General features: G+C 24.6%; 3 protein-coding genes across 4 annotated transcripts; 2 read left to right on the top strand and 1 right to left on the bottom strand.

The window, feature by feature from the left end:
* The first annotated feature begins 31,416 nt into the window (after positions 1-31,416).
* On the top strand, positions 31,417-44,106 carry LOC145840637 (uncharacterized). Of its 2 annotated transcripts, XM_082947954.1 has the most exons (9): positions 31,417-31,531; positions 33,718-33,780; positions 34,540-34,563; positions 35,841-35,963; positions 36,280-36,359; positions 39,199-39,358; positions 39,665-39,777; positions 43,019-43,069; positions 43,514-44,104. In XM_082947954.1, exons 2-9 carry the CDS (start codon positions 33,732-33,734, stop codon positions 43,592-43,594), a joined length of 681 nt encoding a protein of 226 aa, XP_082804080.1. In that variant the 5' UTR covers positions 31,417-31,531; positions 33,718-33,731; the 3' UTR covers positions 43,595-44,104. The 2 variants fall into 2 exon arrangements, with proteins under 2 accessions (XP_082804080.1, XP_082804082.1); XM_082947956.1 differs by lacking the exon at positions 34,540-34,563 and having other exon boundaries at positions 43,514-44,106.
* A 7,368-nt stretch (positions 44,107-51,474) lies between these two features.
* On the bottom strand, positions 51,475-62,212 carry LOC145840718 (homocysteine-responsive endoplasmic reticulum-resident ubiquitin-like domain member 2 protein). The gene is made up of 9 exons (XM_082948044.1): positions 62,042-62,212; positions 60,714-60,818; positions 60,074-60,136; positions 59,403-59,521; positions 59,006-59,131; positions 57,280-57,412; positions 54,124-54,290; positions 52,962-53,097; positions 51,475-52,142 (listed from the first exon to the last, which is right to left on the bottom strand). Exons 1-9 carry the CDS (start codon positions 62,174-62,176, stop codon positions 51,987-51,989), a joined length of 1,140 nt encoding a protein of 379 aa, XP_082804170.1. The 5' UTR covers positions 62,177-62,212; the 3' UTR covers positions 51,475-51,986.
* Positions 62,213-74,591: 12,379 nt separating this feature from the next.
* On the top strand, positions 74,592-91,248 carry LOC145840418 (26S proteasome regulatory subunit 8). The gene is made up of 12 exons (XM_082947674.1): positions 74,592-74,742; positions 79,731-79,908; positions 85,355-85,428; positions 86,005-86,146; positions 86,630-86,784; positions 87,136-87,285; positions 87,621-87,787; positions 88,272-88,406; positions 88,814-88,913; positions 89,323-89,421; positions 89,841-90,038; positions 91,005-91,248. The coding sequence occupies exons 1-12, from the start codon at positions 74,698-74,700 to the stop codon at positions 91,056-91,058; spliced, it is 1,497 nt and encodes a 498-aa protein (XP_082803800.1). The 5' UTR covers positions 74,592-74,697; the 3' UTR covers positions 91,059-91,248.
* Positions 91,249-129,639: the final 38,391 nt, after the last annotated feature.

Here is a 129,639-nt window from a genome sequence, read left to right as displayed (position 1 = left end):
TATTCAATATTTTCTTTCACTAAACACTTAAACAAGCACATCAAAAAAAGTTGTAATATTAATTACTGCATACTTACTTAATGAAACTTGTTTTTTTTTAAGTATATATACAAAAATAATATAACTGATAATTTATACGAAGGTTTCTGTTGTAGAATTGTAGACAAATTATCAATTAAAACTTGAATAAAATAGCTAAGATAGATAATCGTTTTGTAAACAAACAACTAAAGTTTGTACTTACGTTGTCTTTTTGTGTTTGAAACCGAACATAAAATTTGTAAAAAAAAGTTCTACGTTTTTAACCTGTTAAGTAGTTTTGAGAGATTAGCGCATAGAAACAGAACGGGTTAGTAAAAACTTATGTTATCCAATATAACTGAAATCCTTGTGTAACTAAACTTAAAACTTCTTGTCTAATGTGCGAAAAATAATATATCAAGTCTCTGATATAATTTTGTTACTACAAAAGAAGTTTTGTTTGTACCTAAAATATATTTATAACTCTTTTTTTTTAATATTCGAAAGATTTTAAAAGGAACATAAAAGTTTAAATTATAAACAACTGTATTGTAAGAAAAAATTTTGAACTTATCATTATTTTCATTTTTATTTTCATAATTTTGGCTTAAAATTAAACTATATAAATTAAAATTAAAAACTTAATTGTATTAGCTTAGTTTACTAACAAGTCAATACGTACAATTCAGTTTTTTGGACAATATTTTAGTTTAACATAATTATTAGTTTTATTGAAGTATCATATCCAGTTATTTTTGATTTTAAACTTTGAAAATGTAATTTGGCGTGACTTGCTTCTAAAAACTCATCTATTATTAAAACTTCTTGGTCAAAAATAATGTTGGCTTCTATTATTTCAAAAGACTTCTAAATAACTGTCAAAACTTTTCATTTTATTCTAAAAAACACTTTAGACTAAATTTACTAACTTGATTTAAAGTATACTTTAGTGCTTCAATTAATAATTTTTTAGACAAAATAGCACTTATAAAATACTTTTATTTTTTTTATTTTTTTGTTTACATAAAGCATAAAAAGAAAACTTTAGAAAAAGTTTAATTTTAAATTACTTATTTGTTCTGTTTTTGCAATGTGCTGTTTTACATTTCATTTAATTAAATATGACAACATTTTAATTTATTACTAATAAGGTAAAATAAAATCTGAAACATCTTAACAATAAAAATAGTAATAACTATTCTATTAATTAAACCTTAATAATAATACAACTTTTGACAACATGAGTTTAGAAACGAAAACTAATTTAGGTTTATTTTTAGGTTTTTAAAATAATTCTTGCTTTACTAAAATATTCTAATAAAGTTAGTTATATTACTAGTTTAGCTTTTAATTACAACATGTGTCATTATCAATAATGTAATCGCCAAAATATGTCATGCAACTTTAGTTAACTTTGAGTTAGACTAAAAAAACTTTCTCAAAATGTATATAGTTGGCAAAAGAAAAAGATAAAGTTGTACAAAAAACTTTAAAACGTAAACTACAATAAATGGCTTAAATGTTAAAATAGATCTAAAGTGTTTTTTTTTCTTAAAAATAATAAATATGACGGCAGTTTTTTACAATTGTTGGGAAATATATATAAATTAGATATTTGAAAACATTGCATCGACATCAAAAAAGTAAAAAGAAGAAATCAAATGGCCTAAAATCAAAACAAAAGTTCTAAAAAATGTTTTCTTGTCACGTGAGAAACGGCTTGTATGACGTCATAATGTCTTCTGTGAACGTCAGCAGGTAGAAATGCTTTCTCGTCGAATATTGCTTGCAACCCGAATCTTCTCTCGTTTCGGGTGATTTCCCTGTTAAGATGGAACTCCCTGTCAAATCAGTTGAAATGTCTATTAGATCAGGAGTTTTCTCTTTCAACTCGGGGTCTTCCCCTTTTGTTTCAGGGAATTTTTGATCAGGGTATTTCCCCACAACTTGCGGAGTTTCCTTTCTTACTTCTTCTTCATCGTCGCGCGGCAGCAAGGGGTCGGGTTCCCACCACAAGTTCACGTCATTTGTAATTATGACGTCACAATTGTTCTCATAGGCCTCGTTGTCATAGTAACAGAAGTTGCTGCTGTCACTTGAAGACATGTTGGAGTGAAGGCTGTTACGCTTTGATTTCAGTGTTTGTTTCTCTGTTAAATTTCATTAATAAAGTTTTTTTTTATTAAATTGTTTATTTAAGTTATCCTGTAAATTATTGCTAAAATTTTAAACAATTGCTATAATTTTCTTTTTCTAAAATTTTTTTTTAATTGAAATCATCGGCTGTATTGGTAAAAGTCGACTAATTGAAAAGCTTTGAAAACAGTTGGAACGTCATAATGGAATTTTTGTAGGTAAAAAAGTTTAAATAATTTGTATAAACAACAGTTAAAAATATAGTTAAGCAACAATTTTTTGTACTAAATTTTATATATCGTTTATATTTATTTCTGTTATATATTAGATTAAGGTAAGTTTAGAGGTATAATAAACTGTAGAAGTAAAACTAAAATAATTTGACAAAAAAATGAACCAAATTTTAACAGACAGAAAAGAAATTTATTAAATCTTAAAAAAAGATTTATCTTCTAATATAAAACATTTGAAATAACTAGTTTCTAAGAACTTATATTGTTCAAAAGCGACATATTTTATAATAATTTTATCTAGGAGTAATATTTTCTTAATTGTAATAAACGTACAACTGTATCACTTTAGTTTTAATTTTTTTTAAGCGGTACAACTTTAACTTTTTATTTGAAAACTTTTTATAAAACAACCATTAACTTTAATAATTTACATTCAGTTTCCAGTAAAAGTTTATTCCAAACATAGAGGAAAAAAAAACAATTTTTTCAAATACTTAAAGAACCTTTGATGTTTATAAATGTTACTAGAACTTAATTGCACTAAACTATTTGATTTTTTGGATCAAGTTAGCCTGAAAAAACATGGAAAACCAACAGATAAATCGACAAAGCGTTCCAACAAAACTAATTAACAAGTCTAGTGGTTTTATCAAGCTCAATATTTACATTATTTTCTGTTTAGCGTGTCTGCTAGTTTAATTAAATAGAAAATCCATGCTGGTTTTTCATTAGCAGTTTTATCAAGTTCAAAATGTGTTTTAGATTTTATTAGTCTTTTTTTAGTAGTTTTTCGTCAGAATTTCAACTGGTTTTTATTTCATATTTTTCTAGTTCAATTAAGTTTGAAATGTATGTATGTTTGTAAGTTAGTCTTGTATATTTGATACATGTACTAGTTTTGTAAACTTCAAACAACTTCGGTTTTTTTATTTAATATTTCTGATTATTTATTCAAGTTTAACATCTATTAAAGTTATATTCAAAATATAAAGTTTAATTTCGATATAAACTTTTAAACCAACCTTACATATAATACTTTATAGGTGTTGAAACTTATATTAGTATTTTTTTTACCGTTTTTTATAGAGAATAACTTTTTTTTAGGAAAAATTAAACACTACTTATTTTTACTGAGCTTTGTAATAGATAGTTTGAAATTTTAAAAATAAGATATACATATTTTTTTTTTAATTTTCCTGAAAACTTTATGTATGTGTAATAATTGTAACTATTATTTTATTAATAAAGTTTTAAAGAAATAATTTTCTACAAACATTTTTATAAGCTTTTACCTAAACAGTAACTTTCAAATTTATAATAAAAACTTTTTTTAAATTCATATTTGAATAACATATTTAAATGAAATACTAAGAGTTTGAAATTTAAAAACATACCTGATTTTAAAAGTTGAGTTTTCTCATTGATTTCCAAATCAGTTGAACTTTTTTCGAAAAAGTTTATTATTAGGTGCTGCATCTGAAAAATATTTTACATTTAAAAAAAAGCTTCTAGAATAAAATTTATAAAATAAATAGATAAATTCAAGTGAAAAGTATTTCTATCGATTATATAAATCTTAAAAGTTTTTACTAAAAACAAGTATTTAAAATGTACTTAAACACACAGCATACTTACTTGTATTGGTGCTTCAAAGGTAATAAATTGCAAAAACTTGTTAAAATGTGGAATGTTTTTCATCATGAAGTTCGAAGTGTTTTCAAACATTTTCTTTTCTGTTTAATACAACAATTTATATTAACAGTATTAGTTTGACAATAGCTAAAGTCTCTTATTTCCTTTAAAATTAAGACTAAAAATAATCAATACTATACACAGCTATAGAACGTTTGTATTTGTCTTTTTAGCTGGGCAAAACTTCATTTTAGTATGATAAGTTAGAGCAAGTATACTTATAGTTTATTTCACATCTTGTAAAAAGGTTCTATTAAAAGCAGTCTACTGTAGTAAAAAGTATGATTGAAACATAAAAAACTAAAAGTCATTGTCAAAAAGCGTTACTGTATAATAAAATTCACCTTTTTGAAATATAAGATAATTTCTAATAGCCAGATCTAACTTTCTATTTTTTCGTGATTGGAACTTTATTAAGATTAGTTATTTATAACCAATTGCTTTTTTAGTTTGATAACTAACACAAGTTATAAAGCGACTTAAGTACACATTAGTACACAATACACATACTTACAAATCACTTATTATTATCACTAACAAATTACTAACATATCACTTGCAAATTACTTACAAACCACATACTTAAGTACAAATTACAACAAAGACAAATGAAGATCTTAGTGTAAGTAACTTCTATTACAAAGTCTGTTTTGTTTTAAATACTGCTTTTTTTTTAAATACAAGACAAAACTAATGTAAGCGTAAAGTTAACTTGATTAAATCTAGTCTTCTGCCAAAACTTAAACCTAATCCTTTATATGCTAAAAATTTCTTACACAAGTGCAAAATCATAGTTTTATCAATCTAACAATTTTATAAGTTTCGTATAAAATTTATCAGAAATTTTAAACAGATAGTTTTACTTCACATTACTTGACAACTATTAAAACATGTATATTGCAGCAGTCTACTAAAGTAACAATTTTGATTGAAAACAAAAAACATAATGTCATAAACCACTAATATACGTTCGAATTCACCATTTAAAAGATTTTTTATATTAACCTAATTAACTGACTTTTTAATAACCAAAAAGTTTTTAAGACCAGGTATTGATACTTAAACTTCATAATATATTTATTCAATAACGTTTAGAAAAATTTATTTACGTTTTCAGTACAATCAATAAGTTTTGTAGTTTCCATATTTTATTGGTAAAAACATATTTATTTCAATACTGCTATCATTAGAAATACAGGACGCATAGTTAGTAACGTGAAGTTAACTTGAATAAAGTTTAGATTTGCGTCAAGTCCTGAGATAAGTCCTATGTGCGCTAAAAAATGTTTTGTTCAAGTGTAAAATTATGTTAACTTAAAATCCCTTGTTGAAGTGTTGTTTTACATATTAATTTTAATTTGCTTAACATCGATGAAAATTTATTTGGAAACTCAATAAAGTTTGTTTTATTTGCAACAATGACTAAAGCATTGTTTATTGAAATTTATATTTTAACAATTAATATAATCAAAGCATGTGAATGATGTTGTTTATCAGGTTCGAATTAAAAAATATTTAAAATTATTCATTGAAAAAACAAAGCAATTAAAATATTTATCAGTTTTTGTAAACAAAACTAAACAAACATTTAAAACAGATAATTTTTATTTCACTTGGTAAATAGAATAAAAATGTTAAAGCAGTCTACAGCAGTGAAAATTTTAATTAAATTTTTTTTAATATAAAGTCAGGATAATTACTACAGATTTAAGTCTAAATTTCACAAATTAAAAAAAAAATTAATGAAATTTTACTTTATTTTTACCTTACTTAAATGTTATAATGTTTGTTAATTAACACATACTTTTTTATTCGTTTTGATTTGATAATTTCAAAAGGTTTAAAAAAAATTGAGTTAAATTTACAGTTACAGCCAAAAATTCTCGTAGTTTAGATATTTTTAGTTATTTAAACTGAAGAGTGCTTCTAAATAATAACACAACAAAACAATGTTAGCGTAAGGTTTAGTTTGATTACAATTTAGATTTGCGTTTAACCTTTATTTTTTTTACGCATAGAATCTTTGTTTAAAAAAAATCATTTTAGTTCTGAAAAAATTTTGCAAAGTTTAGTTTTTCATGTTAGTTTGAACTAAGTTGACATTATTGAACATTGATTTGAAAAGTCAATACAAAGTTCACTGTTTTGGCAAAAGAAAATCAAAACAGCATTTGTTCAATGTTTCATAAAATCAATACATGTTAGAAATAAAATAGTCCAGTGTGCAAACTAAACTAAACTTTACGTGCTAATAAAAAGAGTTGTCTCTAAAAATTACATAAGTTTAATAAATGTAGACTTGAGTTCATTTCTTAAATAACCCCAATAAATAAACCCAACTTTTTCACAATATTTCTTATAATCAAAAACTGTTTTCAATTGTATTTAAACTTCCTTTTACTATGTAGCTATAAAACTCAAATATATTAACACTGGTATATAAACTAGAAACTAAAAAGTAAGTTTCAGAGTATTGGTACTAACTATTTTATTTAAACTAGAAATAGAAATGGTTAAAATAACTAAAAAACAACAAACAAATAAGGCTGAACACTAATAGTTGGTCACAAGAACATATTTTTAGAACAAATACTAGCAATGCAAAACTAACGGTTAGATTCGATGTATGAAAATTGATCTTTTAATAAGAATAATAAACAATGATTATTTTTTAAATGTATTAACAAATATAATAAACTAACGAGGAATTTTCGGAATACTGACAGTAGACCTCCTTCTGAAGCTTGTGTTCTTGTTCCAATATTTCGTCAAATCTCGATGCAAATTGTGCAATTCCTTATAACTTCTGTATACCTGAAATAAAAATGAAGTTACTCACACATTAATTTACGAATGTTTTAGGTTTTCTTAACTTTCTTTTTGTTAAGTTTTAGTCTCAAAAGCCTACGTCTTTCAAATCTTATCACTTTGAAAAACGGCGCACAATGTGCTGCATATATTTAAAAGATGCTAGTTTTTTGTTTTAACCACCAAAACCTAATAAATAGTTCGCACTTAGGTCGCACAATAAATAGTTTGTTATTATAAAAACAATTTATTTTCTTAGTAATTTAAGCAGTTTTTTATAGTCAATATAGTTGTTAGTATTTTTATATGTCCTGGTCAAAACGTTAAAAGTGGTGTGCGACCCGATAACCAAAAGTTTTTTTGTGCACCAGGTCCTAGGACCAAATAACTTGAGCGTCTTTTTTGTCGTTCAATAAAGTATAATATAAAGTGTGTTTAACGATAGAAAAGCGCTCAAAATGTATGGTCTAAGAACCTGGTGTACGGAAAAACCGACTTGTTAAGTCGCACACCACAGTAACACATTTTAGTGTTTATAAATTTAAAGTAAACAAAAGTTACTCGAAAAATTCATGACTTAACAAAACTAAAATATGTAGATAAAAACCATTATATATAATGTTTTGTTTGCATAGTCATTGGTAAAGTTATTACTTAGCAACCTAAAAATACTATTACGTCACAAACCCGTTCCTCCCTGAAATCTGACCACGTCACAGTTACGTCATATACAACGGTTTCGCTCGTGAAGTACCAACTTGAGTTTTTAAAAGTGGCCACGCTCAATATGGTGGCGCTCTTCACACGGAGGTTGCTTAGCGACATGCTCCGGCAGATCGACGATGCCATTTGATTAATATTTAATTTACCTGAAAAAAACAATAGTATGTTGATAAAAAAATGATAAAGCCATTTTTTACCAAAAAAAAAGTGGCGTGTTATGAAGTAGCTTGTTTGCTGAAATTAAAAAAAAGTTACTAATTTTTGTCAAATAATACCTTATGCTAAGCAACATGCTTCGACTAATTGGTGTCTTTTTCAGTTGAAAATCACTGTCAAACTTTTATCTGAAATTTTAAACTCTACTAAAAACAGAAAATACTTAAAAAAATTATTTACATTAAAAATATAAAAACATCTTTCTTAATACTTGGTTGTTAGTCTGGTAAAATTTCTATAAAATCTATGACCGTTGTTATAGTTTTCCATAGTTGCCATAAAATAAATTTTTCTTAATCCAGCTATTTTGTATTTTTTGTTTCTTACTTTAAGCATCATGTACCTAGTTTTGACGAATACAGTGTTTAGAACTTAAAACATTTAAATTTTAGTAGGTTTAAATCAAATTGGCTCTGTTTAAATAAAATCACATTTGGATGTTAAAGTAAGTTTGAAAATTTTAAGTATATTTTATTAAGGGAAAAACGTATTTTATTGCTTTGACGTAATGACTATTTTAAATATTTATCTAAAGTAAAATAGTAATTAAATTTTACAAAAAACTTTAAAACAATTTAAAGACAAACTATTTCTATTTTAAATTTAAAGTTCATATTTTTGCTCTTTGACAAACTAAGAATAGCTTCGAACAACAAGTACTGTAACTAAATTAAGTAAAAAAAAAATGAGCTAAAATAATTAGGTTGCAAAATAATGTCAAAAGTAATGAATATTAACACTAAGGCTTTAATAGGTTTATAAGCATGTTCTAACTGTCTTCATCGTTTTTAACAAAATCAAAACTAACAAAAATAACATCAAATTTATTTCAAGAAGTTATATTTTATTTACTATTTTTATTGTTTTCTGTTTTGTGATTTGGAATAGTTTTTAACAAATAATCGCAAGTTCTTTAAATTTTAACAAAAACACTACGACTAAAAATGATTTTCTTTCAAAATTTTACAAAAAGTATCTAAAGTCATATATTCTTCCTAATACAAGTTTATTTCTAACAACCTTAGTTTTAAAAATCCACTCAACAATAAAATAAATAAAGTACTTACACTTGCTAGGATACTAAGAAAATAACCAAATATAAACCATCATAGTTAAAAAAAATTAAAACTTAGACTTTTAACTGAACTGTTGCAAAATCAATACAAACAATATTTAGACGACTTTTTATATTTAGAATTAAATTTAACTGGCTTAGTTTGAGACAGTTAATGTTCTAATTGTTTAAACACAACTCTTTTGAAATGTTTTTTAACTTGCTAAAATCAACTAAAGCTACAATAAACCTATAACCTAAGTTAAAAGCTTTAAAAATACAACAATAATGAATAAACAAAGCTTCTGAGTAAATATTTTTACAATGCCTTACTTCTTAAAAGTATATCATAACGTTTTTTTGTAACATAACATTCCGTTGAGTTTCTAAAAAAAGTAAACAAACAAAAACTTAACAGTTAATTTTATTGATCTATCAAATCTTTCCTAGACAAATAAAAATAATATTTCCGAGAAATCCTTTTTAACTTAAAACACCAGTTTTTATTTTTAGGTGTAATTAGTTTGAAGGAATATTTCATGAAATGCCACTTTAAGCTTATTCAAAAACAAAAAGCTTAAATTAGCTTTTCAAAAAGGTTTAACCTTCTCAAAGCTTTGTTTTAGCATAATTAGTGCTGCTAATTTCTGCAATAACTTGTACAAAAGAATAACAAATTTGTAACCTTTTTATTTTTAGTAATTTTTATAAATCAAAACTTTTATCTTTTCGGCAAAACTTTTTAAACATTGTTTTTGAAAAAGAAAAAACATATAAAGCTTATTGATAGTAAAGTAGACTATTTTAAATTATTATTTAGCTAAAAGTAGATAACAAAACTAATTTTGAAATAGATAAAGATTAATATACTTGAATTTAAAAGTATTTTTATAAGCACTTATAATCTTTATTAACACTCTTATGTAATTAGAGCTCGTTAATAATTGTTAAAAAAAAACAAAATTAAACACTTTTTATTATACTTAATCAAAGCAAATTATCTACAAGTGCTTTAAATCTATGAGCTTCTTTAAAACAGTTTTATTGTTGTTTTTTTTTGCTCATTTTTTCTTTTTTTATTAAAATTTTTCTCTTGTAAATATAAAAATTAAAGCCTATTTTGCATACTTTATTATAAGGAAGCAGCAAATAAAAAAAAGCTTTTAACAAACGCTTTTTTTTTTACTGTTTATAACTTATAAAATTTAGCATCTAATTACTATAAAATTAAGAAAAAATATTTACATACAAGAATAATTGAAAGCGTTTGTCGAATATTTTTATTTTTTCCTTGAAATAAATATAGCAAAATAGTTAGTATACGTCTTAAACTTTTTAACTTAACGATTACTAAAATGAATTCTCTTATAGATATCAATTTTAATAGTTTTACTAACAAACAAAAAAAACTTTAATCTAAAGCTCTCACAGTGAATTGCAAGTGAATAAAAACACAACTCAGTTAGAAATATTAACTTTCTCTCTATGTGGAAAGTTGGAATAGAAATGCAGCGCATAAAAGAGGATCAATAAAAACAGCATTCATTCATTGATTTTAAATCCAGCCAGGGTTAGCTAGCTTCCTCTGAAATGCAGTAATTTTTGTCTGTTTGAGTTTATTTTTCCAGTCTATAAATTTGCTCTCTTGAAATTTAACACAATGCGAAAATAAACGGCAATTTTTTTTCTAACTATTTCAATTATTTTTAGTTTTGTTTAACAGCGAACATTTTTGTAATTTAAGCAGAATTAAAACAGAATATTTACAAAGTTGCTTGACTGAGCTTAATTATTTATAACCAAGTTCAAGTTTAATTCAAAGCTGTACACTTCCTGGTAAGTTTTTCCATTTAAAAGTAAATACATGTAATTTTAAGGAACGTTTTTATTTTTTTACTAGAAAAGTTTACTGACAAAGGTAACTACACAAAAACAGCAAACTATAAATTTAATCTCAGCTTAGAAAATATTAAACTCTTACTAATATTTTCCGAGTAAAAAAATGTAACTAATATGTGTAGCTTGAACATTATTCATAAAAAAATAGTTATTTGCATAAACCAAACTGTTGTTATGGAAACAAAAAATAGTTAATATCCAAAAAAAACTCAATTTGTCATAAATTTTGAAATGGCTCACGAATAAAAGCCTCATACAGTATGAGTTTTATGTTTTTTGACGGTAGCGTCTGTAAGAACAAGCCAGTAGTGCATTATAACGGTTTCATTACTCCAAGTAACAGCAGTTTAGCAAGTAGCAGGAATGTTAAGTCCAAAGAGAGCATAATCACAAACAAGTCGTCTTTTGTGATTAGTAAGATTTCGTCTCATATAAAAAACTCTTACAGTGCGATTAGTAAAGAATCGTCGAGTGTGATAAGTAAAAAATCATCGTTCACTTTCGTAAATGAAGGTAATTAAAAGTTTTTATTTTTAGGTATTGTTATCATGTAGAATTCTTTATAGTTTATATCATATAAAAAACAAAAAAAAATGGTATGCAACTAGTATCTTTTCAAAGAGTTATTGTTATGTTTTAGTTTGATACTTGAGAAAAGCCTGAAATAATCTTTCTAAAGTATAAACTACAAATTAATAATATAAATGTTTAAGTATACAGCTAGACAACAAAACATTTAAATTTATTTAAATAATTAAAACTAAAATTTATTCGGTAGTTTAAAATTTGACTAAACGACTTAGGCAGGCTAAACTTAATATCTAATTTCGTCAAGGAGAATCAGCAAAAAATTATCGTTTACTTTTTTTAACGAAGATAGATAAAAAGCTTTTGAACGAAAGTTTACACTTTTGTAATTTTTTTCTTTTTTTAGCTTTAACTTTTTGGAAGACCAAAAAAAATATTTGATAATTTGTTACAAATATTTTCTTTTATCATGGTTCATTTTCAACAGTGTTTATCATATAAAAAGTTAGTATATTTTGCTTGGTATAAGGTATACAAACTTTATTATTTAGTACATAACTAAACAAAATAACGAGTGTTATAGTTTATAATAAAACTTTGACCGGTAACTTTACGTTTAATTTATCGATTTAGGCAGGCTAAATTTAATATTAAAAAGCTAAAACTTCTTCAGTCTCTTTGCTTATTTTCTTATAACTTTTAATGCCAAATGAATTTTAATTTTTCTCCAATACTTAATTTACAAGCTTTAAAACTTGAAGTTTTGGTCAAGCTTCAAATATGAAGTATGAATTAAATAAAAGTTTAACAAATATTATTGTTTTAAACCTTATACCAAAGAAGTTAGGCTTCTTGTTAAAAAATTAAAGTTTGAGTTAAAGTTTTTGCATGTCTAAAACTGAGTTATTTTTATTTATAACTTATAAACAAAAACTGTTTTCTTTTTTTCTTATAAATTAACTTAACCGAAACAAAAACTTAAAATCTAAATGAAATAAGCATACTGTTTACGTAATTTTAGTGAATAACTTGACTAACTCAATAAAAAAAAACTTAAAGGTAAATTTATATGTAAAACATAAGTATTTTAGTTTAAAATACTAAAACGTAAATAAGTTTTTATAAAGAAATCTACTTTAAAAATCTTGGTTTATTTCACTAAAAGTTATTAAAAAAGAGCTTAATAAGTTAGTTTTAATATTTGTTTTGTTTCCAAGCAGAAAACTTTGTGTTCTGAATAAAACAAGTTTCAAGTTTTATTATAAACTCAGAATTGATTTAGCAACAAGAATTAAAGCACCAATACAAATAATCTAACAAATAAGTAACTTGTTATAAATACAAACTAATAAGCTAACCCGTGAACTTAAGGAAAAGCGTTATAAATATATTAAATGTCTTTTGAATGTTTATTTATAACATATTTGTACATGAATTGTGTTTTAGATTTTCTTTAATTTATGTTATAAATGACAAAAACCTTAAGTATTTTTCTGTAGTTACAAGTACCTTCGTGTTAAGTAATAGTGAAAATAACAGTCAGCCAATTTCTATAAAATATTATAAGTATAGCTTTTAAATCTTCTTGTTACTTAGCTAAAAATATTAAAAAATTTACTCAAAGACACTTTGTTTTATGATTTTTAACAAACTAACTAGTTTAATTAGTAACTGAAACAGAAGTTATATACCGAACCACTTTTTTAAACTTTTTTTCATTAATTGTTTATCATTTCACATACAAAAAAAAAGTCACATAAGTGTTTTACTCTAATAAAAACCCTTTAACCTAACAAATAGCTCAAATAAAAAAGCATCAAAATGAATAAACAGAAAAATCAAAGCATTCTTCAAATTTAAATTCTAAATAACCTAATACAAAAATCTTACTAAAAAATTGCTTATCACTTCAAATATAAAAAATAATATGTAATGATTTTTATGGTGCTAGTGAAACAAAGCTAGTTTTATTTGCTTTAAACAAACAATTTTTTTATTGTTTGCAAAACCCAACGTAGCGTGTATTGATGATAAAAAAATGTTTATCTTTATTACAAAACACTAAAACTCAAGTAATTTAAGATATTTTTCAAAAAATATCCAAACTAGTAAATTGAAAAGTCATCTACTTTTTTATGAATGCACGAAAATGAATAGAACGTGTTTTACTTTTATCTATTGTTGCTTTTCTATTTTAAAACATGTGCTTTTCAAAATGTGAAAATGGTTTTGTTTGTTTTGTTTTGCGAAAACACTTTTTTCTATCATTTTGTATGTTTTGACCCATACAAACTACGTAATTTTTTAAATTATAAAAACAAGCTCTGTTAAAATTTACTGAAAGAAAAATCGTTAATTGATTCAAACTGAATTAATATAACAAATATAGTACTTTTTTCACATCACAACTCGTAAATAAAGCTACTATTTTCCGACATGTTTAAAAACACACGCTTTTTCATTTTAAATTTGCGGTTCTGATTAAAAACGTGTCTTTTTAATTTATGTGTATTTTGTTGATGTGTTTATTTTGGCACGAGCAATTACTTTTCTGCTGATTTTTATTAGTAAAAATAATGTTACCAAGGTTCGATTTTGTAAATAAAATATTTTTTTTCTAAAAACTTTATTTTATATTTTTAATGACAAAGAACTTTCAATACAAATTTTAATTTTTTTTGTAAATAAATCTGAGTTGCTTAATGGAATTTTTTAAAACCCTGAACAGCAATTTACAATATAAACCTTTATTTGTGTAGAAGCATTACTTGTACTTTTTAGTCTAAAGTTAGATTAAAGTATATTACGTTTCCACGTAATACTTAATTAAATAAATTAAGATTTTTATTTGCTCTTTGTACTTAACTATTATTCCATTTCTATATTAACTAACTTACTGTTAACTTATATGATGCTTTGCTTTTAAATGTTCAGTATCTATTTCTTCTTGCTTTTTTATGTTAGAAAGAACTTTGCTATAAAACATATATTTTTATAAACTATAAAGTAAAATTATCTTTAAAACTATATGCAGGCGATCCATGCTCTTATTTTATTTTTTATAGACTTTTTTAACACAATTTTTAGTTTTATCAACAATACTAACGATATAAAGTAAAACTGATCGTTTGAATTATTTCTACAAAGCTAGGTTCCAAACGTTTTGATATAAATTAAACTAGTGCTACTGACATTTAAACTAATAATGACTTTTTATTTTCGACAATCATTTATAAATTACATACTTATTTTCCTTTTTAGTATCTTACCAGGATCGCGTTTGAAAGTGAGTAGTGCAAAGAAATGTACCTTAATGTAATTTTAAAACTTACACAGTAACAATTTTGAATAATCACTAAATAGTATCAATTGCCTTCATGATTTTTTTAGTAATAACATTTATTTACAAACCCTTACATTTTCGTACATTTTATTAAATTTTAATAACCTAGCACAATTATTACTAGTGTTTTAATTTTTTTCAGGATCATCCTCAACCCTGGAGAGTTCGAACAGTGAAGCTGAACTCACGTATCGTCACGCATGGCTGCCTTTCATGATTTTCACCATAATAACCCTATTCAACCCCGTGCTCGTCGCCACATACTTCAAATGCTGCATAAAGTTCATGTTTCCATGGAACTTTAACATTTACTACGCTTACTGCTTGCTTTTTTTTATTGCAATCAAAGAGTATCTCTGTTAGTCTTTTGTGAATAAATTATGTTATTCTTTAAAACTTGTTGCAGATTGGTTTAGATAAAATAGCTAAATCATCTAGTTTTATGCTAGTTTTTGAAAAATGTAATCAGAGTTGTTAGTAAAGTTAGCTTTGAAAATAGACTTAATACACTTTTAAATGTTCAAAAACGGTTTGTGAAACCTGTAGTTCCTGAACTTTGTAGTGTAATTTGTTACAATTGGTTAAAAAAATCTAGTTTTTCTTTTAATACTTATCTACTTAAATAGTTTTTTTTAGTAAAACAGTAGTTTTTTAGGTTTTAAATGGTTTTTGTTCTAAAAACAGGTAAAAAAACTGAATTACTAATTAAATGTCAAATAATTTGGGAGGTGGAAATATCGATTCATTTAATTAACTTTTATACGTTATATATTATATAGTAGTTTAAGAAAATTTTTGTTATAATTTATAGTAGAAGTCGTACAAAAAACTAAATCAGTTTAAATTATTTAACCTTTTGCAGTACAATAAAGTAGCTGGTTGACAAAATTATCAAGCATTCTTATATCCTTAAAATGTTGTTATGGTTAGTAAAGTATAAAAAAATTCATAAATTGTTATGATTATATTAAATCAATTTTGAATGACTAATTTTCAAAATTTTTGGGTTTGAAATTTTTTAAAATATGATATGATATAATATATACATTTAATAGTATACACAAAAATATAAACACATATATCGCAACTGAAAATGAGTCGACAAAGTATGCTATAAGCCTAGGTTTTAAATACTGAAAAGATAAAAATCTCAAAGTACAATAAAATACATTTAGAATAAAAACTTAACTCGGAAAAAACTGAGTTAAAAATTACACAAACATCTAACAATCGAAGAGAAACTTGTTTAATTGTTTGAAATATAATATAAGAAAATAGTATATGAAAGTAGAAGTTAAAATTGCTTCAGTCATAATGTTTGACTACATCACAAATATTTTAAGTGTTTGGTTTTCAACAGTTTCTAGAAAATGATAACTTTTTTTTAAATTCAGAATATTTATCCATAGTTTTTTAATTGAAAGAAAATAAGTTTTTATTATTTGTTTTAGCGTTTATAATTTAAAGTTTATGTTATTTTTAATATTTAATTGTGCACTTAGGACAATTTTTTAAATACATTTTGCAGTTCTTATTGAATTTCTTAACTAATTGAGTTTTCTAAATAAAGTTTAAATTTTTTTTATTGTTTTCAAATACCTTTGTAACATTGTACTAAAGTCATAATTTAACTTTTCAAACAAGTTACATTTTACTCAAAAAACAGATACAAAATACTGAATATTTTAAAAACAATTTAATTAACTAAAATATTTTTCAACTACATAATTTACAAAAAACTTTGTCTTTTTGTTTAAGTAAGGTTTTTTTTAAATTATATGAAATAACTTACATTTTAAAGCTCAACTAATTTAATATTCACTTTGAGTTGAATAATAAATGAACTGACGCGACAACCGAAAGATTTTTTGTACACCAGGTTCTTAGACAACACTTTTTGAGCCATAACTTCGTTCAATAAACAATATATAAAATGAGCAAAATTAAAACATTGAATAACTTTAAGCGAGATGTAAGTTTATTTTTTATCACGCACTTTTACCTGAGTAGAACTCTAAGTACTCAACCACCAAAACAATTAAAACTGTTTTACGAAAAAATTTATTTGTCTCAAGAGTCAATACCTTGTCCTCTTGTAAAGTTACAAATTTAGTTTTAAACAACAAGCTAATACTTTACGAGTCGATTTAATACAAGATTGTTTATCTTTATGACAATTGGTTATGGTACGAAATGAAATAAAATATTGTATTCATAATGTGGGAGTATTTAAAAAAGTAAAATATAGTTTTCAAATTTTGTTTTATGTTTTAAATCAGACTAATGATGATTTATCAAAAACAAGAATTAATAAACACTTATCATAATAGTTATAATATATTGAGTGTGTGTGTTCAAGTTAAAAAAAAAAAATTTACTAGTTTTACTTAAATTAAAAACGATTTCATCACATCTTGTATAAACTGTTACACAACTTTTCGTTAATTTACTGATCTTTAAAAAAAATATCATTATATTTCTACTAAAATACAAAAAATTAAGCAAATTTCTTTTAAACTTGTTAATAAAGGTACCAGGTAAAATGCGAAAAAGAATTATCTCATTAGTTATAATATATTGAGAGTGTATTTGAGTCGAAAAATTAAAAATGTATAAACTAGTTTTAAAAAATTAAAACGATTTCATCACACCTTGTATAAAGTATTACAAAGTCATTTTGTTAATTTACTAAGCTTTGAAAGAAATATTTTTAGTTTCTGCTAAAATATAAGAAATAAATAAGTTTCTTTTAAACTTTTTATTGGTAGTAAGAAGTAAGTTTATTGAACAAAGACGAAAAAGAAAAGACGCATAAAAAGTATTTGAAGGTTTTTAAATACTACAAGTAAGAATTTTCTTTGGCATTCAGTAGTGTTTGCAGTTAAAAATAGTGTCTAATGTTGTTTCGTATATTAGAGCTTTAAAAACTGACCTGAAGAGTAAAAATTTTAAATAGATATTAATCAGACATAGAGTATATAAAAGTATTTCAAATAATTTTTATATTACAACTAAGAGTTTTCTTTGGTATGTTATTATTATACTTAATACAGTGCAATATGATGGTGATATTTATTTCAAATTCGTAAATTTCTATACTAAATACATACTCAGTAAAGTATTCCTACTTTTTAGATGTTACATAAAGTATTGTAGTTTCTACTCTACTCAAAAAACATAATATGCAATTTATTTGCAACACTGTTTTTGCTAAGTTGTACGTATTGTTGAAACAAAGTAAAAACTTTCAAGACATTCAAACTTTTATGTAGTTGTGTTTTTGCCTACCTGTTTCTTAGTATATGCTGTGCTGGCTACAAAGTAAATGCAATTACACAATCACTTGCTCTACATACATTGTTTTTTACATTGTTTTTACTTATTACAATAAAAGATTAAATTATTGGTCTTACTTTCGCAAACAAGACTTGCACCCAAAGCGAAGGTCATAGTCCATCAATTATCTAATTTGCTTTCTTGTTTTTAAAATTCCAACTTGGATTGATAATAATTTTACAAAACGTATTGTAAGAAAAAAACTTTATGGTATCAAGTAATATTTCAGTGTTACTATAAAATTGTTTTGTTATTTGATACTTTTGGTTACAACAAACACATAAAAATTACTCCCAAGAAATGTCCTTTAACACTGTTTCTGGTCTTACTGCTTTACAATTATGGAAAACAAATATTTAAACATTTAAATATGCAATATAGGGATTGAAAACACTTTTAAGACAGTGTTGTTGTTGTGCAAAAGTTATACAATTTGTTTTGAACAAAATTTTAGTTTTAAAATATATTGTTAATGGTGTTTTTGCCGATTTATCAAAAAGTGAGTGCAAATACAAAACGTCGTTGTTTTTTCCTTAAAGTTAAAGGTAACCTTGTAAATATTTTTTTTGTGGATTAAATATAGAAAACAAATCAATGTCCACTTATTACTTTCTTCTAACAAACTTTCATATAAATACGCCAACAAATTTCACACAACATCAGTTGTAAATTTACTCTAAAACAAGTAAGTGTTGTATTTAGATATATAACGTACAACTTTAAAGTTAGCAGTTTGTTTTAGATTTATTGTTCTAGTAAGTTTTTATACATGATCTCGTTTAACCATTTATTTTTTGTTTTGGTATATTTTCTTCGTTGTGCATTTAAGTATTGGCTTTGTGTTTTTTTTTATTTTATAGTAAAATGTAAATGAACAAAGAAAATTTTTCATGGTTAACTAAGTTCATTATTTCCATAAGACGGCAAAGTTTAGCGTTTTTTATATATTAGGGTATTGGTCTGAATACTTAGTGTTGTAAAGATAGAAATAAAACACTTGAATGAGTCCATCTGAATGCTACTATTTCAAAATAAAGTTTTAAATTAGAAATTTCTATAGAAACTTCATAAAATACTTTAACTATATAAAATTTTAATATTCATAGTTTTTATATTCTCTTTTTTATTGTTAGACCGTCGTCATCTTAATTTATTAGTTTAAAATTGTTTATTTAATGTACAATCTTTATTTTTCTAGAATAATATCAGCTATGTTTCAATTTAGCATACCTAAATTATTCATAGTAAGTTTTTATCTTCTTTTATTTTTTTTTTCCAACACGTTTTCAATTTTACAAAGCTGATATTTAACTATAACGAATTTAAAACATACTTCAAGACGACTCAAAACAATGATATCTATGACTGTTGGTAAAAGTAAGTAAATCAACCAAAACATACTTATGTAATGTAGGAGTTTTTCATAAACTGTTATAAAAAGTTTTAAATAAAGATCTATGCTCTACATAAGAAAAATGAAAGTTAATAAAAAACTAGGGTAAGTAGTAGAAAATTAGTCGTCATAAAAGTTATACTATACGGTGGGTTTATTTAAGTCCAAAATAAAAGAAATTTGTTTTAGCTTACATACTCTAATTCAAAACATACATTGTAAGGATTTAAAGGAATTGCAGATGTTTTACTTTTGTTTAAAAAACTATAATTTAGCTCCTATCAAAATATTATTAAAACTAAAAGTTTAATTTTTAAATTGTTAATGTAAACAACGAATGTTAACATGAGTCGTAAAATTCAATAGATCAAAACAGAACCAATTAATAATTAGACAAAGCGCTTAAACCGTTAAATACATTTTCTAAATAATAAAAATAATAACTTTCTTTAGTATGTTATTTGAGTACGTTTTGCAATGTGGTGAAGAGCTTAAATTTGTTTCAGATCCGAAAAATTATCAATTACTACGAACTTTATTCTAAAAAATTATACAGTTAGTCTATTTCTTAAGCACAAATATTCAAATTTAATGCATTAATATTATTTACAAAGCTACACTTGTTTGAATGATAAGAAAGTAAAAACTTTCAAGGCTTTCAAAATATTATTTAGTTGTGTTTTTGCCTGCCAATTACTAAATATATAGAATGCTGGCTACTAAGTAATTACACAACCATTAACTGCTACTTTGTTTTTGCAATGTAATTACAATTAGTAGTTTAGATAATTACTTTTTACTTTCGAAAAAAAGACTTGCACAAAAAGCAGAGTTCATAGTCCATCTTTACTTAACTTGTTTTTTTTATTTTTTCTAACATTTATTAATCAAAAATTTGTGAAACATGATGTAAGAAAAATTTTTTGTGGAGACAGTTTTTGTTCTAGTGATATTAGAATATAAACATGCTATTTAACAATTTTGTTTAAACAAACACCTAAAACTTACCCTTCTAAAAAAGTTTACTTTAAACTTCTGCCTTTTCTAACAAGTCTTTAAATGAAGACATTTTTTTATATTAAAATCTTCGTTTAAGGTTTGCGTATTGTGCAAAAGTTACACAGCTTGTTTTGAAAATATCTTTAGTTTCAAAATAAATTGTAAATCTTGTTTTTGCCGACCAATTATATAGTTAGTACGTCATTGTTTACCACCTTAAAATAACAGCTAGTCTTGCAAATGTTTTTGTTATTTTGTAAAAAAAAATAATAATAGTCCATTTATTACTTTCTTCCAACCAACTTTCAACTACACCAAGGATTCTCACATAACTCTAATTGTGAACTCAATTTTAAAAAAAAAGTTTTATGTTTCGATATAGAAATTACTCAGTTTATAATTTCAAAAGTGTTAGTTGTTTTTAAAGTGTTAATTGTATAGTATTTTAACTTTCAGTATAACTACTTTTTTGTATTTAACTTATTTTTGTTTTGGTACATTTTTTTTTGGTTAAAAGGTATATTGTTTTAAAATTAAAAAATTTTAATGTAAAACAATAAGGAAAATTGATCTATGTTAATAAACTTATCATTTTTATTTAAGCTGGAATATTTTAGTTTCTTTAATACTGTTAGGTTAGCTTAATCACTTAATGTATTACAAAATAAATCTAAAATACTTCTTTGCTAACTTGTATCTAAATTGTACTGTTTTTAGCTAAAATTAAAACTTATAAACTTTTGCAGAAAATTATAAAAACTTATATTTTTCTTAAAGTTGTAAATTCTGATAAATTTAAATATTCTGCTTTTAGTTTTTCCAGACCACCATCGTCTTAAAGAAAGTTGAAAACTTTTTTTTAAATAATAAGTTTTCAAAAATATATTTGTTTAACAAGAAGTTATCTGAGTTTGAAAGTTTGGCATAATTTAATAATCCATAATTTAGTTTGAGTTTTTATTTAACTTTTAATACTTAAGTAGAAATATATTTTCTTATAAGTTGTTTTGCATATACAAAAAAAAAATAAGTTCTTCTTTCATAGTTGACGAGTTTTAATAAAAAAATAACACCGACTATAACAAATGGTACATTTCACTTTAGTTGGTGACAAGTAAGATTCATTTAACTTGTGATTCGTTTTAGTTTATTTTTCGACTTTCTTCCAAGCCAGGTCATTCACAATAAAGCTCCTCTAAATCTAGCGGCTCTAAATTTTATGTATTTCCCACATTTCCCTCACCCGACGAGTTGTGAAGCCAAGAATTGAACGTTAGACTTAAAAAAATGCTTCAGCTGTATATTTAGTTTAAGTAAAAACATTTATAATTTTTTTAAGCAAAAGCTTAAACGATAAACGCAGTCAATATACCAAAAATACTTTTTGTTTTTGCCTAATATCAAGCAGTCATCTATAAAAAAATTACAAAAGAAATTTTTAAGCAAAATTTAACTTGTTCATACACTTATTTACAACTATATTGATATTATTTTTTCCGAAAATAATTACTCTAGAGTGTTGAAGCAGTGAGCTATTAATTAAAATGCAACTTCAAGCTACTTATGAGTTTTTAATAAAAATAAATCAGCATAGTATGAAAAATGAATTCAGTTTTTCTCCTCCTTATAACTTCTGGGTCGTACATTATTTTCTTAATACATAATAACTTTTTTGTAAAAACTATTTAACACATAGCTTCAATAACTTCTAACATCGGTTGTGTTCACTGTGGTCGTAGGCAATATTTCAAGTACCAAACCAAACAACATTAATAATTAATGAAACTAGCGGTTTCTCGCGACTATTCCTGCCTGATGAGTCCTAACTAGGATGAAACCGGTCGTAGGATGTCTTGGGTGCTGTAGTTGTTGATCTTACGGTAAAGTTCATTAATTATTATTAATGGCGCGAAACATTTCAACTCTGTTGATGATGGCTGTAATAACTACTGGCTAAACAACATTAAAAAATACGTTTTGAGTTAGTTTAGAAATGAATTATTTTTTCAGCATTGTAACAAGAAATGAAACTGGTTCTGTTCCTACTCATAGTTGCTGGTTCGTCAACATACTTTGTCCAATCGAGAAATGTGTTTGAAGAAAAGTTTTTTCTACCCGTTCCTTTCTTCTGCCACAAGGAGTGTACCATGCTTGCGAGGTAATTTATTTAATTTTTGTTAATTTAAATTGTTAAAGTGTTTACAACACTGTCAGTTGTCCAACTTTAACAAATTGACAACTAATAGAATAAGCTTGCCATGTATTCAATTTTCACTGTTTATTTATAATCTATTATGATACTAACAAGGTATTTTCATACAACAATTTTTGTAATTTATGATTAACTAAAAATAACAAAACTTGTTGATCTTTTTATTTCTAAGATTTTTGTCAATTTTTCTAATTTCATTTTGTATAAGTTTGCTTGATAATTTGTTTATAATAAATTTAAAAAAACACTGTATGATGTACACAGATGTTTTGTTACTGAGTTGATAATAATTTGAATTTGCATTAACATTTATTAGTTTTTTTTAAATTTGTTTATTTTAATTATTTTCCAGTTTTCACTCGAAGAGCATCTGTAGAAAAAAGGTGTTTTGCCCGCCAAGTAATTAATTTTTTATTTTCTTAATTGAAAATAATAATATTTCACCATTTTTCTTTAATTTAGTTGTGTGATTATTCAAGTAATACAACAAAAAAAGGTAACAGAGTACATTAAACTAACCAATGAAATATAAATAATACAAGTTTTTATAGTTCTTACTTAATTTAAACTGTTACAGTGTTATAGAAGTATAATAACAATTTAAAGATTAAAAAACTTACATTTATGGTTGGAAGTAGTTATAAATTTAATTATCTAAAAATTTACGGAAGTTTTAATTAAAAACATAATAAATAATAAACTTAAGCCAACTATTACCTTTATTCGTACTATCTATATAAATAACGTACTTACAAATAACATAAATAAAAGTTCAGATAAATAAGTTTTATATTATACATGTAGTATTTTATCTGATTTATGTACTTATGTTTTATATTGACCAAAAAGTTTTTCTATTCACCAGGTCTTTTAACTATAATTTTTATCATCGATTTCTTAATTAATTTTAATAGATTTACATACTTAATTTAACGAACGGATTTTAAAAAGAACGTAGCTTTATATACACACAGGAATTTTTCGAACATTTGACCCTTTTTTAAATTAAAAATCATAAGCCTAATAGCTTTAAGTAACTTAATCAAAAAAAGCAAAGTATAAAAACTTATTGCTAGTTAATAGACAACTTATGTAGCACAATTTAAACCATGTTAAAAGTAATGAAAAAATAAGTAAAATAATGTAACTAAAAATAAAATAATAATCGACAAAATTATCTAAGTTGTTGTAATCGACATTATGCTTATAAACGATTTTATTTGAAAAGGGGACTTAGAGTTTTGTAAAATGTATTCTTTTTGTATATCAAAAACAGTATACTTAAAAAAAATAAGACTATGACATATTTTATAACTTAATACAGTAAATTTAAAAAAAAGGAAGTTAAACAACTTTTGCTTTTCAATCAGTTTCATAAAACTGTACTTAAGATTAAAATAAGTAATGTAAAGTTTAGCAAATAATAAAAAAATATTTAATAACATATTTATTATTTGTTTTTATTTACTAAAAAAATAGTGCCGACTGATAAAAGATATTATATAAAAATAACATTAGTACTATAAATATTGATATTATTACTATTTTATTATTGATTTTTAAATATTATTGCATTCTAAATTAAAAAGGTTAATTTAAAACTCATAAAAAAGTGTATAAATAAGTTTAAACAAAGTAATGTAGTTTATTAACTGATTTTTTGAAAAATCGAGTTTGATAATTTTTTTTTTGATAATAAAAATCTCAATTATTTAGTTCACGTTAATTGAAATTTGACAATAAAAAATATTCTTATTATTTTTATAAACTTGACAAATGGTACACGGTGGCAAAAAGTATAAAAATACTATAATAAAATTTGAATAATTAATAAATAGCGTAGAGTAACTATATTAATAAACTGTTTTTAAAACAACAAAGTTGTAAAAAGTCTTTTCTCGAGAAATTTGTAACGTGATATGTAGTACTTGCATCAGATAACTTTATTATTAACCGTACATATTTTGTGTTTTATCAGTTATCAAGATAACAAACAATCTTAAACACGTATTTGTAGTTAATGGTTTTTTATACTACAAAAATAAAACAAGTAAATACATAAAAACCAGATAATTTACCTACCAATTATTCTATTTGGTACCCTGAAAAATATTTAAATTATCTAAAATATAAAAGAGTAAACAAAATATTAACTACGCATATAGTATTAATTACGCATATTTTAACTGTATGGAGGGTCATCTTAAAAACATATTTATAATTAACATTAATTAATATATAACATCAACAAAATAACTTAATATAATAACCAATTTTTTTTTTATTTGTCACACTAACAACAGTATGGGAAGATAAGCGAGACAACAAACAGTCGATATCTGATTACAAGGACGGATGTCAGTTCCAGTGCCACAGGTGTCAGGTAACTTTCAAGAACTGTAATTATATATTTATAACAAGTAATTAAACATGATAAAAAATTTTTGCATTAACGAATAACCAAACTGATAATATATAAATAGATGTTATAATTTTTTTCACGTTAACAAAAACATCGGCAAAAGTCTGCAAAGCAGATGCCGTGAGACAAGCTCAAATTTAACAAAAGGTTGATCTCACTAATTCCATCATCAGACCACAAGCTTTCGCTAAATTGAGAGCGGTTTTGTCCTGATTAGGACTCATCAATCAGTCACAACCGAAAAACTTGCAATCGTCAATCTACAAACGGTTTATCATGCTTTCACGTGAAGCAACCACTTGCTGGCAATGGCTAGTGACGTCAGCATTGTCTTTTTGCCACATTTTCACAATAACAGATAGTTGAAATACTAAACACAAATAATAAAACATGATACATTATTCTGCAGGTGGCTTGCAGGCATGATACTAAATAACTACTTAACTAATTTATAATGCATTAATATATTATTTAATCTAAATTCAATAAATATATTGTTGAAGTATAAAACTGATAATAACTTTGTTCTACAGGTGACTTGTAGGAAAGAAATGGTGAAAACGACTTACAAGGGAAGAAGGTGCAATAATGCAGACAGAAAATATTCGAGTACGTTTTAGTCATGATAATATATGTATTTTGATAAATAATATACATATTACATATAAAGTGTTTTACATGTCAAGTGTTAGTGTAAGATTATAAAACGTATGATATATGATAAAAATTTTAAGTATAAAAGATTATAAATGATAGAATATAAAAGATTAGTATAATATAAGAGTGTAATATACAATAAAACAAATAAATAGCGATAGCATGTATCACGATACGTATTGATAAAAATATGTAAAAATGGTGTTTTTAAGAAAGTTTTTCACGAATAACAATTATAAACATATTAGGAATTGTCAAAAACTAGTTTCTTAAACTAATTAAGGCCTACCTTTTTAAAGGCAGTTTAATATTTGTGCACAATAACAATTCCTATGCAAATTTTAAGAAATCACAGTATAAAGATTTTAGTTTTATTTTTCTTAATAATTGAATGATAAGTATATAATAGTAATAAATAAAATGTTTGTGATATTTGTTTAATTTTAAATAGTATTCTTCAAATATAAACAGATAAAATAGCGATAACATGTAACAATACGTTCTAATAAAAATCTGTAAAGGTGGTGTTATTAAAATATATTTTTACTAATAAAAATTGTAAAACATTTTAGGAACTGTCAAAAACTAGTTTCCAAAACAGTTTAATAAATTTTCAAAATAAAAGAAAACCTATGCAAATTTTTCAAAATCACAGGCTTAAAGATATCAATTTATTTTAATTTCCTTTAGAATGGAATGATAAATATATAATAGCAATGAATTGAATATTTGTGAAGTTTGTTTAGTTTTAAATAATATTCTTCAAACACAACAATAAAAAACTTACAAAAATAATTATAAAAAATAGTATATCAACTCTACAGGTATCTTTACCGGAAAGAAATGGATCAAAAAAATTAACAGTGGTTATATTAACTGTAAGGAGGACAGTTATTACAAGTAGATATTTTATTAATTAGTTGAAATTTTTACTAATTTATAAAAAGTTCTATAAAAAAAGTACGTTTTAACGAATTTATCAACACTTTGTCCTTTCTAAATATATGATAAAATTAACTGTTTGTTATTATTTGTGTAACTAACTGTTATATTAAAAAGTATAAGATAGTTAACTGTTTGTTATTATGTATTTTTTTCCATATGAAATAATTGTTTTTGTTAATATTTTGTTTTATACATAAAGTAGTTTACAATTTATTCTATTTAAATGTATAAAATAGTTATTGTTTGTTACTTGTTTTTATTGTTAATATATAAGATAGTTTAGTTTTTGCTGTTGTTTGTTTTTTAAGATAAGAAATAGTTAGTATTTGTTATTATTGGTTTTATTTTGTTATTATTTGCTATATTTAAGTTTATATATGATTAAAACTTAAAATTTAAATTTATTATTTTCTTAGTATAGTTAAGTTTTACCTACAAAAATTATATTGTACCAGTAATCAATTTTTAAATACTTTCTCTAAACTTCCTTTAGTTATTAAAATAAACTAACTGAATATATATTTTATTGATGCATTAAAATTTTTTTATCAACAATTTACGTTTTCAAGTTATAAAATATAGCTGATGCATTTTTTACTGTATTAAAGGAGATGAAAAATGTATGAGTTATTTTCCTTTAGCTGGTTTAAAAAAAAACAGTTTCATTATATAAAACTTTAATAAACAAAAAAAAATGCATAACTCTTTTTTTAACTTAAAATAAAAAGTTGCGTTTGAACACGTAAGGTAACATTATTTTTTTTACAAAACCATAATCAAAGTTTAATATCTAACTGTTTCTTAAAAGTAAATAAAGAGCTAATTTTTATTTTAAATTATTTTTTGTAGAAACGGACGAAACTGTTATTCATGCCTGAAGGGAAATGTAGAAATCAGAAACCATGTAAAAAAATTATTTGTTAGAGATAGTAAAATTTATAAAATACATTCTAGTAAGAAAGATCAAAAAAACTAACTATTTGAAAAATCTCATAAAAGTGTTATCATAATATGTGATAACAAAACAAAAAATAAGTACAGCAATCAAAAAAAAATTAAATTTAAAAATTTGTATTTAATAATGTTCGAAATAAGATTATGAAGAAATAAATAGACAGCATTTTATTTTAAAAAAGTTAATATTTACTAGAAGAATAAAAAACATTTAATTCTTTTTTTGTAATTTTTCTTGTAAATAACTGATATTCTTGAATTAATTAACTATTATTTTACTAGAATTTTAATACTCAATAGATTCTTTTTTACTCTAAACACACTTTAAGGTTTATAAATTGATTAAGTTTATTCTACTGAATAGGGATAACTAAAGTAGTAACATTTTAGTGTTTTAAAAGTATTTTATTTCTTTTGTAATAGCTTACGGTTTAAACCTTTACAAATGTTTTTATTAAAGTTAAAACATACAAATAAAACTTGTAGAATCATTTGTAAAGATCAAACAAACTACTAATAATAAATAACGTCTTTTTAACTGTCTAAAGTTTTAACTTACTAATGTTTTTAAAGTAATAAAAACACTATAAGATGCTTGTTTTTCAGTCTTTAAATTTATATTGGTGTTGTAACATTTATCATAACTACTGAAGTGTTTTAAACAGCTAAAATAATATGTTTGTTATTTTCTGTGATGCGTTGACTATTGTAACAAATTTTAGAAAATAATTTTTTCTTTTATTTTCTTTAAAACTTTACTTTGGTTGTATTTCTTTATAGTTGATCAATAAATCTTAATTACTTATTAAGTTAATATTTTTTATACATAGTAATAAAACTAGATAAAAAAATTATTGTTTAAACGACTTCATTTTAACAATGCTACTTTTGCTAGGACTTTTAGCAATTAAAACGTAAAATACTTCAAAAAAATGTTTATTTAACAGTTATACTTAATAAATGAACAAAAGTTTTACTTATAAAAAGATATGATACACGAGCTTTTTTTAAACTTTTTAGTCAATTTTATTATTTGATAAGTATTAATTATTAATTTACTATTTTGCAATAATATGTTTTAAGTAATAGATAATAGATATCCTTAAAGAAATAATTAAATTTAGTAATATTTTAGAATGATATTAAAAAGTTGTATCAGTGTTTATTAGTTTTGATGTTTTTTTAATGAAAAACTTAAAGTTTTGAAAGTATCTTATAACTAAATTAATTAAACTCTGTAGCCCACTTACAACATTAACAAAACATAAAAAATGTACAAAATAATACAATGTTTTCTATTTCTATTTGTAGCAGAAGGTTTTTATAACATTTAAATTATTTTTTTATGTAACTATACCGAAAAGCGTAATTTTTAAAGGGCATGCTTTGTTAGATTTGCTTTTGTATTAACATAAAAAATAGCTAACTCTTTAAAAATTTAACAATATAAATTGGTTCAAATTTTTTATAAAAATTAAAAAAAATGGTCAGATTTTACTTACAACGCCTTTCTCTGAAAAACAATTTACTTTTTTATAAAGTTTATTAATACTGCATAATTACTTAGTGTTAAAACAATATCAAAAATAACTATTTCAAAACTGTGTTTAAAAATATTTAAATATAACATATATTTATTTTCATTTGTTTTTAAGGACATAAAAAACAGCGTGCCAATTACTAAAGTTTGTTTTTAAATTAGCAGTTTCATTATTGAATTACACTTTGAAACTTTTACATTATTTGCCCTGGTACTTTTAAGTTTTTGACAAAAAGTGCAAATTTTCAAAGCAATCACATGACAGCAACATAGCAAACATTTTCTCTTCACAAAACATTTCCTTCTAAAAGTAATACACTTTTAATATTGTTACGAATCTGTTTTCATCTAAATAATCTTTTTGTGGTATAGAAAATTCTCATTACATGGAACTAAATATTAAAAATAAACCAATATAAACATCATGTTAATCTGTTTCATCTACATAATGTTTTTGTGGTATATTAATTCTCATTATATGAAAGGAAAACATAATAAACTTAAGTTTTTTTTAAACAGCCAGTGTTAGTATCTGGCCACACAAAAGTACATAGGTATCAATAAAATAATTTTTGTTTTGAGTAGATTTTTTTTGTCTTTGTGTTTTGTAATTAAGCTGCTGGTTTTATCTGTTATCAAAAACTTAAACAAGTAAGGAAATGAACATATAAATGATAAAGGTTATTTACTATCACAAACAGTAAATAGATTTATGCAAAATGTATATTTTATTTGCGACAGGTTTTGGTGGCAAGAGATTGCGACCTTTTCAAGAAAAAAATTAAATATGAAACTATAATTTAAGTTATATATAATTATTAATTAAGAAAATATAAGTTTCATATTTTATTTTTTGCTTGAAAAGGTTGCAATCTCTTGCCACCAAAACCAGTCGCGAATAAAATATACATTTTGCATATATCTATTTAAATAAACTCTTTACATCATAGTAAACTGTATATTTTTTTGTAAAATATTTGAATTAATAATATTTCAAAATGAGCAGTAAACTTAGTTAAGATTTCAAATGTAAATTATGTAAACAACTTTTACCCAGAAAAAAAAAGTTTTTGAATTTTTCATCTCTTTAAAGTTATAATTGATAAAATGCAATCTTTGCCAAAAAAAAACTACTGCAAAGAGTTTAAGACTGATTATTTCTACCACTACAAAAAGTTTACATACTTTTAGCAATACTTGGAATTTTTAGTGACAAAGTTTAACTCAAACAATGTAAATTTTTCAATATTTAATTCTTGTTAAGCTGTTTCTTTACAGTGTAGTGTAATTTTAATTCTAATTGAACTTACTTAACATACAACTTTAAAAAAATACTTTGTTGTGTTCTAAAATTGTAAAATCATGATAGTTTTAGTTTAATATTTCCTTATGTAACATAAAACATTGTACTTATTTTGTTCTAATCACAAATCAAGCTTACTAGACATGAATACATTTGCAGATGACAACTAAAAGCTTTTATTAACAAGAACACTGTTATTTTTCCAAAGTTATTGCTAATATAGTTATGAAATTTGGTCTTATTACCAAAAATCAATTTACTACACATTTTGTTTTTAAACTGATATACTCAGTTATTTTTACATCACTAAAAATATTTTTATAAGGTTACCACACACTCAGGATAATTAGAAATTTTAAAAAGTTTCAGGATAAAAGTTATTTGTAAGTTAAACATAAAATTGTTATTGAAATTGAAATTTATTTTGCTTTATATTACATTTAAGTTTTTATACTTGAGAAAAAGTACTCTGATTTGATGTTTTGCTTTTACTACTTTCTTGTTTAACTTTCTCATATGTTTAGGTTGACTATGGCTAATTTAGTGTCATTCAGGCTAGCTTTTTTGTAAAACATAAAGTAACAACTGTGTTCAAAAAAATAAATTCTTAAGAGCACTCTAACCGTCTTCTGAAAAAATGTGTATGATACTAGATTTGTTTTATAATGTTGCAACTTTAGTGTAAATGTAAAATGTTTAAAAACATATGAATTCCATTTAAGAAACTTTTTGAATTTGATGTAAAACCTATCAGTAGTGACAATTTATAAACAAAAACTCTAGTAAAAGCAAATGTAGTGCAATTCAACTACTTAAGTATTACTTTTCTGTCTTTGTGCAGTTTTTGTTTATTTCAGATAAAGCTGTTCTATCGCAATATAAAAGTAGTTTACATTAGTTTAATTGTTATGTAAACATTTAATTAGTATTTGGCTATTTACCTTGTGCTGGGGCTCACAAACTTCAAAGATTTTGTTTTTTAATTTGAATTTGATGTATTGCAGATATATAACTTGTCAAGTCTCATTAAAAGCTTGCAAGTGTAAAAAAAACATCTCTGACTAATTTTAGCTGACAGTTAAGCTCTGACATATTTTTTCTTTCAAACTTTGGGAAGGTTGGTTCTGGATTTTAAGTGATGTGCAAAAAATTTATACCACTACTCTAACAAAGCTTTACGTTTTTGCATGATAACTTATATAAAGTTGATAACTTATTTTACACTTTTAGAGACAATTTTATGCGATAATCAGAGTTCTCAACTTTGGTTAAAGAAGATAAACATAAGTATTATATTTCTAAGATTTAACAATTATTTATTTATCTTGATTTGTTTGAATAGTCTGAGCTATTTTTTCAAATTTTAGATTTTAAGGGCATAGAAGGGTCCACTTTGATTTTTACAATTTGATCTTCTCATATAGTTTTGTCTGAGCTTTCAGAAATTTTTAACTGCTTGAAAAAATTCAAAGTAATTTTTGAGATATGAACGATCAAAGTTGGTGACCTCAATAGGTTCCTAATGGAAGACACAAACTAAAAATGTGAAAAAAGACCATTTCACTAAAAATCTATTTCCTCCTTCATTTTTTAAGCAATTTTTTTCAAATTTTCACAGAAAGTGTATTATTAAATTTAAAAAGATTGAATGCGGGAATTTTTTTAATTTTGAAAAATAAAGTTTTTATCAAAAAAAAACTACCTATTTTTTTGTTTTTTTTATCTAAAATTTTTAATTTTTTAATATTTTCAAAATTTCAACATTCATAGTCTTCTAAATTACAAAAGGAACGTTTCCTGAAAGTTTGAGGTATCTAGCTCAAAAAATAAAAGAGGAGATAAGTTTTTAGTGATTTTTTAAATTTCAGAGAAAATTGCTGTTGAAAAATTTGCGGTCCATACGTTTGTATCGGAATTTTTTTATAAAAATTACAATATCTCAAAAGTTAAATAATTTTTTTAAATTCTATAAAAACTAACTTGTAGTTTGTACTTTTAGCTTTCATATAAGATACAATGTTATTTTTAGTAAAAAAAATGTTGGACCCTCCCTATTCCCTTAACTGTAGAACCTTACTCATTTTTTAAGTGAAACCATAAAAAACTTTTAAATTTTCTTGAAGACTTCAAATAGCAGTTTTCTTTTAACTGACTTATAAAGCTAAATTAAAACTATTTTATTCTTTTTGAATGACTTGTTTTCAAATCAGTTTTTTAAACCTTTATTTTAATTTGAAGATTTTTAATAAAGCTACTATTTGCTTTTTGTTTATTTAAAAAAAAACTTTTGAGGTGTTGTGGATCAAATAAAAGAAATGAAACGTTATCAAAGAAGCAAACTAAAATAATCTAATAAGACTGTTTTTAAGTAATCCAATTTACAAAAAAAGTGTTAAATTTTTTTTGTAAATTTTTGTAATATATCTTTCTATAATTACTTTAGCCTTAAAATTCTTGTTTGATATAGAAGTGTTAACTTTTATTAAAAAAAGTTTGTTCCTATGGACTTTGTTATAACTTATAAAACTGTTTTAAAATTCAAATTTAGTTTTATACTAGTGGTTATTGTTTTATATTTATTTAAAAACATTTCAAATCTTGTAAGTTATGATCACATATATTGTTTTAACATATGTTCCATAAGTTTAAAAACTGACATGTGTTGCATACTTTTTCCAAAAACTTAACTGTAAACTTTGTAAATACAAGTTATTTACAGATTGAAGTAAAATTTACACAAGCAAACTTTATTTATCATTTTATAGATAGTATTTTAAAGTTTGTTTCAAACTTATAAACATAACACCTAAGTTTTTTCAAGACTAACTTTTGAAATAATTTTTATTTAATAAGTGTGATTTAGATTTCATTTTTCTATGAAGATACTTAGAGCACAAATGTTCTTTGTTTTTTATATAACATTTAAAACCGCTATGTAACAAAAAGCTTGTAAATTAATTTGAAAATAAATTTATAAGTCTATTTACAGCTTCATTTCAGTTTATTCATTTTTTTGTTATTCCAACTACAGTGGTTGTAATTTATGTTGAAAACCAATAAAATATACAATTGAAAATTTAAGTATTTTGTATAAGTTTTAAACACAAAGCTAAATTTTTATAAAATATTTTTTCTAAAATGCTACTTAAAGTACCGTCTCAAAAGCTTTGAAACTTCTTTTTTAATTACAGTTTTCATTTTCTACATTTTTTTCCACCAATTAGATATTTTTTTTCAAATTTTAGTTTTAATTGATTTTAAGTATACCTGTTTAAAATTATTATATATATTTCTACTTTTCAGTACATATAATATTAATGGGATCTGGTCAATCAACAAGCATGCCAAAGAAAAGCGAAAAAGGAGGTATGAATAACAACAGTATTCATAAATTATAATTAAAATATAGAATTGTTATGTAATAAAACATTGTTAAAAGATTACTTTTAAAAATAATCTTAGTTTTGTAACACACCTAGATTAGAAGTGAAAATTGTTTTTGGTATTAGATTTTTATTTAGAAATAAAAATACTTAAAACTAAACTATTAAAGGACTAATTAAATTGTTTTATGTAAAAAAAATATACAAAGGGTTGTCACACACCCAGGATACTCATATTTTGATTTTATTTAAACTCAGGCTGACTCGGGATATTTTTTTTCATAAAAACTCAGAACAGTTTTACAATTTTTACAAATAATCACACATTTTTATAGAATTTTAATGAGAGTTAATTGGTTTATTTGTAGTATTTTAAAATTTTTTGACCTATGTTTTTGAAGGACTCGATTTGTATTACTTTTTAAAAGATAAAAAAACTTTTTTAAGGATTTTAAAAACACTCAAAAGACTCTAGGCAGTTGATTTTTTTTTGACTCAAAGAGTGGCTACCATTTATAAGTAAACTTATTTTATTTTATTTGATACATTTTTTAATAGTATTAGCTTATAGTATAAATTGTAAACATTTAAAACAATATATATTAGTTTGTGTCATGATTTCAGGAGGTTTTGAAAAAAAATTAATTAATTTACTTACTGTTTTACTTTACACTTTAAAACTAAAAACATTTAGTTGTTGCACTGTTATGAAATTTTAATAAATACAAAAAAAACTTTTTAGGATATAAAAAGATGTCCACTACTGGTAAGATATTTGGATGAGCTTAAGCATGTGGAAATCACACTTAATATAAAAAATATTATTTGCTTATTAATATCACAAAAAATAAAAAACTTTTATTTTGCTTGTACTACTACTAACTTTACTACCTATTTTTTATACATTTTTGTCCCTATAAGTTTCCTTTTAGGTAACATATTATTTATCAATTTGTTTTTACAAAAACTTTCAATGCTTCTAATTAGTTTAATTTTAATTATCAGCTTAATGGTGTTGTACTTTCAGTTTTCAAACAACCTTGCTTCTTTGTCACTATATTTATACTTTTTTTTTCAATTTTATAAATGTCTTATATAAACACAATATGTGTTGAATTAATATTTCTGTTTTTATTTTAATAAGTTTAACTATGACTAATAATTTCACAAATTATTTCAATTAAGTAAATTTGCATGGAAAAAATAAATTTTTTTTATACTAAACATAAGTTGTACACTATAGGTATAACTATAGCTTATAATTAACTATAACTTATAGTTAGAGATCATTAATTTGAGCAGAAAATTATACCTTTTTTTTTCAGTTTTGTTATGTCTTTTTTCTAACTCTCAAAACTTTTTACACTTATGACTTTCTATTTTCTACAACTATTTGCAAGATATATTTGTAGTTATACATTTACAACAGTTTGAAGAAAAATAAATTCTTGCTTTAAAGTTTTGAAGTTTATCTTAAGTTCCAATTTAAAGTAAATATTCTCAATAATATTATTTTGGTAATTACTTTCCACTGGAAAATGTTTTCTTTGAAATAGAATGTTAAAAACTTCAGCAGTTAGGCTAAAACATTTTATATTAAGATACATTTTGAAAAATAACATAGACTAATGATTTAAACAAGTTTCATGTTATAAATTAATTTTAATTTTAGCTATTACTTTATATTTAAAAAAAATTATGCAAGTTTTGTTTATTTTTTTAAACTCAGCTGTGACTTATGGTAACGCCCAAAACTAAAAATTCTTTTTGAGCCTTACATATCACAACTGATAAAAACATTTTAAACATTACCACTTGATAGTAGCTCTTAAAATCTAACAACTTAGTTTCATGTTTTAAAAAATGTGTACTCATGATTTAAATTAAAATTAAGTAAATATGGTTTTATTTATGTTGAAAACATTCTAAAAAGCGTTGCAAGTTTTTTGTTTATTTTTTTGTTAAAATCTAGCCCTACTTGGCTCTTTAAATATTGTTATTTTGAACATACTGCATCAAAACAATAAATCTTTCAAATCTCAGCTTTACCGCCTGGTAGCAGCCCATACCCGACCCAACAACAAGCTTACCCAACTCAACAGGGCGCATACCCTACCCAAGGGGCATACCCTGCACAGCAACAACCAATGGCAGGGCAGTATGGTGGTTCGTTTTGTTTGTTTAAGTTTTTATTTGATAGTAGTACTTGCATGTTACTTGTTTTTGACATAAAGATTTATAATGTTTTATACAGGCATATACATACTTAATGTTTTATACAACTTTAAATACTTTATTGACAACATTTAACATTTACTGATGATATTATAGTAGATAAAATTGAGTATTTTAATTATAAACAATATAATTATTTAACATTCCCTTCTAAAAAAAGAACAACTAAACTTTTTACAGCCTCTCATAATAATAAGATAAATAAAACATGTTACAGTTTAAGAAAAATAATTAAATCACTTTACAGTGGCTCCACCGTCTTATTCTGCACAGGCGCCACCGCAAGCATATGGATCTCCACAACATGGAGCTCAATATGGCAGTGCTGTGAGTTTTTCATGTTATAAATAACTCTAAGTTATCATATGTCCTTTAAATTCTGTACTACTCAACATACTAAAAAATTACTCAATATAGCGGTGAGGGTATTTGAATATTTATAGTATAGTTGTTGTTTATAAATAAAATACAACGTAATACTCAATATGGTAGCGCTGTGAGTTTTAGATTGCTTTAGAAATATTTGCTATAGTAGTTCAGTTTTATGATTTTTGACAGTATATGCTACTCAATATGACAAGGCTGTACTTTTAAGTTATAAAATTACAATAGTCGTCTTTAACTGCCATACCGCATTGTACTCAATATAGAAGTGCTGTTACTGTTTGTTATAAGTTACGGGAGTTTATTAACATGGCACCTAGCAGTACTAGTGCATATATATAATTATAACAATAATGTATATAATAAGTTTATTTTTTAAAACATACAAAATTGTACTCAATTTGCCTGGGAGTTTGTATTTACTTTTATAACTAATTGCTATATTAGTTAACATCATGTTATTTCACAGCTTCAAAAATACTGTAGAGTTCTTTGTTTTTTGATTGTTGTTTTTGGCTAATATATAACATAGTACTCAATTAGGGCTGAATATAATTATCAGTTTGTACTAGTATGAACCATAAAAGAGAACTTAACAATATAAAAGTGGTTTAAGTATAACATGTGTTTAATATCGTACTTGTTTTCAATATAACTGATATTAATTACACTGGCTAACTTAAAATCCGATTAATATTGTAGTGCTGTGAGTTCATATAAATTCCCTAAGTTTGTTTTATTTATTTATATCTCTATTAGCAAGAACACATGTAAATTCTTCATAATTTAGATCCAAAATCTTATAAGTATTTGTTATTGTAGTTTTTCAGTTTCTTAAACAAACTTCTGGATAGCCGTTTTCTCATAAATTTTGTCTCTGTGGTTCTAGTATTTTTATAATATTTTTAGTTAAAAGTTGTTAAGAGATAAATTAGATTTTTCATATACAAGAAGTATTATGGTTTTAACATATTTTCAACAACTTTTTTTCTATACAAACGAAATTGATAAACTCTTTTATATGAAAATTATATGAATATTTTTATAAAAACAGTCTTATGTATAAATAAGAAATGATACATTATTAGTTTTTTGATCACTGTAAGTACAGTTCAAATCTTAAAAATTAAAAAAAAATAACAATTAAAAATAGTTTTATTAAAATAATTTAACAGTTTTTAAATTAAATTCATTTAAGTTATTATTGTACAGCCAAAACCATAAGTTAACAAAATTAGATATAAAATTTTTACAAAGTTATAAAAATACATAATGTTTCACCTAGTTTAATTTTTTTTAAACAAACACTTTTAAAACCATGTTAATAATGATAAAAAAATATTTTTTGAATTGTAAATGGATGAAATAGTATTGTTCGTTTATATTTTATATGATATGTATTATACTTAAAAGGTTGTTTTTTTTTAATATTAAATCATTGAAACTTTGACAGAACTTTATTTTAAATTATTAGTTTTAATAAAATTTAGACTAGGTATTTTTTAATTGTTTTATAAGATAAAAAAAAATTATTTGCTAGAACACAACTTTGCAAAATGTTGAAACTTTAGAAATTTTTATTGATTATAAATTTTTAGTAATTAAAAATACTTATTATACTAAAATCTGTTTTCGACTTTTAAAACAATTATTGTGTAATTAAAATGTTATTTTGTTGATAAATATATGTATGAACTTTTTATTTTTTGCACGTTTGTATTTAAACAGCTGTTTCTTTATTTTCTTCGGTTTGTTTACGACCTTAACTACACTGAATTGGGAATTCAATTGGTCACTGGATAACAAAGTAGCTAAATAAAAAAACATTGCGTATAGAACTAAGTTGTACTTAAGATTTTTTCTATAAAAAAACTTTGCTTTGTATCTGTGTCATTTGTGAAAAATGAGATGTTGTTTTTTTGTTATACACATTTTTTTCTTAAGTGTTAGTTTTTAATAAATAGAACTGACTGCACTTAAAAACGAATTATTCTTATTTTTACTTAATTATATCTAGTTTAAAATAAAACTTAATGTTTAAATTATAATTCATAATACTAAATGTTTTACAAATAGAATTTGTTTTAAGATTAATATTGTTTGGTTAAATATTTGATACTGATGTAACCTTGTTTTAGATTTCAACAACACTCTACAAAATTTCTTTTTAAAATTTAATAGAAAAACTTTGAAATAAACTTTTTAAATAAATAATTTAGTGTACAGAAAAGTTTCTATTTATAACAATCAAATAAAACTAATAAATCATATTACAAGATTTTTTTTTCTTTACTTACACCTAAATAGTTATAAAAACTTGTAGTCATCACCTTGAGTATCACATTTAGAGGTAATGTTTAAATAACTTTTTAAAAATAATAAATTCAATCTAATGTTGTTTATAGGTCTAATCTAAAATTAAATTAGACATGTACAAACTTTACTTTAAAGCCAACCACATCAGCCATATGGATGAAAATAATAGTTAAAGTGGATTAAATAAAAAATATAAATAAAAGTTACAAAAATTTAAATAGTTTAATTGATTAGTTTGTAAAAAATAAAAATTAATTAAAATAAAACATTTTAATAATAAATGATAGAAAACAACTTACTGCTCCCTCCATTCCAAAAACACTCATAAGTGACATAATTAAATTGTTAAACAATAAGAAACAGTTAAAATACCAAAATTTTTAGAAACAGTTAAACCAGTGTTTCATAATAATACCAAAATATTTTTTTTAAATAATTTAAAAATAATGATTAAATTAATTTACAGCCCCCACCATACACCCAATCCAACGTCGCACCGCCGCCACCAGCAGCGCCACCCGGCGGAATTTACCCGGGAACTTCGGGAGTTCCCCGCCAAGCGGTGTACAACCCACCAATGCAGCAAGCACCCATGCCAATTAACATGATGTATCCCGGTACTTCAGGTGAAAAAAAAATAACTTTTTGAATAAAATAATAATAATTGTTGTTATAGTTTAAATAACTTTAAAAAAATATTTATTTTTTACTTAGTATTTCTTATAACATGATGTACCCTGGTATTAGTAGTTCGTATTGTTACTAAATTGTATTTTATAAAGTGCTACTGTGTTACTTTTATTATTTGTTTTTTTATAGTTTTTGTTTTTATTATGTTTACAGGCCCTCATTGTATAAAATTAATTAAACTTAACAAACTAATACATAACACACAAATTAAAATAAATATAAACTATGAGTTGTTCTTTCAGGTCAACCACTAGGTGGCGTCAGTCACCATGGCAACACGGGCACAACTGTGGTTGTCAGGAACGCTTTCGATAGTGGGGCGAGGTTCGATGGGGGCGCTAGTGCCACCTTGCCTGTTAGTTTTTATTCAATATTATGTTTAGTTTTTGTTATTTTACTTATAATATTTTTTTAATACTTATGTTATATATACCTTGTTTTTTTTTGTATTTGTTAAGTCTAGCTTCTTGTTCACTTCACTGAACTGTGGAACTTTGATGGTTAGAAGTTTTTTGTTAATATTATTTTAATTTATATCATTATTTTATATTTATTTAATGTTTCAAGCGTGTCTATTGTTTTTTACCAATTTAGCCTGTCGATTTTTTAAATACTTTGCTTCTTGTTTGTAACATTTTTGCTTTTACATTTAAGCTTTTTTTCTGAATCAAATATCCTACTAACATTATTTCTTTCTAAATAACTATAAGTTAAATTGTAAAAGAATATTTTTAAACAGCCTAGATGTAGCTGATTGTAAAAAATACCATATTTAAATATTACAGTTTAATGCTTCAATATTTGCAAAATTAATGAAGCTTAGCAGTACAGCTAAATTTACAATCCTGTATAAAATTTTACTCTTCAAGTGAATACTAAAAAGTTAACACAACTTACAAGTAAGACTTCCTATAACCACAAATGTCTACAAGTTTACTTAGATTGTGTTATATTTCTTGATACTTGTTATAAACAGTTAGTACGGTAACCTTTTAATATATAACAAATAGTTTTTCTGAAAAAATACGTACTCCAATTATTTGTAAAGTATAAAGATAGAGCAAGTTATGTTTAAAATAATAATGTTTTTATGCAACATGAATAACTTTTTTTACCTTATCAAGCAATACCCATACATTTGATTTAACAAAGCACACATTGGTCTTGTGTAAATATTTAGGTTTTTGTTTGCCATCTATTGTCCTTTCGTATTGTATGTTGTAATTTTGTGAGTTCATTGCTTTCAAATGTATTTCACAATGAGAAGTACTTTACATAAAACTGCTAAAATGCTGTGTAATTGCTTGAAGTATTGTGTTAATAGTTCTTTAGAAATTAAACTCCCAAGTTTAATTGTTTTTTGAACTGTATTTTGAAAATATGTCATATATCTAAATAATTATAAGTACTGAGTAGCTTTGTCTAAAATTTAATGAAGTTTTTATCACTCAGTTAAAGTATTTAAATGTGTTTCTTTTCAAAGCATTATTTTTCATAAATTTAGTTTAGTTTCATCTGATGGTAAAAGTTTATAATTTATTATGTTAATTAAAAAAAACTTTGTTTTTTACAGCCTTCCTCGGCCTAAAAACAACAACTGTATGTCTGCTTTTTTAAATAAACAACAAAGTTTTCTTTAAAAATTTACTTAATAACTGTAATAATATGTTTTTTTCCTTATTATAACTGTCAAAAAACTTTACTATATAATAAAAAATTTCTATATAATAAGCTTAGATTAAACTGTTGTTATATACTTTTATTTTAAAGTATAATGTTGTATCTGGAGTTTATATTATAACTATATTTGATATGTATTTAAAACACCAGTGAATTTTTGAAATTAATATATGTATATTATAAAAAATTAAACATAGTTCCATTTAATTTTACAACAAGTTTTCATTATAAGCAATTTAATAATAGAAAAAACCAAACAGCACACAAAAGTAATATTGAACTTTATTTATCATGAAAGCTTAAGGTTTTTATGTTTTTTTGATCGTGTGTTGTTTTCGTGATAATAGTTTAAACTTTCTCTTTAGTATTTTCAATTGATCTATTATACTTTGAACCATACATTAAAAAACAAGCTTGTTTGTGTAATTTTTTGAACAAGATCCACTAATTTTAACTACTAATAACTACTGTATATGGTTAAAGTTGTTTTTATACTTTTTTTTATTTATGTTGCTGCAATATTTTAGAGAATTTTATATGTTTATTTATTTAAAATTTTAACTCCCTAGCATTAATCATATTTTGTTGTTTTTTTAATAAAAAACATTCTTTATATCTTGTTGCAAAGTAAATTTAACTTAAATATTCAAAATTTAAAGTTAAGCGTATGCTAATAGAGATCCTTGCGAAGCAACTTCACTGGAATATATAATTACAAATTTTCACAGTACGCTTTCTTTATTAAACTAACGCGTGTTTCTGTTTCTTTGACTTACTAAGCTGCGTTGAAGTGTATTAACTTGTTAACACACAGAAGCATATGTTAGTTTAATAAAGAAATAGTACTGTGAAATTATTCATTAAGTTTCATTTGTTCCAATTGTATTAACAGACTAAAGTTTAATTTTTTAATGATTATAATTATAATAAAACATATATGTCTTTAAAGCATCTATAAAACTAATCACTACAAAACTCATTTAGATGTTTTTTTTTAATAAAAAGCATAGTTTGAAACTTATGCAAGCTTTACAAATTGACATAGTTTAAAACAAGTTTGGCTAAATTGAATGATTGCAATAGATTTTTTAAACCAGTAGAGAATTTACTATTTTTATTGTTTGTAGTTGAAAATATTCTCAAGCCAAAAAAAATACTTTTTATTTTTATTTTGCAGTACTGATCACTATTTAAATTATATTTGCACTTAAAAAATAAAAGTATCTTTATATTGTTACAAATATATGCAGTTTAACATCTTAAAACTATGTTAATTACACACACTTTAAAGTTGGTGTCATGTTATTGTTAAGTTTGTTTTTATCTTTTCACTTACTTTAGAAATACTTAAACATGTTTCAATGACTCCATCAAAGAAGTTGCATTTAATGCAGTAATAACAAAAATATAACATACAACACATGTAAAAACAATATATTAAAACTACTAATACAGTGCAGCACAAGTAGCAAGTATACATACAATAAATAGTAACAATATATAATAACAAAAGTATTACAACAAATAGCAACATAATATCATTAGAATAATAAGTACAGTTAATGTGGAAATTCAAGTAAGCCGTAAATCCGGGGTCAGAACAAATACTAGTTATCTATTATTTCAGACAGTTAGACTGTTTTATTCAATCAGAAATGCTATATAACTCATAAATAAATTGTCTACTAAAATACCAACTGAACTATTTACTCACAAAGCTTTCATCATTAATTTGACATTTTCAACGTAGTAAACGGATTTGAATTTCAACCAGACTAATTATATTACTTTTCTAAGCAAGCACAGTTTTGAGGGCTACTTAAGTTTTTATTTTTATTGTGTGTAACAGTTGTAACCTGATGTTTTATAAAAAATATGTATTAGTACGAAATATAAACAAATATAAATTGAAACAGCCTCCACCACCAGGAATGGCGCCAAACGCAGCGCAAGTGGCAAGTATGCAGGTAAGTATTGTATTATATAAAATTATTATTGAATACATTGTACATATAAGCCAATACAATAAACAATGTTTGTAATACAATCAGGGTTGCCAAAAAACCTAGAATTTGACAATTTTTACATATTAAGTAGCAAAATTTTAATTTGACACGAATAAACTACCATTTAGATATTTAAAAAAATGCCATCATCAAAAATAATTTATTTAGCAACATTTAAAGTTGCATTAAAGTATCTTTTTAATGTTGTTATACTACATAACAGATTTTTTGACCCTATACTTAGCTTTAAACTAAAAATAAACCAAAAAATGTTTTTAAAAACCTGAAAGAAGTTTAGAAATCCTGGAAGAAATTTCTCAAAAAAAAATTGGCAACCCTGTATAATCATGTGTATATACAAACAATACTAATATATAAACAATACTAAATACAATAATTGTGCAGGGTCACACAGTGGTTGCCCAGCAGCAAAAAGCTTCATTCTGGGAGGGCAGCGGAAGCGGGGCTGGAGTTACTTTTTGGTGATACGTCACAATGGTTTCTGATCTTAAACCTTTCTCATTAAAACTTTCTTTCGTTTTACTTTGTGTAGTTCAAAAAAAAGGATAAATTTCTAAATTTTTTTTTTGATATGTCATGATGATCTTCAGAGACTTTAAAATTTCTTATTATCTTTTTACTTTGTGTAATATTTAAAAAAAAAGAAAAATATCTAAAACAATAGTTTTTTTTTTACTTCAACAAACATGTGTTATAATTTTTCAATTTTCTGTCCTTCTGGTTAAAATATAGTTTTTTTTTCACAAAAACAATAAAAACTTTTTTTTTTCAAAGGAAACTTAAGTTTTAGTTACCTTTTTAAAATATAAATATCTCACCCTTTCTATAAAGATATTGTAATGCAATGAAAATCAGTAAATTATAATTTCATTTTGATCCAAACAAAAAAAGTAAAGTAATCTTTTTAAATATTTCCTTCATATATCATGCAGTATATACCTTGAACTTTCTAATCATTCTCTTTTCTCATAAAATTATCAAAGATTAATAAACTTGCTTTCATATGTAAAACTACTTTTATTTTTTGTTGAAAGATTTTGAAAAAAAAAATCTTCAAATATTTTATGTCATCAATTTAATGATTAATTTAATAAAGTAGATTACAGAAATATTTTTTTGAGTGTAATTTTTAAACTACCAGTTTTTTAACATAGTCATTTATAACACATTTTACGTAATACTTTACAAAATTTTGTTTGTTCTTTTAAATGTGACTAATATTTCTAAATATAGATTGTTATGTTACTAAACAAAGAAGGCAAGTTTTGTTACTGTTAATTAAACTTAAAGCATTACACTCACTAATAACAACGTAAGAGAACATTTTTATATGTTACTTAATTTTTTAAACTAATTGAAACTTACAACGATATTAAATGATGCTAATAAGGCATGAGCGTAATGTATTAACAAATCGATGATGAGATAAAAATTTTACGCTTAAAGTTTTATAAAAATTTATGCAGTCTCTACAGATAATATTCAAGTTTTTATAAACATGAATTTGATCCAATACTGTATAAGAGTGTAAGTGTTATACTTTTAAGTCTTCTGGAACGTATAAAACTTTTAATTACTGTAAAATAAAACTGCAAATTTTTATTACTTATACTTTGAACATAAGTGAAGTTTTTTAACTTCGTTTAATATTTACTTAAAAGAGTTACGATTTTAAATTTTCGACTAATTATTACAACTTTCTCCATTAAAAATGGTTTTTTAAAACTCTTAACCGAATAATCGTGTTCTTACTTTTAAAAGCTTAAATGGATAAGATAGATATATGTTGATTTTTCTTAAGTTTGGTTTAAAGTTTTCAATACTTTGTAGACAAGTAAGGCATTATATATAAACCTAACAAAGAAACAAATAAATTTATACTTGTTACTTATACGGGCTTTATGATCAAGCTTTCCTCAGAAATGATATAAACATATTGATATTTCATTCTTTTAGACTAGAAGTAATGTTCTTTGTCTGATAGGATATAAAAAATTTGCATATTTATATGAAAAGGAACAGTTTAAAATAAATTGTAAAAAAAAGTCAGTACAGAATTTCTCAACTGAAACAGTATATACGTAAAAATCTATAAACAAAATAAAATTTACAATAGTTTTTAGTTTGTTTATACAGGCCTAGTAAGTTTTTTGCGTAATCCGGTGTTATTAATGAAGCTGGCTGTTAAAATTGTTATTAACTAGACATAATATTTAAACAATGGACACTTAAGACTTTAATTTTGCATCAAATTAGTTTAAGTTCAACAGAAGTAAAACCATTATCGAACGGAAAATGTTAAATTTTGTTTAAACCATTAAGCTTATAGAGTAAATAAAATCAAGAAAAGCTCTCTACTAGTATGAACTTTAAGTATTTCAAATGATATATTTTGAGTTGTCATGTAGATTTCCTAATAATAGTATTAATAGTTGCTGGACTTGAACAAAAGAATTATGCAAGTCAAGGCGTGAACTTTAATATGGCGGCAAGCTTAAGTTAACATATTACTTCAAAATCAGACCACAAGCTTTCAGTTAAACAATACTCATGTTTTTATTGAAATTCATTAATCAGTAGTGACAGTATAAACTTGCAGTAAAACTTAAAAAAAGTAGCTCTAAAACATAATAGGTGTTTGAAGGTTTATAACTACCAGCTTCTTCGATAACTACTGAGTTTCATGAAGAACAAAATCCGGGTCTCAGTTTGTCTTTAGCAGTGGTCGTCAACCTGTGCATACTAGTGTATGTGGATTTTTTTTTCTGTGCACAGTAAAATTAGTAGGCTGAAAAAATGTTCTTCAGGTGACGCTTGTTTTGTCTAATTCTAGGGAAAACATAAGTATAGCACATTTTAACAACTTTTAAATCGTTATTATTGTACTAAGGCACTCAAAAATAAAAAATAGCATTCTTTGACAACAATTACACATATTTTAGAATCTAGTGTGTATAGAATTTATTTCCGAGTAATTTAGTGTGTACAGCTATTGAAAAGTTTAAAGACTGCTGGTCTAAAGCTTGTGGTACGATGATCCAAGTAATTTTGTCAAAACTAGTTGTTATACTTGAGGTAAACAATCTAAAAAAGTGTTTAACAAAATATAAAAACTAAGGGGAACAAGTTTAAAGTCTTTCTTTTTACAAAGTAACTTCATTTTATACATTTTTAAAGTATATGAAAATATTTTAACTCGTTTCAATAAGTTTGAAAAACAACAGAATTTAATTTTAGTGTAAGAAGTTTTTTCTTCAGTTCAAATGTTTTTGTCTTTAATAGAAACTTAGTTTAAAGTTAAACTTATTAATGGTAATAAAATCTTTAATAAGAGTTATCAACTCTATCCACTTGAGTTTTACATCAATAATTTGACATGAAACTACTTACACTCTTATTTGTTACAATTTATTAAAAATGTCTTATATCCTTTTCAACAAGTTCATAAAATATTATATTAGAAAAAAATAAATACATATAACAAATATAAAGTCGTATGGCTACAATAAAAAAAATTTTAAAGTAATATTGCTGCAATTATTTAATAAATACAAATTTGTGTATGTATAAGTTTCTTTTAACTGCTGACTCTACGATAAACGAAAAATAGTCAAATTAAGTTACAAACATCGAACAAAATCATTAAAAAACGTTTCATTTGATAACTCACATTTCTAAGTTTAATTGAAAACTAAGATTTCCTAGTATTAATAATAAGATACTAGCTAAAATCTTCTCTTAAGTAAACAAAAAAATTAGTTTGAAAATAAGTAAAATTTAAAATAGTGCGTTATATTTTCGTTAAATAAATATGTGGCGTTTTAAGTACAAATATGTTTGGACTGCTCGAAATTAAAACATATCAATTTTTCTCAGGCATTCGATGGTTCATAAAAACATAAAGAGTAATAAATTTTTATTTTATTGTTTTAGTTTTCTTATGGAGTTCTTTACAAACTCACTTTCTTCGAAATGTTTCAAAACATTTAAATACTTAATTTTTAAACCGTTGTTATTAAAAACATTGACTTCTGTAAGGGTTATTAAATAACATTAAATTTCCAAAAAAAAGTTTTTATAAAAATGCTTTAAGATACTAGTAAAAATTGCAATGGAAAAACAGCTGTAAAAGTAATAAGCATCTAGGAAAAACTTAATATATTAAACCTCTACATAACGTTTTTGGAAATATTTTGATAAAATTTTAATCACTGCCATTTAGTTATTTTTCAGTAGATATTATAAATTTATAAATAAGTTAGTAAAAGTTTAAAAATAAACATTTGTATATGTAAGTTCTGGGGTAAATCACCATTTCTACTAAAACTAAAAATTAATTAAAAACTAATTAATAACTTTTAAGAAACTAACTAAAAGTTTAAGATTTATACTTTAATCTAACCTTTCTAATAGTTACTGATTAGTCTCTTTTAAGCAGGGTTGCCTAAAAACAATAATTCGTAACACTGAATACTTAATAACCATTTGTTACTTTAAGATTACTATTCAAACAATTATATTCTAAAATTTATGTTTTGTTATGATTAATCTTTTTTATAGAAATATAACTTATTAACTCTTATGAATATTAAATATCCTTTAAGATAATTTATGAAAATTTAAAATGATTATAGTAAGCATGTTATTTAAAATTGATTTGTTTTTTCTTACAATTTTTAGTGATACCATATATAACTTCGTTCATTTTCAAATTTTTATGCCACATGATTTAAGGATTGTCACTATAGTAGTCGTATACAAAACTATGAACAACAGATACTATTAAAATGTTTATTTAACTTATAGTACAAAACAACAACAAGGTTTTATATTATCATTTTATTCACATTTGTTTGCTATTTGAGCTTTCAACAAATCAACAAAGTGCGCTTTCAATCTCGCACAACGCATATCGCGGAGAACTAAAGCAGTAATTATCATAAATGTATTCTCCGTTCGTAATAACGCAATTGTAATCAGAACCAGAATCACCATTGCCCCAACTAAATGCAGATGTTGACACGTCGAAATCTTCCCCCGATGACTAATAACGCCAATGGCCTTCATATCGGTAATGCCGACATATATGTAGCCAAGTCCACTGTCAGAAGCTGCTTTTGTGATCATTTTAATCTGGCTGCAATAATTATACTTTAAATAGAACTTGTTTTCATTCAACTAGTGTTTTAAACTAAAGTTCAAAGGTTTAAAGAGGCTTGTTCTTAAATTATATTTCAAAATAGCAATTCTTAAGTTAGAAGGTATGTTTTATGATTAAGTTTTATTTAGTTATTATCTTTACATTAAACTTTTAGTAAAGTAGTAATAAACACAAATAGAGAGAGATCTCCAGTAATTGAAATCTCTCTATTTGTTTTTTTAAAACCAAAACATATAATAAATAAAGTGTGTATGTATCGGTTTTTAGAACATATTTAAAAAAAAAATTACCTATGATATTTCTTTCCGCTTTCAGACAGCACTTCTTGCACTATATCGCCCCCTAGTGCAAGACACATTCCCCTAGCTTTATCAAATGTTGCTTTTGCTGGAGTTAAGATAAACATCTTGCCTACACAATTTTCTAAAAAAAATATATACAATCACTAAACTAAGCTATCTCTCTTCTTTAATATACTTTGAAACGCTTTTATATTCAAATTTGTTTTTAGTCGGATTTTTTATATGTAACAAAGCTTTAGTAAACTTTAAAATAATTAAAAAACTATAAATAAAAGCAATGTTGAATTAATAAAACTTACGTTGGACACAAGAATCACTGCAGACATCTAACATTTCAGCTGATGAGAATAAAATAGCAGAAGCTAACAAGAAAAATAGATTGGTAATTGTCATGTTTTATTTTGACTAAGATTAAACCTGTCAAAAAAATTTAATTTATAAATTTTTAACAAAATACTTTTTCATTATAATAATAATTAGTAAAAGGTTTTTTTTTTAATTTTTAGATTATTAGTAACTAGTTTTACAAAGTGACAACTTAAAAACTTGTCCAGTACTTTAAGTACTAAATGCCTGAGAAAAATCCATATGTTTCTATTTCAAGTAAATTTATTTAAAATTATGTTTCGTAATTAAAACGTCACATATTTATATAACTAAATTAGAATAACGCATTATTTTAAGCACTGTTTTTATACAATCGAATCTTTTGTTTACTTAATTGATGATAACAAGCTGTAAGAAATTTTAGATATTCCGTACTTTTTAAAAACTGTCTTAAGTTGTTCTAGCTAGAAGAATGGGAACCATTAATTTGCTTCAATAAAAGAATACGTCTTATTTTATCATAAAATGTTTCTATTGCCAATAACTTTGAGAGAGAACTAAACAACACAAAGTTTTTTATTCTATTATAAGTTTGAATCTTACTTTTTATATCAATCTGTTTGGTCAAATGAATAAACCAACAGTCCAATCATTACCTTTTAAGAATTACAGCTTGTTCAATTGTGAATCTTTTTATTAAGTTTAAATACAACTTATTACATCGAAACATATATTATAATAAGTTTATCTAAGTTAAAACAAGTTAAAAAAAAGTTTAGTTAAGTAAGCTTTTTTTATTTTTCAAATTTCCATATTTAAGTTAAAAATTGAACTTTTATAACATTTAAAATACTTTTATTTTATTTGTTTTAATATTATAAATGTTTAATTATAAATAAGTGTGTTTTTAAATAATCTATTTAATCCAAAAGAATAAATAATCTGTATTTTATAAGTATATTATAAATATTATACCATAGTTTAAAATAGTTTGCTATTTGTCTTTTTATAGTTTTTCATTTCAGTATAACAACTTATTAAAAAAAACTATTAAACTTAAAATTTTTAGCTAAGTTTTGGCTTTTCTTTCAATAACCAAAAGTTAAATTGTGTTTATTCTCCCAAATTGTAATCCGTAAAAATTAACTTAATAATCGTTGTTTATGAATATGCATAGTATAAAATAATACTTATATTACATTTATGCTTCTATGTGACACATAATGATTGGAAACATCCATATGATTTTATTTAAAGTAAATTTATTTTTATCAGAAAATTTGAAATAAGTTTTATAACTAAAATGTCATTTATTTCTTTAATGCAAACGGATCGCATTATTCCAAGCACTATTTTTATGTAATCGAATTTTTATCTCTTAATTGATGATAGCTCTTTGCAAGTTTCTCGGATACTTATAAAAGATTATGCAACTTTTTAAAAATTTTTCCTAGTAAAGAATATACATTTTAAAATTTTCTTTAATGGTTTTTTAATATTTCAAATTATGTAATTATAACTGGTAGTAATCTTTTAATATATATTCATTTGTAAAAAGATTGTTCCGTAGAAAAAATCTTCCAGCCGATTAGAAAAGTTGCTCTATATTTTCTAGCTTTGTATCAATGTATAAATTATTAACTTGAGCACTTAGAAAAAACCTGGTTGTGTAAATCAATGGTTGCAAATAGTTTGAAAACTGCGATAAATTTATAAAACTTGGATATTATATTAAATTAGTTTTACTGAAACTATTTAACTGGTAAAACTGTATTTTATGCAAACCTTTATTTAAACTTGTTACTTAAAAGTAATAACCAGCTTATTATGAAAAATATTTTGTATAAGATTTACTTTTTTCAATAAAACCACAACTCAATTGAATTGATTTAAAAACTTAAATAGACTTTAATAACTTAAGTGAAAATATACTAAAAACTTAAGAATTATACTATTGCTGTACCAACTAAAATTAAGCTCAATTTTATAACTTTAGTTTAAACAAAACTTAAATAACATTTAATAACTGAATTGACAACTATAAATAAGTAGAAACTTTAGGCTTCTAGTAGCTTTATTACAACACAAATAGTACAAAAAAGAAAGTCTGGTTTGGCTATAGAAACTATTAAAAACAATAATAGTTTATATTTTAATCAGGAATATAACTTTTAACTGTTTAACAACTACAAAGAAAAAACTTTTAACAATGGAAGATACAATAGTAAAAGTTAAAAAAATATCATTTTATTTTTAATTAAAACTCCAGCAAAATAAAAAACAAAAGAATATATTGCCACAGAGAAAATTAAAATATTGTGTCTAAAATGAAATAAAAATAAAACAAATAATTAGTTTAACATATTTTTATTCTAATAAAACGTTGAAGATTTGTCTTGTAAAAAAATAGAGACTTTTACTTACCTACAAAAAATTTTTTAAAGTTAATTTTTTTGTTAGAGTAAACAAATCAACTGTATTCTAAATTTTAGGTAAAACTATTTGTTTTGATAAAAAAAATAATACTATTAAGTTATTATTAACAAGTCATTTTGTTTTAAAAATTATATAGATATCAATTCCTTTATGAAATACAACATCAAAAGTAAATAGTAGCAACCAATAAAAACGATACTTTTTTAAATAATTTAATTATTTAAATTATAATATATCAAGCATTAACAAAACACTTAATAAAATTTTTATTAAATTTAAACCTTTTCAAACGTTTTAAATATTTTCAAGACACCAAACACAAACCACCAACAAAAACTTTGTTTTGTTTTAGGGAAATTCCGGTAATAGAAACAGAATCAGGGTGTAAAACTTCAGCTCCAAATTAAATTTACAGCATTATATTCAAACTTCAGCTCCATATTATAAACTTAAAGTTTATTAGTAAATTACACTTCAAAATCTAACATGTTATTCAACTATGAATACCAAACTCAAAAATTGAGCTGAATACGCATCACAGCTTAAAATCGAATATCAAGCTGAATTCTGAACCTAACACTGAAAATTTGAATATCGAGCTGAAGTTGTTCCCGCCAACCCAGCCCGACATTCACCTGGCCTGCTGAGCACCAGGGTTGGGGTTGGGCAGTAATGACGTGAAAAATGTTGTGACGAAGCACCACAGAGTTGAAAGCCTGGAAGGTCGCTCCGGTTCGTTGGTTTCTTGACCGGGGGTTTCCCTTCCGTCCTGCGGGTTTGGTGTTTCCTGCGTGATAGTTTGGAAAAATTAAGTTGCATTAGTTTATTAATTTTAAATGAAAAATGAAGTAATGATTTTCTGAAATTTTACAGTTGTAAACACTTAAAGTTTTACATACTTATAGAAATAGTAGTTTCAATCAATAAATATTAAATAAGTAAAGCAATGAAGACTTTTTAAATATTAAATACACATGCACTGTTATAGGTCATTCTTTTTCAGGTAACAAGTTATAACTTGATAATTTCTGTTTGATAACTTGTAAAGTTTTAAATTTTACTTTTGTTGTATTAGTTTTGTAACCCATTAACTATAAATTAATCGAGCTCAAAGGAGTTTTCTGAAGTAATAGCTAAACTAAAAAATTCAACTTTTTTTAGAAACTTTGTTGGATCGTTTCGTTTTACATTTTACCGCAAATTAAGTTTAATTATTATAAACAATTCACTATCAACAAAGTTACAAACTATTTTTAGGTGAGTTCAGATATAAATATTAAATTAGTAAAGCAATGAATACTTTTTAATATTAACCACTGTTAAGTAATAACTACTGTTATATGTCATTCTTTTTGTATTGCTTAAATTTTCAAAAGGAATTGAGTTATAAATTAAGAATTCCTGTATGATAAATTGTATAACTTAAGTTGTTTCTTTTATTAATTAGTTTTATAAGCTCATTAACTTCTATTATATCAAATTGCAAATTTTTTTTAATTATTGTTAAAATTTTATTAAAAAAAATTTAATATATAGTTTAGCAGTGTAAAAAAAATCAGTCGTTTAGTTTGTTTGAATAAATATTTAAAATAAAATGTAATCTAACATCATTATTATTATCTTCACTATTGTTTTCATTATTGTTTTCCTGATTATTTTCTTGGTTGTTTTCCTGTCTTCTGATTGGTTGTTGAGGTCTGGCCGGAATTCTTCGCTGGATGTTGAAAAATCCCCTCTGGTATCTATGTTAAAAAAATTAAATATTATATTTCTTTCTAACTATTTGTAAGAAAAAAAGGTTAAAAGTTAGAATTATCCATTTGGTATCTGTAAATCATTGTGTGAAGAAAAAAAACTTGTTTATCAATTAATACAAAATAATAAATGGCATATGTTTTCTAATTACTTATGAGAAAAAAAATATAAAACAGTGCAACAAATAAAATAGTTAGTTTAAAACTAGTAATTAATTTACTTTTAGCTGGATGTTGAAAAATACCCTTTGATATATGAGATAGTGTTTTCCAAATTATATAAACAAGTTGGATATAGTAATTTTTTTGATTATTTACATAAAAACAGTTTAAGTGTGCATGTGTTAGGCCATCATACAATAGAAAGTGACTTGAATAATTTATTTTCTCTTTAGATGAAATAACTACAAACATTTATGTATATATTTATAACATAAGCACACGTCAGGTTAGGCAACACATTTACAGTCAAAAAGTGCTACTCTTCTTTCAGTTATCTTTCAACTTTACAAACAAAACAAAACAAAAGTTGTGTTTATTTTGATTAAAACATCTCATGTACAACTGCAGTTGCACAAGCACAGAAGAAAATTACCAACCCTGTATATTTATATCAGGGCTTCACAAGCTCATTTTCTCCTCGAAAGTATTACATAACAATCATCCCTCTTAATCAAGAAACATCTAGTTTCAAACCTACAAGTTTCAAATCTCCCGCCAATTACACTTCAGACTATTTACTCTTCACAACTAATCCAAGAATATCTGGTATATGTTTTGAAACTTGTTGCCTACCTACTAGTTATCGCCCCTTTAATGCTTAAAGTTTCAAAAATGTCCTCCTTTTTGGCCCTTAAAAATTATTATCCCCTGACTTACTAATATCGCCTTAGTGTTGAAATTTTAGTGTTGAAAATTATTCAATTATTTAAACTAACATATAAAGCGAGATAGCAACTCTTTCAATCACCAACAAATTTAATTAAACAATTTAAATAAATATAAAAAACTAACAAGTAAAGTACGATAGCAACTGTCCCAATTACGAGAACCCTCTGCAAACTTGAGTACATGACAACGAGCACTATGACGAAACAGCTCCTTAGCAACATGTACAGGTAATCCAGCCAATCGTGTGCTCCGTTGTCCAGTTGCGCTTGAACGCCACCGTCTGCTGCTACCTAGTGGATAAAATGTTTGTTAGTATTTGTTTAATAAAAAATTTAAAAATTGACATAGAAACATATTCATTAATGTAAACCTAATGGATAAAATACTTAATTATCAAACTTTTTTGTTACAAATGCAGTAAAATATATTACTAGTTAGAATATTTTTTTCGATAACTAGTTTTAAGAGACACTACATTTTCTATTTAAATAAGATTTAGTTAACAACTAACGATCTCACGGACTCATAGAGTGAAACATTGAATTGTGTTGACTGCATGTTTATTATAACATGATAATGTAAGAAAATATTAATAAAATATAGTGATTGATAAAATATTAATTTACATATTATTTCATGTTTTTAACAAACTACAAAATGGTAAGAAAAGCTTTGGAATAACTAGTATATAAGACTTTTTTCTTATAACTGAACCTAAAATAATATTTAAATAATTGTTTATAATTTTCCACAAAGTGGTTTGAACAGTAAGTTATTTAATTGAAACATCAATTTAAAATGTACTTATCATCCTAAAGTTTGGAAACATCTAAGAAAGAAATTTCTGGAAGTTTTTAAAAACGTATTGTATATTTACTGTACGTATGTACCAATAGATTATGAAAAATTACATTAAAATATAAATTACCTTCATGATAGTTGGGAACATATTTAATTGAGTAAAACAATTAAATTGAGAAAAGCGATTAAGAAATACATGTACTTAGTTGTTGTATAAATCTAATGAAAAAAAAAACTCACTATTTTATTTAAGTTACAAAAACATTTATATAAAAGTTAATTTGAAAAAAAATATCTTGTTTTTAGGTATATTATTAAATGCTTTGTGGTTATAAAAGTTTGATAAAAGTGTTGATAACATTACTGAGACAAAAAGGCTTTAAAATAACAAAGATAAGTTTCTAAGCATCTCAGTTACTAAAAATTGTTGCTAGCCACTGCTTAGAGCTAGCTATATAGTTCATAAAAATTACTAATCTAAAGCAAATTAAATGGGTTGAAAATTTTTAATTTAACTATATTGTTTAAAATTAAAAGGAATTAAACTTGAAATGTTAACAACAAAAACTACAGTAGCGAAACTTTAAAAGTTCTTAAATATAATGTAATAGATTTTTGTCAAAACAAAAATTAACACTTGTTGTCTTAAACATAAAGCAGAATGTTTAACAAGTGATTAGAAAACAAGTTCTAGAAATCAACAACAATATTTAGGTTATTAAATAATCAGATTTAACTTATATAAGAAATCTAAACTTTTGATCTTTGATAGTTATCAAAACTATATATACAAAAAAATAGTAAAGTTGCTTCATTACATAATGAAAAAGATAATAAAGCCTAGTAGTTTGAATTAATATAAAAGTAATTTAGTATTTAAAATTAGTGTCAGATTTTCAATCAATTTTGATAAAACAGAAAAGTTAAACAAATTTATAGTTATATATAGATTAAATTAGTTTTTATCAAATAAATTTTTCATTACGATAAATTTATGCCAACATGCTAACCTTTTATCAAAATGTTTAGTTTTTGCTTTGATTATTTTTAGACAACATTTAAAATGTTAAGCAAATATCGATTTTTAGAAAAGGTTAAACTAAAACGTAGTTTGTAATTTATACTATTTTGTGTTCGATTAGTATTTTGAATTTAAAAACTTTATAGTATACTTAAAAACCTTTGTTTACAAAAAATTGTATCTTAAAAGTTCTTAATAACAAACTACATTAAGTAGCAATACACTAACACTTAAGCTTAAAATTTTAGTATGCAATTAATAAAAAGAGTTTGATAGATATTTCAATGCCATTTACTTATAACTTTTTATCTCACTGAAAACTAAATGGACAAAACCAAACTATAAAACTTTACTTTGAAGATGATTACACTTAATCGAGCAGACTATAAATTCTACAATCTTTTTTTTTAGTTTTTTATTCATTACGTTTTTGTAAAATTTATTCAGTTAAAGCTTAATTGAATTTTAATATAAAAAAACTACTTTATGGCTTACCTAATATTTAAAATACGAATAACTACTTTATATTGCATACTTGAAACTTTTTCTGTTCATTTTAAGTCAAAAATGCCAAGTATGCAAATAGCAGAAAGTATAAGTCTAACTGCAAAACACCGTTATTATATAAAACTTTAACTTAATTTTCATTTAATATTATTTTTCTCTTTTTTGTGAGTCATTTTGCGTTTTAAATTTTATTAACAAGTTTATTTGTAAAATACATATCTAAAATAAACTAACGATTCTTAATTAATCATTGTGTTAACAGTTATAACTACTCATTGCTAGACCATTTACCAAGCTTTTTTTTAAGTTACTTCCATTAAAACTATGAGGATACAAATAAAACTTTAGGTTTTATATGTAAGCTCATAATACTTTAGTTGAACTAAAAGTTATTTAAGTTATAATTGTATATTGTTATAACTTTCGTAACTTGTATATATAAGAAAAAATGACACTTATCAGATAACTAAAAAGCTAGCACATTTTTGAAGATGACTGGAATGTTTAAACACATATGTTTAATTTGATACTATATTTATGCTAAAACATATTAAAGTTAAAATTTATAAAACGTATAAAGAATAATAAATTTTATTTCAAATGATTATATTTATATAAATAGTATTTTTAAAGATAACAACATTTATAAAAAACATTTACAAGAAAAAAAACAAAATCTAAGGTCGACAAAAAAAATTTTAAATATCTACTCAATAAAATTCAACTAACAACTATAGTTAAACTTATGTGAAAACAGAATAGTACTAAACAAGTAAAATATAAAGAACATGTTAAGACCAATAACTATTTTTAAATTTCAATTAGTTAAAATTAGTAACAAAAAATACTTAAAATATTTCGAAGAACATAATTATGTTAAATAAAAACTAAATTAATTTTAACATTTGTACTTAATTATTTAACTTGTTTTATTTTAATATTCAACTAACAACTGGAGCTTGATTCTGGTTTCTGTTCTGATTATTCTGACGGTTTGGAGCATTCTGATTGGCTGGCGGGGTAGCAACAGAGGGATTTGATTGGATCAAACTTTGCTGGTTCATTCCAGCGTAGTATGCACAACTGTATTTTGATATAAAGTTTTTAAAGTTGATAAAATTAAATGAAAATTGATTTGTTAAGGCCATAGGGGGGGGGGGGGGTAGGCCATGTTTTTTACAAGTTGATCTTATTTTATAGAGTTTTTTCTAAGCTTCAAGTTGCTTTTTACCGTTTTTAAAAATTCGAATTAGTTTTTGAGATTTGACCGGCCAAAGTCGGGCCGCATAACAGGTTCCTTATGGGGAAGGAAAAACTAAAACGGCGAAAAAAGACTAATGCATTCAAAATCTATCTCCTCCTTCATTTTTTAAGCAATCTTCTTCAAACTTTCACAGTCTATTCTTTATACAATAACAAAAAAACGTTATTTGTGACTTTAAAAAATTTTAAGTAAAAATACCTTTTTTTTGAAAAAAAAAAAAATTTTTTGATAAAAAATCACTTTTTTTTTTTAATTTTTGTCATAAAATTTTTATTTTTTAAAATTATTAAAATTCACAAATAACGTTTTTTTCTCATAATGTAAGAAACATTTCCTGAAAATTTAAAGAAGATTGCTTGAAAAATGAAGGAGAAGATAGATTTTAAAGTCCGTTTTTAAAAACTCGAGAAAAACGGCTTTAAAGTTTTGGCAAGTTTTATTTTTTTATATAAATATTTTTATATAACCGGTCATAAAAAAAAAGTTACTTAATATTTTTAAAATCTAAAAAAAGCATCTGAAAGATTATGAAATTTACTATAATATAAGTCTATTTGTTATTTTTGGTCAAAAAATGGCTTCTACCCCCCCCCCCTATGGCCTTAATAATAATAATTATAATGATAATATTAATAACAATTTATCATTAAAGCTAAATAATATAGTTATTTTCATTCCGGTGTAGTATGCACAACTGTTTGTAGGTTGGTTTAAAATTTAAAAAGTTGTAGCAGAATATAAATATTATAAAAAAAATTCCTAATTCATAGTAAACGTTAGACATGATTGTGTAAAAAAAAATCCAATAAATATTTTGATTAAAAATTTAAAACAATAGGCTAATAGAGCTATTCTATAATTGAGTAGCAACTCTGTGTAGTTCTAAAAATTTCCCTGCTTTTTTTCTTGATCATTGTAAACGATATCACGAAAAAGTTGTCGATAGGTTTAATACTTTTACGTATGGATTAAATTATCAAAATTTATAAGCAGATGAATACTGCGACAACTTATCAACTATTTATTGAAATTAAAATTACTATTACCGATAGACCTGGTATCAAGTACTAGTTGTTGATATTACTACAGTTTAATAATACGAACTATTGTTGATAACCTAATAAATGTTGTTGATACTGAATATTGTACAATTCCTGTTTGTAATTTATTACTTAATAACTGTTAAATACTATTGTTGATACTGCAATCTTATATAACACTTGTATATAATTTACTATTCATTAATACTAACTAATGTTGTTAGGCTTGTAAATATCATAATTATTTTGATATAAACTGTATTAATCTTTTATTTAGTTTTAAATACTAATTATTATTGATAAGCTTGTAAACTTGTTGATACTGAATATTGTATAATTGTTGTTTGTAACTTTTTACTCAATAATACTAACTATTGTTGATAAGCAGCAAGATATTGCTGATACTGCATATTGTACAATTCTTGTGGGGTCATGTTTTCACTAGTTGCTAACTGTGGATTAAACCATTGGGTTGGTAGTTGAGTTGGTGTTGGTACGCTGAAAATGTTAATATTAATTTGAAAATTCAAATGTATAAAATATTACAATACGTTAATAATTTAGTACATATGAAAAAATTATAACTCGAAAATTTTAGTGGTGACCAAAGTGTTCTAGATATTAAACAATTGTATAAAAAATGTATAAAAATCATACTATTTAACAAATTCATACTAACATTCTAAATCATCTTTATCTCTATTAACGTTTTATTACAGCATTTATTTTCATTTTTTAAACCTAAATCAAACTATAAATAAAAACAAACTTCTGAGTAGTACTAGCTTGTTGTGCATTTGTAGCATTATTAGTTGTAGTTGTGTTGTTTCTTCTGTTTCTCAAACAACTTGTAGAAGCTTCACTCTCTGCTGCTGCAGTCTTACTTTTCTGATGTTATTTTTATAATAAAAAGCTTACATAACAATAAATACAAACTAACTTGTACATTTGATTCATTTATACTATGGGGTTTTTAATTTTAATATGCAATTGAAACATGTTAAACAAAGGAATCAGTTCAAGTTAGAGATTGGTGTATTATAAAATATATATATTGAAAAGACTGCTTTATTTGAAAAGAAAAAGATACAAACTGTTTTAAAAGTTCAAAAAAAAAAGTTGGGCGACTAATCCCTAAAGATTTTCGTCATTTAGCTTGGTCAAAATTTTTTTCAATGGGAGTTTTCTAATGGGTTGAATCAACCCAACAATTTTTTTGGAAGCAAAACTTATACAAGGTGATTTTATGGATTTTAAGTTGTAGTTTTGAAACAGTTGTTACAGCTGTTTAACACATAAGAAAACTTTAATAAGCTGTTTTTAATTTATTGTTTTCTATTAGATAGTATCAATAAATATTTTTTCTTAAAACGAACAAAATAACATTTTTTTATATAAAACATGTAAAAAATAAATAAAGTAAAAAGTAATACTACTTACTTCTTTTTTCAAAGTAGTTTTTGAAGGAGTAATAACAATGTGTACAATAAACTTTGTAGGACCCTGTTAAGGTTAAATTTATCTTAAAAAAAAGAACACATGAATAAATTTTGTGCTTAAACTATGCTAAATAATATAAAAATTAAATACTAAAACTATAATACACTATTTGATAAAACAAAAAGTTATAAATTTAATCATTTAAAATGTTGATCACTAAATTTTATTTACTTAAAATAGTTGTTAGTTTAAAAATTTTCAAAACTCTATTGTAAACAGTGATTTCTATGTGTTTTTAGTAGTTATTAAGAGACTAATTTTAACACATTAAAAAATTACAATAAAAAATTAAATAAAAATGGAATTGTTACAATTTTTTCTTATAATGGTATTCTTTCATAAAATATGTTTAAGCATTAAAATAAAATTATTTAAATAAATTTTTTTTAAAACAATAAACAAATTTAAATACTTCGATTATTTTTATACCTGAAAAAAATGAGCAATATTTATCCTATTTACCGCAAGTTATTCAATTAAAACCGTTGTTTATCTATTTACCATTTCAGATTATTTCAAACTCATGATAAGAACCATTTACTTTAAAAGTGCTTGTATTTTTCTCAAAAATAACAAAAACCTCTTCTGTAGATTCTTCATTCTTAACTTGTTTAAAGACATCTTTCAAAATTTCATTGTCTTTTAGTATCTTGCCTTGGTAAATAATTTTCTGTTTTGTTACATCCTGAAAAGTAAATTAAATGTTGACATTGGACTTAATGTGACAACACATTAAAAACTTTCCTATAATTCAAGTTATTACATTTCAAAATGCATTTAAGGTTAGTACAAGTCTATTGTGTTTCACAAAAGTACTATGATCTATAAATTTTAATTTTCTAAACTTAAAGTTAGTTATATCTGCAATATGCTTGTTTTTATCAACTTTTGAAATACATGTTATTTCATGTAAATTTTCTGTAAAGGTATACTTTTCAGTGTATAAGTTTTGAAATTAAAAGAAAAACTAATAAATTTATTTCAATAATGTTTAACTTTAGTTTAAAAGAAACAAAATTTACTGGCATGCATCATAAAACTAAAAGAGTTTAATTTTTTTTGCAAACTTTCATTCAACTTATTAATTTAGTGACTTCCAAGCATTACATTTTACAGGGTTCCCACTCTTCGAGTCAAAAAACATTCTTAGTCATCCTGAGTTTTTTTCAAATTTTAAAAAAGTTTTTATTTCAAAATTAATAAAAATCAAGTTTTTCAACAAAATAAGTTAGAAATAACAAAAAATTGCAACTAAAAACCGTTTAACCATTTAACTAAATCTAAAAAAACAACAGTCCTGAATTTTTTATTTAATATTAGAAGTATTCTGAGTTGTTTAAAAGCCAAAAATATCCTCAGACTGCATGAGTTTGAAAAAAAATTAAAATAAATTGAGTTATTCTGAGCTGTCCTGAGTCATCCTAAGATTTTCAAAAATTTCAAAATATCCTGAGTTATCCTGACTGTGTGGCAGTCCTGACAAGCTATGACAGTATGTATTAAAAAAATTGGTACACATAAGATGATTAAAAGAAAGTTTTGAGTAAAATAAAAACATATTGTTTAAACAGCATGTTAGACAGTCTAATAGGATATCTTTAAAAAATACTACAAAACTTGGTAATATTCTTTTATTAAGTTTGGTAAAACATTTATACTTTTAAAACTTAAATAATTGAACTAGTAACATAGTCCAGTTTAAGACCAAACTTTAAAGGTTTATTAAAATTTTTTTATAACCTGGTCTTATTTTGCAGATTTTTACCAAGCTATAACATATTGAGATTAGTTGGATGATATGTTATATATATTTAGGTGTTGTTTACAATAATTTATTGGCACAAAACACCCTCATTGATAACAGCTTCAATTGTAAAATATTATTTAGTAGTTATTGATAAAACTAACAGGCTTGGCAGTGTGGTCCTCCTTCAGCTTTTGTTTCATGTTAAGCACGTACGAGTTGCAATCAAAAAACAATTCCTGGTCATCGTAGCTCTGATTTCTGATTATTATTCTGATGTCATCTGGATTCTGTGCCATCTTTACTTTATACACTTTAAAAAATTATTCAAAAAAATACCTACTTATCAAATAAGTTTTTATGTTATTGAACTACAATAGCATTTAAAGCATTATTTTATTTTATTTTTTTTGCAAAAAAAATATTTTACAAAGTATGTTATATACAAAGTAAATAATGAGAAAACATTTCCTTAAATACACACTTGGGCTATTTTATGAAACATATAATTGTTAACAAATGCAAATTAAAAAGACTTAAGGTAGTCAAAAATGTCTAGTATTTATCCGGACATTATTCTATTAGTCTCTTATATAATTTAGCAAATTAAGGTCATAACTTTTTTTTAAATAAAAGTTAGAAAATATAAAAAATTTAACTAAAACATTTTAGTTTGCAAGAAAAAGATATACTTATATAAAGCTAACTAAATTAATGATAGCAGTTAAAACTACAGGGTGGTCACTGGTTTTAAGAATTTTTTTCCAGGTTTTTGAAAGTACACATTTTTGGGTCTATTTTTAGTTTAAAGTTAAGTTTAAGGTTAAAAGCTGTAAAAACAAAGTAAACAACATTGAGTAAAGCTACTTTAAATGTGTTTTTTATTAATTTAAATTTAATGATGAAAAAAAATTTATATGATAAATTTCTGGTGTTAAATCTAAATTTTACAATTTAATATGTAAAAGTTGTTTAATTCCGGACTTTTTAGTGATTTTTGTTCAAAACTCCAGGTTTTTCCAGGTTTTGTTAGTAAGGTTAATAAAAGTAAGTGAAATTTTATTACTTAAATAGTTAAAGCCATAGGGGTCTCTACCATGTATTTTTTTTACAAATTAGTTTTTTTTTTGTAAAATTTTATCTCAGTTTTAGCTTAAAAACTTAAAAGTAAATAAGAAGAATAATAGTTATGGAATACAATTAGTTCATTATTCAAGAAAGTGCAAACAAAAAAGATTACAAAAACAATTTCATTTGTTAAAGTCTATGTCCATTTCAAATTTGTAACTAATTTGTTTAAAAATTTTAGTTTGTTCTTAATAAACTTAAAACCGATTAATAATAGCACTTATATAAGTTTAAGAAAAAGTCCTACTAAATAAAAACAAATAATTTTTTGCTTCAAAAAATATTTTATTTTTTCATGGTTGCCTTTTTTTGAATCAATAACTATTCTGAATGATCTTTGACCTTAATTAAAGTTTTTAAACAAAATTGGTTTATTAATATCAAAGTACTGAAACAGGAACAACTAAATTGTATTCAAGATTTAAAAAAAAATGGATTGAGATTTTTTAAATCTTAAAACTGTCCTGAGTTTTTTTATTGAAAAACTAACTTGGCCTGAGTCATCATTAGTTTAATAAAATAATTCAAACTAACCTGAGTTATCCTGAGTCATTTTTATAGTTTTAAAATTTTTTAACTGTCCTGACTTATGAGTAGCCTGAGTGTGTGGCAATCATGATTTTTTAATCCCAATATTTATTTTAAGCTCTCATCTAACTTATTTGTTTTTAGAAAATTCTTCAAGGTTTTTGTTTCATCTTTCAGATTTTATAAAGTAGAAGTTTTCTAGTTTTTAAGAAACTATAATCAAAATAACACAAAAATACTATATTTTGATGTATGTAGTAGTTATTTTTCTTCTAATCTAAATTTTGTTAATATACATATATAAACTATTGAAAATTTTATGATTTCCAGGACTTTCAATAATTTTGTTCTAAATACCAGGTTCCAGGTTTCTATTTTCACATTTCCATGTAAACTGGTCACCCTGTAAAAATTAATAAATTAAATAAAAACTATTAAGAAAATAAGTTTGAAATCAAACTGTCTTTATTTGCTTTTTTAGATTTCACTTTCTATACAAACCCTCTCATAAAAACCCTTCAAAATTAGTACTTTTAAGAAGTGACCTTGTAGCGGAGATTGAAATCTGAAAAACTATACAAACTTGTAAAATGCAAGTTAGACTCCTATGGCCTCAATATGTTGCTTGAAATATTAAAAACTTTGGTAAATTCAATTCATACAAGTTGATTCTGGGTTATTTTGGTGGAAGTGATCACATTATTTAAGTATTCACTAAAAGTTTTGGTAAAAACTTGCTTGGGAATAGGAGCTTCATATTTTTTTAGCTCTGAGCTCTTTAATGTTGAGATTCTTACCCTGTGAGTTTAAAAAATGAGCTACCAAGCACTTTTGAATTTAAAATTTTATATTATTCATATTTTTTTTTAATTCCAAAGTTTAGATTACTGGTTAAATTTTAATAATTGTAGTTAAGGGCATAGGGGGGTTCCACCTTGATTTTTACAAGTTGATCTTATTTTATAGAGTTTTATCTGAGCTATCAGACATTTTTAATTGCTTGAAAAAATTCAAAGTATTTTTGAGATATTAGCAATCAAAGCTGGTGACCTCAATACGTTACTAATAGTAGGTACAAACTAAAAATGTAAAAAAGACCATTTCACTAAAAATCTATCTCCTCCTTCATTTTAAAAGCAATTTATTTAAATTTTTACAGAAAGTGTATCATTAAATTTTAAAAATATTGAATGCAAAAATTTTTGAAATTTTGAAAAATAATTTTTTTATTAAAAAAAACCACTTATTTTTTTTAATCTTAAGTTTTATTTTTTAATATTTTCAAAACTCCAACATTCAAAGTCTTATATACTATAAAAAGAACATTTCCTGAAATTTTGAGGTCTTTAGCTCAAAAAATGAAGGAAAAGATAAGTTTTTAGTGATTTTTTAAGTTTCCAAGAAAATTGACCCTGCAAAAATTTGTGGTCCATACGTTTGTATCATCGGAAACTTTTTATAAAAACTATAATATCTCAAAAGTTAATTAAAATTTTTGTATTCTATAAAAAATGACTTGTAGTTTGTACTTTAAGCTTTCATATAAAATCCAATGTTATTTTTAGTGAAAAAAATGTTAGACCCCCTTATGCCCTTAACAAAGAGAAATTAAATACATGAAAAAAATAACAATCATGGTCATAGAACTGGTGTAGAGAAAGACTTTTTGTGGTCATGAAGCTGTTATAATAGTTTATTGAACAACAATAATTAACACTCAAAATATGTGTACAAAGAACCATCATAATATCGAGTCACACACAACTATACTTTTTAAAATTCTTGTCCAGGGACAGTCATGCTTCATTTTAGAGAGAAGCTACTGCTTGTTTATTGAACGATAAAAAAAAAGTTAATTAAGATCCTAGGACAAGTGTACAAAAAAACATTTTGGTTATTGAGTTACTGATTTATTTTACATTAAACTATACGACTTTATAATCAATAACAGCTTATTTCGCTATTTCTTCACTTATTTTTATTAGTAGCTTTTTATTGAGAACTTAGTGCAAAAATGTATTCACATTATTTTACTTCTGTTTTTAAAGAAATAATGTAAATAAATAAACAAAGTACTTAAAACACAGTCATCACTGTTACGCATGAGTAGTCATCTTACAGCTGTTCTTACATTCGCTGTTGAGTTTTGTGCAATATTTTATAAACATTATAATTTTGATCATCCTTTTGTTTTTGTTCCATAAACTTTCTCAAAATTTCATTGAAAAATTTATGATTTTTAAAAGGAAAAATAAAGAGATAAAACCTATATTTTTTAAACTTTTACTGTAATTTATAAACTTAACATAATTTAATTTTCACTTCTTTGTAAACTGATAATAACTTTATAATATTATTAAACTTTTTATTCAAATATTAACTTCCTTAACTGTTTTAATATCTTTTTTTTAATTAAACTTTTAGCATAAAATATTGATGAAACTTAAAGTAAAAATATTCTAGCTTTACACAGAGTTAACCTGAACTAAAAAAGTAGTGACCTGTTTTTCAAGTATTTTCATGTCAGCTTTTATAAAAAATACTAATAGCCTATTAGTATTGTTTAATTCGTTTTATAATTTAAGTTTTAGTTACTGTTTTAAGTTTAGAAGTTTTCTTTACTTCTATCTTTGTTCATTTAAGTTTTAGGCTTAAACTGTTTTTTCAACATTATCTTTTTAGACAAGTTATGAGTACATTTAACATTATGAGTAAAACTATTTTAAGTAATCACATAACCAAGTTAATTTTCGCTTAATTTTTACTTCTATAATAGAAGTTATATTATTTCATTTTATTAAATGTTTTATTTTTAAATGATTAAAAGTTCAGATAAAAAAATGTAATGTTTTACCTCGTAAGAAATTGTAAAAGCACGTGGTGTAAAACTGAAAAGTTTTTCGTGCACCAGCTCCTGAGACCAAAATTTTTGACCGCTTTTTTTTTCATCAATATACAATATATACAAATACAAATTTCAGTAACTTTATTGAACAAAAAAATAGGATGGTGGTCGAAAAAAGTTATAAGGACTAAAGTGCACAAAAAGAGCTCTTGGTCATCGAGTCGCACGCCTAACTTGAGTAAAATTTATAATGAGATAAAAAAAATTAAAAACTTAAACGTAGTTACAGAAATAAAACTCTTTGAATGTTTTTTAAGAACAAAAAACCTATTCAGAAAACTATGACGCACTTAAAAAACTTTATGATTTTGTAAAAAAAGAAACCGATAAGCTGAGTTGACAAGCTTTTAAGCATTTTAAACAGTTTTTGAAATGTTATATATTTAAGCGTGTAACTGATAATATACTTATTACAAAAACATAATTTAAATACATTAAAAATATCTACAAAAAAAATGAAATTTTCAAAGAAACTTAATAACTGTAAGATAATATTTATAAGTACTAAGTTAGAACAAAAATCGCAAATACGGTGCAAATATCTAAAAAGATAATATCTATGAATAAAAAACTTTAGAAAGAACTTTAAAGTTTACTTAATCTAAGCACCAATTTTGCCAAAAGTTAAGACTTCTAAGCTATATGTACTTTAAAAAGCCTTAATATCTTAAGATATAATGTATTAGTTAAGTTTTATTCAACTAAGGAATTCAACTAGATTTTTAGTGGCAACTACGCTAATCACTACAATTTTTGTAAAAATTTTAACTAAATTTTTTTTTTATTCAGGGGAAACTTTAAATATTTTTTAGCATACGAGTGAATGTATATGTTCAAAGAATTGTTAGAATACTCTACTTTCAAAAGTTTAAAAAACTCAAATTTTAGCTTGTATACTGTTTAAAAGCAAATAAAAAACATATTTAGTTTAAGCTCTGATGTGTTCAATTTTTATCATACTGAGGTTTATCGTTTCAAGATAAGGTAAGTGCATTCCACATTTAACACCGAACGCAAATTGAATGTTTTCGGCTTTTAAGGCTGAAAATGTCTCCTACCCATGAATCGGCGTTTCCATGTAAGGGGAAACCCGGGATTATGATAGGATGTTGATTTATGAAGCGCTGATTAAAAGATCGTCACACGTCGAATAGTGAGTCTTTGCCCAAGGCTTCAAAAGCTTTGTAACCCAATGTTGGTATTCAGCTACGATACGCTGCATGCTGGCGTTTGCTGGATTGATTGTGACGTAATACTGCTAGAGTAAACATTATTGACGTTACAAGAGAGCTTTACGCAGCACAACTTGATTCAATCTTTTACTTTTAACACAAAAACAATCATGAAATTTCTTTCTATTGCATATTCCTTTTCATAGCTTACTGTTGATTGACAAGAGATTTTCTTTTCCTTACTTCAAAAAACTAAAAATATATGCTTAAGAACGTTTGTGTTAAATATACAAGTATTTGTTTATTATGCTTTAAAAGAACTACAAAAATGGTTAGGAGTCTAATATGCTCGAAGGGACATTTTTGCACGAAGGTTCAAATATGCACGAAGACACTTTTTTTACGAAGACACTTTTGAACGGCGTCAATTTTGTACAAGGGTAACTTTTGCACAGAGACACTTTTGCACAGGTTGACATTTTTTCGTTTTAATATTTTTATAGTTAACTTTAATTTATTATATTTTACTATCACTATTTACCCTAGCCCTTTCCCTCTGTCGGTAACTTTTTTTATAAGATATTATTTTTTAATAGTTTTTATCTTTTTGATTTTTTTTATTAGTTATTTTAGTTGGGTGTGTATATCTTTTTTTTACACTGTTATCCCTAACCCTTACTCTCGTTCGGTTACTTTTTTTCTTATTTTAATTAATTAGTATTTTTTTATACTTTTATTATTTTTTTTACTATGACTGCTACCTTTTACCCTTGGTCGGTAACTTTTTTTTTGTTAAACAATCTTCCTTTATTTATTGTTTATTTTTTACAATTTTTTTTTTCTTTTTTTTTTAAATATTTTTGTGCAAAAGTGACCCTCCGTACAAAAGTGACTACTCGTGCAAGAGCGATCCTTCCCTTCGTGCATATTTGTCCCGTTCCGGCAATAAATAGTCTGAATTGCCATTGCTATCTCATTATATTAACAAAGTAACTTAAACACGATAATCTAGAGTCAAATTAAATTTTTTTATATCTATTTACACAGTGTTAAGTATATTTTATGCTTGCAAACTAGGTTATTACTTAAACATATAACTTGTTTTCATAAATAATTTGTAAACTAAAAACTTTTAAATTTAGAGAAATGTTCTACATTTTATAAAGTGTTTTATTTATACACATTTAAAAAACTTTTAACTCGTACAAACTTCAATTTAAACAGAAAATAACCTTGCATTTACTTTTAACATTAAGATTTATAGTATTTTTTATTATTTAACTAAAATTATTGTAAACTCTGTTACAATTTAGTTAAGTAAGTAGTTTCTAAACGATACTAGTTTTCTAATTGTCTTTTCGTTAGTTTTAATTAAAAAAATAACCTCTTGAAGTTAGAACAAAGAAAAATAGCAAATAAGTTTTCTATTTTAACACTTTTACTTTATTATTTGCGTAAGTAAGTATTAACTAAAAATATTCTGAAACCACTTAAAAAAAATCTGAACTAACTTTAATTTTTCATTTATATTTTTGAAGATAAAGTCGTATTTATAAATACTTAATTGATTTTATAAACTTAATGTCAAAATGCTTAAAACTAATACTTTTAACGAAAACGTATTAGGATTCCTTTTAAAAACTTCAATTCATTTGTTTGAAAGTTACCTATTCCAAAAGCAAATATATTTATTTACAAAACTAATTGACCTTCTTAAATGCTAAAATTAAAATTTCTACTACATTATTTCTAGCTTGTTGTCAGTTATCACGAACATCAAGTTAAAAAAATGCAGTTTATTATACAATATAAATATACAAACTTTAGTTTAAAATAACAGTAATAGCTCAAACTCCAAAAAATACATTAATTGTTAAAGTTGAGCATGCTGTTCAAAATGCAAAAGAGTCTTTTATTAGTAGTTTTTGTTATGAATTTTTTGTTGTATAGTAGTTGTTACGTCATGGCTTTAAGAAGTTAAGTTTTTTTTTTAATTAGTGCTATTAGTATTATAAACTACTTATTAATACTATGAACCTTCAGTTGGTTTGGTTTAATTACAATATACTTTTTTTAGCCTAAAAATGTTTTGTTAGTCGCAAGGTCCCCAAACTTCAAATTATTATACTAGTCTAGTTATTTCTAAATAAAGCTACTGCTTTAAGCAAAAGTTTTACAGAAAATTTTGAAAGATCTATAACTCAGATCAGGGTTATAAAAACTTTTATTTGAAAAAAGCCGTTTACTACATTGATAATGTCTATAAACGATGAAAGCTTTGTGAGTAAATAGTTTTATTGCTATTTTATTAGACAGTTTATTTCTGAGCTGTATAGCTTTTCTGATAAGATTCGAATTTTTTACAACAAAAGTAAACTTAATATTAAAAAAAAAATCAGAACTGTAAATCACTACACTTTAAATCTTACCTAACTTGCATTAAGTTTTAAAGATGATTGAAATTTTTATACTCTGTTTTGCTTTTTACATTAAAATTAAATTGTATATAGTAATGTTTAAAAACATTAAAAAAATCTAACATTTTCATGTATTTAATGTTTTTAATATGTTTTCTTCAGACATTTTCTACTGATTTCATAAATACACCTCAATAAAGATAAAAAGTTGTTTCAAAGTATTTTAAATTCAACAGTAAAAAAAAAAAAAATTGTTTCTTAAACATGTTTTTTGTTTTGTTTCTGAAAGTTATGTTTCGAAAGGTACCTAAAATTAAAGAATGTTTTTTTTTGTACATTGTAAAAATAATTAATTAGTTTACAAGAAAAAAGGGGATTTTTCAATGTTGTTAATTATCATGACAATCCATTTTAAAAGTTTTGAAATGAAGTAACACCAAATTTTGTCCACAATTTTGTCATTAACTTTTTAAATAAGTAAAATTCGAAAATAAATAGTAAATTAAAATCATATCAGACTAAATATAATATAGTTCGTTTATACAGTTCTGTGATCTGTATTATTTACACCTTTGGCATAACAATTTTTAATATTAATTTTCTTTGGCTTGAAAGCTTCATTAAGTATTATCTAATTTTTTTAATTAAGATTACTTTATTATAAGTTTTTTGCCTTCAATATCCATATCTCATTAAAATATAAAAAAGCTCTATTTATATATGATTTTATTAACCTAAACTTTTATCTATTTTATATCATTGTTTTAGTTGGGACAATGATAAATAAATAAATATAACATTATTATTATTAAAATACAAAGTGTTATGATTTAAAAAAAGCTTAATAGTTTGGAAAACATGCTAATCTAATTTATTTGTTTTTTGAAAAAATACTAATTAGTTCAAGAATACTGTAATTTTTTCTTAGAAAATTTAGAACATTCCAGAATGAATTGATACTTTCCAATAAAAAAATCAATTAGATTTGCATATTTGCCAAACTGTTAAGCTTAATGAAAATTATAACATTTTGTAGTAAATTTATTTAAACTTTTATCCCAATTAAAATGAAGATATTAAAAGAGAAAAGTTATCTTTCCTATTAACAACCCAGTTGAAGTGTGTTGATTCGTTGACACACAGAAACATATGTTGGTAGAATAAAGGAAGATTACTGTATAATTTGTTTTTATTGATATTAAAAGAGATAAATGTTTAACTGAAAAAAATCACAAATGATGTTTTAAACAAATTAATTTGGTTTGTTGTGTGCTAATTTTAAATTCATATTAGGAAAAGGATAATAAACAGCAATAAATAATAAAATAATAAATTTTATAAAAGTTACTAGGTTTTGGGCGGTGGGGAGGAGGAGGGGTATATCACCTTTTTTACACTTTGTTCTTATTTTAAAGAGTTTTAACAAAACTACAAGTTGTATTTTACAAATTTTTTAAATCTCAAAACATTTTTTAAGATATAGCCAATCAAAGTCGAGACTACAATTGGTTCCTAAGGAGGGTCACAAAGTAAAAATGCTATTAAGTAGAATTCACTAAAAATCTATCTCCTCCTACGTATTTTGAGATAACTACCTCAATCTAATAGGGACATGTTCCTTGCAAAATTTAAAAAATTCTATCTGAACAAAATTAAAAAAAAAATTGAGTTACAAAAAAAAAAAACATATATAGAAGTTTTTAGTGAGATATTTATTTTTGGCCGTTTTAGTTTGTGCCTCCCATAAGGAACTTATTGTTACCTCCGAATTTAACCTGCTATATCTCATAAATTATATTTTGAATTTTCAAAATATGTAAAAACATCTTCTTGTAGCTTAGTAAAAACTACATAATAAAAGATCAAATTTCAAAAAAAAAAAGATGTTGACCCCTCTATGCCCTTAACAGTTTTTTTCAATTTTTTCTGGTAATGTTTAATATTAATTTTTAAAACTCAGACTACTAACTAGCTTTTTTAACCTAAAAGTTAGATTGACAATAAGTTAAAAAACGGTTTTAAAGGCTTTTATAAAAGTTCAAACATATGCAAACTTTTATAAGTAAACGTGCAATAACTTAGCTAAAACAATACTTTTATTCAGAATTGCATTTTAGTTGTCATCCATACAAATATATTTTTTTTCATTTAGACTCTAAATTTGGATTTAAGCTGAAAAAAAGTTTTGTATTTGTAAAATAAATGCTAAAGTTACTACCTAGTCATTTTTTCCTATTGATGGCTGTATGTTTAAAAAGATAAATTGTTTATTTTTCAACTAAGGTAAAAATGTTTATTTTAAAAGATGATAACATAACTTACAAGGGAGATCTAAAACATTAAAAAGTTTAATTAAGGCCATAGGGGGGTGGAGTAAGTCATGTTTTTTACAAGTTGATCTTATTTTAAAGAGTTTTTTTTTAAGCTTGAAGATGCTTTTTATCGTTTTGAAAAATTCAAACTTTTTTTTTGAGATATAACTAGTCAAAGTGGGGCTGCATAATAGGTTCCCTATGGAAAGGGAAAACTAAAGCAGCAAAAAAAAAACTATTTTATTTAAAATCTATCTCCTCTTACATTTTTCAAGCAATCTTCTTCAAACTTTCACAGTCTAATCTTTATACAATAACAAAAAAAAGATTACTTTGGAATTAAAAAAAAAAATATAAAAATATAATTTTTTTGATAAAAAAACACTTTTTTTTCAATTTTTGTGAGAATATTTTTTAATTTTTTTACATTATTAAAATTTTAAAGTACTGTTTTTTCCTTATAATATAAGAAACATTTCCTGAAAATTTGAAGATGATTGCTTGAAAAATGAAGGAGGAGATAGATTTTAGTGAATTTTTAAATTTCCGAGAAAATTACCCTGAAAAATTTGCAGTCCATACGTTTGTATCAGAAACTTTTACAAAAAATAAATTATCTCAAAAGTTAAATGATATTTTTGAATTCTATAAAAACTGGCTTTTAGTTTGTATTTAAAGCTTTCATATAAAAGCCAAAGTTAATTTTTGTAAAAAAAAAATGTCGGAACCCCCCTATGGCCTTAATGGCTAATAAAAAATCTGTACTATGTGTTTGTAAAATAACACATAACTTTTAAAAAATACTTTACTATGTCATTTAAAAATACTGTACATTGCAAACCTAAACTGTAAGTTTTTTATTTTCAGTTTTTTAGAAATTTAAAAATTCACCTAAAATCAACAAAAAAATCTGTTTGACCCTGTTACTCTACATTTTTATAAAATTTTCCCTGGTGCAGTATTAAAGTCTAAATATTAGAATAGATTAACAATTAAATATTAACAATTTTATGACCAAAAATTAAAAAAGGGTTAGTTTTTATGTTTATTAAGGGCATAGGGGGGATTAATGCCTTTGTTTTTGAAATTTAATCTTATTTTATATAATTTTTACTAAGCTACAAAATGCTTTTTACATATTTTAGAAATTCAAAATAATTTTTGATATATACCTGGTCAAAGTTGGAGGCGACAATAGGGTCCTTATGGCTAAACGGCAAATAACTAGAAACTAAAAATCTAACTCCTCCTATGTTTTTTGAGATAACTACCTCAAATTTTCAGGAAATGTCCCTTGCAATATTTAGAAAGTTCTGTTGGAATAAAATTAAAAAAGATTCACAAATAAATATTTTATAAAAAAAAAAAAACTGTTTAGTGAAATAGTCTATTTTTGCCGTTTTAGTTTGTCTCTCCCATAAGGAACCTATTGTTGCCTCCGACTTTGATCGGCTATATCTCAAAAATTATTTTGAAATTTCAAAATCTGTAAAAAGCATCTTCTTGTAGCTTAATAAAAACTATATAGAATAAGATTAAATTTCAAAAAAAAAAGGAGTTGACCCCCTTATGCCCTCAAGGAAAAAAAAAGTTGAAAATTAAAAAAAACTTTCTTTCAATCGGTTTTTGAAACTCTTATAAAGATTAGACCAACAAAGTTTTAAGAACCTTTTTTTGTACCTTTAAGTTATGTTTTTATGTTTAAAATTCATTGTTCTTTTTTGATATTTTAACTATAAATTTGCTATATTTTATGGGTTTCCCTATAATTTTTGGAAAGAGGGGAACTCTGTTTAAAGTCTATCAGGACACTTTTTGGACTCAAAGAGTATCAACATATATAACCACAAAAATGTAAAATAAAGTTCTACATTATTTTTAGGTATTTATTTTTGATAGTATACTGTTAAACTCCTTTATATACATATTACAGTGTAGCAGTCCTCAGCAAGATCTTTTTACTTTCATAATTTTTTCAACCGTTTGTTTAACCAGTATAATTGTAAATTGACAGTAAAATTTCTAACAATCACAAATACTTACTTGAATTCATCAATCAATTATTTTTGATAATATACACCTAAACCCTTTCATACATACAGTGTATGAGACAAAAGAGCTTTAAATTTTTAATTTCAGAATACTGCATTATAGTATAAAATACTGTTTATTTATGTGCTTAACTAAAGCTAACAAAGTATTAATTAAAAATGTTATGACAACTACAAAAGCTTTCATAATTTTTCAGGTGTTTATTTGTGATAGTATACTGTTAAACCCCTTCATATACATACAGTGTAGCAGGCAAGAACTTTTTACTTTCTAAATTTTTTTCCAAACCGTTTGTTTTGTCAGTATATGGCTGGTAGGTCCAAGAAAAAAGGCACCAGTACTCCAACTAAGGTGAGGAGCTTCTTGTTTTTTAATAATTTTGTTATAAAAAAGTTACTTAGTAAGAAACTTTAGTTATTTGTGTATAATTTTGACATTTAATATAATTCATACAGTACTACAATCAAGGTTGATGATTTATTTATAGTATGTAGTTGTAATTTTAAATAATTTAAAAGAAACTTTTTACTGTGAAGTTTCTTTTCTTTTAATAAATTTGTTTTTGTAATTTTTAAAACTTATTTAGTGAGAAACTTAAGTTATTTGTGTGTAGCTTTGATATTTAATAAAATTTATGCAGTATTCCAACAAAGATTGGTAAATATTGTTTTTATTTTTAATAGTAGTATTTTTTTTATATCAAGAGAATTTTTTTGTTAATAACCTTATATTAATTATTTTAAGTTATATCTAGGTTTTATCAGCAGTATAAAGATTGCCAGCTGTTTATTTAAAACAGAGTTGCTGTTATAACTAAAACACTGAATAAACTTAATAAGTGTTTTAAAATGTTTTGATTTTTAGAAAGCAAATAAAGAGATCTCAACTAATAGAGGAAAATGAATTTATTCTTTTAAGACTTTATTTTACAAACTAAGTTTTGGTCAAAGACCTCGTCAGTGCTTGTAAAAATCTTGTACAAATAGAAATATATTTAAATAAGATTTTTTATTTAAGCACTGATGAGGTCTTTGACCAAAACTAAGTTTGTAAAATAAAGTCTTGAAAGAATAAATTCATAAGTTTTGTGTATATTAAATAAAAGTAATTAAAAATTGTTTTATTTTTTTCTTCTCACAGCAAAGTACATCTGACTCAAAGTCTCCAGTTGAAAGGAAAAAAGTAAACACAAATAGATAACAATACTAAATGACCATTATTTGCTAAACAATAGTTTTGTATCTATATAATTACAACCTTAAGTTTATCTTTATTATGCAAACTAATTATAATATGTCAATTTTTTATAAAATAAATTATGTTTCAAGTATTTTTTATAAGTACAGTTTTTTATGTAACTATTTATACAACTAAGGTAAGTAAAAATTTTTTTTATAATAATTAAAGTTGGAAATAAAAATTTGTAGTGACTTATTTAATTTTTATACATATTTTAATGAAAATATTGACATGTTAAGATTAACCAATACTCTTACCATAACATGTAAAGATTTTTAGAGTATTTTTTATTTTTACTTCAATTTTACTAAAAAAAATCTAACCACAATTATTACCAATTATCCTTTTTATCAGCATCATATTATATAAATAAGCTTATAAAAACAATTTGAATTTAAAATTAGCATAGATTGATTATTAAAAAAAACCATTAACATCTTTATGCTAAAATTTTGTTGTAACCAAAAACTCTAAATGTATCATTGCAGCTTTCATCAATAGTTTGCTTTTTTTTTTGTTTCTCTCTAACAGCAGCTTAGATTTGCACAAAAATCTCCAGTTTCTACTATAAAAAATTAATAAAAAAAAAAACTAAAAACTTGTTTGTTACCAATATTTGTGTTTGTAAAATTTCAATAAATACATACTTCAAAAAACATTCAATGTCAGTGACCTTATGAAAATTAATTTAAATTTAAGTAGTGTTTTTAATCAACTAAGTTACCAGCAGATTTTTATAGCTCTTATTTACTTGAATATTTATAGTTTTTTTACTAAACTAACGTTAAATTCAATTTTTCTTTTGTTTCTTATCTTACAGAGAGGTAGAACTGAATCAAAGTCTCCAGTTGACAAGAAAAAAGTAATAAATATTAATTAAAATAGTAAACAAACTTAAATTACTTACTTAAACTTCTTTTTAGTTTTTATGATCTTATAGCTTAAGTATAATATTTATTTTATTTTGAATTTTAAACAGCATTAAACATCTTTTGTATTATATTAAAAAATATTTAAAACCTATTACCATAAGTTTTCAGTCAAAGTTTTATGGTAATTTTAAACAGCATTAAGATGCCAAAATAAAAAACTAAGTTATTTTTTGGTACATCATAAAAACAAACAATTAAGGGCATTGGGGGTTTAATGTATTTTTTTTTACAAATGAGCATTGATTTTAAATTATAAGTAAAAATAAAAAGATTTTGATTATTTTTTATATCATAATAAAATTTCAATTAACTTATGAGACACAGTCATCTTTGTGAAAGTTTCCAATTAAAACTTATGCACCTCATATTTTTAAGAACAAATTTTCTCCATAACTTAATATACAACTAAAAATCTGTCTACCTTTAATTTGGAAGCTTAAGACCTTGAACTTTTTTGAGTTGTTCCTTAATAAATTAGAATTCTGTCTGAGCAAATTTTCATTATATACAAACATTATGACCAAAAAGTCTACTTGTTTGTTTGTTTGTTTGTTTTCAAAAAAAGTAAACATTTTAATTGTCCATTCTGATATTTATTTAAAAAACTGTAAAGATTAGATTGATTATGTCTTAAGATGATTTATCCAAAATTAAAAAAAGAGAAAGATTGGAGTAAAATAATATTTTTTAGCCATTTAGCTTGGAACTTTCATTCGAAACATGTAAAATTTTCAAACTTTGATTGCTTATGTCTCAAAAGTTGCCTGAACTTTTATAAGTGATAAAAAGTAAATGGTACCTACAGGGTTGCCAAAAAACCTGGAAAAACTTGGGAGTTAGAAAAATATTGAAAAAACCTGGAATTTCAACCAATTTTTAAATCTTAAGTAGTAAAATTTTGATTTGACGCAAAAAATCATTATATAGATAAAATTTTTTGTTGTCATCAAAATTTTTTTTGTTTCAAAAAACACATTTAAAAAAGCTTTAAGTTATCTTTTCAATTTAATAATACCAATAACATACTTTTTAACCTTAAATTTAATTTTAAACTAAAAGTAGATCCTAAAAACGCGTAACCCTGAAAACCTGGTTATGTAAAAAAATATTCACCCTCATGTCCTTAACATAAGTTGTTACATAATTTGTTCATTTATTTTTGTAACCATCAATAGAGTGACTATTTGTTTTATTGTTTTCTACCAACAGCTGCGTAGGTCCGAACCGAAGTCTCCTGTTCCCAGTTCAAAGAAAGTAAAAAAATAAAAAAGATTATGTTGTTACCAACATTTGTGTGCAAATATCATTAAACCATGAAGTTTTTGTATATCAAAAATGTCAAATACCAATGACTTTATAATTGTTGTGTAATTACTTTATGAGTTTGAACAAATAAAGTTTAAAACAAATTTAAGTAGCTGTTGCTACCAGCTAAATTAAAATTTTTACAAGTGTTATTTATACTAAAATAAAAGTTATATGTTATTTTTGTTTCTTCACACAGAGAAGAAGAACTCCCTCAAAATCTCCAGTTGATAGGAAAAAACTAAAAGTATTAAAATTCGAACTAAACTTTTATTAATTACCAATTTTTCTATAAAATCGTTAAACATAACCTGTACTGACTTGATAGTATTTAATATCAATGAGCTTTTATTGTGGAATATTTGCTTGAATTATTTAAATTAGAAAAATAATTTAATAGCTTCAAGAAAATACTAAATTTCATAAATATAAACTATTCATAAAACACAGTATTTTATGTATTTATAAAATTGCATATTTCATTCATTTTTTTTTATTATTTTTACTCTAACAGCCATTGAATAGATCTGCATCAAAGTCTAAAGTTCCCACTTCAAAAAAAGTCAAATAAAATACTAAATCATTTTTGTTACCAATACTTGGGTATGTATCATTGCAATCAAACAGTTCTTGTTTGTTAAAACTATTTATTACGTGTGACCTCATAACAGTTATTTTAATTTCTTTTTCTTCTAAGTAGTGGTGCAGATTATAAATAAAATTACAAAAAAATATTAACAGCTGTTACTGTAAGATTTAGACATTCTATAGTTTCATTTTTATTACTATAATATTTGATTTTTTTGTTTCTTCTCACAGAGAGCTAGACCTGCGTCAGAGTCTCAAGTTGAAAATAAAAAAGTAAATAATTGTAAATTAAAAATACTAAGTAAACATAAATTGGTTACCAATATTTGTCTATGTCATTACAGCTTTACAAAGTAAACCATGTTTATTTGATAGTTATGAATATCAATGAGCTTTAAAAAATCAATTTAAGGGCATAGGGGGGGGGGTTTGACATTTTTTTTACTAAAAATAACATTGAATCTTATATAAAAGCTTAAAGTACAAACTACAAGTCAGTTTTTATAGAATTGAAAAGTCTTATTTAACTTTTGAGATATTGTAATTTTTAGAAAAAGTTTTCGATACAAACATATGGACCGCAAATTTTTCAGGGTCAATTTTCATGGAAATTTAAATAATCACTAAAAATCTATCTTCTCCTTCATTTTTTGAGCTAAAGACCTCAAACTTTTAGGAAACATTCCTTATATAGTTTAAAAGACTTTTAATGTTGGAATTTTAAAAGTATGAAAAAATAAAATTTTAGATTAAAAAACAAAAAATAGTTAGTTGTAAAAATCAAGGTGGACCCCCTATGCCCTTAATTGGAATTACTAAAGCTAAGAATTACAAAAATCATCTGTAAACTATAAAAACTGTATACATTGCAAATGTATAATTATATATTATTAATAATCTAAATGAAATAATATTTAATTAAGATAACTAACACAAAATAATGTAAATGAAATACAAGATGGACAATATACAATAACAAAATTGGATAACCAAAATTACCAAAGTATACTGTTTCCTACCTTCTTCTAAGGAAAAACTTGCCTAAATACTTGAGTAATTATGTCAATTAATGGTTTTCTTTTCCAAGACTTCTATAATTTGTAAATATAAGTGCATTCATTGGCACAAGGATTTAAACCAATCAATTCTGCTTCCTTTCATCAAAGTTACCGTCTTGCACTTCAACTTTACACCAATAAAAAAAATAACAATAAATAGATAATATTATTTTCCCAATAAAAATATTAATATTAATTAATGCAATTTATCCTATAGAGACGAAGATCATCATCTAAATCACCATCTCGCACGTCAACTTTGCGCCAGTCCAAGCAACAGACCAGTCCCACGTCAGCAGCCAGCCCCAACAAGAGAGCCAAGCCCAGCCCGAGCGGCAAGGAGACAATACAGTTGGTCAAGAAGAAGCCAGAACTAGCAAAAGACATGTTGCAAGGTAAATAAAAAAGTACTTGTATGTAGTAGTTAATTCTAGTCAAAATTGAGGGAATACTGCAAAATAACATGTTGCTTAAAAATCAATAGTATGCAGCTGTTTTGTTGTTCGTAAACTACATGTATATACAAGTTACAATTATTAAAAAAAGTATATCCTGCAAAAAGGCGTGTTGTAAAGTAAATAAAAAATAACATAGCATACATATATTTTTGTGTTTGTAAATTATATTACTTAATTTTAGTAATTAAAACACTATCACAATGTTGTGGATAATTAACTTAGTGTTTAATACAAGTAATTGAAATTTACAATCAGTTTGAAAAACTCTAATATGAAGAAAGTCATGTTGCAAGGTATTTATATATTGAATTGTTAATAAATAAACATTTTTTCTAAACTACTGACTTAAGAGTCAAAAAAGTTACAGTCAAAAAAAAACTAATTTCTGCAAAAAAATATTGCAAGATAAATAGAAAATAAAAGGAAACGAATAAAATATATCCCCTTAAATTAAATAAGAGTTATAAAAATGCCATTTCTAAAAATTGAAAAAATTAAAGCTAAAATAAGTATTCTTTTACTATAGACAGTCTTTATAAGTTTGTCTATAAAGACCAAATTGGCACTTTGTAAAAGCCATTTTTTCCAAAATTAATATTGAGTCTTATACATAACTATTTATAAAAATCTTGTTATAAAAACACTCTGAATTTTTTGAAATTTAGTAAAACTCTGACATAAGCTTAGTTAAAATGGTCATAAAAAGGTGGTTGAATAAAATGTTGAGTAAAAACATTCTAATATTTATTTTAATTTATATCTTTTATTATACCTTTTATTTTAATTTGTATTAGTTGTGTCTTGAAAATATTTAAGTTCTATCAATTAGAATAGTGTTTTACTATTAAATATTAAAATATAATTTATTGGATATCAACATTTTTAATATAAATTTTGTTCTTTTCACTTGCAATAAAGAAACTTAACAAAAATTTAAAAAATTATTTGATGCTTATTGTAAACAATAACTAAAAAATACTATGTTGGGTTGTTGCACTAGAGATAAATTCTGACAAATTAAGTCTGATAAAGAGATTCAACATGGTGGGTAGTGTATAGTTAAAAATAAAACAAGATATAAAAGCAAATCAATTTGATTTAAAGAATTAAGATATCATAAAATTTGTTTTGTTTCACAAAGTTAAAAATTTTAAAAACTTATTGATTAAATTATTAGTTATTTATTTAAATTCAACAGATTCAACCATGATACATGCACAATTTAATCAAAGAAAAAATTCCACTAAATAAGTTTAAAATTCAAGACTAAAATGTCAATAATATTTTTTCAAAGGAATTTTTAGTTTATTTTTCTAAACAAAGTCAAAAGCTTAAAAAACAAAACAATTACATACATTATACATATTAAAATAAATATGGAAAAGTAATCTTTTGTATTTATATTTCTTTTGAGATAAAATGTTTAAACTTTTAGTTATTTTTTAGTTTATTATTGTTATAAACAACTTTTATATGTGTATTGTATGTAGTTGTTATGTATCAGCTTTTGACTTTGTTAAGAAAAATAAACTAAAAGTTGCTTTAAAAATATATTAATGACACTTTGGTCTTGAATTTTTAACTTTTTTAGTCGGATTGTTTCTTTGATAAAGTTGAGCATGTGTCATGGTTGAATTTGCTGAATTTGAATAAACAAGTTTTTATTTGATCAGTAAGTTTTAAATTGTATTAAGTTTAAGAAAAAAAGGCACCAATTATGTTATGTTGAAAAAAACATTTAATGGTAAATATTCTTTATTGTGAGTTTTTAAATTAACTGGAAAAGTATGAAATTAAAAAAAGGAAAAATTGGATATAATTACATGCCAATTCTTATATGTTTTCAGGCTAACTTGTCCAGCTTATTTAAGTTCATGCTTTGTTGTAGAACTGTAGATTTCATGTTGTAATTACTGCTTTTCTTAAATATTTTTTTAGGTATTTAGTCCTTTTGGTTTGATAATGATTTTTTTTTTCAGTATTCAATCTAGATAAACAGTACTTAGTAGTTTTTTTTTTGTATTTTTTATATATATAAAAAAGCTTTAGCTGACTCAGGCTAGATTTTTTGCTTGATGAAGTATAAATAAGATACCTTAAAATTTACTAAACAGTATGAAGTTTTTTTTTTTGGTTTTCAATTAGAACCAATTAGGAGCTTATATAAAAAAAAAATATGTAAACAGATCTGTGTTTACCATAAGGCATTAAATAAAATCACTTGTAAACATTAGTGTTAGGAGTACCAAATTAGGATGTAAAACTGATTTAGGATAAAATAAATTATGAAGTTAAGTATAGTTCAAATTTCTTAATGTATTGTAATGATAACTTAAAATATTGATAATGTTAAGTATGTTAAAATAAGTTAAGAGAGCATTACTAGTATTTTTAATTGCTATAACAAATAAATGAAATCTATAGTACAATATTAGTTTGATATATTTTATACTTTTCCCCTTTTTTATAAAAAATACTTGTGAAAGAGTAAAGATATAAAGATTTCATTGACATCATAAGTCATTCTTTTTACTATTAATAGCTGAAATATGTGCTTTCTTGTGAAAAATTGAAAGAAAAAAGAATTTTTGTAACATATGTGGTATTAAACTTAAATTTGTTAAATTTTAATTTTACTTGAAACATTGAAATTTTATTAAAAAATGGCTTACTCAGGCAAGTTTTTTACAAGACTCACATTAATATGGGTATTTTCCTAAACCTTAGGCTATTTTCTAGGACTTCAATCATTTTTTCTTTAAATATTATGCTTTCGGTTCTAAATCTACTAATAATGTCCTTAAGTCATTGTTATAAAGTTGGTTAGTATTCAAAACAAAATATATTTTTTTAATTTTTTTTAAGTGTTACCCAGACAGACTTTTTGCATAAAAGATTGGAAACCCTAAACAGATTAAAACAAGAATCAAGTTTAATAACAACAGGGTAGCCACTAAACCTGGAATCCTGGAAAACCCTGGAATTTGACAATTTAGGCTAATAACATGGAAAAACCTACAATTTTGAACAATATTCACTAAAAAACCTACAATTTTGAACAAGAATCACTAAAAAAACTTGAAGACCCGGAGTTAAAATTTTACATGTTGAGTAGTGAAATTTGGATTTCACACAAAAATCTATCACAAAAAAAAATTTTCTTCATCATTATATTATTTTTTTAAAAACATATTTAAAATAGTTTTACAATTTTTTTTTCAATGTTTTATACTATTTAACACAGTTTTCTACTTTTAACTTAATTGTAAATTAAAAATAGACCCAAAAGTGTGTACTTTCAAAAACCTGGAAGAAGTTTCTCTGAAACCAGTATAACATTTTTTTTTCACATTAATAAGTAAATAAATTTAAAGTTTTGATTAATGTCAAAAGATCTAACAAAAGGAAATGTTGCTAGGTAATTATAAGTACAATTTAAACTCAAGAACTTTAACTCAAGTTTAAGTTGTGTATAATTAGGTTCTTAATACAAGTATCTAAAAGTATCATTTTCTCTCCACAATAAAGTTGTATAGCTAATTGCTTAAAAAGAATTATATCCAACTTACAGACTGCTACCTTCGCAACTGATTTTTGTGAAGAATTTCATTAAAAAGTAGCAACTGTAACAGTATATCAAGCTGCATTTGATAACTGTTTAAATTTAATGAAAAATTTTGAGTTATAGTTCTTGTTCATCCAAGCGTTTAAAGAAAAAAAAAGCTAGGCTAACTTACTGATGCAAGTTTAGATAAAAAGAAAATAAAGAGCAGTCACGAGTTAACTGATGCAAGTTTGCATTACTTAATTACAGTCACATATAAACTCTCAAGCTTTTTAGAAAACAGGATTTTTTTTAGTAAACTAAAAGTTAGCTATAATATTTTCGAGTATTTATTTGTGTAAAAATAAACAACCTACAATGACAGCAAAGCACATTTCAAACTACAACTAAATATTATGTATATACGGCTTGATAATACTTCTATAATAGTAGTAAAAAAAGCTTGATAATAATATTACAGGGTTCGTGCGCGTCAGGCTAAATCAGTTTTTTTGAAAAAAGTTGAAAAACGTCAGGCTAAATCAGTTTTTTTATTTAAAAATTTGAGAATCTTAGTTTTTCTCAGTTCAAATGCTTGAAAATTTTTGATTAAAAAAAATTGAGAAATCTTTTTAAGATCAAATTGGGATGTTTTAAATATTTCTAAATAAAGATTTAATTATTAAAGACAATATCAGTCAGTATTTGTAAAAATAAATGCTTAAAACCTTTTGTTGAATCTCTAAATTTTTTTAAGAATCTTCATTATTTTGTTTTGAGTAGATTATATAAGTCATAATTATGAAAATTCATAAAAAATTACAGTTTAAACATTACAGTTAAGTTCAACAACTTAGCTGTTTGTTTAAATTTGATTACATCAGCTATGTTTTTCAGAGCTTGATTGGTTGAACTGTTTTAATTTCTAATTTAAAGGCTTTATACCAAATACTTTTTAGATTGAAACTCTTTACAGCTTATTTTTATATTTTACTGTTTGTTTTAAATTATTAGAGATAATCACAACACTTAAACTTAGCTTTAAGATATAAGTACTAATTTTTGAGGGAGTACAAGTTTTAGGTACAATTCATTTTTCTTCAAAAGAACAAAATATTAAAGGTTTTTAAAAATTTAAGTGTGAGCTTTTTAAATCTGATATGACATCAACAATCACTGTATTTATTTAGAGTTTAAAATTTATAATTATGTATCAATTTTAAGTACTAGTCAAAATACTATAATAAACATTTTTTACTTATTTTAATATTCGTGTGTAAGCATTTCATTTTAAATTTTAATAAAACACGACAATGCACGTCGTTTTATTATAAAATCTTCTGGTTATAATGTTTTTAATTAGTGCTTAATTAAATTGAACAATTGTGTTTTGTAATATATATTAAATTTTTACACTAGTAATAGATTAGATGAAACACTTATTTTAAAACTTACCACTGAATTTCTTATGTTAAGGTCATAGGGGGGTAATCACCTTTTTCACAATTTAGTCTTATTTTATTGAGTTGTAACTAAGCTATGAGTTGCTTTTTACAGATTTTTAAAGCTCTAAATATTTTTGAGATAAAGCTGGTTGAAGTCGAAGGCTACAATAGTACTAATCAATACCCCCCAATACCTAAAATGACTTTTAAAGGGGATTTTCCTTGCTTTGAAAAATTGTCAGGCTAAATTGATCTCAGTCAGGTTAAATAAGAAAAAAAAAAAATCGCGCACGAACCCTATATATAGTTGTTTGCCACCTCAAAGCTAACTATTGTTTTTTTTTTTCTTGTTTCTTATATTTAGAAATAGTTATAACACAACCACCAATGACAGCAAAGCACATTTCAAACTACAACAAGGAGAAAGGAGAGACGCAAGTCAACAAACTCTCCACATCTATCTCCAAAGTTTGTGTTTTGTTTGTCTTTGTTTTATAATATTATTTAGTTAAAATAAGTGAAAATAACAAAGCTCTCCACATCAATCTCCAAAGTTCGTGTTTTGTTTGTCTTTGTTTTATAATATTATTGAATTAAATTAAGTCAAAAATAATCAAGTCAACTAGCTCTCCACATCTATCTTCACCTACACTTATTGATAGACCATATTTAAGATTACACTTAAAATCACATATATTGAATATATGCTAACATAACTTTTTAACTAGTTAAACATTCAAACTCCTTTAATGAGCCTGGGAGTCGAACAATGTATCAAAACACAATTTTCACATTTGTAAATATATGTCATGCTTACTTTTACTAAGTGTAGTAAACATAAGAACTTCATTCTTTTTTAAGAACATTATTTTTTAAATAACAATACACTGGTTGGCCATTGAAACTACATTAATGAGCCCGGAAGTTAAGCAATATTACAAGATCTATAACTAACTCAAAACATTATATAAATAATACTACAAAATCAAAATAAAAATTTTAGGTATTTAAGTTTAAAATAATAAAGTAATCATGATAACCCAGCTTGACATTGAAACTCCGCTGATGAGCCCGGGAGTTGAGCAATACTACAAGATCAAGATACAAGATCTCCAGGCGGTTGTCAGCTTGAAAGCTCAGAACAAGAGGAGATTGGAAGCTCAGCGCAATGAGCTCAACGCCAAAGGTTTGGAGCATAAATTTTATTTTATTTATAAATATATATTTTAGATAAAAACAAGATAATATATAAGGCAAAGCGCAATGAACTCAATGCTAAATGTTTTTAGAACATTGTAAATATTAATAGGTTTTATAATAATGTTAGTTTATTTAATTTAGACTCTAGTAAGTAATCTTATAACTGGTGTTATATATATATATATTTGGTTATTTAAATTCTATGAGGTAGATGAACATAAAAGTAGTGTAAAATAAAAAATACTTGCCAAATTGTTGTAATGCGCTTAAAACCGCAGAGCCACTCTACTTACTACACTTAAAATGAAATAAACACACATATATAATGTAAATTTTTATAATTACAACTCCAACAGTGCGCATGCTTCGCGAAGAGTTGAAACTTCTTCAAGAGCATTTTGTACATTAATAATTGTAACTGTTTTGACACATTTAATACAATCTAAATAATTAATAATGCTGTTTTCAGTGCGCATGCTTCGCGAGGAACTCCAGCTTCTCCAAGAGCAGGGTTCTTACGTGGGCGAAGTTGTGAAGCCCATCGACAAGAAGAAGGTTTTGGTGAAAATTCACCCGGAAGGAAAATTCGTCGTCGACATCGACAAAAACATCAAGATGGAAGATGTTAGTTGTTTGTTTGCTTGTAATAGCTAAGAAAAAAAAATAGTGTTTCAAAAATATCTTCTGAAGATAAACAATAAAAATGAAATAAAATGCAATTTTATGTAAAACAATATATAAAGTTTCAGTATAGTAATGTAAATTTACAAGCTGTTAAAGTTAGTGACAAAACTACACGCAAACTGTATCCCAAAGTTTGAAAAACATCTTATAATTTTGCTTAATTTCACCTAAATGACTCAAAATTGTACCAAAGAATTTAATATGTATTCCATCCACTAGGTGAAACTCAAAACATGTTAATGCATAACTCAACCCTAAGTAAACAAAATCTAAACATTTCACATCTCTTAGGTGACACCAAACTGCAGGGTAGCATTGAAATCAGACTCTTACGTTTTGCACAAGATCCTGCCGAACAAGGTGGATCCACTTGTGAGTCTTATGATGGTTGAAAAAGTTCCCGATTCAACATACGAGATGGTCGGAGGTCTTGACAAACAGGTATGTTTTAAATTTATTTTGACTTTTTTTAATAGTTTTTGTTTGATAAAATTTGTAAAGTATGATTTAGGACAAATGTTAGGGACCTCTTGAGTCAAAATAAGTACAAGTTATTTATTGTTTTACAGCTTTTTATAAAAATTATATCAAAGTTTTTCAAATTGAATAACATAAAATTCTAACAGTTCTTATAACGTTGAGATCATGATTTGTAAGATGTAAAATAGATGTTTTCGTATAAGATCATTTATCAAAAACTAATGAATAAATCACAAACCATATTAAATTTTTTTTGTTAAATCTAATTATATTTAATTATATTTTGATATCAACAGATCAAGGAGATCAAGGAAGTGATCGAGCTTCCAGTGAAGCACCCTGAACTTTTCGAAGCTCTTGGTATCGCTCAACCCAAGGGTGTGCTCTTGTACGGGCCACCAGGTACCGGTAAGACTTTGCTCGCCAGGGCAGTCGCCCATCACACCGAGTGTACTTTCATCAGGTTCGTTTTTCATATGATTTGTTAGTTGTTTTGGGGTGCTTAGTAAAAATTAATCAATAAATTTTTATCCAAATTTTTAATATTTGACTTTTTTTATGAAAGCTTTTCTTTAATAAATTTTACTAAAAGTTTCTTTCGTAAGGAGCGCAAGCATTTAAATGTTAGTATTAAGCATGAGTTATTGTTTGTAAATTATTATAAGTTATTAAGTCAAAAAAGCATTTAAAATTAAAATATTTTCCAACATCTCATTTCAACAAAGTGTAGAAACTAGAGTTATTGATAAATAAGATAAAAGTAATATTTTTTTTATTCCGTACTGTACTTTACATTGATCACTAGAAATAACTCTCTGTTGATTAAAAAGCAAAGTAAATACAGCAGATAGATATCAGAGTTGTTTTGAAATAAAACGAAACTAATAGATATGAAACTTGATAATAGGTGTTGTTAAACACAACATAATAATGTTGCACTCAAACAGGGTGTCCGGATCGGAATTGGTGCAGAAGTTCATCGGTGAGGGATCGAGGATGGTTCGTGAATTGTTCGTGATGGCGAGAGAGCATTCTCCCTCAATTATTTTCATGGACGAGATCGACTCCATCGGTTCTTCCAGGTAACTTAAGTAAAATTTGAAATTTATTTATTTAGATTTATTTTATATAAAAGTTGTTAAATATTCTCGTATTATTTTCATGGATGAAGCTGACTCCATTGGTTCTTCTAGGTGTTTTAATTAAAGTTTGTTTGTATATATTGTTATGTTATATATTCTCCTTCTATAATTTTCATGTTAGAAGTTGATCCCATTGGTTCTTCTAGGTAATTAAATTATGATGTAACTTTTCAAAGTTTTATTGATGTTAATATCAGATCTAGAATGGTTCATTTAAATATTTGTGTTGAATATCACTGATATATTTACAAAGCATGATAACATATATTAAAATGTTTTTATTTGAGTAGTTCATTAAACACTATTCATAAATATAATATACACAACTAACGCATGATTAACAACAGATTGGAAGGAGGTTCCGGAGGCGGTGACTCCGAAGTTCAGAGAACGATGCTGGAACTTTTGAACCAGCTTGACGGTTTCGAAGCTCATCAGAACATCAAGGTAAATGTTGCGATGAATATATTAGTAATTTATAACAGCACTTTTTGTGTTCTTTGTCTAAAACTAAAGTAAAACAATGACTGTATTTAGCAGAACTTCAGGTTTTAGTTTAAAATAAATAAAACACTTTTTAGTCTTAAAAGTAATAAATAAACTGTTATTAGCATTTAAAATGATTGAAGTCTATTAAAGCTTATTTATAAAAATCATAGTTTAATACAAAACTCAAACTAATAATCACAAATTAAGTGTAGTTTTTAACAACTTCTCTATCAATTGTAGCTATAAGTTTTTGTATACTTTACCAGTTCATTTATTATCAGTTCATTTGTAGACTTTCAGAACTATATTAAGTTGCTTTATCCAGTAATACCACACAAATAATCATCTATGTATATTAATCTCACAGGTGATCATGGCGACTAATCGTATAGATATTTTGGATTCCGCCCTTCTCAGACCCGGAAGAATTGACAGGAAAATTGAGTTCCCCGCACCCAATGAAGAGGTTTGTTAATATTTTATATGATCAAAAAAATATGTAAAAAAAAGACTATTAATGTTTTCAAATTTTCAGAGTTACAAAAAGACTATAAAACAATCTTTCTTTTTTTAAGTAATAAAAAAAGCATTGAACTACTCAACATTCATTTTCTACATTTCTATCTAGCATTTCTATTATGTATAATAAAGAAATTTTAAACACTTCAAATATCTAAAAGGCTGCTAATTTTTAATTCTCCTAATTTATTCTAATCTTTATATCTTTTACCGAAAAGGCTTGCTTGGGTATCATAGCAATAAAATTTTACTGTACAATATAAACATTGAATTACGGTCTTTAATGATCATCAAACTTATTTGACCCATAATTTACTAATATATATAAATAAAGTAAAATAAAATAAAGTTTCAATCTTCTTACAGGCTCGCTTGGACATCCTGCGCATCCACTCACGCAAGATGAACCTCACGCGTGGCATCAACCTGCGCAAGATAGCTGAGCAGATGAGTGGCGCGTCGGGTGCTGAAGTGAAGGGAACCTGCACCGAAGCGGGAATGTACGCGCTCAGGGAAAGAAGGGTGCACGTGACCCAGGAAGATTTCCAGATGGCCGTTGCTAAGGTGAGTTGTTGTTGTTGTTAGGTGTGGTTGTTAGGGGGTGTAGTTGCTAAAGTGTTTAAGTAAAGGGTTCAGTGGAATCTAGATACGATTTAGTTGTAGGGTGCCTGTAACCCAGGAAGACTTCCAAATAGCAATTGCTAAGGTAAGTGTCTTGGTTGTTAGGGATAATGTTGTTAGTATAGGTTATAATAAAGAGTTCCGTGGTACATTATTATAAAGGAGGTTAATTTCACCCAATAAGAATTTCAGTTGCTAAGAAGAGTTGATTGGATGGTTGCTGTTAGGGTGGTTATAAGTTTAAGGTTCCAATAGCAGTTTCGGAGATTTTAGTAAAGGGTTTAGTAATATTTAGATACATTTAAGATTTAAGGGTGGACGTACCCAGGAAGATTTTAAAATTGCCGTTGCTAAGGTGCGAGTTGTTGATAGTTGTGGTTATTGTTAAGGACTTTCTTAAAGTGATCGGTAAAGTTTTAAAGTAGCCGTTGCTAAAGTAGTTTGATCGGTGACTGTTTTTAGTAAGGGATTAAACAGTTTAAATTTTGTAAGAAATTATTTTTATCAACTTGTTCTCAGGTGTTGTGTTGTTAGGGAGTAACGTTTAAAGATAATATATAAAATTAAACGCCCGTTGATGCAGCTAAACCTTCTTTTAGGGGTTATACGCAAAGTTTTTATAGACATTATACTTACTAAGTTGTAGTAAAGTTGTTGTAGATAATCTATAAAAGTATGCAGAAAGTATTAGTTATTGTAAATTTAGCTTTTCTGACAACACAGTTTTCCCCAATCATAGTTGATTGTTCTTATTTAGATAAAAGTTAAAAACATTTAGATGCTTTTTTTTTTGAAATATGTTTATAAGAATCACACAGTTAAAAGTGTACCTAAGAATGAAAATTTTGACCCAATAGTTAGTTTTTGTGTGGTTGTTTTTTATATATCAAAAATATTTTTTTTTTACAGATTATGCAAAAGGACAGTGAAAGGAACACTTCCATCAGAAAATTGTGGAAATAATTTTATTAGTTTAAAAAAACTAATTTTTGTGTTATTAAGGTTCATTTAACTGCGTTATTACTTAAAATTCTCCTGAAAATTTTTGTTGTTAAAAGTTTTATAAAAGTAGGACTCTAAAATTTTTTGTAAAATATTTTTGCTAAAAAAGTTTTTTCTTGTTCCGTTTTTATTCCTATAAATGTGTGTTTTTTAAGCTAGAAATAAATAATAAATTAATAAAAAATATAAATAATGTTTTGAGTTTTAACTGGTTTAACGAATTTAAAAAAATTATATCTATTACAGTAATAGCAGAAAAAAAAAATAATTCAAATTAAGTTAGAGATTAAAAGTGTACAAACTTTAATTAAAATAATCTATTAATTTTAAACTTTATTTCTACTGTTAAAAATAGGTATGAAATGATAGATTTAATAACTCTAAAGCCCCATTATCAACTTAATTTTATGTTAATATGTTTTATTTAAGCTAAAAAATGTATAAAATTAAAGTGAAAGTTATTAATTGCTTAAATATAACTGCATGGTTAATTTATGATTAATAATCTATTATTAATAATCTAATATAAGTCATTTGTTATGATTGGTTTTTCCTAAGCTTTAAATTTATGATGTAGCTTCAAAAATTAATTTCTTTTAGAAATAAAGTCTGATGAGTACTTTTTAAATCAGGTTATAATCGATTTTCTTCTATATCTTCAGTTTACTACATTTAGTAAAAATATGTGTTTTGTAAAAACTTATGCCAAAAAAAGGACTTTTACATACTTACAGATAGAAAATAACAGTTTTTATATAAAAATTTTGGTTCAAGTCAATCATAATATGAAAAAAATAAGTAAGCTTTTCAGATTTATCAACTACAAATAAAATTAACTGGATGCTTTTGAACAAATTTTAATGTTTTGTACTTACGGTTTAAGGTAAGAAAAACAATTAGGGTTCTTTACTGGAGTTTAACAAGTTGAAGTTCTTATTCCAAAAAACTTGAAAAATAATGATTCGTCCTGTAACTTTTTTTTAAAAAACTTATGCGCTTTACCTATAGTCTAATTCCGATGAAGACAATTATCATCGTTACAACTTTAGTAGCTTGGTATTATAGATTAGATACGTAAAACAAAACTAGTTTAGTATGTTTGTTAAATCAGGAAAAAATGAGGCATAGGAAAAAAAACTGATACATATTTTATTCTAAAGACTAATGATATTAAACAGAAATTTAAAATGCTTCATAAAATTTTAAATTAAGAAAGTGTTTGCAGTAACATGTGTTATATATGACAAAGTTACTTGGATATATTTACCATTGTCACTGTAATATTAAACTCAGTTGTAAGATACCTAAACAAATATAAAATGTTAGGTTTTTTTTAAGTTACTTTAATACTTTGAAGTGTTTTAAGTCTTAAATTGTTTAACAACTAATTCTACGCAAACTAGTTGTTTTAAATACTTATTGTGCTTGTAATTGACAACATGCAAATAACTGAAGACTAAAAATAAATTTCAAAATATAAAATAGAATAAGCTACCAAGATAGTTTTATTTAAAACGACTTTAAGATTACTAAGTCAGATTACAAGACAAGTTTGCTAAATAAGAATAAGTATGTATGTACAAAGCCTAATGAATTAATATTTTTACATACATAACCGATCAACATATAGACATTAATTAATTTAACAAAATTTTCAATTTGAATATTTTTTAATTTTTTGAAGTAATTTTAATTTAAACAAAAAGATTTATTTTTCTTTAAAACAAACTTAACGTCTACTAAGAAGTTATACAATATTAAAATTTTTTAAAGAAGAAATAATCTCCGTAATAGGAAAGTGTTGGGAAGCTAGATCTGGTGTTAATTCCATTTTCAATAACGAAAATGTACTTGTTTAGTAACGAACCATTTTCCAATAAAACCCTTTATTGTTCTAATTCTTTGCAAAATTTTCTGTGAAAATTTATTATAGGTGTTACACACTCTTGCTAAGACTACAAGTTCAAAAACTTTGGAAGTTTTTAAAGTGTTTTACATAATTTTATAGAAAACTTGTGCATATTTTATCTTTAAAAGTTGTAATTTATGCAATTTTATGCTTTTCTGCATAGTCTAACTTCCTATCGAATCAACGAAAGCCACAATAAAGTAGAAATTTATATTAAGAAAAAAAAAACTATCATTAATTAAAGAATTAATTAGAAAAATTAAAAGTTCTAGACTCTAGTGGTTATAAAACAGAAAAAATATTTCGGTATTGATAAATATTTTTTTTTATTTAGTTAAAATTACTGTACTACCTAATGTTAAAAAATAAATTAAAAGTATAAAAGTTATTAGTCTAATTACGAAACAACTTAAACTTTATTTGTTAGCAAAAAATTAAAATCAATTAAAAATTTTAGATTAGATCATAGTACTAGTAACATAGTTATTCTTAACTGTTAAACTTTGTGTTTAAAAAAAAATAAACAGCTTACTTTTACACGATAGAGGATGTGTAATGAAATCTGGGTAAATATGTCCTTTCACACAATACCTTATTGTATCACCAACAGGTATATAGTTGACTTTACAAATTAATGTAAAGTTGTAATCATCTTCAACTATAAAGGAATCATTCATTATAGAGTTTTGAAAACCGTCAATTTTGCAATCTGTTTTAAAAATAAAATTTTTCTGTTTATATTTAAAAAAAGTTTTTTTACTACTAATCTAATTATTAATTAGTTCAAAAAAGGTTTATTTAGAATTTAGATCAATATACTGGTTTTTACTGAGGTTTAGTTTTTATTAAACAAACAGCTTATAAACTTGAAAGCTTTATGTAAAAGGTTTGTTTTAAAATATTGTTTTAAAGAACTGTCGAAAGAAGCTGAAATAACTTAAAAAAGCTTAATACAGAAAATTTTTGAATAATTATACTATAAACAGTTTTAAATAAATACTATTTTAAATCGAGAAAAAGAAAATTAACATTAAAAGATTTAATTTTAAATCTAACTGCAGCACACGAGTTTTAAATTAACTTTAATTTACTACAAATTCATTTTATCAAACAAAGATTTTCTTCAAAAAAACATTACTAACTGTAAAGGTCTTGTATTTTCTTGTTGAGATGCGCATTCATCACACGTTGTTTTTCGAGCTGCGACTTTATAGTTTTGAGATTCACTTTGTTGACATTTCTCAGCTGATCAATAACCTTCTTGTTGTTTGCAATGCTTTTCTTGTTCGCTGTTGTCACCCTTCTTAGTGAGCCTACCACCCTGCTGATGCCTACTACCTCTACTTTCAATAATTTATCCTCTTCAATATTCTTTTCGAACAAATTTTTGGTTAGTACCAGGTCTGGTGAGGTATAAGAACCGTTGTTGCCACAATTGAGTGAAATTTGGCAAGTTTGGCTTTTAATCGTCACAGCAAAAACCAAGTTGATTAGTATTAGATAAACTTTCATCTTGTCCGCTACTATGGAAATGTTAACAATTAAACTGGTAGGAATAAACCTTCTTATATACTTTTTGTACCGCATGTTATGAAGGTGAAAGTTTTCAAAACGTCCTTCGCATGCTACAAATAGTTTGTGTAAAATTGTTTTTATTTTAAGCCAAGTTTGAATGATATGTTTATACTTTACAACTTGCTAAAAATAACTATTTGAAAATGACATGAGTAAAAACATTGCAAGCAAAACAATGCTGTAGCTATCATATTTTAAGCTGTTTTCATTGACTTTAAACAACTTGCAAATGCTTAATAGTAACAAATTTAACTGTCATTGAAAAAACAATCTAATTTATGTAAAACATCTACATTAGTAAATATAAGTCAGTTGAAAAACATTTGTAACCGTAACTTTTATTTTTTTGAAATAAAGTTGATAAATGCTAAAACAAAATAAAAAAGCTTATAAAGTAAGCCAACATTTTTGTTTAGTTAGGTTTTTGTGTAAGCATTTAAATTTATAAAATTTAATAGTAGTATAATCTAAGTTTTACCTCAATTTGTCAAAGATAAAGACATGAATATCAAACAAGTTTTTTATACAAAAGATTAATTTTAATATTCCATTAACAAAATTAAACATAGTTAATCTTTACTGATTTCGACTAGTATCTACATTAATTATCGTTTTTTTGTTTTATAATTTTTTTTCCACTACCTAATTAAAGCCGCTCCGAACTTAAATATAGTAAAGTAATTTTAACTTTATGTGACTAGTCACAGTTTGGTTTATAAATAATCTTTTGTCAAAAACTAAACTGTTTCATCAAAAACAAATTGTGTAAAATTTTTGTGATAAATACAATTTCAATGAATTTAAATAGATGTTAGTATGCTTTTTAAATATGATTTTTAAATTTGAAGCGTGGAAAGCTCTATGAACATAATATGTTTACTAAAACGTAACACTAAGTTGATATTGAGAAAGCGTTTTACTTAGATTTAGTTTATATTAATAAATGGTTTGATACACATAAACTTATAGAGCCTTTGTCTTTACAATGCCAAACTTTTTTTTTCGATTTTATAGTCTTGTTTACTAGCAGTTTCAGCAAGTATCAAAACTATAGCTGTGAAATATAACTTTATTTTGATTAAATTTAAATAAATTTTAAGTTTTAACGTTTAATTATAAATACGTTTTTTATGCTTTATCTTCTGTCCTTTTGGTTACAAAATAAGCTTTAAAAGTAAATAAATTTTTCAAGTTACTTCTGATCTTTAGATATAAATAAAACTGTTATAATTGTAGGGCTCACTTAAATAAAAAACCTTGCTTTCAAGTATCAATTAAACTTAATATATAAATTAAACTTATATTTTAATTAATTAAATGCCTAAAAGTTAATAAAACTAAGTTTGTTGTTCAAGTAGTGTAATTTTGTATTCATGATAAAATTCTGGGAAATTTCAAATTTTTGTTAAAGTAGTCAAACAAAGTTTTGATAGGAATTAGTGTTTAGTAATCCGCTCAGTACAAACAAAGTTTCAAAGACTATATACTTTAGCTATTTTTATTTTAAATCTAATTTAATATTTGTTTTCGACTGAAAACGTTTGTTATATACCAGTTACAACTGTATAATATAAACAAAATCTTTTAGATTATGGTCAAAACTACATTGAAAACAGTGTTAAAAAGAAATTTATTACGAGATTAGATACAGTAAAAACTAATATAAGTATTTTTACAGATTTCAAGAACTTCTGTGCATAACTAAAAAACAATTTGCCCTGCTCACCTCATGACTTTATCACACGTCGCTACTTTTTTGTGACGTCATAATGTAATAGCTGTTTTTCTGACTTAGTTTTTAAGCAATATTTTGTTCCGTAATAAAATTTTAACATAACATTGTCTAAAATACGATTTGTTCACAACAGGGTTACCGATATGCAAGCATAAATGTCTTTTTTTCAAGTTTACAGAAGTCTGGTTTAGTTTCGTTAGTGACATAAAAGCCTAGCAAAGTAAGCTTTTTAAAAATATTACGTTGCTATAGATAAAGACTTATTTACACTCTATTTCAAAAGAAACACATGAAATATGAGGTGTAAACGCTAGTAGAAAGTGTTACAAAACGTTATAATTTGATTAAAATCATGGTTAACAGTTTTTATTTTATAATTAACAGCTGAAGTACAATTTTCTAAATAACCAATTGAATATAAACAATCCGTACAAGTATTTTTTAATTCCAACCTCAAGTTTTTAATTTGTTTTTGAACCGTAACATAAATTTAAAGCTGTAATAAAGAAGATAAAAAATAATTAACAATTTTTATTGAATATCACTTGCTAGGTTTTTAACTTAGTTTAAAATACGTAAGTTTTGTTATAGGTATTTATTATTATAAAATTTGTTATTCTAGCTGTTGTATACAAATTTTAACAAAAGTTTCTTTTTAACACTTTTTTCTTTTGATATTTAACAAATAATAGCTCATTTACAATGTACATTTATAGATAAGAATCATAAAAATCTTTGTAATACTGATACAAATTACTTAAATTTTTGTTGGACATAATTCAAAAACACATTTAGTCACCTATCTTTAACTTTTAGTCTTAATCTTGAAATATCTATAATGCTATAAGTTTTCATAAATTGATTTTTTTTCAACTTGTTAAAGAAAAATACGTAAAAACCAAAAAAACCTTTTACAGTGATTTGTTCATTTACAGTCTAACCGTTTTATTATTATTAAAAGAGCACTTGTGATTAAATAACCACAAAATAAAACTTTTCATAATTAAATATACAACCTTAAATTATAGGGTACATAACAAAAATAATGAAAAATTTAATATTGTTTTGAAAGCATTTACGGCTGTATAATTAAAATGTTCTACAATGTTTACTATTTTATAATTTTGTTTTATAATTTAAAAAAATAAAAAGTACGGCAGGTTTTGATTATTCTTTTAATCAACTAAATCAGACAAAAAGTATGTATAGTTAAAAATTCCAAGGATAAAATACGTACAAAAACCAACCGTGAAAATTAATTTGCTCTGCATAATATTTAATATAAATTTGTATTAAAAACACTGTATAAATGAATATTCAATGAATAAACATTAAGAAATTTAAAACAAACCAAAAAATAACATAAACTTGTTAGATTATTGATTAGAGTTAAAAATATGTAAAACGTTAGTACCTTTTTAAATTAACATTAACGCACATTGAAATATGAGTTTATAAATAAAGTTAATATGTAAGATAACGTATCTTACGTAGTAAGTAAGTGAACTGTAGCTCTCATTTAAATACAATTAAAAGATTAATACCAGTTGTATGAGTTGTTAACCATATAAGTCTAAATAGTTTCTGCAAATATCATTTCTTTAAAACAGCTGTTTAGCTTTGAATGTTTAATAACTTTAATTTTTTCACCCATAAAATGTTATAACTACATAAGTGCTTGAATTTATGATAAATAATTGTACAGCTAAAAGTCTAAGTTATTTTAGTACTAAATTTAAAATATTGATGTGAAGTTTAAAATGAAGTCAGTTTTATTTTTAATTGTGAGATTTTAAGTAGTATAAAACAATAAAATGCAAAGAAATATAAATGTTACTGTATAAACTTCATAAAACAGTTGATCGAAAAATCAGAAAATAAATTAATAGAAAACTACAGTTGTCAAACATACTTATATAGAGTACGTGTGACTCAAAATCGTAGTACAGAAAAATTATTTAAACGATAAGCAGTTCAAAAACTGTGTGAGTAACACAGCAAAAACTTTAGAGTAAATTTATGGTATATCAATTTTAAATGGTTGAAATAACTAGCCAACATTAAACATGGAACACTGTCAACTTTTGTTTTCATAACCAGTTACTTATAATTTTTTACAGCGCTAAAATTCCCTGCAGAAGAAGTAGTCTTCAAAAGTGTTGAGTCTCCGGAATTCCGATCTGGTGTTCGTTCCGTTTATGCAAACAAAACTGTGCTTGTCGGGGTAAGCGTCCTTCTGCCAAACATACCCGTCCACTCCCAACCATTTGCAAAATTTCCTGTGAAAAAAGTTTTATAAATAATAGATGTAATGGAAATTCGTTATTGTTATGTAAATATGAATTTAAAAGCTTTTTTAAACCACGATGTAAACATCTTGAAAATTTAAATCGTTTTGTATATATTTTACATTAGAGTAAACTATTTCACACTTTACAATTTTCTCGTTTTGATCAAATTCATTTTAAGTCATTAAAGGCTACAAAAAAGTAACAGTTTGAGTTTGAACTTAAAAAGGCTAACTAAAATTATTAATACATATTTACTATATATTGTTTTAAACTTCGAAAAAATTTTATAGATCAGCAAACTTTTAATGGGTCTAAAATTAAAAAAAAACTTTAGATTGTTTCAAAATTCTCTTCATACTTTATTAGATAAATAGTGCTTAGTATAATGATTGCTATTAAGAACAAAAACCAGAGTAGTAGTATCAACATTATTGACTAATACAATTAAAAATTACATTAATTTTAAAGATATTTAAGTAGATTAAAAATCTGATAATAAACAAAGCAAGAATTAACTCTACAAGTTATGGAGCAAAAACTATTTCAATCATAGAACCTAAAACTTAGATAAAGAAGCTTTAATTTCATTCAGTATGTTTCGACTTCTGGGTATAGGTCTTGCAACGTTTAACTTATTAAAAAAAATCATTATTAAATAAATTACCATTATTACGAACTTAATCAGAATTTAAAAAAAAAAAAAATTTTACCCGCGTTTTTCTACTGTTTCGTAACCAGGAGGTCCTTCCATGAGCACTTTGTTGAAATTTTGGCAATGCTCCTCGGCTTTTCTCCATGACAGTCGGGCCCCTTAAATAATTCAATAAAGTATTTTTTTGTTAGAAAAAAATGCTAGTTTTTAAGCGTTTAGTCATTAAAATTAATTATATATGTAATAACCAATAGAAGAATTCATTAAGATAATATTAGTTTATCTAGAATTCAGTGTTAACATTAACGTTCAGTATTAAACGGAGTAAATGCTACAAACAACATTTTGAAAATGTTGATTTTATATTACAACAAATGTTTAACATTATCAAAACTGTGTTATTTGGACTTTATGCAGCTTTTAAAGTTTTTAATCATTTTTATTAAACTATATAATGCTTAGTAATACTTATAAATTTATGTTTACCAGCTTACTTTTACAAGCTAGAGGATGTGTAATGAAATCAGGGTAAATGTGTCCTTTTATGCATCTTCTAGTGGCGTTACCATCAGGCAGATAGTACATTTCACAACTTAAAGTGAAATTTGTACCATCTTCCATTAAAAACGGAGCATTTTGTGGTGAGTTTCGGAAACCATTTACTTGGCAATCTGTTTAAAAAACACTCATTATAAATTTAATTTTTCATTTTAATGTCGTCTTAAAAAATGAACAGTAGAAAAAAAAGTCAAGTGCTTTTTTGTTCGAAGCTATGATTTCTTAAACTTTATTCTACTTCTTATAAAATTAAAACACAAAAAAAAAGCTTTATGTAAAAAGCTCGTGAGTCTTTATTTGTAAGTACTTTTAACTATAACTCAAACAATTTGCTTAAAAAAAATAAAACAAAAAACTTAAGATAATAAGACTATACAAATTTTATAAAAAAAAATATAAATATTATTTCAGATTGAAAAAAATCACATTCTATAAGTTTTATAAATGTAGCCAAAAAGTTTTGAATAACTTTTTTTAAGTATACAGATAAATATTATATAACTTTATCAAACAAAGCTCCATCTATTTTATCAAACAAAGTTTTCTCTATCACAAAAACATTACTAACGATAAAGGTCTTGCACTTTCTTGTTGAGATCCGCATTTATCTTCATTTGTTCCTTTAATCTTGACTTGACAGTTTTAAGATTCAGTTTGTTGGTGTTTTTTAGTTCTTGAATAATCTTCTTGTTACCGGCAATGGCTTTCTTGTTTATTGATGTCCTCCGTCTCATTTTACTGATGGCCTTGACGCTCGATTGGTCCGTCTCACTTTGTGGCACTTTTTGAGGTAAACTTTTGGTTAATTCCAAATGTTGGTATGCGTAGTCTGTTGTATGACAAAAATTACGCTCAAAAATTTTGGTCACAGGGCTTGGTGTACGAAAAAACGTTTCGGTTGTCGAGTATATTGTAAAGGTAGCGTTATTACACTTCAGTGAAATATAGCAAGTTTGACCTTTTACTACAGCAAGGAAAATCAAGCTGATTAATATTAAGCAGAATTTGTTACTCTTTTTGTCTAATACCAGTTAAAGTATGTACTAACAAGCTGAAGGATTTGTTTCTTGCTTATATACATTTTTTGTGTCATGTGATAACAGTTTTATGTAACAAAGCTTGATGGCGTGCGAACAATTGTTTTGTAAAAAGGTTTTGGTTCAAGTTATGTTTTAATAAACAATGTTTGAACTTTTAACTTGCCAAAAACAACTACACAATAACAAAAACAAGTATAAACTTTATCAGCATAAAAATATGTTAGTTTTACTACTAATGATTGTAAACCTTAAGTTCCTGGAGTTAACATTCAAAACAAGGTTTGATCAGGGTTTCCCAACCAGGGGTGCTCGCAACCCTTGGTGGTGCGAGGCAGCATTCAAGGGGGTGCGAGATGGCTTTTAAATTTTGTTTGACAAATAAGGAAATTTTTCTTTAACTTTGGTGACTGTAAGCTAAAACTTCGTTTACTAAATATAACTATCGATTTTTAAAGCTAACACGCAATTCAAATCATTAAAAAAAATTGATAATTACGCCATAGTATAATTAAATAATTTTCACCTAAGCTTTCAAATTTAATACTAATTTAGTAATTAAGAATAACATTTATTAATAACTTAATAATAATAAATATGGTGTTAATAAAGACTACTGTAAAAAAATTGTTAAACAAATTTTTATTGTTTTCTATAAAATTGTTCTTAATTAAATCATTTCATGTACTGCAAGGGGTGCGAGAGCAAATAAAAATATTTTAGGGGTGCGGGGCATCAAAAAGGTTGGGAACGACTGGTTTAGATTGTAAGGTTTACTAATTGTATATGAAAAAAACACTAAAGTAAAATTCAACATATAAAATAGTTAGAATGATAGGTGCTTAAACAAAATAAAAATCAAGTATATTACCGTTTTGTATTTCAAACTATTATTTGCCATGAAAACTTTTAAACCAAAAGCGTTTTGGTCAGAACTTTAAATTGAATTATGTAGTTTTATTTAAACACAATAGTGAAACGAAATCATATGTGTAACAGAAGCTACATGTCTAAACATTAAAACATAATTTATTGCAATATGTTTTTATACTCTCTCATATCAATTATATATGACTTGTTATGTGTATAGTTTTAAAACATTATCAAATATAAAATAAGTATAAAGAAGCAAATCCTGAGGTTATAAAGAAGTAGTTTGCTATCTATAAAAGCTGATCTATAAAAGTAGTTGTCCAACAAGCCTATATTTAGCTTAAAGTAGCAACTTATTCTTTTTGCAGGATATTTAAAACAAAAATTGTAGTCAACGAACCTATTTAGTTCTCATTTAAATTGTTAAGTAAATAGCCTACTTTTTCTTATGCCTAACTATTGCAAACGAATACCTTTTCAAGTAGCCAAAAAAAATTATAATTGAAAAACACCGAATTTTGTGTAACTTTTAAGAAGCTTAAGCTTTGTTTACGTAAGTTATATGCCTTAGAGGTAAAACAAGATTATATATTTTTTGTTTAAGTGAAACCTTTTTTTTCAACTTTTATTTTATAATTTTCTTACGTTTAAATTAAGTTATAATAACTATTGGTTGTACTTATATAATAATTCAAGTATAATATAAACAAACATTTAATATTATAAGGAATTATTTAAATAAACTTAAAGCCTAAAAGTTAGACACATTACGAAATGTAATTTCTCCTATTAATAACATAAAGTTTATGTTTATTTAGAAAGTACACTAGCTTAAATGAGCTGAGAAAAATTTTATCAAGCGTTTTTATTGACTGTTGAATTTATATCATTCAATTTGTAATATAAACAACTTAAAAAAAACTATGAAATAAGTTTTTTAGTTGAAAATAAGTTATCTTAAAATTTAATGTTTCTTAATTTTTTACATACTTACATTTTTAAAATATAAAAACTCCTATAGTACTGAAGTTGTTATATTTATAGACTTGTCACTAAATTTAAGTTAACGTTAAAATTATTGTAACTATTAATCTGAATAAAGTCAAGTAAAATAATCAATTGAGATATTTCTTAATTTTTATTTTAATGCTTAATGAATTTCTGTTTCATATACAAAAAGTTAGTTATCTACTATTGTATTGTTTCATTTAATTAGTTAAGCTAACCTTAAAAAGCTGTTTTTCCTTTGTTGACAACAATAAATACCACGATATTGTTAATTTGGGTATCATTTAAAAATATGTTTAGTCACAAAACATTTTTCTATGATTTTAGTTATTGATTCAAGTTTTAGTTTATTCAAACAAAATAACTTTCGATAAGATTATATACAAAACATAAACAATCTTGTTTTTTTTATTTGAATAATGAAAGTTGTTAAAATTTTTTTTCTACTAACTTCATCGGTATATGCTTATAGTTTCGAAATAAACTAAATGGTTTACATGTAAAACGATAACAACTGTTAGAATAGCTAAAATAAGCTAGTATGACTTAAGGTCTGTTTACGATTGCATTGTTTTTGTTTGATTTTGAAAAAAAATGTTATTAACAAGTGTTAAAACAAAAACAAATTAAATAAAAACATTTAAACAACATTCACACGCTTAACTATGTTTACAAATAACTTTAAGACTTTTATTAATTATATGATACAAAATATATAAAAAAAAGTAGAATCTATTGAAGTTTTAGTTAAGTTTCAATTAGTTGCTCGCAAAATGAAACATATTTCATTTTCCCTCCTATTATGTTTGGCTTGTGTTGCAATGGTACCAACTTAACTGAGAAATACGTTTAGTATAATAGAATAATCTGAACTGCTGGCTTAATTGCTTTTTTTGCATACTTGTTAGTTTATATTCATTTGTAGGCGTTCTTGCAAGAAATGCACTTACAATCTAACTATGTATACTTATTTGTTCATAAATCGCATTTGAATTAACTTACCGCATAATTGACAATAAAAATAATATTAAGTATTTTCAAAATATAAAAATTGAAAATCCTGTTTTTTTTTTTAATTTGTTTGCAATAATTCTTGAAGCGTATAGTTATATACTTAATTGTAAATACTTAAGTTATAAATATACTTATACTAAAACTGTTTTTTAAACAGAAAGTCAAATAGACGGAATATCAAACTCAAATTGAAAATTTCGTTCAAAATAGCAAATAAAAGCAATTTGATAATAAATTGCGAGATGTATTTTCTATCTGATAGTGACGCAACAAGACACTGTGTAAAAGGACATATTCATCCTGATTTCATTACATACCCATTAAGTTGTAAAAGTGAGTCTACTTACAACAATCTAATATAATGGTTTGAATGTTATTTTAGGTTAAATGTTTGTTTTTGGGGTTTCTTAATGAAAGCATAAGTTATTGAGATACTTAAAGTTTTCTAATTGAAAATTTTACAACTTTAAGTGATAAACAAAGAAAGAATTCTAAATGTTGTTCACGTACACCTTCTTATTTTAAAACATCTATGACTAGATAAAAAAAAATATTATTAAAACTAAAGTTATAGAAACTAAAATATCAGTCAGTAAAAATACTTTTACATACATAATCTAAAAAAACAAGTTGGTATACTAAAACAAACTAGAATATCTTTGAAACTTTTTTGTTTTTGTTAATATGTTTTATTTTGCTTTGCTCAAATAAATAATATAATTCAAGGAGCTAAGCTAACATGGAAACAAGCAAAATCCCATTGTGAAAGTTTTGGAAAAGTTTTAATGCAGGGACCCAACAATTATGAAACTAAAGAAAAACGAAGGTTGATAGTCGTAATAAACTTTTCAAGACTAAGAAATAAATAAAAATCCCACTGTTTTATTAATTAGCTCAAACTTTTTTTTTCCACAATTATTTTCATAACAACTAAATGTTAAAATTATTTTAAATAACACAATTGTAATCGATAAAATCATTAAAACTTCGCTTAAATATTATCAGTATTTTAAAAAAATTTAAAGTTCTACTTGGCTAACAAAAATTAAATTAGTTTAATTATACCAAAAAAATTAAAAACTATTCTAAAGAAAATTTTGCTGGAACTAAATTTTTTCATCTTAAACTTCTTATAAAACGAAATATGTAGAAAATTAACAGCCTAAAATTTTTTTTTTGTAGTAAACTCACCTTTTAAATTTTATATAGAAAACCTTTAGGAAAATTTTAGTTTTTAATCTTTAAAGTTTATTATTGTTTGAAATAATTTTAAAGTTATGAGAAATTTTAAATCGAAAGAGAAATGTTTAGTCATTTTTCCAAGAAGCTAGGACTTGATGGGTTCATTTGAGTAAAAGAACCTCCTTCTTATTATCAACTCGACAAAGACACATTCATGTGTGTGAAGGAAAAAAGCACATTATCGGAGTAAACTTTTGATTTAAAAATTCAAAACTATTTATTTTGCAGGGACTTTTGTGTTTTATAAGTTAAAATGATTTAAAGTTTGACTCAACATGAACTTTTTTGATTTACTTATGTGTTCTAAGTTTTAACAAGTTAACAATGTGTATTTTTTATCCTTTCTTATTTTATCTTTAATGTTAACAGTAGAATTTGTACATTTTTTGTTTATACTTTATCACTGGAGTGTTTTACTATTTAGCTTTTTTCTGACATCACTGAAAATAAAATAAAGATTGCTACAGAACTTTTTCTGATTAGAAATAAATTTAATTATTTAACACTTGTTTAATAATGCAGAAGTATATACTTTACACTTAAGATTACTTTTTATATAATTGATTTTATTACGTATCAAAATAATATTTTAGTTAGATGGTTGTTACTCAAAAATATTATGTTGGTAGTTTTGTAGTGACAAGTCATTTCTTCTGGTATTAATTTTGTCAGTAAAAATAAAAACCTTAACATGTAAATAAAAAAAATAATGTAAAATGTTTTGTAGATATTATATACTTTTTTAGTATTTAACAATACAACACTAAATTTTTAATAATTTGTTTGTAAAGTTTTTAGAAAATTACAAAATACGTTTTGATGTTTACGAGTTAAGTAATGTTAGTATATCTGAAAACTTATTTATGCAAGTTTGTATTTAAACAAACACAAAATTAAAAGCTTCTTTGTAGTTTCTTTGTAAAACTTTTTTGTTTTATTCTTTTTAATGTTAAAAGTTTATTTTATTTACAGTACACATTTATGTTAATAGTCTAAAAATATTTGTTAAACGTAATCACTTTAGTGTTTATTAGACATAGTTTAAAAACACATTTAACTAAGTCTTAACCTATTAATATCAATAATGCTTTAAGTTTTAAAGCTTTCTGTATATTAACTTGTTAAACAAAATTATGCCTATACCAATAGAACAATTTATAGTTATTTGTTTATTTATTTATTAACTCAGTTTTTACTGTATAATTTATTACTACTAAAAAAAGCACTTCCGAATAAATTACTACAACCTAACATTTTTTAAAAGTAAACATACAACTTTAACACTATTTGAGTGTATAGCAAAATCGACGAATAAATTAATATTATTCGGAAGGCATTAACGCCTGTGTTATTAAAAAACTATTCTATATTATAACATCTCTGTATTGAGTAAAACAAACTGCTGCATTTTTGTTTATACTTTTAACAAACCAAGCCAGACAAAAAGTAGTTGAATATTACAACGATAAAGTATAAACCAAAACAACCGTAAAAATTATACTGCACATCGTTAGCATTCAAAATAAAATAACTGAATAATTTAAAAACCCATGGATCAACTTATAAATAAAAAAAAATGTTAATATAATTTAAAAATAAGTAGAATTTTAGTTCTTGTGTAAATAAGCATCAAAACTTTGTAAAATATTTTTTAAATTAAGATAATATGTCAAACAACTTGTCTTACAATCTCAAAAGTAGCTAAGTTACAGATTTCATTTAAAAACAATTTAAATTTAAAATCTATTGTTTTGTTTAGGTTGCTAATTAAGTCGTTCTAAATTAGTTTCTGCAAGAAGCATTTCTTTAAAACAATTATTCAGCTTCAATTGTTGAATTGTTTTAACGTTTACATCAAAAAAGTTCTTGTAAACACTTGTAATGATTGCAATTTGTTTAAAAAAGAAACAACTGTACTGCTAAAAGTCAAATTTGTTAAAATTTTATAGTTGAGAACATTTATGTTTAATTTGAAATTAAGGTAGTTTTAGTTTTACTTTCGAAATTTTGAAGTAAAAAACTAAAAAATACAAGGAGCTATAAATAAGGCTGTATAAGCTTAATAAAACAGTTGATAGAAAATTCAGAAAATAAATTTATAGAAAACTACTGTTCTAAAGAATTTTTATAGAGAGTTTATGTAATTCAAAATCGTAGTATAAAAATTTTTATTAAACGCATAATCAGTTTAAAAAATCTGCGTAAGTAACATAGACAAAACTTTAGAGTAAATACTCAGAATATCAATTTAAAATGGTTTAGCTAGCCAACATTACATTGTTAAACATAAAACAATGCCAACTTTTGTTTTAAAAACTTCTGAAGTTTTTACACTAAAAATCCCTGCAGAAGAAATAGTCTTGGTTGAAGTAACGCCTTTGAAATCCTGACCCGTAGTTTACTCCGTCTTGACAGCCGAAACTGTGCGTGCCTCGGTACAGTATTTCTTTTTCCCACACATACCCATCCAGTCCTAACTCTTTGCAGAATTGTCTGTGAAAAAAGTTTTATAAGACGTTTGTACGGTGTAGGTGTTAATGAAATTTGTAGTTGTTCTAAAACTATAAATTTAAAAGCTTTTTTAAACCATGATATGACCATGTTGAAAATTTAAAACGTTTTGTATATTCTTTACGATTAAGTAAACTGTTTCACAAGTTGGAAAATTTTGCATATTTTTGTTTTAATCAAATTCATCGTAAGTCAGTAGAGACTACGAAAAAGTAACAGATTAAGTTTAAATCAAAAAAGAAAGTCTGAATAAAATTATAGATAAATATTACTTAACAGTGTTTTAAACTTCTGTAACCTTTATAAATCAGCAAACTTTTAATGGCTCTAAAATTAAAAAAAATACCTTAGATTGTTTCAAAACTTCTTTTATATTTTTTTAGAACAAACAGTACTAACTACAATTATAGAAAAACAAAAACCAGATTAGTAGCATCAACATTAAAAAATATATACCCGCGTTTTTCTTTAGTTTCGTAGCCTTGAGGTCCTTCCATTAATACCTTGTTAAAATGTTGGCAATGCTCCTTGGCTTTTTTCCATGTTAGTTGAGCTCCTTGAATAGTTTAGATAAAGTGTTTGCTATAGATAATAAGGGACAAAAAGTCTGGTTTATAAGTGTTCAGCTAAAGTTTAACTTTTTCAATAAACTATAACTAGACTACATTTTAGAAGCATTCATTAAGTTAACTTTTGTTATTCTAGAAAGCAGTTTTCTCAGTTAAGCTCGTTATTGAACAAAGAATGTGTTACAAATAAATAGAAATATAACCAGGTTTTTTAGCAAAATAAAGTATTATAAAAACCTTATAAAAAGTATTCTATGTTACTTTAAAGTTCTAAAGCAGTTTTTATTAAACTGTAATGCTTATTATTGCTTATACATTTTTTATACCAGCTTACTTTTACAAGTTAGAGGATGTGTAATGAAATCAGGGTAAATGTGTCCTTTGATGCACCACCTAGTGGCGTTACCATCAGGCAGATAGTACATTTCGCAACTTAAAGTGAAGTTTGTACCATCTTCCATTACAAATGAATCGTTTCGTGGTGATTTTTGAAAACCGTTTACCTTACAATCTGTTTCAAAATATTTTTTCTAAATAATTGAGTTAATTAAATGTTGAAAAATGATCAGTAGAAAAAACTAGTCAAATGTTTTTTGTTCTAAGCAATTATTTATTTCACTGAGTTCTATTTCTTATAAAATTAAAACACTAATAAAAAATAAAGTTTTATTTGAAAATCTTTATTTATTAATACTTTTTTACTATAGTCAAAGTAACTTGAACACTTTTAAAAAGAACTTAACATACAAAAATTAAAATACTAAGACTGTAAACACTTTATTTAGAAACAAAAACAATTATAAACACTATCTTAGGTTGAAAAATTACCCTGAAGTTTTATAAACGTAGAGCAAAAGTTTTGAATAAATTAAGTTAAGTATAAAGATAGATACTAGTTAGTTTTAAAAAATAAAATTCTAAATTTTACAAAACATAACTAACTATAAAAATCTTGTACTTTCTTGTTGAGAACTGTATTTATTTTGAGTTGTTCCCTTAATCTTGACTTGACAGTTTTAAGATTCAGTTTGTTGATGTTTTTTAGTTCTTCAATAATCTTTTTGTTACTGTCAATGCTTTTTTTGTTCATTGATGTCCTCCGTCTCATTTTACTGATGGCCTTGACGTTCGATTGGTCCGTCTCACTTTGTGGGTCCTTTTGAGGTAAACTTTTGGTCATTAGCAATTCTTGAGACAAAAATGATGTCTCATTATCACATTTAAGTAGAAATTGGCAAGATTGACTTTTTACTATGGAAGCAAAAACCAAACAAAATGAAATCAAGCATAATTTGTTTCTCATTTTATCTTCTATCAGTTGAAATGTCCACTAATGAGCTGATTGCTTATATACTTTTTTGTGTCATGTGATAAAAGTTTATGTAACAAAGCTTGGTAGCGTGCGAAACAATTTTTTTGTAAAAATGTTTTGGTTCAAGTTATGTTTTAATAAACATTGTTTGAACTTATAACTTGCCAAAAACAACTGTTTAACAACAAATTAAAATATAAACTTGATCATAAATACTGCAGCTCTACGCTTTTTACAGCTGTATTTTATAAAGTATAAGCACCAAGTTTAAAAAAATATGTTAGTTTAACCACTAGTACGTTTAAACCTAAAGTTTCTCAAGTTAAAATAAAAAAAACAAGAACTAGGTTGTAAGGTTTATTAAAAATAGGTTTGAAAAAATAAATTGAAGTAAAATACCACATAAAAATTAATTAAAATGATAGTTGCTTAAACAAAATAAAAATCAAGTATATTTCCGTTTTGTGCTTCAAACTATTATTTGCCATGTAAACTTTTAAACCAAAACAATTTTGGTTAGAACTTTAAATTGAATTATATACAGTAACCTCTCCCATCTTTACGTACTATTGACGTTACGCACTCTCGTTTAGTTACGCATTTTAGAATTCTAAAATTTTCAAAAAATGAAAATCTCATTTTTAAAAATATTGCACAACTTAGGTTTAATGTATGTTTTTAATTTAAAATATGTTTTTAAATGCTAACTCATCTCTCTATATCTTTAGACTTTGTAAACTTATGTTCCTTGACTAACTGATAAACATTTAGTTATACCTCAGTATATAAGAAATTTGTTAACATTAAGAGTTTAAATAAAAATTCTAAACATAAACTGTTTTTATCAAACATTTTTCTTATATTTTACATATTTTTGTTCAAAATAAGAAATCCATTACAGCATCAAATGCATGTTTTTGTAAAAGGCTACAGAAAAAATTTTTAATATAGAGACCACACCATTTCTAAATTGTAAACAAATGCTTAATTATAAATTGAACTTGCTAAGTAGAATTATATAAATGTAAAGTATCAAATAAGTCACATATAAATAAAGATAAAATCTAATTATTATTATAAATTAGTATTTTACTTAAATTTAAATCTTTTTTTTTAATATATGTATAGTTTTATCTTTGGTTTTCATATTTAGAAATAAAGTAAAAAAAATCTTAATAGTGGGTAAGTCCCCATTCTGCTTTTAACTAGAAGCAATACCAAAAAACAGCCATTATAGTAAGTATATTTAGTACCTCTCTTATCTTTACGATCTATCATATCTTTACGCACTTTTTCTGTGGACACAATGTGCGTAAATAAGCGAGAGGTTACTGTATTTTTGTTTAAACACAAAAGTAAAACAAAATCATCTGTGTAATAGAAACTACTTGTCTAAACATTAAAACATAATTTATTGCAATGTATTTTTATACTCTCTCATATCTTTTACATATGACTTGTTATGTTTTTAGTATAATAACTTTATCAAATATAAAATAGGCATAAAGAAGCAAGTTTAAAGGTTATGAAGCAGTAATTTTCTTTAGTGATCTTTAAAAGTAGATGTTCATCAATCATATATTTAGCTTAAACTAGCAAGTTATTGTTTTTGCAGAATATTTAAAACAAAATTTATAGTCAACGAACCTATTTCGTTCCCATTTAAATTGTTAAATACAAAGTCAATTTTTTCTGGTGTCTTACTACTGCAAACGAATACTTTTCCCAGTAGCAAAGTTAAATTATAACTCAAAAACTTTTGACTTTATATAACTTTTAAGAAGCTTATGGTTACATAAACTATAAGTTGTAGTGATCAAAAAATATTTAACCTTTTTTTTTGTTTATATATAAATGTGTTTTTTAAAGGAATTTACTTTTTTAATTTTCCTACGTATAAATAAATGAAACTTTTATAAAAATTGGGTCTTCTTATGCAACAATTCTTACTTTAAGAACATAAACGAACAGTTGATATTATAAGAAAATATATAAATAAACTCAATGACTAAAAGTTAGATTTTGTTACGAATTATAATTTCTCTTATTCATAGCATAAACTTTATGCTAGATAGAAATAGTATACTAGGTTAAATAAATTGAGTAAAATTTTATCATGCGTTTTTATTGACTGTTGAATTTATATTATTCAGTTTGTAATTAAATACCTTCACAAAAAAACTATGAAATAAGTTGTTTATCTGGAAAATATGTTTTCTTAACATTTAATGTATTTAAAATGTAGAAACCCCTGTAGTACTGAAGATGTTTAATTTAAAGACTTTAAAATGAAATTAAATAAATATAAATTTAAGTTAATTATTAATCTGAATGCAGTTAAGTAAAAAGATCAATTGAGATAATTCTTCATTTTTATTTTAATGCTTAATAAATTTCTGTTTCATTTACAAAATTTTAGTAATCTACTTTTTTGTATTCTTTCATTTTATTAGGTAAGCTAACCTCAAAAAGCTGTTTCTTTCGTTGAAAACAATAAATACTACGATATAGTTAACTTAGGTATCATTTAAAAATATTTTTAGTCGCAAAAAATTTTTCTATGACTTTATTTATTGGTTGAAGTAATAGTTTAGTCGAACAAAATAACTTTTGATAAGCTTATACACAAAAGAAAAACAGTCGTTGTTAAAGTTTATCGTACTTAAACTAGAAAAGTTGTTAAAAAAAACTTGTTACACAAATTACATTGTTGTATGCTTGCAGTTTTGAAAAGAATAAATTCCTTTAGTTTACATTTGAAAGAATAACAAATGTTTAAAAAGCTATAATGAGCTAGTATGACTTAAGATCTATTTACGATCGTATTGTTTTTTGTTTGATTTTGAAAAAGTTATTTTTAACAAGTCTTAAAACAAAAACAAATTAAATAAAATCATTTAACAAACATTCGCACGCTTAACTTTGTTTACAAATAACTTTAACACATTATCACTTAATAATCATATGATACAAAGTATATAAAAGAAGAAAAAGTTATACAAAGTTATTAGTTTAGTTTCAATTGGTAGCAGTTAGGATGAAAAATATTTTATTTTCCATTCTAGTATGCTTGGCTTATGTTGCCATGGTGAGAAGCTTCTATATGCTTAACCCAAAAGAAAAAACAAAGTTCCAACTAACTAACTATATAGACCATAGAGTAAGACGAAAAACTTCTGTAATCACTAATAAAGTAGCAGGCAACAATCAAGATATTATAAAACTGCAATCAAACTATCAAAAACAGTTGGTAATAAACTCAAAACTCACTAAGCAAATACAGGATTTGTACGGTTAGTTTAAAAGTTTAATAGTATGTTGTAAAGAAAATAATAACTTTACTTTAAGATTTTAACCATGTTTATTCCAAATTAAGAGAAAAATCCGTTTAGTATACTAAAAACACCTTAACTGATAGTTTTTATAATTTTTTCTTACTTTTTAGTTTGTTTTCTCTTGTAAAAGTTCTTGAAAAAAAACGTAATTACAATTTAATTATGTATGCTGACTAGTTTATTCATCGCATTTAACTTAACTCAGTGCCTACTTTCCAATGAGTTACTCAAACTAATATTTAATATTTTCAGAACTTACAGAAAAAAACTACCTAATTTTTTAAATTTGTTTGCAATAATTCTTTACCGCTTTTATGTTTAATTGTTATATATAAAATTGTTAAAAGTGTTTATATTTAAACTATTTTTTCAAACAGATTGTGAAGTAGACGGGATACCAAATTCAGACAAAAAAGTTTCGTTCAAAATGGCAAATAAAAGCAATTTCACAGTAAATTGCGATATGTATTTTCTACCTGATAGTAACCCAACAAGATATTGTGTTAAAGGACATATTTATCCTGATTTCATTACACAACCCTTAACTTGTAAAAGTCAGTTTTTTACTTTAATATAATATAAACATTTAAATGTAAGTTAAAGTTAATTATTATTTTTTTGGTCTTTTTTAATGAAAGTCAATGTTATTGGTAAAATTAAAGGTTTCTAATTAAAATATTTAGAAAATAGAGTGTTAAACAAAGAAAAAATACTAATTTTTAGTTACGTACACATTCTCATTTTGAGATATATATAAATAAGTTAAAGTTTATTAGTAAAGCTAAATTATAGATTTTAAAGTATCAGTAAAAGTACTTTTACATATATAGTGAAAGTAAGTTGTTAAAAAAAAAGACCTCGATGTTTTTTAATTATTGTTGAAACTTAGTAGTTTTCTGATATTATGTTTTATATTGTAGGAGCACAGCTAACATGGAAACAAGCAAAAGCTCATTGTGAAAATTTTGGAAAAATTTTAATGGAGGGAACTAATAATTATGGAACTAAAGAAAAACGAAGGTTAATAGTTATATATATGTTTTCTAAAACTAGATAATAATTAGAAATCTCACCCTTTGTTAAACTAACTATAAAATAAAAAATTTCATAAAAATATGTTATAATTGTTTTAATTAATACAATTCTAATTGAATAAAATAATAAAATTCACTTAAATATTATCAGTATTTTCTGTAAAATTTCGAAGTTTATACTTGGCTAACAAAAATTAAGTAAGTTTAGTTGAACTAAATATATTTGAACTTTTATAAAGAAAATTTTGCTGAAATTTTTTTATTTAGTTTTAACTTCTTTTAAAATATAAAAATTTTAAAATAAAAAATTAAAAGCTTTTATTTTTTTTAGTAAGTTTCGCATAAGTAATCGTTTTTTAAGTTGATAAAGTTTTAAACACCTTTTAATACTTTTTTATAAGACCTTAAATAAAGCTTTCTTTTTTCAATCTCTAAAGTTACTTATTAATCGAAATACTTTTCAAGCTAGAAAATACTCAAAGTTTAAAAACAATAAATTTTACTTTTTCCCAGTGAGTTTTGCAAGAAGCTAGGAATTGACGGGTACATTTGGGAAAAGGAACCCCGGATATATTTTTCTAGATATTATTATCAACCGAATAATATTGCTTTTAAATGTGTGAATGGTGAAAACACAATATTTGAGTATACTCGTGGCCGAAATGTGCAACCCTATTTCTTTTGCAGGGGTGTTTAAACTTGCTTTAGATAAGCTTTATGTTTAATACAAAGGGTTTAAATTTTCCATAAAAATGAACATTGTTAGTATTTATAATGTGTCGTGAGGTTTTTAACTAGTTGGTGATGTGGTTTTTTTTTATACTTTTCAATTTAGAATGTTTACTGTTGAATTTATATAATTATAAATGTTAATTCTTTACTGCTGTATTAATTTTGTATTAGCTTTTCTTCTGATTTCATTAATTAAAACTAAAACTAAAGTTCACCGTAGTCATTCTTTTTAGTTATAAAGATATTAAAGTATTAATAAAGTTTTTATTTAATATATGTCTTCAACGTAAGCTTATTTTGATCACTTATTTTATCACGTGTTCAAATTATGTTGTTTTAATATATTTACTAATAAAAATTTTTATTTTATTAGTTGTGTAGTTACAAATAATTTTATATAACAATAACTTTAATTAAAAAAAATAATTGAAATATAAACAAAAACAATAATGTAAAATTTTGTGCTGATATGAAACATTCTTTAATTAAGCAAATGTACAATAAGCTTCTCAAAACTTTAAACATTAATAAAATAAATATTAAAGATTTAAAATTGAAAATCAGTGACTAAAAGTATTTTTTAATTGATATCAAAATATAATTAAAATTATGTTAATTAAGTACTTCAAAAAGTTTAAGATGTTAACTGTGAACATACTTTTTCAATAAAAGATAAAAACAGTTATTAACCGATTAAAAAAAGTTTTTTTTTTTATGAAAAAAAAGTTTTGTATAAAAACAAAACTATTTAGCATATTATTTAACAATAGAGCCAACAAAGCTTAAGAAACTGTAGCAAGCATTTATTTTTTGAAACTTGTTTAAAAATAAAAACATTTAAGAACTAACGGCGAGGAGATTAGTAATAAACTATATTGAAATATTTGGTACCACTATAACAAACCTATAATGTTTTGTGATTAATACTACAAATATCAATAAAATTATATAAGACTATGTTTTTAAAAACAAAGTTGTAAGATTTTCTATTTACTGGCAATACTCAAAAACGATTGCAAAAAAGTTAAACAAATTATATGTTTCGTATCAAATTCTAGATCAGTATAGTTTGAATGCTGTATAGAAATAACCCACCACAAGTACTTTATATTAAATGTAAAATTTTTGAGATTATTATTATCATACAAGAAATAGATAGTTTAAGAATCTTTTCATGTTAGTAGATAAACCCTAGCTATATACTTAAAATGATATGAATAGTAGGTTTTCTTCGTATTTTGGAACATTAGATATATAATTCAAGTTGTATTATAATTGCGATAACAAATAAACTAAGACCTTTTTGTTTAATTGTGGTTTTTTAAAATAAAAAGTAATAGTTTTTTTCGCTTTCTCATATACATACACAGCTCAAAAAGCAATGCTGAACAAGTATATTTTAGTGGCTTTATTGGTTTTTCATCTAAAACATATTTTAAACGTGTAATATTTCTTTCAAGATTTAGTTTGTTTTATTTACACCTAAATTTATACAATTTTGTTGCATATATAGCTATTTGTAAAGAAAAAGTTAAATTTTTAATAGTTTTATAAATGTTCAGTTTTTTGTTAAACTTTTCAGTGTTAAACAAAAAAGTATTTGTGATTAAATATAATCATTAACATACAGAACTTAAAAGTTGATATAAAAAAACACTTTATGAGTATTCAGTAAAAATAATAAACAGTTTATTTATAAGCTAAATACACTTTCGCAATTACATAAATGAAAAATCTGAGTTTTCTTTAGAGAACAAATACAAAAGTTACTTTTATACTTTTATTGAAACGAATCAGGAAAAAAGTGTATAACTAAATAGTCAAAAGGTATATTATAAGCAAAAATACACTACGAGTTCTGCTGAATAAGAAAATAAAAACAAAACGTGATGGAAATATTAAAATAATTTCTTGTATTGTTTCGTATACTTATGCTGACCTAAAATTTTTGCAGGACAAACTTAAAAGTCCTTGCAAAAGAAATAAAACTGCTTGTAACGACCCAAAGGTGTCGACCTCGGCCAAGTCTTTGAACTTGTTGCCTCCCCGTCAACACAACCGAATGCTGCTTTCTCCACCTTGTACGGACGTAAATAAGTTTTTCGTTTTTGCCAAATGTATCCGTCCATACCTAGCTTCTTGCAGAACTCACTGTAAACATTGTCAGCCAAGTATAACTTTGTACTCTTTTAAATAACATAACTAATAACTAGGGCAAGTTTTAAACATTGTTTCCAACTATTTTTGTGCTAGTTTTGTTATATAAATTCTTTACTAAAACTACTTTTTAACTGTAAACAAGTACAACTCAAAACTGTATGAAAAGAAGTAAGGTGTAATATAATTAGAAAGTTAAAATATTTTACAAATATTTATAATCTTTGTTAGTACTTATTAAACTTATTAACCTTTGTTTTTCTTTAGTCTTATAACCAAAAGGTTCCTCCAGGAGACTTTTTCCAAAACTTTCACAATGAGCTTTTGCTTTTCTCCACGTTAGCTTTGCTCCTTAAATTTGGAACAAAATATTTTCAATATTTATTAAAAACTACAGACTAGTACTTACATCAAACACAACAGAAATTCAAAGATAGTTTGGAAAAATATAACTGTACATTCAATTTTTTTACATTTAAAACTTATATTTTAAGTTAATTACATAATTATTTTAATACCTTTAACTTATTTCTATACTTCTAACTTAATACTAAAGTTTCATTAATTACAAAACTTTTAGTGATTACATATACTATACTACTAATATTAATGATAGAAAATTCAAGCTTTACTGCTTTTTATTGACACATTTTTTTAAACTTTAAAAAATAAAACTTTAAACTAATAAACTTACTTTTATAAAAAATGACGGAATAAACTTATCAATTTAATTTAAGTTAAAGAAATATCAGTTTTTTTATTTACGGTAAATCAGCTCACTTTTACAATTTAATGGATGTGTAATGAAGTCAGGATAAATATCTCCTTTAACACAATATCTTGTTGGGTTACTATCGGGTAGAAAATGCATATCGCAGTTTACTGTAAAATTGCTTTTATTTGCCATTTTGAACGGAACTTTTCGATCTGAATTTGGGATCCCGTCTACTTGACACTCTGTTGGAAGGATAGTTTTAGTTTAAATATATATCTCATTCAATCTATCATCTAAATCTACAAGATTTGTTACCTTTTTTTAATCAAATAGACATAAATAAAATTAAAAGCAATAAATAAATACTAAGCTTCTAATGCTTAGTTGTAAGTATGTTTCATAAAAAACTTTGTAAACATAAACCACTAGCATCCTTAGTATAAAAAAAAAATCTTTTTTAGAAGTTTTTTTTTGGCTTTAATTTAAAAAACGCGTCTTAAAGCATTTAAGTAAATGCCGAAATAAAACAAGCATTGAAAAAATATATATCAACATCTCTTATAAAAATATATTTTATATACTAACCATAAGAATGACTTAATCGATTAGACTTCTCTAAGAACTGTTTTCGACACTTAAATTTAAAATCTTGCAGTTCTTCAATTTCCTTGTTGAGCACGAAGTTTATTTCCAACTGATTTTGAAACTTCAGTTTAAAATCTTGCGGTTCTTTATTTTCCTTGTTGAGCATAGAGTTTATTTCCGACTGATTTTGAAATTTCAGTTTAAAATCTTGCAGTTTTTCAATTTCCTTGTTGAGCACGAAGTTTATTTCCAACTGATTTTGAAACTTCAGTTTAAAATCTTGCGGTTCTTTATTTTCCTTGTTGAGCATAGAGTTTATTTCCGACTGATTTTGAAATTTCAGTTTAAAATCTTGCAGTTCTTCAATTTGCTTGTTGAGCTGATAGTTTATTTCCAACTGATTTTGAAACTTCAATTTAAAACCTTGCAATTCTTCAATTTCCTTGTTGAGCACGAAGTTTATTTCCAACTGATTTTGAAACTTCAGTTTAAAATCTTGCGGTTCTTTATTTTCCTTGTTGAGCATAGAGTTTATTTCCGACTGATTTTGAAACTTCAGTTTAAAATCTTGCGGTTCTTTATTTTCCTTGTTGAGCATAGAGTTTATTTCCGACTGATTTTGAAACTTCAATTTAAAACCTTGGAGTTATTCAATTTGCTTGTTGAGCATAGAGTTTATTTCCGACTGATTTTGAAACTTCAATTTAAAACCTTGGAGTTATTCAATTTGCTTGTTGAGCATAGAGTTTATTTCCGACTGATTTTGAAACTTCAATTTAAAACCTTGGAGTTCTTCAATTTGCTTGTTGAGCTGATAGTTTTTCTCCAACTGAATCCAGAAATTATATTCTATTTCTGCAGTAGTTAGCTTATCGCTTTTTATTTTTTTTGCTTCCAAGGGTGTTTCATGCACCACACCTTTGTAAATTTGGTCACTTTTCGCTACTTTCTGTTCATCTGCTGGGGTTACGAAGATTATTTTATAGGGACAGTCAGTGTCTGATGGGTAATCAGGTACAATACTTGTTACCATGACAACATAAGCCAAGCATATTGGCAGGAAAAGCGAAATGTTTTTCATCCTAACTGCTTTCAATAGAAACTAAATGTATTTTTACTTCGCTTATATACTATGTATCACATGCTTGATAATTTTATTTAAGTTGTTTTTAAAAAAGTTTAATTGTGCAAAAGACGTATAAATGTTTTTATTTTAGAAATTTTAAAACAACTTTTTTATGAACTTGTTAAACCGATGCGATTATAAATTGGTCTTAAGTCAAGCTACTTTTTCAGCTTTTTAAATTGTTGTTGTACATGAGTAACCTTTTCATATCAAAATATGCGTGTATGTAAAAAGCGTAGTTTATAAAACATTTTCACATTTGTTCTTGACAATTGTCCTCGTTTTACTGAGTTTTACTTTAACAACGGTTGTTTATGTAAATTATAAATTTACTGAAAATTATTTTGTTAATCAAAATAATGATCAAACTAAAAAATAAAGTTTGGAAAGTAAATTTCCGCGATTAAAGGTAGTTTTTCAATCTTGTGATACTTTTTGATCAAAATAAATAGATTTTAAAGGCAAGTTTAAGTTATGAAAACACTTTAATCATTACACCTTTTATTTTCGGAGCAATTTTTAATAGTCAAGTAGTAAATTATGATTAAAGTAAAGCTATATATTTTATTAATTTTATTGTTTTATATTGTTCAAACTTATAATTATATTAAACTAAATATGTAAGAAAATTTTAAAAACTAATTGATTCAATACTATTTAAAATTTTTGTTTTCAAACATTATGGTCTATTTTAGTCAAAAATAAATCAAACTCTCTAGATATCAGTCTACTTTGTTATACAAAAGCATGCTTTATAAAAAGTTGTTTGTTCAAGTGTTTCTACTACAAAATTGAATGGTATATTGACTGCTCTGCAGAAACGAACAATAAAAAAACTAAAAACATTAAAAAATAGTAAATAGTGTAACTAGGGATTGTCTCAGAACTTTAAGAACTTAAAAAGCTTTCTTTGTATGAATTCGAAGTTAAGCGTTCAATAAAAACTCAATATAGACCACGGTTTCCCAAAATAATTTTCGTAAACGACTTTTTTTTAAAAAGTAAAAAAAATTTAAAACCTAACAATATTTCTAGTGTAAATTTTAAAATACTTTAAATTTTAACTAAAACTTTTTAATTTGCTCCTCAATACAAGTCCCAGAAAATCTCAATCTATAATTCGTTTTAAATTTCTCATGAATGTATCTCAATATCCCCTTTATTTGCCACTTTCTCCCCTTTGTACCCTTGACTTCTTAAGCAGACCCAAGGGGGCAAGTTTAGAAAATCCTGCAGTTATTATTCCATGACTATTTAAAAACTTTTAAAATCATTATCATCTTAAGTTTTATGTGTTATATCATTGTTGATTTGTTATAACCTTAACTAAATTTTTTTAGCAGTAAATTTCACAGTTCAACTATGATAAAAGGCAAATATTTATTAAAGGTCTAAAATTAATTGTGTTTTTATTTGTAAAAAATTGTATAAGTCTTGTTAATGCATTGTTTTCAAAATAAAACTTGTTAAAAACGTAAAATAACCTTTTTATTTATTCAATAATATTTCATAATCAGTGAATTTTAAAGCTATTAACTTTTTTCTCTACACCTTAAAAAGTTTTAATTATTTTAAAATGAAAAATTTAATATAAGATTGAAGACTAATATATACTTGTAAAAGTTAGATAACTGCAGCTTTCCAAATTACAGCTCAAGCATGCTTAAAATTATTTTTATGATCGCATTGTTTACACTTTCAACAAATAATTCAATAAGTTTTTACCCTTCGACAATGTTTTTCTGTGCAAAAAAGATCATCACGTTATCTCTAAAATAATACAAGTCTGTAGTGTAAATAGATTAGTATAGTTCTGAAACTATAAATAAAGTAAAACTAAATTTTTACTGTTTTAAAGGTTCTTTTTTGTAAAAAATATTTATATAACATTTGCGTTTCTCTTATCAAAAATGCTTGGTTTTAAGTGCATACTTTGAAAATTGGTAGTACTACAGTTACAAACACGAACATTTACTAAAAAAAATAAAAGTACATAAAAATGAAAGTTAAAGCTAAACCTGAGATTAATTGTTAATTTATTTTTGTAACTTTTGTTTACTGCGCTGCTTTTTGCAGCTTAAAACAAACTTTAATAAAAAAAGTAAAAACAAGTTTCTCTATTAAATACGTACCAGCAAGCTTTAGTTTAATATTTAGCAATTACTAGTTCTTTGACTTTACTTATTCCATTAATTTTTCTGTTCAAAGTAGTATTATTTTCCCTAAAGTTATTTTAAAACAACTGCAACCCGTGAAAGACTTATTTTTATAAAGTGTGAAAATTCTAAAAAATTGACCTGATGCCTTTAAAAGGCTAAAGTTCTTTGGTATAGATTAGGGGTGGGCAACGTACGGCCCGCGGGCCTGATCCGGCCCGCAGAGTGAAAATGAACGACCCCCGACCGTTTTTTAAACTTTAATCGGATCCGGCCCGCAAATGAAAATGACCAGCCCGCAAGCAAATTTATAGGCCCGAAAAGGGTCAATATTACAAAATTTTTACAAAACTTTGTATCATATTTTTACAAAACAAAACTGTAAGAATTTGACTTCAACAACATGCTAAAATATTACTTTATAAATTAATTTGTACTAATAAACACACAATTTTTTCTAATATTTTGTGTTGTTCTAACTTAGTTGGTATATCTTTTTTTTTTAAATTACCCAGAGCAAAAAGTTTTTTTAAGTACGATATTTTACATACGTACCTTTGTCAATTATAATGTCAATTCTATTTATAGATATTATTTAAACATCTTACATGTCTCAAACTACATCTTAAGTTGTCAGACTTGAAAAGTTTTTTGAATTTGAAGGATTTAAAAAAAGTGATCATCTGTATCCATAAATTTATATTCCGGCCGGATCCGAAACTTTTATTTACATTAGAATTTGACCGGATCTGTATCTCGACTTATAACTAGTTTCCAGTCGGATTCAGATCTAAAAAGTCATTATTCGGCTTGATCCGGATACTGGATCCGGTAAATCACTAATTAGAAATGCTCCTGCCCGCTGAAGATTAAATTTTTCCGGATCCGGCCCGTTGATTGAAAAACGTTGCCCCTAGTATAGATTAAGAAAGTAAGCAAACTTAGTTTACCTCATCAAAAAGTTCACTTATTTAAATACGGCTAAGGTTTTTATGCTACAATGTACTTTTGTTATTACTTTGTACACCTGTTTTGTTTTGAAGTAGTTGTTTTTCACAAGTGGTTAAACAAAAACAAACCGAATAAAAACATTTAAACAACATTCACACGCTTAACTTTGTTTACAAATAACTTCAACACATCCTTATATCATATGATACATAGTATATAAAAGAATTAAGAACTATTTTCGTTATCAGTTTAGTTTCAATTGGTAGCAGTTAGGATGAAAAATATTTTATTTTCCCTGCTAATATGCTTGGCTTGTGTTGCCATGGTGAGAAGCTACTATATTTCTGAAGCAAAGAAAACGTTATTGTTTGAATTGATTGAATATACAAACAAGAGAGTGAGAAGGAAAACTTCTGTAATCACTGATAAAGTGGCAAGTAACAAGCAAGATATTATAAAACTGCAATCAAACTATAAAAACCAGTTGGTAATAAACTCAAAACTCACCAAGCAAATCCAGGATTTGTACGGTTAGTTTAAAATTTATAGAGTATGGTGAATAAAAAGTTTAACTTAAGTTACGTTCCAACTTATCTGTTTTATATATTTAAAAACTAAACTGATAGCTTTCGTAGTTCTTACATACTTGTTGTTTTTGTAGACGTTCTTGCAAAAAACCTACTTACAATCAAACTATTTGTGCTTATTAGTCTATCCATTGCATTTAACTTAACTCAGTGCCTACTTGCTATAAAAGTTTGGTCAAACAATTATTTAGTATTTTTAGAATTATAATAAAACAACAAAGAAACTTCATGTTGTTTTTTGATTTAATCGCAATAATCCTTTGAAGCTTATATGGTATATTAATTTACAAAAATATTTAAATTGAAACTATCCTTTAAAAAGATTGTGAAGCAGACGGGATTCCAAACTCAGACCAAAAAGTTTCGTTCAAAATGGCAAACAAAAGCAATTTCACAATAAATTGTGATATGTATTTTCTACCTGATAGTAATCCAACAAGATATTGTGTTAAAGGACATATTTATCCTGACTTCATTACACACCCCTTATCTTGTAAAAGTAAGCCGATTTATTATAAATAAAATGATAAATAAAAAGTTTCAACAATTTGAGATGTTTATATAACTTTTAAAACATTATATTTTCATTGGTTTATGTTTTAGAAAACTATTTTTTAAACAACAAAAGTGTGAGTTAAAACATTTAACACTTTCTAATTGTAAAACTTATTAATTTTGAAAAATTTATGAACAACTAACTTTAGAAAAAAATTAAAATTAAAAAATAAAAATAAAAAGTATTAAAGGAGTAATATAGTTGAATTAGTTGAAATGTAAGTGCAAACCCTTAAAAAAGTTGAATTTAGAGCTGTAAACTTTATAGTTAAATTTAAAATTTTGTTGTTTTCTACATTAATAATCTACTTTTTGTTTAAATTTAGTTTATAAAAGCTAAAATTGAAAAAAAGTAAAATTTGATAGTGTTAATTTTTTTTTATTGTCATTAATATGTTTTTATTAATCACACTTCTCTAACAAATAATATAATTCAAGGAGCTAAGCTAACATGGAAACAAGCAAAATCCCATTGTGAAAATTTTGGAAAAGTTTTAATGGAGGGAACTAACAGTTATGAAACTAAAGAAAAACGGAGGTTAACAGTTATATATATATTTTCTAAAACTAGAAAGTAATTAAAAGTTACACTTTTTATAAGAACACTAAAGTTTAGGTCTTTCATTACAATTTAAAATTATAGTTTTTAAAGTTAATAAAAGTTTAATCAAAACCAACTTACTGAAACTCATTAGTTATTAACAGTGTTAACAAAACTCAAAGTTCAACTTGGCTGAAAAATGAACTAGTTTAGTGAAACAAACCACCTTGAAAGTTTTTTTTAATTTTTTTGTAGTTGTTATTCTTAAACTACTTTAAAAAAAAAATATTTACAAAATTAGAATTGTTTGAAATTTTTTCTTAAATTTTAGTGAGTATTGCAAGAAGCTTGGACTTGATGGGTTTATTTGGGAGAAAGAACCACCTTCTTATTACCAACCAGATAAGGACGCGTTCAAATGTGTAAATGGGGAAAACACAATATCGGAGTACACTTTTGATCGTAATGTGCAATCTTATTTCTTTTGCAGGGACGTTTAATTCTTCACAAAACTGGGTTTCATCTTTTATTAACAGTTACGATTCTATTTCCTTTGCAAAGATGTTTGAACTCTTTTAAAATACACGTTGTGTTATCTATAAATAAAATAATTTAAATTTTGTTTAAAACGTACATTATGATTTTTAAATGTGTTTTAAGTTTTAACTAGTTAACAATGTGGATTTTTTAAAAAGTTTCCTGAAATATTTACAGTAGAGTTTGTATAACTGTTGTTCTTTATCGTAGTACTATCTAACTATTTACTTTTCTTCTGATTTCATTTGTTAAGATTAAAATAAAGATTGCTACAGATTTTGTTCTGATTAGAAATAAACTAAGTAGTTAATTGTTTTTTAATAGTGCAGAAGTAGATATTACCTTTGTTCGATTAACTTTTATAAAATTGATTTTATAATGTGTTAAAATAATATTTTAGTAATATGTTTTCTACTAAAGAATATTATGTTGTTAGTTATGTAGTGACAATCCACTACTAAGTTTGTCAGTAAACAAAGGCGGTTTAAATGTAAATAAAAAAAAGTTTTATTAAACATATTTTGTTTATACTTGATATTTTGTTTAATGAAACAAAAAACTTTAATTTAAAGTATTTTGTCGGTATCAACATACTTTTTCAAAGATTTAAATATACAATAAGCTTTAAAAGTTTATAGATAAAACTTTAAAGACTTAAAAGTAAAGATAGGCAATTAAAAGTCTTCTTACATTTTATTCAATAAACATTTGAAATTCTTTAGTTTTCTATTACAAAGGTTTAAGGTTTTAAACTATTAGTAATCATTGTGCAAATTCAATACAACTCATTTATAATACTTGTAGCTATTTAACAAAAGACCAGTTTTAGAAAGAAATTTTTGTTATAGTTCTTGTACTACATTCTATTTATACATTTTACAATAAGATATGCAAACTGTAGAGTTGTAAACTACTACTTTTTTAAGTAAAATTTATCTCATACAATCTTAAATAGTTACATAAATACTAAACGCAAAAAGTAAATATTTTGTAACTTTTATTTACAAAATTTATGTTTTTATTTGTAATTAATAAAGTGTTTCACTGACAACGCCAGTTATTCTAGATTTATTCAGTTAACTTCTAAACAACTCCACTTGAAAAAGTTATTAAAGTTTGTTACAGCTCTGTTTTATTAAACAGCTTCAACCTATACGTATTTTAAACAACAGCATGCATTGTATAAAGTACATTTAATTAGATACCTGTTGTAGTTCTGTTTTTGAAAAAAAAAAAGAAGAACTAATTTTGCTAAGGTTTGTAGAAAAACTAGTTCAGCAACAAAAAGTTCATAAACTTGTGCACACAGTTTATGGTGTTTTGAAAATAAAAACTTTTAACAGTACAGTAACCTCTCGGATCTTTACGCACTCGTGACGTTACGCACTCTCGTTTAGTTACGCATTTCAGAATTCTATAAAATTCAGAAAATAATTTTTTTTTTATATTGCACAAATTAGGTTTAATGTATATTTTTAAATTAAAATATGTTTTGAATGCTAATACACTTCTCTATATCTTTGTAAATTTTTGTTCCTTGACTAATTGATAAATATTTAGTTATACCTCAGTATATCAAAAATTTTGTTAACAATAAGAGATTAAATTAAAATTCTGAAATAAACCCGACTGTGTTTAATAATGAAAGTATAATGAAATAATGAGAGTTTAAAACACAAAGAAATAAAACAGCAGTCTTGCCCTATATATTAATAAAAACCATTTTATAATTGTAAAGAATTGCTTAATTATAAATTGAATTTGCTATGTAGAATAGAATATAAATGTCACATATAAATAAAGATAAAGATAATTTCTACTTATTATTAGAATAGTAAAAGTATTTCTACTCGTATTACTATTATTTTATAGAAATTCAAATCCTTTTTTTTAATATATGTATAGTTTTATCTGTTGTTTTCATATTTATAAATGAATTAAACAAATAGTTAAAACTGGGAAAGTGCCCAGTCTGCTTTTAACTAGAAGCAATATTAAAAAACAGCCATTATAGTGAGTATATTTGGTACCTCTCGTTTCTTTACGATCTCTCATATCTTTACGCAGTTTTTCTGTGGACACAATATGCGTAAATAAGCGAGAGGTTACTGTATAGAAACAATTACACATGTTCTTAATTTAACCAAAACTTGTTTTAAACATGTTTATATTATTTTCTTCAATATTCAGAGTTTAAAATTAGAAACAACCAAGAAGCGTTTTTTAAATACATATAATTATAATTTAATATTTCAATGTACACAAAGTTATTTACTCATTATGTATAATTTTGTTTTCAAGTTTTAAAACAAATTAACTAAATTAGATTAAACACAAAAAGAACGAAGTATAAAAAAATCTTTAAAAATGTTAAATATTGTAAGTAAAATGAAATACTAATTTTCACATTTTTAATTAAATTTATTGTATAAATTTCAGACTTATTTGTAAAAGTGTCTGAAAACCTAAACATTAGTAACCGCTAGGAAATAAGTAAACCATAAACTTAAGTATTTTATACTTTCCCATTAACTGTAAAAACTTGCTTATGCTTTGATTTACATATATATTTTTTTTAAAACTTTAGTTGTTTTGTTTTTGGTAGCTACGTATTAACAAAATGGCTTTTAAAATTCTTTCGATTATGGTAATGCTGCAAAAAACTTTTCATTAATGACTCAATTGGTCTTTTTAAGTTTAAAGTGACATTTTTTTGTAAAAAGTGCGAGTAGATTAGTACAAGTAATGTTACAAAAAGAAAATGACCGGTCACAACACAAAAAACTAATTTTTATATATTTTTTGTTTGTCGACTTGAACGAAATATATTCTAAAAACTGTATTTAGTTTAATTTTTAAGTTTTATTATAGTTTAGTCGTTATATAAAGAACAAACAGAAACATTTGTTTCATAATGTAAGCTTGACGTTTTAATTTACCTCAATTAACTGAACTTCTAATAAAAAGTTTTCTGATACAACTTAAGTAAAATCTAAAAATATTAATTTTACCCCTGAACCGAAATTTAAAAAACTGCTTTATTAATAAAAAACAAACTCACTGGCACACCAAACCAATAACTGAAACAGTATAAAGTCCGTTTAAGACTTGTAAAGTTTTTTATAAAAAAAAGCTGCTTGCATAAGACTTAATCGGTATTTTGAATTAAACAAAGAACGAATTGGAGTTGCTGGACAAAACAAGTTATGTAAGTTATATTTTTTTATAAATTTCGACCGAAATTTTGTTAAAATAAAGTTAAATAAAAATTGTTTAGGTTACGTCAACAAGAAAAATTTAAAACAAAATGGTTTAAGATTAAACCTTTAGTATATAACACCCTAAGACGATCGAGAAGAAGTTTTTCATAGAACAATAAACAAAAAAGTTTGATCGGCGAAAATTTTAAATGTCGTAATCAGGACTAACTGTTAAAATGTTAAAACAAATGACTTTTACTAAAGGATAACTTGATTCAACATTCATAACAAACTTTCAAAACACATCAAAAAGAAGTCAGCAAAGTTCAAATACCCCAACTGTCTTTATTTAATCACCAGTCAATTATATTTATTTTACAAAAACGCTTTATGTGAATTATTAAAAACTTCAAATAAAATCATAAATCCACAAAATTCAAATCTTCACCAATTATTTCGTCACAACCACCCGACTTTGGTGTGCACTCACCCGTTACAGCTTAGCAACGACACATTGCTTAGCAACGACACGCGATAATCCCCCCGCGGGCCCCTCGAGGCGGCAAGTTGAAAGGGGCTGAAGGGGTTGTGTAGTCGCTACGGTGACGCATAATGGCCCCCGTCAAAAGTACGGGATCACCCCGCAGATTTCCGGTGGTTTTATTAGTGACTTTTTTGGTTCTTTGTGAAGCTGACGCGTCGGAAGTGAGGTTATTTTTGTGGTTTTCAAAAATGGGTTTAATTAAATTTGTCCGGTTAATTTAAGTTTAGCGTATTAGAAGTGAAAAAAAAGTAGTATTTGTGATGCTGAGCTAAATTTAAGTTTATATGTTCTAACTCTAGCTTTTGTTACATTATACGTTAATTTGTTACGTTTATGTTTTTGTTTGTATACAAACAGTAGTTTAGAATAAATAAAACACTATTCGTTACCGCCGATTTAAGTTTACAAATAGTTTAATACAAAGCTTTTGTGTTTAAATTGGTTGAAACAAAACTAATATTGTACTTGGTTTAATTAGATAGTTTCACTTATTTTCTATTGTGTACTTTTAATAGAAGCAATAAGTAATTTATAGTTTGGTTTATTAAACTTTATATTTTTACTAACACCTTTTAAACAAACTTATACTTTTAGTAACCAAAAAGTTCAATATAAAAGCAAAACTTTTCTACATCAGTTAAAAAGTTATAACGACAAATAACATTAAATTTAGTCTGGTTAAAAATCTTGTACAATATGAAAATTGATAATGAGATTAATTATTTTAGCATCATTCAATTGAATTTTAGGTTTAGTCTTAGGTTTTGTACATTTTTAGTTCTAATTTGCAGTAATGTTTTTTAGTTTGCCTAATGAACGTTGTTACAAGTAAAAAACCTTACTAAAGTAATTTATTATTACAACTTGTTGTTAGAGTTTATATCTAGACTTTAAAAATAAACTTAATTTGAATTTATAAAAAGTTACGTGAATTTTTAAAAACTAACTTTTTGAGAAAGCATTAAAGGTGCATTCTAAATTAAAAAAGGAAAAAAAAATAAAAAATTAAAGTTTGCTTTTATATTGTTTTACTAAGTTTATAAGCCAGAGAGTTTGTCAAAAAGCTTCTACCACTTTAAATGGACCGCAGAGCGTAAAAATAAAGTTAACTTTTGCATTTTTGTCGACGATTGTATATTTCAAAGTATATAATTAAAAGCTTCAAAAGTTTTAACCACTAACTAGCTTTTCATTTGTGCTGAAAAAGTTTAATACAAGTTTTTACGGCTATTTTAAAGTATCATCATTAATCTAAATTAAATTAAAATTTGGATTAAAATTATTTTTTTTTGTTTTAAAAAATTGTTTAAATATTTTCTACTTAGCTTCACGAACAAATTGATTCTTTAGCTATTTTCAAATTGTACAATAATTCGCTTTATCTAATACTAAAGCTTTTAAAAAAATGATTTTTTTGATTTATTTTTAATGTTTTTGAAGCATTACAGTGCTTTTTGAAATTTTTAGTTGAAAAAATAAATCAAAAAAAAAAGTAAAATTA

This window comes from Thalia democratica, chromosome 7 (genome assembly GCF_965202585.1).
Source record: "Thalia democratica chromosome 7, ktThaDemo2.hap1.1, whole genome shotgun sequence".
NCBI classification, from domain to species: domain Eukaryota; kingdom Metazoa; phylum Chordata; class Thaliacea; order Salpida; family Salpidae; genus Thalia; species Thalia democratica.
The sequence above is the reverse complement of the archived record's forward strand: the minus strand, read 5'-3'. Positions and strand labels throughout refer to the sequence as shown.

Coding starts and splice junctions, on each gene's coding strand:
- LOC145840637 (XM_082947954.1), top strand. CDS start 33,732: ATGGGATCTGGTCAATCAACAAGCATGCCAAAGAAAAGCGAAAAAGGA. Junction 35,964..36,279: donor AATGGCAGGGCAGTATGGTG/GTTCGTTTTGTT, acceptor ATCACTTTACAG/TGGCTCCACCGTCTTATTCT. Junction 39,359..39,664: donor GATGTATCCCGGTACTTCAG/GTGAAAAAAAAA, acceptor TTGTTCTTTCAG/GTCAACCACTAGGTGGCGTC.
- LOC145840718 (XM_082948044.1), bottom strand. CDS start 62,176: ATGGCACAGAATCCAGATGACATCAGAATAATAATCAGAAATCAGAGC. Junction 57,413..59,005: donor CTTGCTGCTTATCAACAATA/GTTAGTATTATT, acceptor ATCAAAATACAG/TTGTGCATACTACGCTGGAA. Junction 52,143..52,961: donor GTGAAGATAATAATAATGAT/GTTAGATTACAT, acceptor ACTATCACGCAG/GAAACACCAAACCCGCAGGA.
- LOC145840418 (XM_082947674.1), top strand. CDS start 74,698: ATGGCTGGTAGGTCCAAGAAAAAAGGCACCAGTACTCCAACTAAG. Junction 88,407..88,813: donor GACTCCATCGGTTCTTCCAG/GTAACTTAAGTA, acceptor GATTAACAACAG/ATTGGAAGGAGGTTCCGGAG. Junction 89,422..89,840: donor TCCCCGCACCCAATGAAGAG/GTTTGTTAATAT, acceptor ATCTTCTTACAG/GCTCGCTTGGACATCCTGCG.